This window comes from Balaenoptera ricei, chromosome 7 (genome assembly GCF_028023285.1).
Source record: "Balaenoptera ricei isolate mBalRic1 chromosome 7, mBalRic1.hap2, whole genome shotgun sequence".
Classification (NCBI taxonomy): Eukaryota; Metazoa; Chordata; class Mammalia; order Artiodactyla; family Balaenopteridae; genus Balaenoptera; species Balaenoptera ricei.
The window spans coordinates 14,706,336-14,850,514 of record NC_082645.1 but is presented as its reverse complement, the minus strand read 5'-3'; the positions used below and the strand labels follow the sequence as shown (position 1 = coordinate 14,850,514).

The following is a 144,179-nucleotide window of genomic DNA, read 5'->3' as shown; positions in this document are numbered from 1 at the left end:
CCCTGGTGGCGCAGTGGTTAAGAATCCGCCTGCCAATGCAGGGGACATGGGTTCAGGCCCTGGGCTGGGAAGATCCCAAATGCGGCGGAGCAACTAAGCCCGTGTGCCACAGCTACTGAGCCGGTGCGCCACAACTACTGAAGCCTGTGTGCGGAGAGCCCGTGCTCCGCAACAAGAGAAGCCACGGCAATGAGAAGCCCGCACACCGCAACCAAGAGTAGTTCCCGCTCGCCGCAATTAGAGAAAGCCTGTGCGCAGCAACGAAGACCCAACGCAGCCAAAAATAAAAATAAATAAATTTATTAAAAAAAAAAGAAGAAGAAGAAGAGATTAGGACCCAGAGACAGTAAAGATGCCAGAAGAGAGACATCAGAAGGAACCAGTCCTGCCGACATCTTTGTCTTGGACTCCTGGCCTCCAGAATTGTGAGAAAATACATTTCTGTACGTATTTGTGGAACTTTGCTACGGCAGCGCTGGCCAACGAACAGAGGCGTGGGTCTGGGGGTGAGCAGACAGCACCCCTCCCCTGCTTCCATGGGAGAGAGTGGGCCACCTGAGGCAGGGCACAGGATCGCAGGGAGAAGGCACTGGAAGAGGCTGCTTCTCGAAGCCAGGCTAGATGAGGACCCGGGGCCTGCTGAGCGATTCACCCAGCAAGGGCCCGACCCTGACTTGTCCTCATGCTTTGAGTCACCCCACGTTTTCGTGGGGTGCATTCTTAAATTCTTAGGAATTTGAGTAGTGTATGGTCTCTATTTTGTTCAGAATTTAAAAGTGATAACCGATGAAAGACTTTTCTTATTCCCTCTAATTCACAGTTACAGGATATCAGAAGCTGATACAATATTGAAATACTAAGTGGTACTAAGGAACTACAAAAATACTATAGGACTTCCCTGGTGGCGCAGTGGGTAAGAACTCGCCTGCCAATGCCGGGGACACGGGTTCAAGACCTGGTCCGGGAAGATCCCACATGCCGCGGAGTAACTAAGCCCATGTGCCACAACTACAGAGCCTGTGCTCTAGAGGCCATGAGCCACAACTACTGAGCCCGCGTGCCACAACTACTGAAGCCTGCACGCTAGAGCCCGTGTTCCGCAATAAGAGAAGCCACGGTAATGAGAAGCCCACGCACCGCAACGAAGAGTAGCCCCAGCTCGCCGCAGCTAGAGAAAGCCCGCGCGCAGCAATGAAGACCCAACACAGCCAAAAATAAATAAATAAATTTATATTTAAAAAAAAACAAAAGCAAACAAACAAAAAAACCCAAAAATACTATAAAGCTCATCTGTGTATCTCTGCCATTTAACAGTTAATTTAACAAAACTATAACTGAATTGTATGCATACCAAAAAGAAAACCCCACACAGCCTGGTGTGGGATGCAGGGAGGCTGCACCAAGGGTGGAAGAAGGAAGCCTGGTTTCCCCTCTGAGAGCAGGTGCTGTGAGAGGAGGGGACTGGACCGGGAGCTGGGGCCATGCGGCCCTCACCAAGCTGGGAGTGGTGAGAGCCTAGGCGAGGCTCCAAGGCCACCTAAGCCCCTCTCCCAGCTGTGTGCCAGGAGGCTGCTTTCTGCAGGTGGGGACGGGCAGACACTTGGTGGCACCCTGTGCCTCTCCAGGCTTAGGCAAAGCCTCCCCGCCCGAGGTGTTCTCAGAGTCGGGGGAGGGTCAAGGCACCCCTGGGCTCAGTCCCTCAAAAGACAGAGTAAATGGGGCTCAAGTTGTCAGCACAGCAGGGCGCCAAAAGAAAAACCAGCAGGCCCATCGTCAAAGAGCGTGAATAAAATTTTGCACTCAGAAGGAAGCTACCTTAATCTTAGCATACAGGAAAGCTTCAGGTCACTTCAAAGACTAAAACTTGGCCTTGAGTAGCCCATGGAGGTTGCTGCGCTCAGTGTCTTTGTATTCTGGGATTCTGGGGTCCCGCTAGCTCTGGTCTCTCCCTTTCGGAAGAGCCCCAAAGCCAGGATCTGGTGGGAACTACGAAGGAGCAGCCTCGCCTCCTTATTTTTCCAACAGAAATAATCCCCTGACCTCCTAACACTGCCCCTCCTCTATGTAAAACATCAGCCCCTCCTGCTGCCTTGTCCCTCCACCTGAAAAGTGCTTGGAACATCCCTGACTCTGAGTTTCCATTTAAACAGATCAGAGCAACTCCTCATTTCTCCATACGAGCCCCACAGTGACACTATGACCGTCTGCCTCGTTTTCCTGACCACAGCACTCTCTGGCCACCTTTCCCATTTTTCTAAGCACATCAGCAGATTGACCACCCCAGGTCTTTATTTCTCCAATCAAAACCATGCCTGACCTTATCTCAGCATATACACTTTCACTACCAAGAGAGTGAAAAGGTAACCCACAGAATAGGAGATAATATTTGCACATTCTGTATCTGTTCAGGTACTTACAATAAAAAAGAAGACAATTAGCATGTGCTCATAAGGAGCTGGAGAAATTGGAACCTTCATATATTGCTGATGGGAATGTAAAATGGTGCAGCCGCTTTGGAAAACAGTTTGGTGCTTACTCCAGAAGTTAAATAGGATTACCATATGACCCAGCAATTCCTCTCCTAGGTATATACTCCCAAGAAGTGAAAACATATGTCTACATAAAAATTTGTACGTGGGGAATTCCCTGGCAACCCAGTGGTTAGGACTCTACGCCTTCACTGCCAAGGGCCCGGGTTCAAGGATCCCGCAAGGTGCGGGGCGTGGCCAAAAAATTAAAAAATTTTTTTTAAAAAAGGAAAACTTAAAGTTTTGTACAAGAGTGTTAATAGCAGCATTATTCGTAATAGCCAAGAAGTGGAAACAACCGAAATATCCATCAATTGATGAAAGGATAAACAAAGTGTGGCATATTCGTACAGTGGAATATTGTAATTTAAAGAAACAAAGTACGGACACATGCTACAACGTGGACGAACCATGAACACATTATGCCAAGTGAAAGAAGCCAGTCACAAAGGCCACATGGTGTATGATTCCGTTTATGTGAAATGTCCAAAACAGGCAAATCCATAGAGACAGAAATCAGTGGTTGCTTAGGGCTGGGGAGAAATGAGGAACGACCGCTAATGGGAGTTTCTTTTTGGGGTGATGGAAAAGTTTTAAAATTGTGGCAACAGCTGCATAATTCTGTGAATATACTAAAAACCATTGAGTTGTAGACTTCAAATGGGTGAATTCTACGGTATGTGAATGATCTCTCAATAGAACTATTACCCACAAAACAAAACACAAACAAACATGCCTGGTCCATTCCATTCCCTCTGTCCCATTGCTGGTTCTGCAGAATGACCTAGTCCCCTGAGCCTTCTTTCCTTGGCCTCCCTGGAGTGCTCGGGATTTGGAAGGAAGGGGCTGCGGAGAGGAGCTGCACCCACCTTCTGCGTGGTAGTACACCTCGCCGGCAAAGTGGGCAATGCCAAATCGGGCATCGTGGATGTTCTTGGGCTGCAGGAAGGCCTTGTTGTTGGCATGGACATTCTTCAGTTTTTGCAGCAAGGTGGTGTCTGTCCCCTGGAAGAATGGACACCCTATGGGCTGAGGTCCCAGAGTCCAGCCACTGGGAGGTCAGCTGGCACAGCCCCAGGTCTCAGGGGCTCCCTCAAGGGGGCAAAACAACTGGGTTCAGAATGACTGAGGGCCTTTCTACAGACAGCAAACAGATGCCCAGGTGGCGGCAGCTTGTTGCGGTGAGTGAGGACAGAGGCAGGAGTGGGTCTCTCTCCCACCGCCAGCTCTCCTGCTCCGCCCTTCCCTACAGCTGCCCAGGGACCAGAGCTTCTCCCTTCTGTGGATCAGAGCTCTCACTGACTACATTTGAGAATCCATCTCCCCAAGGACAGGCAGAGTCCCCCAAAGTGAGAATGAAAGTGTTTCCTTGTCTTGAACCCTCTGCAGCCCTTGACCCACAAGGCTGAACAAGCCCCCTCTTGGGGTGTGTCCTTGAATCTAAATAACGCATGCTGGGGAGTGGGAGTGAGGGTAGAGTCAGGTGCCTTCCTGCGAGAGGCAGGCCTTGAAGGAGAGGAAGGCTGGAAGGCTGGGGCTTGTCTGCTAACCCCCGGCAGAGGTTCCAGCAGCCCCGGAGTTTCCCACGTGTGGGGTCTCCACCCGAGGGGCGGCGGGCCCAGGGGTGCACCTGTGGAAAGTGGCTCTCTTCGTCCAGGAGGGAGATGATGCTCAAGGGCTTAAGGGTCAGCAGGTCCAGCGTGGGCAGGTTGTCGTGGTAGTGGATGTAGTCCCAGGCGATGCGCTCGGTGCGGTACTCCTCCTGCTCCATGGTGAACACGTGCTGCACGAAGAGCTGTTGCAGGTGCTCGTTGGCCAGGTTGATGCAGAGCTGCTCGAAGCTGTGGGGACAGGGCCGCCCCGGGCGGGGCAGGGTTGGCTCGATCGCTACTGCAGCCGGCCACTGGCACACAGCTGCACACCCCCAAACACATGCATACGCCGACACACAACCTCCCTCTTCTTCTACCTCCACCTCCATCACCTCCTTCGCCCCACGGCAAACAGACTCAGAGACATGAGGAGGCTCTGTGTATCATCAAGCCCCTGCCTTTGGCTCCTTACGGTCCCCTGCAGTGTCCTCTGCCAGGCCTGCCTATCCTGACATGGAGACAATCCCTGGGGGACCAAATGTCCGGTAGCCACCCCAGCATCCATGGGCAAGTGGCCTTGGTATTAAGATGAGCTTCTGGCTGGGCTCCTTTGCATCAACCAGACATACCCCCTACCCCCACCCCAATCCTCCCAACCTGTTCTTCCTCCTGGGTTCCCCACCTTGGGAAATGGGTCCGCCACTTATCTCCCCTAGCTCAGGTCAGAAAGCAGCCCGTCATGCCTGACACCCCTCTCTCCCTCCTCCCCAATTCCAATCAGTTGCCAAAGTCTGGTCCACGCTTTCTCCAACACAGACCTGTTTACTTCTTTTCACCGCCACTGCTGCTACCTTAATCCAGGCCACCCTTCTCCCTCACCTGGAGCGCGGTAACAGCCTGCTCACGGCTCTGCCTGCCTCCAGCCTCACCCCCGCAATCACCCTCCACAGCCACTAGGGGGAGCAGATCTGATCCCGCTCTCCCCCTGCTTCGAATCCTCGCGGACCTGGGCGCCCATTGTGTTCGGGATCCAGACAGACAGTGACACGGTAGAAAGCCTGCCCGTCTCTGCCAGGGAGTGGCCGAGGGGCACCCTGGACTTCTCACAGTGCTGGGAAGGCACCTTGCCCCTCCTTACCTCTGAGTCTTCTTCACACGCGTAAGCCCCCTCCCCTCCCTCCTTTGACCTGCTTGTTCTGTTCACCCTCTGGGTCTCACTTAGGCATTTCTTTTTCAGGATGTGTTGCCCATTTATGCAAAGCCGCGCGGTACCCGGGACTGGTTGTTCAAGATCTGTTAACCCAAGAGAGTTAACACACCGCCTGCAGAGTGTGGACTAAGAATGCTGCCTGCCATATCAGTAAACAAAGGGTGTCACAGCCATGAGCCCCGAGGGAACTCAGGATGGAGACAAGGAATGGCCACCATCTAGCAGTCAGCAGACTGCAGCCACCCCCAACGGTGCAGATGGAGGAGACTCAGGATGAGAAAGCACAGGATACTGGCCTCGGATAGCTGAGGTGCCTATCAAAGGAATGATTTCAATGAGCCCTGACTCTTGCATCTTCCCATACATAGAAAAGCGCTAAATGCCTTAACTTGGGATGTCTGATTTTCTTTAATTAACAATAATCTTTTGATGTTCCAACTACCTGCCCTTTGTTGCAAAACTCTTATATGCCTGGGGACGCCCCTCGCCTCCTTGGAGCAGTTTTCTCAGAGTTGTTTGAGATGCTGTCTCCTGGGCTTCCAGTCCTAAGAACGACCACTGAATAAAATATGACTCTCAACTTTGAGGTCGTGCACTTTTTTTCAGTCGACAAGAGCGCTCGGTGAACCCTGGTCAGGCGAGTGACACGGCCCTGCTCCTTCACGTGGCCCCCAGACTGCAGCCCTGTCGCAAACCCGGTTCGCGGCTCCTTCACAGAGGGTCCTTGCATAAATGGCCAGATCCCCTACAACCAACTACTCGTCCACCTCCACAGGGTCCAAAAGTGTGCTTGGTCTGCTCAACGGCCCCTCTCAGGGCCAGAAACCAATGATCAGAATCACTTTTTAGTTTACTTAGAGCTTGCATCGCGTTGGGCTGAGTTCTGCTAGCCCTACCCCATCCCACCTGCCTGCAGAGAGCTGGTCCTGGGAGGCTGTCATCCCCCTGTGCTTGCGTTTGGAATGGCTTGTATCTTAACAATCGTGGCCAAGTTGTTAGGGAAACCACTGACCGAAACCGCCCGCCCTGGCCAGGCCTGATAGTAACCACTTGCATGAGTTATCTTAAACAGGAGGTCCTGGTAAGGAATGTGGAACTAACAAGCTACCACCAAGTGGAAGAATTCGGGAAAGGTCAAAAGAGAGAGGAGACACCAGTCCATATGTCCTACCAACCTCCCAGTATCTTTCTCGCTGGAATCCATCTTGGCTGAGCGATGTGCGCGCCACCAGGAAGGACCCTGAGTCAGAGCAATTGGCCAGAGACAACCCAGAAACTAACCCCATCACCATAAAACCTGAGACTGCGAGCCACATGGCAGAGCAGTTCTCCTGGGTTCCCTTAGCCTCCTGCTCTCCACCCGGGCACCTCTTCCCAATAAAGTCTCTTGCTTTGTCAGCACATGTGTCTCCTCGGACAATTCATTTCCGAGTGTTAGACAAGGGCCCACTCTCGGGCCCTGGAAGCGGTCCCCCTTCCTGGAACAAAGGGACCTTCTAAGACTTCAGTTGGAGATAGGGCCTCAGGCAGGGGCATGCCAGGGTCAGGACAGCCCCTTGGCTCCTCTGACAGTTCCCAGAGGCCTCCACTTGGAACCGAAACCAAGCAGGACCCTGCGGGACCCTCCTAGGTACAAAAGCCCCTCTGCATCCCCTGTTTCTTGTTTGTAGAGAAAGGCTTTAGTCTCCTAGGCCATCCCTGAGTTCCAAAGAGCAGACTCAAGCAGTTACTAATTAGGGAAGTGAGGAAATGCAGTCAAGAAACAATAATGCAGTGATAAAACAGAGTCCTAGTTCTTCCTCAAGGGGTATACATAACAATCTGATGCATCTCTTTGAGTTCTTCTACAGAAACTAAGACCCCTGCCCAGGTGGAGGATGGTGACTACACGCTGACCACAACCACGTAGACCCCAGACTGGTTGGAACCAGAAGGTTGATGATTAAGCTACGTGAAACATCACCCTATTACCTCACCACCAACCAATCAGAAGAAAGTCCACAAGCTGATCACGTACCCTGTGACCCTCACCCCGAAAGTTGCCTTTAAAAAACTTTCCCTGAAAGTCACCAAGGAGTTTGTGTTTTGAGCATGAGCTGCCCGTTCTCCTTGCCTGACCCTGCAATAAACGCTGTGTTTTCCTTCACTCTAGCCCAGTGTCAGTAGATTGGCTTTGCTGCACATTGGGTGAGCAGACCTGAATTCAGTTCGGTAACAGAACCAACTCTAGGCTCCATCCAGCCCATCCCTTTAAGTGAACCAGGCTCACCTGGGTAAGCTAGGTCACGCATGTAGGACGCCTCCTGCTTGCTTGTCCCCAGTCCTCATTTCCTCGTCCTCCGGCCCCCGGATAACACCCCAGAGCAACACCTGTCCTCATCTGGCCCCACTGCCTGGCTCCCCTCACCACACCTCTCTACCCCCACCCCCAGCCTTCATCACAGTCTCAGCTGGGAATTACTTTTCTGAACTGCCTCCTGCCTCCAGATCTTTAGCCTCCAGACTGGGACACTGGATCAAAAGTGTCTTGCCTCACCTTACCCCTGCCAAACTGAAGAGTCGGTGATGGGCCACAAACCCCATTACCTAGTATGATATCCCACCTAGATGCAGTTGCATCAGTGTTACTGATTTCCATTTTCACCCTAACCACATGTGATGATTCACTCTAGTTCATGAGGAGAGCGGATGGCTCAAGAGGGGTGATGAATGCTGAGGTGCTTTTAGCCTGACTCTCAGGGATGCTTTTAGTTATGTGGCCTTTTCTAGACATGTTGTGGATGCCAGGGGATGTGCACGAACCACCTCAGTGAGGAAAGCCATAGTCTTGCTGAGGGACTCACCCTGGTGTCTGTGAGCAGAGGTGAGAGGTCCTGCTCCTAGCCCAGAGGGGGAGGAATGCCTACCCTCCAGCTGGCTCAGAGAAGAGCTAAGCTTATCTTCCATTTTCCAAAAGCAGGTGCACTGATCTCCATACCTATTTTTCTGGAAATTTTCAAAACCAAATATGTCCAGGAGGCCGATGGTCCTTCGCACGTTTTTGGGGTCCTGGGCAGGTGGGGTGAAAATTGCAGCGTTGATTTTCTTGAGAATCCACAGGAAGAGGTGCCCATAGATGCCCTGCGGAGACATGGGGTAGAGCCCACAGGCTTTGATGTACAAGAGGAAGGCTGCCCCTTTCCAGTTCACCTGGAAGGGCTGCAGGCACATTGGATCTCATGGACCTACTCAGGGAGATCATCCCTACTTTAAGGTAAGAAACCACCCTGGAGAGACTAGGCAGCCCATGGTCACCAGGCAGGTGACCGGCAGAGTTGGGACTTGCCCAGCTATCTCTGCCCTTTCCTGCTGTCCACCCACAAGGCAAGGAGCCATGCTCAACAGATTGACACGCGGGCGTCTTTTCCCGCAGCTCTGTACCTTGACGAAGGCATCCCTCCGGTCTGCAGCCTGGGCGATGTTCAGGGGCCTGGTGACAAACTCCCCACGGATGATGATGGAGTGCTTGATCAGACAGTCTCGGAGTGCCTGATCCTTCACCTGGAAGGCAGGTGGGGGCTGGCATCACAGCTGGCTGAGCAGGGCCTGGCGCCAACACCTTGTCTCATGACCAAATACCCTATGCCCAAGGCCTGAGGGTAGGAGATGCCTGTGACTAGGGCCAGAGTCAGGATGCTGGGCAGGGCCCGGTCCAGGGTCAGTCTGAGCACTGGGGTATCAGTGCTGGGGAAGGATGCACAAGCTGGGTGGGCCCCGAGCACGCTGGCTGCTTGGTTGACCGGTCCTGTGCTGGTCTCCTGGTGCTGGGCCCACCATTGGGTGGACCCTGGGAAACAACGGGAAGGAAAGGCTCTGAGGCCCGTCCATTGACATCTGGATACGCCCCAAGTGACGTCACTCCTGCCTGGAGGCTGAAGACCCAAGGGAGCAAGAGGAGTCTGGATGGAGTCCCTCCCACCATGCGGGGAAGACTGAACCAGCAAAAACCGAAGGTTTCTAAGAACCCTGAACCACATGAAGAACATTAGCAGCAAAACATACCCACCTAATGTGATTGCTTTTTTCCCCTCCCCTTCTGATTCTATTAATTTCCCACTGGACCTGTCAACGGGGTGTCATTTGGAGGACATTACAATGCCCCATCGCTCCAAGTCAACGTTCTATTTGGTCTCCTTAATAACGTGTAGGGTGAATGGTCTGAGCACATTCCACGGGCCCAGAATAGCACAACTCATGGAGAAGCCCCGGGGACCAGGACACGGGGCAGGGACCTTTTGATGTAAGGACATCAGATTGTGTGAGTGGGGAGAGCCTGGGGTCTGGGTGGGGTGGAAAGTTGAGTAAAGGCCACAGAAGAGCAGGAGGGTCAGGGAAAAGGGAAGAAACACATGTTCGAGCAAAACCGATCATTTCCAGGACTTCGTTAATGGTTAGCTCCATGACCCCACCCTGATTCCCAACCCCAGGGCCTGCAACGCTCCACCAGGGAGCTCAGGGGGTGAGCGGAGAGCTTGGGAGAGGGGTAGGAGCAAGGAACTAGAGCCTGGGAAGGGCTGTCAGCCCAGACCCCCGGGACTCTTCACGAAAATGGAAGCTGGCGGACATAACAGCCCAGTCACCTCCAGTAACTTTATCACAGTAGGAAAGGCGGGCGTCTCCATCACGTCAGAGGAGTCCAGGTTCTCGAAGACCGCAGCTGCAGAGAGAAGCAATGACCCTGAGAGGCAAATTGGCCTGAAGTGATGGGACAGAGACCTCAGAAAGGCAGCCCCAGATCCACACTTAGAGACAACCGTCCCCAGGAGGGAAGCACTGCCTCTCCCAGACCCCCTCTGAGAGCCGAGGCCTCCCTGGGGACCTATCAACACCTTAGCTGTAACTACTGTTAACAGGGTATGTCCCCCTCTGCTGAGATCGGGACCCTGACTCAAAGGGGAGTTTGAAGTTATTGGAGGGAGAAGGTACTGGTGGGGCAGGTGGGGTCTCCTGAGGGAGAAAATCAGCCATCAGTCCCCTTCCATCCACTCTGCTGTCCATAGAAACCTAGGCGTGTTCGTTCGTTTGGTCAAACAAGCACGGAGCTGAGTGGAGGAGTGGCTGGAGGCCGGGCCCAGCTCTGTTGCACGTCTCCTGACCCACCTCCTGGTTCAAGTCCCTCCCCTTTGAGGCCCTCCACCTTAGGGCTGCTGAGCTGGGGGGAGGGAGGAATGCTGTTTCTGTATTTTTTTTTCTTTTTTAAACTTTAAAAAATTGTAAAATAAAGCATACAGATTTTTTAAAATGCATAAAATCCAAGGGCATGTTATAACGGATAATTATTAAGTCAACAGTGTGTAACGACCACTGAAGCCAAAACCCAGAGTCTCACTAACACCCGCAGCCTCCTACATCCTTTCCTGCTCAGACCAGTTCCTCCACAAGAGGCAGTATTCTCCTGACCTCCATGGAAACCAGTTCCCTATCTTCTCTTTATCTTTTTCCTACCTACATATGAATCCCTAAACAGCATTTAATTTTACCTGTTTACCTGTGTATCATCTAACCACCTGCATTCCTTTGTAACATTTAATTTTACCTGTTTTTAAATTTTGTGTAAGTGTGATCTATAATTCTGTATTCTTTCACGTGGCTTCATTTCTTCAATATCACATTTGATTCTCTTCCATGTCCTGAAGCCCCCTGCTTGTCAGCACCCACGTCTGGTTCATTACATGGTCACCTAGCTACAACTTGCCTGGAGCAGATTTCCTCATATCCTGTGAGACAGTGGTTCAAGTTCATGTTTTCTATATGAATCGCTCTAGAACAGTTTATTGAAAAGTCCATCTTTTCTGCACTGCTCTATGAATTGGTGTCTTTCATTAGATCTAAAGCCAGCCATAATCTCTTCAAATGTTGTGTATGCCCCATCCTTCTCTTTTCCTTTAGAACTCGAATTAAATGTATACTACATCTTCTCACTGTATCTTCTAGGTCTCCTACTCTCTCTTTTATATTTTCCATCTTTTTATCTCTCCATGCTGTACACACAGGTTCTTCTGACATTTCCTCCTTTTTCACATTATAAAACTGGCCGATAGGGACTTCCCTGGTGGTGCAGTGGTTAAGAATCTGCCTGCCAATGCAGGGGACACAGGTTCGAGCCCTGGCCCGGGAAGATCCCACATGCTATGTAGCAACTAAGCCCGTGCGCCACAACTACTGAGCCCACGTGCCACAACTACTGAAGCCTGCGCGCCTAGAGCCTGTGCTCTGCAACAAGAGAAGCCACCGCAGTGAGAAGCCCGTGCACCACAACAAAGACCCAATGCAGCCAAAAATAAATAAATAAACAAATAATTTAAAAACTATATATTAAAAAAAAACTGGCCGTTAAACTCATCCATTGAGTTCATTTTGGTTTTTTTTTTTTTTTTTTTTTTACTTTAGAATTTCTATGTGGTTCCTTTTAAAATCTGTAATGTCACTTTTTTTATAGTTTCCAGTTCCCTGTCTAAATTTTCAGGCTTGGTTTTTTCTTTTCTTGAACAAAGCAAGCATAGCTGCTTTGTGGTCTGTGCTCAGTAATTCCAATCTCTGAAATCTATGTGGCTCTGTTTCTATTGTCTATTATGTCTGCTGATTCTTGCTCATGGTATCTCATTTCCTTGTTCTTGTTTATTTTTGGAGGCATGCTGGATGTTGTGTTTGAAACTGTTTAAAGGAATAATTTGTGACCTAGGTTGATGCTATTTTCTTCCACAGAGGATTATCAGCAACTCTGTCAGTCAGGCGCTTGGAGGCACTAACAAGCCAGGACACCTTAATCCCCAGACCAACTGGATGCTTACAAACTGGTTTGTAAGTTCACGCACGGCTTTGCTTACTCTGGCTCACCCTTTGGGTTCCCAGCCAAAAGTGGGGGGATGATTGATCAGAGTCTTCACCTTTGGAGGGCCCTAAGCTTTGGCATCTCCCCCTTAACCCCACAAGGCCTCCAAAATCATAGCTAAAATTTTCAATGTACTTTTCCAAGATGCTGTGACTTTGGTGGGTCCTTTGGGTGAGGACCCGCAGGGATTTTTTTCCTCCTCTGTCCCAGTCTCCCCATTCTTCCTCCCCAGGGGGTGTACTCTGGGTGGAAACAGCATTACCCATGAACTCCACATTCCCCAGGTGGAGAATGGCGGCCAGCAGCTTGCTGAGGTCCCAGTTCTCAGAGTCGGAGAACATGAGGATCTTCATGGCTGAGCGGACGTGGGCATAGTTCTTGGCGTCACTGAGCCCCTCACAGGAGGTACAGTTCCCCTGCAAGATCGGGCCCATCAGGTTTCTGGGGCCACCCCACACCCTACCTCCTCCACTGTAGGGCCAGCAAGGCAGGGATGCATCAGGGATTCGGCCAAAGGGCCCTGGTAAGTGATACTGCACTGGCTCTGGGTGGATCCCAAGGGGCCACCTGGAGGCCCAAGCTCAAAAAATACACAGAAGGGCTTCCCTGGTGGCGCAGTGGTTAAGAATCCACCTGCCAATGCAGGGGGACACGGGTTCACGCCCTGGTCGGGGAAGATCCCATGTGCCGCAGGGCAGCTAAGCCCGTGAGCCACAACTACTGAGCCCGCGTGCCACAACTACTGAAGCCCGCGCGCCTAGAGCCCGTGCTCTGCAACAAGAGAAGCCACCGCAATGAGAAGCCCGTGCACCGCAATGAAGAGTAGCCCCCGCTCGCCGCAACTAGAGAAAGCCCGCACACAGCAACAAAAACCCAAATCAGCCAAAAATAAATAAATAAATAAATACACAAATATTTTAAAAAAAGAAAAAGAAAATACACAGAGGCGGAACAGTGGTGACACAGATGCAGCGTGCTATGGTAGCCTGACAGCTGTGTGGCCACGGCTAAGTCATTCCGCTTCTCTGAGCCTCTATTTGTCAGCCATCCATGGTAACGCCTGCCTCACCCTCTCGGGGGGAACATCACGGGTTCATTCCTTTAATAAACACTTTCCAAGGCTCACTGTGTGCCAGCCCCTGGGCTATGTGCTGGGAATTCAGAAATGGAGAGACCAGGCCCTGCCCTGGGTGCTGTTGCATCCAGGAGGGGAGGCACAAAGCGAATGGCAGGGTCACAGGCTGTTACAGGTGCTGAGACCGAAGGGGGCTGGGCCGGCCTCCTGGGAGCTGGGGAAAGGCTTCCTGGAGGAGGCATCTGAGCGGTCCCACAGGCTGAGCTTCACAGCAGCACAGGGGAGAAACGGCCAGACTGGGCAGTGAGGTGGGAGGCACGGGTGGAAGCTGCAAGGAGCCTGGCGTCGCCGTTGAGGGGGAGAGGTTGGTGGGTGGTGGGATGTGGAGGGACTTGGAAACCTTGCCAAGGAGCCACAAGGAGCCCCTGAAGAGCTGCAATGAGAGACGTGGTCTGTCAGACTTGCTCCGTGGGAGGTCTCGGGCTGGATGATAGATTGGGGTCAAGTCTGGAGAGAGGGGGGACCCAGGAGGAAGCTAGCACCATGGTCTAGTCAAGAGATGACGGAGGCCTCCAGGCAGAGACCCAGGAGAGAGGGCTTAGGCAGGACACAGGGTCAAGACGTGGGTTTCACTCATTCCCTCAGCAGCAAGGTGAGCCTGATGGCTGCTTGTGCTACACTGCTCGTGCATGGGGACGCAGCGAGCAAGGCCCTGCTCTCCTGGAGCTCAAGTTCTAGCGGCACCTCCGAGGATGGTGAGTGGAATGAAACGAGGGTTTCAGAGCCTTCTGTCCATAGGGAAATAAGGAAGATGAGGCTTGTGGGGCGGGACCATGGGCTCAGTAAGAAATAGGGAAGCACACGGACAAGGGCAAGCCTCTGATGGCCGCAAAGTGGATGCCAAACACAGAAAGGGTGGCGTGGAGAATGGAAAAGGGGCGTCCTCAGTCCCTGCCCAGGGGCCCGACCACAGTTTGGGCTTTTATGAGGCTGTAAACCAAGGGTTGAGCTGGAGCCGGCCCTTCTTCCTTCTTCCTCATTGTTATTGAGAGGCGGGGAGGGGAGAGGAGGGGCAGGGAGAGGAGGGAAGGGGTAGGAAGGGGAGGGGGGAGGGGAAGGGAGAGGCGGGGAGGGAAAGGAAGGTTGAACAGAAACCTGCACCGGGTCTCCTCTTCCCGGCGCCCCAGGCCACAGTGGGCTGAGGCGTGGGGAGGAAGCAGGATGGGAAGGGGCGGGGAGAGGCGGGGCGGGGCAGGGGCAGGGCGAGAAGGGGCGGGGTGAGGAGGGAAGGGGCGGGGAGAGGCAGGGCGGGGGGGGGCAGGGCGAGAAGCGGAGGGGCTAGGAGGGAAGGGGCGGGGAGAGGCGAGGCGGGGCGGGGCGGGGCGAGAAGGGGAGGGGCGGGGCGGGGAGGGGCAGCGCGGGCCTCACCATGGTCAGGTAGTGGTACTCAGAGGGCGTGCCCAGGCACAGCAGCTGCTTCTCCTCCGCGCTCATCCCCATGAGCATGCAGTAGAAGATGTGGTAGTTCCGCTCCTCGGGGGCCTAGTGGGGAGGGAGTTCCAGGGAGCTCGTAAGCATCTCCCCCGAGGCTGCGGGGCCTCAGGACTGTCTCCTGCCCCCAGCCCTGTCCCAGCTTCCTTCCTTCTCAGCAGGTAGGGCTCCGGCATTGACCTGAGGGATGGCCACGCCCGCTCGCTCCTCCAAGGCCAGCCCATCCTGACTGTTCTGCGCGGAAAGGCCACCTTGCCCTTGGAACGCGTCCCTCCCCGGGGCTACCCTGCATCCCGACTGCTCCTCGCAGCCCGGAGTCACAGGGGAGGCAGTGTGTCCAGATTCAGACCCGGGCCCTCCGACTCAGAACCCTGGACTCTTTACAGTCTACGGTGAAGCCTTCCTATTCACCGTGTGACCCCCAGGACCTGACATCCACAGGTTTACCTAGCTGGGCCTCTGCATTTTTAAACTTTATTTCACATCCCCATTGTGAAATTCAGACAGTGCCAAGTATAGAGTGTTAAAGGGTGAGTTTCTTTCCGCCCCACCTTGCCACTCCTCAAATGACCTCCTCTTCCTCCTCAGAACAGTTTGATGGCCTGTGTTCCTTTCTAGACATCACTAATGTATTTACTTAGAGTATATCTATGAAAAGTTTATTTTTATTTTTTAGGCAAGAACATACTTATTGTTCTTCAGCTTCCTCTTTTTCTCATCTAAATGGGTCTCTTAGCCATCTGTCTACACTGACACAGACACACCTCCCCATCCTTTTAACTTGCCCAGCATTCCACAGTATAGATATGCCAAAATTTTTTCATCTTATCATGGACAGGACTTGTCTCTGACCTGCTTTAGAAGTCTCCTGTCCATCCTGGGGTACCTCTCTGAGGAACAAATTCTCTGAATTCACCAACCTCCATGCGAAGAATTATAAGCTTCTGGAAAGGGCAAACTTTGGAGTTGGAGAGACTACCTTCTACTAGTTCTGTGACCCTGGATAAGTTACTTAACTTACCCGGACTCAGTTTCTTCATCTATACAATGGGGAGAAAGAGACCCGTCTCTCATGGTTGTTGTGAAGGTCTAATGAGATAATGCAGGGGAAACACCTGGCGCCAGGTGGGGGTCACTAAAGGTGAGCTTCCTTCTTCAGCTTGCCCAGGTGTCTTTCTGTCCTAACACACAGCACCAGTCCCTTTGGCGGCACGTCCCCAATCTGAAACATCGTGTGTGTGTGGTGCGTGTGCGCTCATACATACACGTGTTGGGGGTTATAGCATCATAGGAGAGAGCACCCTACCCCCAACAAAGCCGTGTTAACTCAGCCGACGTGGCTGCCACACTTTGGGCCCCTTGTGACCCAGGACTGTCTACTTGATTTGTGGGGCGCAGTGCAGAATGAAAGCATGGGGCTTCTTGCTAAAGACTTATTAAGAATTTCAAGATGGCAACAACAGAGCATCAAACCGAGACCGGGCCCCCATGAGTACAAGGCCCTGTGTTGACGACACAGGCCACATGCCACCTCATTTCCTGCAGGTGGTCTTTTGGACAGTGTCACCTAGGTCCTCCTGCCAGGGGCCCCAACACACCTGAAGATACATCCACCCCCAGACGGGGACTGGCCTGGCCTCAGAATTAATTCTAGTAGAGGTGAAGAGTAGTAAGCACCAAAGGATGAGAACAACTGTATAGATGGAAAATTCAAAAGAGAACATCCTTGAATAAATCATTTCCTTGAATATTGGGGGAGGACCATCATTATCCAATTCTAAGGGTCCTTGGCCCATCTCGGACCAGGGTTCAATGACAGCAAGCTAAGGCCTATGGGGGTCTGGGGCGGAGGAAAGGAGGGGTGAGAGTGATGGAAGGGACCCCTCTTGGAAGCCTCCCCAATCCCCTGGCTCCTATCCTGGGGTGGGGGGAGGTTCCCCCAGGACCAGTGCAGCAGGCAGAGGCCTTACCTGCCGGCAGACCCGGGATTTCTCCAGGAGAAATTGCTCGATGCACGCCCCCTCAATCACCCCACTGGGGTTGAAGTAGATGTCGATGTACTTCCCAAAGCGGCTTGAGTTGTCGTTTCGGATCGTCTTGGCATTTCCAAAGGCTGAGGGCCGACAGATGATGCCCATGATGGGAGCAGAGAAGAGAAAATTTACTCTTACTGGGGTCCTCTGGGAAGCCTTCTCAGAGGAGGTGGCCAAGCCCAGACTCGAAGGATGGGTAGGATTACAGTGGACAGTGGTGGCAGCCAAGGGTTTGCTAAGAGGAAGGCAAAGTGCAGCTAAAGGTTCGGAGGTCAGAAAGCATGGGGTGTGCTTCCAGGGAGGGAAATTTGGCTGGACCATAGGATACAGGAGGAAAGCAGTGGAAGATGGATGGAACCGTTAGCAGGGGGTGCCAAGGAGTGCAGAGCCTTGAATGCCAAGCTAAGAAGTTTGGCATTAGTCCCACAGGTGACGGGGGAAGCAGGAAACCTTCTGAGGGAGTGTGGAGGCAGATTTACATTTTAGAAAGATTGCTCAGGCTGTAGGGTGGAGGCTGGGTTCCAGAGGGCAAGCTTGCAGAGAGAGTGGCAAGAGCTGGCACGGGTCAGGGTGCAGATAAGGAGCTTAGACCAGATGGCATTTGGGCTGCAGCACGATCCAAAGTGCATTCCGTAGAGCTGTTTCTGCAAGGTTTTAGGATGTGACTGCATTAGGAAAGATCCTTTGCACACACATCCTCACCTGCACACATAACTGAAAAAAACAGAGGATCTGGCTACTCTTACTAGCATAATGCATTTGGGATCCTTCCATGTATCAATAATCCATTCCCAGCATTTCCCAAATTGATTTCATCTTGGAGCCCTTTTTATTTTATTTTTTAGTCTTTGGCTGCATTGCGCGACATGTGGGATCTTAGTTCCCTGACCAGGGATCGAACCCGCATCCCCTGCAGTACGAGCGCAGAGTCCTAACCACTGGACCGCCAGGGAAGTCCCTTGGAGCCCTTTTTAAAGGGAATACTTGTTAAGGTTCCATGGAAATCCCACCTGTGAAAGCTCAGCAGATCATCGGTCTTTCTTCTCTGTGCTTCCCGGAAGCCCCCATGCTACCATCCACCCCATCCTTGCCTTTCGTGTCCTGAGGAGTCCTGAGAAGTCGCTGGAAGTGTATGGCTTATCCTGCCCTTCCCCACAGGCACCCCCTGGCAGGAAGGTGCCAGCCCACAGGTCCTGGAAAGGAGGCTGGTCCCGTGGGTGACTGCATACCTTCCAGGATGGGGTTGGCCTCCAGGACCTGCTGCTCAATCCACGAATGCTGGCTGCTGATGGTGGCCAGGAACTGCAGGATGAGCTTGGTGGTCTCTGTTTTCCCTGCTCCAGACTCGCCACTGCAAAGAGGGTATGCAGGAACGTCAGCCAATAGAACAACTATTTTCCAGCACCTCTCAACTCTCCTGCAAACCCATCACAGGCCCGCTTTCTGGGCCAGTCTGAACAAGGACGCTCTCTCCCTGTGCAGAAATCCCACTGTGTTCTCCCTGACGTCCCCTGCCTACTTTGTGTTAGTTTATTAGTGTGTTCATCTTTCCTGCTCGACTCTGCAGGTATGGTTGTATGTGGTTCATTCCAGGGTCACTGGCACAGTGTTCAGTAACTACATGAATGAATAAGACCAGGTGATGCAATGCCCTGATATAACGTTCTCTCTGTGAGCAGTGAGGTCATGCTGGCCAGAGGGGGAACTGTATCAGCCTTTCGGGAAAGCAGTCTGGCATAGGTATCAAAACCCTTCAGAATTATACCGCCATTAGTCTAAGGAAAGAATCCTAAAATCAGAAAAAGCCTTCTCCACAAAGCTTCCTGCTCATTAAAGCGTTATTTATTTATCATTGCAACTGTGGAACATGGGAAGCAACAAAAATGGGGGAAATTAGTTGTGGTCCATCCAGTCAGAGAACATTGTGCAGCCACTTAATCCAGGTCTGCACAGAGCCTGCAGTCACATGAGCAATGCTTACCAGTTAAGTGAAGTGGTAAATGTAGGTAGTATTCAGTAAAATTTTAACCAAGTGGGTAGAGGAAGCTTTCTCTTCCAAAAATGTCTAGCAATACTTTTGCTGAGAATATTTTTCTGAAATTTTCTAAAATTTTCATAGTGAATATATATATTAATTTCATAATGGTAAAATATGAAAACCAGTTTTTAAAATTACTTAGGGCAGTGCAGTGGCCAAGATAGTGCTATAGAAGGACCTTGAGGACCCTGAGCTTGACTCCTGCCCCCAAATTACAGCTATTTATTTGTTTATAAGATTTACTCATTATTTATTTATTTATTTATTTATTTTTGGCTGTGTTGGGTCTTAGCTGCAGCACACAGGATCTTCATTGAGGCATGCGGGATCTTTCTTTGTGGCGCGCAGTCTTCTCTCTAGTTGTGGTGGGCAGATTTTCTCTCTCTAGTTGTGGTGCTTGAGCTCCAGGGCACGTGGGCTCTGTAGTTTGTGGCACACAGGCTCTCTAGTTGAGGCACATGAGCTCAGTAGTTGTGGTGTGCGGGCTTAGTTGCTCCACGGCATGTGGGATCTTAGTTCCCTGACCAGGGATCGAACCCACGTCTCCTGCATTGTAAGGCGGATTATTTACCACTGGACCACCAGGGAAGTCCCCCCAAATTACAACTATTTACAGAGAAATTATTGATGACAAAAACTGGAAGACTAGAGGAAAAGAAATTCTTTAAATACATAAAGAAGGAATCACAGCACAGGGAACTCGACTCAATATTCTGTGATAACCTACATGAGAAAAGAATCTGAAAAAGAATGAATATATGTGTATGTATAACTGAATCACTTTGCTGTACACCTGAAACTAACGCAACATTGTAAATCAACTCTACTCTAATAAAATTAAAAAGACAAAAACCCCAAAACAACAACAACAACAACAAAACAAAACAAACAAAAAATATTTGCTTAATTGTCTCGGGACTAAATGTTAAATGGCATTATGTTTAAAGAATAAAATACATTTAGTTCACAGTTAAATTACATCAACTCAAAAAAAACAAAAAAAAACAACCAGACCAACAACAACAAAGAAGGAACCACAATGAGATGGTAGGAGGGGCAGAGATGCAATATAGTCAAGACCCATACCCCCCGGGTAGGTGACCCACGAGTGGAAGAATAATTACAATTATAGAGGTTCTCCCCAAGGAGCGACCCACACTGGGCTCCTGAACCAGGAAGGCAAACCCCCAAAATGTTTGCCTTTGAAGGCCCATGGGACCTACTTTAAGAAGAGCCAGAGAGCTGTGGGACATAGAGACTCCACTCCTAAAGGGCACACACAGAACCTCACACTGCTTGCCTGGGGCAGAAGTGGTGATTTGAAAGGAGGCTGGGTCAGACCTGCTGATCTTGGAGAGTCTCCTGAAGGCAAGGGGCAACTGCAGCTCCCCCTGGGGACATGGACACTGGTGGCAGCCATTTGGGGAGCTTGTTGACCAAGTGGACACGGGGGCTGGTGGGTGCCATTGTGGAATCCTCCCTCTAGCTCATTAGTGTCAAGACGTCAACAGCCTGTTGCTGCCAGTGTTGGAACATCTCAGGCCAAGCAACTGCTAGGTGGGGACACAGCCCCACCCACCAGCAGGAGGCTGCCTTAAGACCCCCAGACAGCTGCCGTAGGACCTGGCTCTGTCCACCAGAGGACCTGGAACCCAGCCTCACCTACCAGCGAGCTGGCAGTAGCCTCAGGAACGCCTGGGACCAGCCCACACGCACCAACAGGCCAACACCAACCTTGGAAATCCCCGGGCCCTGCCTACCAGCAGGTTGGCACCAGCTCTGAGACACCTTGGGAACCCAGTTCTGTCCCCAGTGAGCCAGCAATAGCCCCAGGACACCCTGAGATCCAGCCCCACTCACCAACAGGCCGAAGCCAGGTTTGGGACATCCCAGACCCTGCAGCTAGCCATGTCAGGAACTGGCCACACCCATCAGCTAGATACACTAGACGGAAACAGCAGTAGATCAGATGATACAGAGACACGGATCAGCAAGCTGGAAGACAGAGTAGTGGAAATCACTGATGCTCAACAGGAAAAAGAGTGAAAAGAAATGAGGGCAGTTTAATCTGGGACAACATCAAGCATATCAACGTTCACATTACAAGGGTCCCAGAAGGAGAAGAGAGAGAGAAAGGGGAAGAGAACATATTTGAAGGCGTAATAGCTGAAAATTTCCCTAATCTGGGAAAGGAAACAGACATCCAGGTCCAAGAAGCACTAAGAGACCCAAGCAGGATCAACCAGTGAGGACCACACCAAGACACACTGTAATTAAAATGATAATGGAATGAGAAAATATTAAAAATAGCAAGGGAAAAGCAACAAGTAACATACAAGGGAACTCCCATAAGGCTATCAGCTGACTTTTCAGCAGAAATTCCTCAGGCCAGAGGGAGAGGCACAATATATTTGAAGTGATGAAAGGGAAAACATACAACCAAAAATACTCTACCCAGCAAGGCTCTCATTCAGATTTGATGGAGAGATCAAAAGCTTTACAGACAATCAAAAGCTAAAGGAATTCTGCACCACCAAACCAGCTTTAAAACAAATGTTAAAGGGAGTTCTAAGCAAAAAAGAAAAGGCCACTACTAGAAACATGAAAATCATGAAAAGAAAAAAGCTCATAGGTAAAGGTAAATATACAGTTAAGGTAGTAAGTCAACCACATACAAAGCTAGTAGGAGGGTTAAAAGACAAAAGGAGTTAAGATCGCCTAAATCCACAATAAGTAGTCAAGGGATATACAAAACAAAAGGATATAAAATATAATGTGGAAAATAGTAAATGGGTGGGGGGAGTAAAAATGCAGGGTTGTTAAAATACGTTTTAGCTTATGAGATCAGCAACTTAAAATAATCATGTATATATATGTATGTATATATGTATGATTATTATATATCATGTATATGTATGATTATATACATGATTATATGTATGATATATGACATACATATCTACATAGCAATATATAAACCTCACAGAAATCACAAACCAAAAATCTATAATAGATACACACAGAGAAAAATAAAGGAATCCAAACATAACACTAAAGATAGTCATGAAATCACAAGGGAAGAGAACAAAAAAAGAAGAAAGGAACAAAAAGAACTACAAAACAACCCAAAGACAATTAGCAAAATGACAATAAGTACATACCTATTAACAATTACTTTAAATGTAAAGGGACTAAATGATATATATAATGGAATATTACTCAGCCATAAAAAAGAATGAAATCTTACCATTTGCTACAACATGAATGGACCTAGAGGGTATTATGCTAAGTGAAATAAGTCAGACAGAGAAAGACAAATACTGTATGATTTCTGGTGGAATCTAAAAAACACAACAAATGAACAAACAGAATAAAACATAAACAAAGTTATAGATACAGAGGACAAGCAGGGGGTTGCCTGAGGGTCAGGGGTGGGGGGAGGAAAGACATAGGTGAGAGAGATTAAGAGGTATAAATTTCCAGTCACAAAATAAATGAGTCACAGATATGAAATGCACAGTGTGGGGAATATAGTCAATAACTAAATAATATCTTTGTGGTGACATATTGTAACTAGACTTGTTGTGATCATTTTGAAGTGTATAGGAAAAAAATCACTAGGTTGTGTAACAAGAACAAATGTAGTGTTGTAGGTCAATTATACTTTAGAAACAAACATACAAACAAAATCATAGAAAAAGAGATCAGATTTGTGGTTACCTGAAGTGGGGGGTGGGAGGAGGGGGAATTGGATGAAGGCGGTCAAAAGGTGCAAACTTCCAGTTATAAGATAAATAAGTACTAAGAATGTGATGTACAACGTGATAAATGTAATTAACACTGTCATACATCACATATGAAAGTTGTTAAGAGAGTAGATCCTAAGAGTTCTCATCACAGGAAAAAATTTTTTTCTGTTTCTTTAATTTTGTATCTATATGAGATGAGGGATGTTCACTAAACTTACTGTGATAATCATTCCATGATGTATGTAAGTCAAATCATTAGGTTGTACACCTTAAACTTATACAGTGCTGTATGTCAATTATATCTCAATAAAACTGGAAGAAAAAAAAAGCATTAATATCTACCATAAAATACTAATCAGAAAAAATAGCCAAAACACACACCATGCACACACAGTTTGGAAAGAACAAATATATCAGAAAAAAATACCCAAAATATTACTACAAAATATACCAAGGTAAAAAAGCATTAATAGAAAAAATAGGACATTACATAATAAAAGAAACCATTCCCAGGATATCAATAGCACAAATTTGTATGCACCTAATAACACAGCCTCCAAATATACAAAGCCAACTCTGTGGAAACTAAAAGGAGATTTTAATATATTTCTGTCAGAAATCTAAAGATCAAGCAGATAGAAAAAAGCATTAGTGAGCTTAAACTAATAATTATAGACTCTTGAGCTAACAGAGAACATATAAATGTTTTGAAGCTCACATAAAATGTTTACACATTTGACTAATAGGTCTGTAAAAGCAGCATATTCCAGAGTCAATGACATACAGAACATATTAATCACGATTCAATTAAATTAGAAATCAACAACTAAAATGTGTAAACATATTTATGTTTAGAAATTAAAGGTGCTCTTCTAAAAGACAATGAATTAAAGAAGAAACCATAACAAAAGACAGTGAATTAAAGAGGAAACCATAACAAAACCATACATGTTTTAAACTTTAACAGTAAAATAATTATCAATCAATCAATATAAAGATAAAAATTACTTAGGGGGTTTGATTAAGTTAAAAAATATACTTATGTCTGGCACATAGCACACACTCAGGATTGCAGTAATGATTTTTTTTTTTTTTGATGTGGACCATTTTTTAAAGTCTTTATTGAATTTGTTACAATATTGCTTCTGTTTTATGTTTTTGTTTTTTGGCCGCAAGGTATGTGGGATCTTAGCTCCCTGGCCGGCGACTGAACCCGCACCCCCTGCATTGGAAGGCGACGTCTTAACCACTGGATCGGCAGGGAAGTCCCTAAGTGTTACCTTTTATGAATTATTTTTAATTATAGAAAATGTCAAACGTAACAACTGGAGGCAGAATTATGCAATATGTTGCTAATAAAAGTATGGCCCCTAGGCCAGCAGCACCTGCCGCCTGGTTGGAAATGCAGACTCCCAGGCTCCCCCAGCTCTGCGCAACCAGAATCTGCATTTTCACGAGATTCCCAGGGGACTCCTGCACTTTACAGTTTGCTTAATGAACTTCCACAGTCCCATTCCCAGCTGCAACTCCTGACCAGTTTTGTTTCCCTTCCTGTACTATTTTGAAGCAAACCTCAGACAAATACGGTTTCCTCTGAAAATATTAATTTTTTAAAAAAGTTTTGATCCAAATGTCCCTGATCACTATGCCAGGGAAGTCAGTCAGGAGAACACCCCTGCATGTAGAGATGACTCCGAAGGAAGAGGGCTCAGGTGCCTCTCTCGCGCCCTGGGGAGGCAGTTTGACTCAAGTGATGCTCATGCAAACAGCCACCCGAGTGCTCTGCGCTTTTCTGCAGGGACTGCTGTCCTGGGGGTGAGGCTTCCTGGCCAAGACATCGCTCTGTCTTCTTTTCCCAGAGCCCTGGGTTTAAATTCCCTGTTTAACAGCTGTGTGTCTCTAGGAAAGAATGTCAACCTCTCTGGTGGGAGGTTTCCCCAGCAGTAAAATAGGAATAGGAGTATCTACTACAGAGAGTTGCTGACAACGTGAAACATGATAACCTAAGCTGTAGGACTTCGTTCCAGTGTCTGTTCCAACGTCCCCTCCTCAGAGAGGCCGGCCCGATCTGCCCTTTTACCTAAAGCAGCGGGCCCATCACTCTCTTTCTCCTCTTTCCCTGCAGGGTTTTCCCTCAAAGTTCTTATTACCTGCTGAAACAATTTGCTTATTTATTGCCTGTCTCCTCTTCTAGAATGTAAGGTCCACAAGGCAGGGATTTTAGTCCCTTTCCTTTGCTGCTGTCTCCTCATGTTAGGACAGGACAGGAGACAGAATTGGAGCACAAAAGAACCTCGAATGAATGAGTGAATGAATGGATGAGTGAATGAACGAACGAATGAATGAGTGAATGAAAGAATGAGTGAATGGATGACTCCACTAGAGAACTAAGCAAGGTGCTCTGGAGCCAAATTCCCTCTCGCCCTTTCTTTCCCGCTCTGCCTCCCTTCCATGGGTACCAGGAGGGCAGAAGGCAGAGAAGCCAGGCCAGGCAGCGAGTCTCTGAAGCAGCAGCACCGCCTGGACTGAGAGGGACACATCCCTTCTGGGCCCAAGTACCTGAGATCTGTCGTCCCTGAGACCTGCCCTGAGGTTGATTTTTTTTTTTTTAAGATTTTGTGATGTGGACCATTTTTAAAGTCTTTATTGAACTTTTTACAATATTGCTTCTGTGTTATGTTTTGGTTTTTTGGCCCTGAGGCATGTGGGATCTTAGCTCCCAAACCAGGGATCAAACCCTTGTCCCCTGCATTGGAAGGCGAAGTCCTAACCACTGGACTGCCAGGGAAGTCCCCCTGAGGTTGTTTTTGAGGGGCCTCACCTGTTGGATCCTTGCACCCCAAGTGCCTATCTTGGGTCCCATTTCTAAATCAGCCCATCCCCACCCTTCCTTCCTTGTCTCAGGAAATATTCACAGAAGGCTGGGGCGGTCCAGGCCCTGCTGATACAGTGGAAGAGCAGGTTCTGAAGGAAGGCAGCCTCAGAAGGACTTTTCAGGGTGGAGTGGCCACAGGGGCCAGATGCAGGGGAGTTCGTGGCTGTGAAGGGGGGTGTTTGCAGTTGAACGGGAGCCCCTAAGTCACACACTACTCCGGAGAGGTTTTGGGAGAGGAGATGCCCCCTCCTTTACGAGATGCTCAGAGAAGGTGTCCGGCCCACCTGCCTGCCCAGGACCTCACCTGATAATGCAGCACTGGTCCGTCTTGTTCTTCCTCATGTTGAAGTAGCAGTTGTTTGCGATGGCAAAGACGTGCGGTGGCAGCTCGCCCACATGGCGCTTGTAGTACAGCTGCACCTGCTCCACGGTGTAGAGGGGCAGCACCTGGTACGGGTTCACGGCCACAAGGATGGAGCCCGTGTACGTCTGGGGAAGGGAGAAGGTGGTTAGTGACCCCCTACTCCGAGGATCAGCACTGCCTGGCCCTGATCTTGGCCTTGGATGCCACCTCCCGAGGGCCACCAGGGCTGGCTAACTGTGGCGGGGAGGCGGGGTCTGATTCTGGACCGAGAGACGAGACCCTCAGCAGCTCAGATCCTTCACCTGGAAAGATAAGGTGCTCACCAGGAATGAGAGCTCCCGGGGCAGGGGCGCATTCACAGGGACATTAAATGAGGCGGTCGTGCTTAATGTTTGGCGCTCTGTCTGGTATTCAGAAGAGGCTTGATAAAAATGGACTGAATGGGGACTTCCCTGGTGGCGCAGTGGTTAAGAATCCGCCTGCCAATGCAGGGGACACGGGTTCAATCCCTGGTCCAGGAAGATCCCACATGCCGCGGAGCAACTAAGCCCGTGCGCCACAACTACTGAGCCCAGCGTGCTGCAACTCCTGAAGCCCGCGCGCCTGGAGCCCGTGCTCCGCAACAAGAGAAGCCACTGCAATGAGAAGCCCGTGCACTGCAACGAAGAGTAGCCCCCGCTCGCTGCAGCTAGAGAAAGCCCGCGTGCAGCAATGAAGACCCAATGCAGCCAAAAAAAAGGAGTGAATGTATGAAGCGAGTCTGCACCTGCCTTTCACAGGGGCCTCCATGAGGCTGGGCCACCACAGTAGCCCTCATGGACCCCTCCTGGACCCTAGTTCAGGATCACCCGCTCATCTGGAGCCTCCACTGGGCCTGCCTGCCCCTCTGGGTTGGGACGGGGACGGCCACCTCAACAGTCATGTAATCATCCGTGTCTTCGTTTTCGTTTTAGGAAGGGAGAGGATAATCTCTCTGGCTCAGGACTATGACAACCAGATACAAGAATGTAAGCATAAGCTCTCTGGAAAGGATAAGCTGCAATTCAACTTAGATACTTGCTGTCATTGGTCCCAGGAGCCGAGGCTCACTCATCCAAAGTGGACTCAGAGTGCCCCGTCCCCCCCTCCTTCCCCTGAGGGCCTCCTCCTTCTCCTCTCCCAGCCCAGCCCTCTGTTCGGGGGCCCCTGCTCACTCTCCTACTCCTCTGAGCAGCCCAGGATCAGGGCTGGTCAGAGGTCAATGAGTCACCTCCCTCTGAGAAGCCCAGGCAGGTGGTGACTTCCCTGGGTCACAGCCACTCACGGCAGGGCTGGTGTCGGTTTTGGAATACCACCTCCCCTGGGAAGTCTGCATTAGAACAGGGATGAGACCCTCCCATCCACCGCTAGGCTTTGGGAGAAGGACCCACATCTACCTACGCGGGCCTCCTGGTCATCACACAACTTACTTCATAGGAGGGCAGAGGTCTTCTGCCTGGTGACCCTGTCTCTGCCACATACCTAGGAAGGGACCAGGCAGAAGACTACTCCCCATGGCCTTCGGTCCACTCGGCCCTCAGAGCAGCGAAGAGGCAGCAGTAATTGAGTACCTCCTGTGTGCCGGGCACTGAGCTGGCATGCTGCCTGTTAGCTTTCTGTACACTCGAAGGCTTTATCCCCCTGCTTCTTTCAGACTGGGGAGCAGAGATCGATGAGCATCCTCATACTATGAGGGCGTGGGGAGTGGGGACAGAGCCAGGTGTGCCCGGGGCATAGTTTGCTTCCGCAGCCAAGTCAGCGCGTGTGGCCCCAGCGCGCCAGGGGGCCCCATGTGGCCAGGAGGGACTCACGTAGATCTTGTGCTGCTGGTAGCGGATCAGGAGGTTGTGCACCATGCCCGCCTCGTTCAGGTCCCCCAGGAGGATCATGTCATCCACGCCCTGAGCAGAGTTGGGGTGCATGGGGCTGAGGGTGCCAAGGTCCTCTGCTCGGATCCAGTGTTCCTGGAACAAAGGGCACAGGCTTTCCTGAGCGGGGTTTGTCCTGGACCTCCATGTCCTCAATGGATCAGCCTATCTGGTGGCCAGCACCTGGCCAGGGTTGGTCTGTGGTGAAGGTCAAGGGATCGGCTCAGTCCGAGGCTGGAGTCAGCACACGTCTAGGGCCGAGGGTCAGTGTGCACTGGGGCTAAGAGTGAAGCTCAGACCAGGGTCAGAGGAGCGTGTAGCCAGGAGTTAGATCTGGCTGTGATTGGGATCAGGGGCAGTTTGCAGCTGGGGAGCCTCACAGATGGTTGGAATAAAAGTGTGCAAGTAAAAGTGTTCTTTAAATGGCATGACATCATTTTTCAAATAGAAGATATTATTGTTAACATTTGACTGGCTTCCAATCTATGGGGCTCACAGGTCACAGTCTAGAACTTTCTCCTTGGAGGCCAAGTCTCCACATGCTTCACTTGGAAGCCCCTCAGCAAAGAGGGTTGCCCAAGGAGGACTTAAAGGACCAGCTGGACCCCTCACTCCGCATGCCCTTCTCCAGGGTCGCTCGCTGCTCCTCCCCAGCCCCCCAGGTGACTGAGCTGGTTTCCCAGCAGGTCACCCTGAGCTTCCTACTCTCTCTTCTGGGCTGTTTTGCTCAGCGTGAGCTGGGCTTCCTCCTCCTCCTCCTCACATTCCGGGGCCTCCCCTCCAGGCATCTTTCTCACCTTTCCCTCCCTCCTCCTGTCCTTCCTGCTCAGCTTCCTTTACTTTGCAAACCATCTTCCTGCCCTCCCCTTCCCTCTGTCACAGCCCGTTTCCCACTTCACGCTTTCCTGCTCCCCTAATTGTCCTAATTTTCCATCTGCCAACACACTCCCTGCTTCTTCACTATAGAAACAGTTCCCAAGACAGACACACAATGTTCACCATGACAGGACTTCCCTGTAGTGTGTCCTGCCACATGGGTCCCTGACTTGGGCTCTGGAATCCCTGGTGCTGGGAGCAGCACCAGAGAAAGCAGGGGGCTCGGGGCCCAGGAGGGGTGGGGCGATGGGGCGGAGAAGGCTGAGCCTCTCAGGAGAGGGTGGCCATACTGACTTTGCCTTCATCATCTTCCACCAAGATCTTGCCAGGCTTTGTTTCTTTGATGATGCCCCCGATGGGCACGCTGGTCTTGTCAGCAGAGGTGAGGTTCAGCCACACATGGTCACCCTGGAGAGCATAGAGGAGTCGGTGGTCAGATCCTTGATCCACCTTCCCCTTCCTGCTCAAGACTTACCTCCCCGGGGGGGTGTCCCTTCCAACCAAGAGATCCCAAGGTGGCTGAGGCGTGCTCTCTCCCCCTTCCCTTCCTCCTCCTCCTTCTTCTTTTTCTTCTTCCCTCTCTCCTACCCTGCTCCCAGCCCTTTCTCACTCTTGCCAGGAAGTTAATGGGAGGTGGCAGGGGAAGCTTCCCTGGCCTAGTTTTTGCAGGAAAGTACCTCTCTGTGAGGTGCAAAAAGAGAGTCTTTGCCCTGCGAATAGCCCTATAGTACCCAAACCCATTGGCTGGGGAAAGACAAAGAGTAAAATCTCACTAGGTTTGTGCCTGGCCTGCAACATGGCATTGACCCACATGAACCTCTTTCTAATCCAAGAAAGCTCACCCTGCTCAAAGAGGAGGAATCCCAAAGCAACAAGCACAGATCCACATGTAAATATACTGACATTCAAAAGGAGGAAATGAGCAGGTGAATAACACTCACCAGGGGAAAAGAAACTGCCACAGAGCAGTGGAAAGTTGTGACCAAGTATCTCACCATGATTTCCAAAAAACTTACTGAGGTGTAGAGCAGAGGCACAGGCGCTCAGAAATTAGACGCCAAGACAACTGAAAAGGATGGGACATGAATTGGCAGAGCTCAAGAAAGAAACGGAGGAAAAGAAGTAAACATGGGCCGGAGATGAAAGCAAAACTGGAAGCAACAACAAGGGAATAAGCGCTGCTAAAATCATAGTAAAGATCATAGAAGGCAGGAGGAGAAAAGTGAGCAAAATGACAGAGAAATTTTCAAAATTAGGATTAGGAAGAAAAGGATAGATATGGAAGGCAGACAAAAATACTAATAATTGAAGTGCACAAAGAAGAAAATCAGGGAGAAAAACAGAAAAATTACTTAAATATAAAATTCGAGACAACTTTCAAGAAATTAATGAAGCCTTGAATCTATGGATTGAAGACACACCATTATGCCTTTGAAATAATGACAAAGAAAAATCAACTCTAGGACATAAATGTTATTGGACTTCAAAAATAAAGAAATAATTTTTTGAGGGGCAGGGAGACAAAAAGACAAGTTCACTTATAAGGAGATAATTCAGGACAAATTCAAATCATATATGAGGGCTGAACACCTCCTACAAAGATCTCAGGAAGAGAGCAATACAGCTGTTAGGATGGCCATTATAAAAAGTACAGAAAATAACAAGTGTTATTGAGGATGTAGAGAAATTGGAACCCTTGTACACTGTTGGTGGGAATGTAAAATGGTGCAGCCACTGGGGAAAACAGTATGAAGGATCCTCAATAAATTAAAAATAGAATTACCATATGATCCAGCAATCCCACTTCTGGGTAAATATCCAAAGAAATTCAAAGCAGGATCTCAAAGACATATTTGCATTCCCATGTTCATTGCAGCATTATTCATAATAGCCAAGAGGTAAAAGCAACCCAAATGTCCATTGGCAGATGAACAAATAAACAAAAATGTAATATATACAGTCATCCCTAAAAGTACTTGGGGGATTGATTCCAGGAGCCCCTGCCGATACCAAAATCCATGGATGCTCAAGTGCCTTATATAAAATGACATAGCACAATGAATACTACACACCATGGAATATTATCCAGCCTTAAAAAAGAAGGAAATCCTGTCATGTGCTACAGTGTGGCTGGACCTCAAGGACATTTTGCTGAGCAAGAGAAGTCAGTCACAGAAGGACACATGCTGTATGATTCCACTCATGGAAAGTATCTAAAGTAGTCAAAATCATAGAAACAGAAAGTAGAAAGGTGGTTGTCAGGGGCTGGAGGAGGACGGAAGGAAAATATTATTTAATGAGTATAGAGTTTCAAGTGTACAATATGAAAATGTTCTCTGTTGCACAACAATGTGAATATACGTAGCAATACTGAAATGTACACTTAAAAATGGTTAAGATGGTAAATTGAATGTTATCTTTTTTACCACAATAAAAAACATAGAAAAAAAATCCAATAATTTTTTTACCCAGCCAAATCGTCTTTCCAGTATAAAGATAACAAACATTTTTGAAGATGCAACATTTTCCCATAAGCCTTTTGGGAGAAAAACAATTAGGGGACAAACTTCAGTCAACAGTGCAAAGAATGAATATAGGTCCACACCAACACACACATCAAGAAATTTCAAAATACTTGGGACAAAGAAAAGATCATAAAAGCTTTCAGAGAGAAAAATAAGTTTTATACAAAGGCTCAAGAATTAAAATGTTGTCCACCTTCTCCATAGCAAGGCTGGAAACCAGAAGGAGTACATGTCTTCACAGTTTTCAGGGAAAATTACGTCTAGTATGGAATCCTATGCCCAGCTGACATTCAAATGTGAAAAAACATATTTTTAGACATGCAAGTTGTTAAAAATATTTACTTCATATGTACCCTTTCTCAGGAAGCTATTACAGGTTGTGCTTGATCAAAACAAGGGAGTAAACCAAGAGAGAGAAGAACCTTGGGTCCAAGAAAAGGGATTCAGTGCAAAGGAGACGTGAAAGAAATCTTCGGGGTGGTTGTGAAGGAGACCCCAGGACAATTCCGAGATGTGTGCCTCAGAAGTAGAAGATGCCGGTTTAGATATGGCCTCAGTAACTCTGGGAGAAACTTCTTCCTGAGGATGAAGTTGATTGAACTCCCAGATGAATCATTTCGAAAGGACATTGACATATCTGGGAGAAAGCTGGGCGGCGGGGGGTGGGGGGAGGTTATGTCGTCGTAAGTACAGAGAAAACAAAGCAGATAGGGCAGAAGGACAATTACAAAGTCTAGCAAAGGGAAGCACAGCACTTAGACTACATTGCAGGGCTCAGTTGAGAGGAACATGTTCTTTCTTTTTTTTAACTTTTTATTTTATATTGGAGTATAGCTGATTAACAATGTTGTGTTAGGGACTTCCCTGGTGGTCCAGTGGTAAAGAATTCGCCTTCCAATGCAGGGGACGTGGGTTCGATCCTTGGTCAGGGAACTAAGATCCCACATGCTGTGGGGCAACTAACCCCGTATGCCACAACTACTGAGCTCTTGTGCCTCAACTAGAGCCCACATGCCACGAACTACAGAGCCCATGTGCTCTGGAATCCATGAGCCACAACTACAGAGCCCACGCACCCTGGAGCCTGTGCACCACAACTAGAGAAGAGAAAACCCACAGGCCACAACTAGAGAGAAGCCTGCACACCACAACGAAGAGCCCACGTGCTGCAAAGAAAGATCCTGCATGCTTCAATGAAGACCCTGCGTGCCGCAACTAAGACCCGATGCAGCCAAAAATAAAAACAAAACAACAACAACAAAATAATGTGGTGTTAGTTTCAGGTGTACAGCAAAGTGATTCAGTTATATATATACATGTATCTCTTCTTTTTCAAATTCTTTTCCCATTTAGGTTGTTATATAATATGGAGCAGAGTTCCCTGTGCTTTACAGTAGGTCCTTGTTGGTTATCTATTTTAAATATAGCAGTGTGTACATGTCAATCCCAAACTCCCTAACTATCCCTCCCTGCCCCTGACACTTCCTCCCTGGTAACCATAATTTCATTCGAGAGGAACATTTTCTTAGATAAAACAAGTAAACTCTGTATGTAGATCTAATGAAAGCTAGGATTTAACAATTTTGGGAGGAAGGAGAGACAGTATGAGTGCTGTGGGTGGGCGTTAGGAGCAAGGAGCTAAGGCCCTTCTCACCTAGTGGGAAGTCAGTAATAGGTGACGCCTGAAACCAAAAACTCAAGCAGCCCTGTACACATGTTCTTTAGAGACACAGAGGGAAGTATCAATGAATCGACTAGAAGTTCGAAGGTGGTCACCTCTCTGGAAGAGGAAGTGGGGAACTGATTCTTCAAACTGTGTGCCCAAAACAACTTAATAAAACTAAAAGCAAAATGAAGAAGAACAGTAAGGAACAGCTGCTACAGGATACAGAAGACCAGCCTGAGCAGCATACTAGATTCAGTGAACTAATTGAATCACATCAGGAACCTCAGAGACCTAGAAAACTTTCTTACAACAAGGATAAAATTCCAGTGTGAAAATTGCAGCATGCAGCTGAAACAGTGGGCAAATTACCAAAGAGAGAAGATTATCAGTCAAAGACAGATGATGGGGACTTCCCTGGTGGTCCAGTGGTAAAGAATCCACCTTCCAACACTGGGGATGCGGGTTTGATCCCTGGTCAGGGAACTAAGATCCCACATGCTGCGGGGCAGCTAAGCCCAAGTGCCACAACTACTGAGCTTGCACACCTCAACTAGAGAGCCCATGTGCCGAAGACTACAGAGCCCACGCGCTCTGGAACCCGCACACCATAACTACAGAGCCCATGTGCCCTGGAGCCTGTGCACCACAACTAGAGAAGAGAAAACCTGCACGCCACAACTAGAGAAAAGCCTGCACGCCACAGTGAAAGATCCCGCATGCCTGAACGAAGATCCTGCATGCGTCGAAGACCCGACGCAGCCAATAAATAAATGAATACATAAATACATAAATACATAAATAAATAAATAAATAAAAAGACAGATGATGGGCATCTCACAGTGAACTTGATATTAACCAGAGATGAAAAAGAGAAAGACCATTTCCAGTCCACACTTAATGATAAGGTGTCAGACCAACATGAGCTGGAAAAATAAATAAAAGAGCTAGAACATGACTTTTGTTCACTCCATTTGGCCAAAGCTCTCCTAGGAAATAAATGAGAAGCCAAGCAGCAGAAAATAGAGCTGCTTCATGAACTCTGTTGGAAGAAAAAGTTGACTGTGCAGAAACAGCTGAATCAGGAGAAGAGTGAGCGAGAAGAGATAAAGCAGAAGCTATCAGCTGCAAAGAAAGTCAAGTCTATATTGAGATTCAAGAAATAGAGGATGAATTACAGAAAGCAGAGAGATCCACGTGACCTTCGTTGTTCTCTGTGGTAAGAAATACCTGACAGCTGGCTGCTGCCGATGATGCAGAAAGCTCCTTCCCCAGCCTGAGACAGAAATTACTACAAGGAAACTCAAAGACCCAAGGCCATGAAGAATCCACTTCCGGGAGACCTGACCCTCAGTCTTCCGAGGTGGGCTGGCTCTTCTGGACATTGGCTGAAATGGGTGTTGTGCCCTGATCCCATGTGCCCACCTGCCATGTCTTCTCTTCCCATAGAAGAGATGGGCCTACAGATGGCTCTGTGCTGCCTTTACTTAGATAAATGAAGGATCCAACAATTGAGAAATACCCTGTCAAGACATTTGTTTTTCTGTTCTTTTATTTTTCATTTTATTTTATTTTTAAAATTTTTATTGAAATATAGTTGATTTACAATGTTGTATTAGTTTCAGGTGTATAGCAAAGTGATTCAGTTATACATATATATATTAATATATATATATATTCTTTTTTTACATTCTCTTCCATTATAGGTTACTACAAGATATTGAGTATAGTTCCCTGTGCTATACAGTAGGTCCTTGTTGGTTACCTATTTTATATATTGTAGTGTGCTTTGTCAAGACATTTTAAGCCCTGAATATAAGTGAGGGATTACTGTGCAAGTGTGGTCCCCCTGCCAAAGCCCAAAGGTTGGCCAAGGTCATTTTCTTTAGTTAAAACAATCTGTCTTGTTCCTCCAAACTCCCTGTCTCCGGTATTTTCCTTACAGGGTCTCATTGCCTCTCTTCTTCTTTCCTTGGGAGTGATTTGACTCAGCCTTTGGCAACTCCCACGAACAACCCCTCGATGGAAGAGATGCAATTCTTACCAGTCTCAAGCCCGACATCCTGAGGCAGCCGCTCCTGACAGCCTGTGTGCAGAGAGAAAGCAGAAAGTCAGTCCTCGTGGCCCTGACTTGGAGCCCTGGAGGGTAGGAGCCACGTGTGTTCATCAGCGTGGCTCTGAGCGCCTGGCATGGGGCCGAGAAATGACTCTTCAATGAATGAGAGGATGAGTCACAGTCACACCACAAGTGTGAGAGGAGGCTCTCTCAGCTTGGTCCATCCTATCTCATCTTTACTGAACGTCTATTTTGCACTTGGCACTGGGCTCAACTGGGAGTGCGGTGGTTCTGAACATCCTTAGGACACCATCCCTGCCATCCAGAAGCTCAAGCTGTGTCTGGTCAGACATCCGTGAACACCAGTCATCACCCTACACCACACGGAGTGCTGAGGGAAGCAGCCAGCAGAACTAGAGACACAACATACTTGATCTAAACCTCATGGACAGGGGCTTCCCTGGTGGCGCAGCGGTTAAGAATCCACCTGTCAATGAAGGGGACACGGGTTCGAGCCCTGGTCCGGGAAGATCCCACATGCCGCGGAGCAACTAAGCCCATGCGCCACAACTACTGACCCTGTGCTCTAGAGCCTTCGAGCCACAGCTACTGAAGCCCGCGCACCTAGAGCCCATGCTCTGCAACAAGAGAAGCCACCACGATGAGAAGCCCGCACAACGCAACAAAGAGTAGCCCCTGCTCGCTGCAACTAGAGAAAGCCCACGCAAAGAAGAAGACCCAACACAGCCAAAAATAAATAAATAAACCTCACAGACACCCCCAAAACACAGATATCCCCCATTTCACTCATGGAACTCAACAAAGGAAAGGTGACCTGTTGATCAGTAGCACAGCTGGGAATTCAACCTGGACCTGCCTCCTTGCAAACCTGTCCGCAGCACCTGGCATCCTCCCCGGTGCCCTGGGAGCACACAAGCGGGCCTGTGTAGCTGCCAGCAGGTGGGGGAGGGAGGGGAGGGGAAGGGAGGGGAGGGGAGGGGAGGGGAGGGAGGGGAGGCGAGGGGAGGGGAGGGGAGGGAGGGGAGGAGGCGAGGGGAGGGAGGCGAGGGGAGGGGAGGGGAGGGCAGAAGCCCTGATCTCAAGGAGGAGCCCCACCCATCCCCAGCCTTGCCCCACTGAGCTGCGGGAGGCAGGTACTGGCTTTTTCGTTCATCATATGCTCCCTGCTTCTAACACAGACTTGCTCCAAGGAGGGATCCAGGAAATAGCTGTTCAGTGAAACAGAGAACGAAGCCCTTGGAGAGAATGTCCTTTGACAATGGCTTTGCCAGATTTGTAAGAATTCACAGTGGAAGGAAAGAGGGGCCTTCTCAGGGGTTCCCTGGTAGCCTAGTGGTTAGGATTCAGGGCTTTCACTGTCGTGGCCCGGGTCCAGTCCCTGGTCAGGGAACTGAGATCTTGCAAGCTGCGAGACCAAAATAAAAGGGGAGGGGGAGCGATTCTCTAGGGATGCTGCAACTTTAGCAAAGGCAGAGGGAAAAGTGCAAAGGATGTGAGGGGTCAGCACATTTGGGTTGAGCAGACCAAGTTGGGAGGTAAGAGGAGAGTAGAGGTGTAGGTAGTGGGTGAATGTGACAGAGAGTCTGCCACTCTGTTCTGCTGGACAAAGAATTTTCTTATTCCAATTTTTCTTTAGTGTGTGAGCATTTATATGTTTATGGCAATCTACTCCTCCTAGCATTTGTTGAGTGCCTACAATGCAAAAGGCGGTAGTAATCAGATTGAGATTCCTTTTTAAGTGTCTGAGGCTACAGCTCTTTCAAGGGGAGGCTGGTCCATCTCCACGCCTCACATACTGCAATGAGGTGGTGGGTGGGAAAGACGCAGAGGGCATTGCCTGCCTCTCGTTCCCCACTGTGGCTCTGGCCCCTCACTTCTCCACCCCAGGTAGGAATCTGAGGCTCACCCATGTTCTTTAGCTCTGTCGCCCTCTACACCCTCACCCATGGCACTGACCTCCATGGACATAATCCCTCTCCAGACACCAGGATCTGTCCCATAGGTGCCCCCCACCAGTCCTGCCATCCCTGGGGGATGAACCTGCCAAGTGTTCTGGACTCTCACTCCTCTGGTCCCCAGACTCTACTGACCTCCACTCCCCCACGACTGGCCCTGGTCTTCCTGTGTCCCAGAACCTCTCCGCTTCAGAAACCATGTCCTCCAGCTGCCACCCTCCAGCCACACCCCAGGCCAGCACCAGGCCCTCTGCCCATGGCCCACTGTTCCCTCATTTCATCACGACCCCTCAGCCCTTGCTTTGCTCTCCATTCTATCAACCAGGCATCTGAGCTTCATTTCTATCCCAACCTGCCTAGAAACTGACTTACATCTTTTCTGGAACAAAGTGGTTTTGTAAGTACCCATAAACGGAATACAAAGATAAAGTACAATAGGCTGCACTCTATATGGACCCCTCTGGTCCACCCTTGTCTTGTGAATGTTGTTGACTCCTGCTCGCACCTTGCAAAGTCCCAGCACCAAGCTGAGCACACCAAGGATGGGTCACACCATCTTGATGACAGGGGCCAGCACCTCCCCTACGACCTTAGAAATGCTCAGGGACACTTGAGTGGGCCCTGGTCAGCTCTTTCTGGAAAAAAAAACCCAGCAACACTCTTATTTCAAATCTCCCTCCCACTACTCACTCTGCAGAACACCTTGATCTGTGTCATTGAAAAAAGAGAGAAAGATCACCCTCAGCTTCCAGCTCTGCCCACTCCCTGCCTTTCCCTATATCTGAGGACATTTAAGGGACCGCCCAGGGGAAGGGGCCCCCTGACAGCCCCACACTAACCCTTCCAGCCCTGCCCTCTCTGGCCTCCTCCATCAGGGCTTTTGCTTTATCAATTACTCTGGTGGTTAAAATACTCCCACAAATTCTTTGACACTGCTCCCTTCCAAATATGGAGACTCATTCTCCCTACTGTGGATGTGGATTTAGTGACTTCCTTCTAACAAATAGAATAAGGTCAGAGTGATGGAGTGTAGCTTCTGAAACTAGTTCATAAAAGGCTCTGTGTCCTCCTCCTTGCTCTGTCTGAGATCGCTCGGCCTGGGGGAACTTGCTGCCATGTCATGAGGATACTCAAGCAGCCTCAAGGAGGACCCATGTGGTGAGGAACTCAGGTCTCCAGTCAACAGCCAGTGATCTTGAAAGCAGATCTTCCAGCCATGGTCAAGGCTTCAGATGACCAGACCTCCAGCCAACGTCCTGACTGCAACCTTGTTATGGGCTGAATTGTGAACCCCTCACCAAGTTCATATGTTGAAAGTCCTAACCCTCAGTACCTCACAATGGAACTGTATTTGAAGATAAAGCCCTTTTAAAGAGGTGGTGATGTTAAACTGAAGCTGTGAGGGTGGGGCGTAATCCAACATGACTGATATCCTTGTAAGAAGAGGAAGAAATACCAGAGCTGTACATGCAGAGGGATGGCCATACGAGGACAAAGTAGCAAGAGGGTAACTGTCTGCAAGCCAAGGAGAGGGGCCTTGGGAAGAACCACCCCTGCCAACATCTTTGGTCTGAGACTTCCAGCTCCAGAATTATGAGAACATAAATATCTATTGTTTAAGCTGCCTAGTCAGTGGCATTTTGTTAGGGCAACCCTAGAAAATAAATATAAACCACGTGAGTGTTCCTGGCCCAGAACCACCCAGATAAGCTGTTCTTGGATTTCAGAAATTGGGTGAGGAAATAAATATTTGTCATTTTAAGCTGCAAAGTCTTGGAGTAATTTGTTATGCAGCAGTAGATAACTAATACAATTACCTCTCCCTCTCACATCTTCATTCTTTCTTACTCTTCTGGTTTTCCTCCCTGCATATAGATGCAAGTGTTGTCTATCTTAAAATGAATTTTCTTGGCCTCATGACTGCCTCCAGCTATTGCCCTCCTCTTGTTTCTATTCCACAGCTGAACTGCCTGAAAGAGTTGCCCCATCATGCTGCCTCCACTATCTCACCCTTCATGCCTTCCCAAGCCTTGGGTCACACACACATACCCACAAATGCTGCACCGACTCCTCCAGGGCCAACATTGCTCAAGTCCATGCCAGGACTTTTTCAGCCATGTCTTGTTCCCTGAGCACGCCCCCTTGGCTTCTGCAGGACTACACTTCCCTGTCATTCCGTTGCTTTTGGGGGTCCCCTCAATCTCCTCCCAGGGCCCTTTCCCTCACCTTGATCTCTTCGTGTCTGAGAGAGATGCTGGTTGTTTTTGTCTGCCTGATGTGCCTTCCCCTATTTTCTTTTGAGGGAAATTCTCCTCCCTTTGTCCAAAATGTTTCTGATGGGAACCATGAATCATGGTACCTCAAAGATGGCATGCGATCCAAGAAAGGGCTTTCGCTGAGATGTTCTGAATTGGAGCTGGGGATTAGTTTTCTTCTCTAGTTACAAAGTTCTGAAATGTGATTCCAGAACTGCCAGGGGCTATGGTCCTACTGTCCTGAAAATAGCTGATATGAGAGAAGAAAGTTGGAAGGACAGGAGGGAATGAAACAAAAGACAGAAATCCTGTCTTTGACTTTTTGCACTTTGTTATTTGAGCTAAGCCATCTGTACTCTGTCATTGAAACCAAAGAATTCTCATTGATATGGTGGTCCTCATTCTATTCTCCTTCAGTCTGCCCACTCCCCTTGCACATTCCCACCCTCTCCCAGGGCCACTGACAGAATCAAAGCACTTCTGAGTCTGAAGTCAATGTCTCAAATCCTCATCTCTATCCGGAACTCCAGCTCCACCAAGGCCCTAGTCTCTGGATATCTCCAGCAGATAAGCCATGGGCACAACAAACTCAACATGACCACACATCTCCTCTGTCTCTAAATCTGCTCTTTCCCCTTCATTCTTTATCTCAGTGAATGAAACTAGCAATTGTTGAAGAAAACACTTCAGTCATCCTATGATCCTCATATCTAAATGATCACTAGGATCTGAAGATTTCATCTTTTAAAAGCTTGAGGTTACCACCTATATGTTGTCTGCAAGAAACTCACTTTAAATATAAAGACACAGATAGATTAAAGATAAAGAGATAGAGAAAAATATACCATGTTAATATTAATCAAAAGAAAGCTGGGGACTTCCCTGGTGGTGCAGTGGATAAGACTCTGCACTCCTAATGCAGGGGGCCTGGATTCAATCCCTGGTCGGGGAACTAGATCTCACATGCATGCCACAACTAAGAGTTTGCGTGCCACAATTAAGGAGTCCGCATGCTGCAACTAAAGAGCCAGTGAGCCGCAACTAAGGAACCCTGGAGCTGCAACTAAGGAGCCCATGTGTGGCAACTAAGGAGCTGGCGAGCCGCAACTAAGATCAGGAGCTGCAGCTAAGGAGCCCACGAGCCACAACTAAGGAGGCCCCCTGCCACAACTAAGACCCAGCACAACCAAATAAATAAATAAATATTAAAAAAAAAAAGAAAGCTGGAGTAGCTATACTAATTTTAGGTAGTCCTGACTTCAGGGCAACGAAAATTATGAGGAATATAAAGGGGAATTACATAATAATAAAGGGGCCAATTTCCAAAGAAGATATAACTTTACTTAACATGTATGTGTGTAACAACAGAGCATCAAAATACATGTGGTAAACTGATAAACCTACAAGGAGAAAAAAATAAATCCACTATTATGGTTGGAGGCTTTAACACCCCTTTATCAGTAATGACATATTTGGCAGGCATAAAATCAATAAGTACATAGTTGAAATGCATAGCATTGTTAGTCAACTGGATCTAATTGACACTTGTAGAATACTTCATCTAACAACAGCAGAATATACCTTCTTCTCAAGTTCACATGGAACATTCACCAAGATAGGCCACCTCCTGGGCCATAACACCCCTGAGGAAATTTAAAAAATAAAAATCATACAATGTCTGTTGTCAGACCACAAAAAAATTGAACTAGAAATCAAAATAGCTAGAAAATCCCCAAATATTTGGAGATTAAGAAACATACTTATAAATAACACAAGTCAAAGTCTCAAGAAAATTCTTAAAGTGTTTTCAACTAAATGAAAATGAAGATACAACTTACTAAAAGTTGTGGAATGCAGTGAAAGCAGTGCTTAGAAGGGAATTTATAATACTGAAAGACTATATTTAAAAAGATGAGGATCCAAATCAAGATGGTGGAGTAGGAAGACACAGAACTCACCTCCCCCCACGAACATATCAAAAGTACATCTACATATGGAACAATTCTTGCGGAAAACTAAGTAGAGACTGACAGAAAGACTCCTGTACAACCAAGGCTCTAAGAAAGATACACACGAAATTGGGTAGGAAGGGAAGAGAAGCTGTCAGGTGGGGGTCTGTGCCCCTGGGAGGGGACTCAGAAGAAAAGAGAGATTACATGGGCAGAGACCCTCCCTGGAGAGGGAGCAGTTTGAGCAACATATTGGGTGCTCTAACCCTGGGGTCTGACAAAGGGAAGACAAGCCCCCTTGGCTCATTGGAGGGCAAGTGGGACTAACAGGAGGGAGGTGGAAATCCTGTACCTTGCTTGTGAGGAACACATGAACACCAGTCTGCTCCCGAAGCAGGGTGGAGAGGGCAGATTGAAACCACACAGCTGGCTGACTGGTTTCCCAGGACCACCCCAGAGCGTGCCCTAACCTGAGCTGAGCAAATGCTCCAGCACTGTTTGCCCCACGTCACAGCTCCACACTGGAGTGAGGGCTGCCATGGCCAAGGAAAAAGCTTGGCTATGAGACTCTGTGGCAGCTCAAACACTAAGCAGCTTCTGAGCAGGGAGGGGGCCGTCATTACTGGTGATTGCACAAGTGATACATCAGAGGCACTCCAGATCTTTGACAGTGGCCATATCAACATATTCTGTGCCCAACGTTCATTGAATACCCAGTCCAGCGCCTCTTGCTCCAGCTCTGCTCCCCTCTGGGGCTGAAGGTGCTGGTGCTGGGAGGGGGAAGAGCACACACTTAAAGGGAACTTAGCCAGCTCACACCTGACACTCAGGGCTTCTGTTCCAGCAACTTGAGATGTAACCCCACCCTTGATAAGGCAACGTTGGCCACTGAGGAAAGGGTAAGCCCCACTTCACACCTGGCTCTAGCCCTAGCCCCTCCTTCTCCAGCCCCACCTACTACCAAGAAGACAGCTGCCAACACACCCTGGGGAAAGACATCATTTGTGTTCACATCAAACCCATCTCTCCCAGCAAAGCCACTGGGCACAAGCAAAATGTATAGGGATGCTCCCACATAAGGACACACTTTCAAGACCACCATAGGTAACAATTTCACTTAAATTCATAGAGACAGAGAAAGATAATTAAAATGAGAAGAGAGAAGAATTTGTCTCAATTGAAAGAACAAGAGAAAACCCTAAAAAAAAAAACAACTAATGAAACAGAAATAAATAATTTAGTAGATAAAGAATTCAAAGCATTAGTAATAACAATGTTAACTGAATTAAGGAAAAGAATGGATGAACAAGGGAGAATTTTAACAAGGAACTAGAAAATATAAAAAAGAACCAGTCAGAACTGAAGAATACAATAACTCAAATGAAAAGTGTTCTAGAAGGAATGAACAACAGACTAGGTGATACAGAACAACACATAAGTGATCTGGAGGTAGAATAGTGGAAATCACCCAAACAAAACAGTAAAAAGAAAAACAAATTTTTAAAAATGAAAACAGTTTAAGGGATCTTTGGGACAACATCAAGTGTACCAATATTTACAGCATAGGAGTCCCAGAAGAAGAAGAGATAGAGAAGAAAGTAAAAAATGTATTTAATGAAATTATGGCTGAAAACTTCCCAAGCCTGAAGAAGGAAACAGATATCTGGGTACAGGAAGCACAGAGAGTCCCAAACAAGATGAACACAAACAGACCCACACCAAGACATATCATAATTAAAATGGCAAAAGTTAAAGAAAAAAGAGAATTCTAGAGGCAGCAAGAGAAAACCAGAGTTATATACAAGGGAACCCCAATAAGACTCTCAGCTGGTTTTTCTGCAGAAGCTTTACAGACCAAAAGGAAGTGACATGATATATTTAAAATGTTGAAAGGGAAAAACCTGAAATCTAGGATACTCTACCCAGCAAGATTATCATTTAGAATTCAAGGAGAGATAAACAGCTTTTCAAACCAGCAAAACCTGAAAGAGTTCATCAGTACTAAAATAACCCTAAAAGAAATGTTAAAGGGTCTTCTCAAAGTGGAAAAGAAAAAGCTATAAGAAGAAGTAAGTATCTATAGGAAAGAAAAAAATCCCACTAGTAAAGGCACATATATAGTAAAGGCTGAGGATCAGCCACTTAAATAAGCTAGTATGAAGGTTAAAAGACAAAAAATTAAAATAAAACTAAGTATAACTAAAAAAAATTAAAATAAAACTAAGTATAACTACAATAATCAGTAAAGGTATAAACATGAAGATATAAAATATGACACCAAAAACACAAAGTATGGGGGAAAAGAATAAAAAATGTAGCTCTTTTAGAATGTGTTTGAAATTAACACATTTAATTTTAATTTTAATTTAATTTTAACAAGACTACCTGTTTAAAACAATTAAATATAGTTATAGGTCAACATATATGAACCCCATGGTAATCCCAAATCAAAAACCTACCATAGATACACAGAAACAAGAGAGAAAGAACAGAAACATACCACTAAATGAAATCAGCAAACCACAAGGGAAGAAACTAAAAGAAGAAGAAAAGAACAAGGAAGGATTACCAAAACAACTGGAAGACAAGCAATAAATGGCAATGCTCCAATCAAAAGGCATAAGGTGGCTGATTGGATTAAAAATGAGACATCTATATGCTGCCTGTAAGAGAATCACTTCAGAGCTAAACACACACACAGATTGAAAGTGAGGGGATGGAAAAAGATATCCAAATGTAAATGACAAGGGCTTCCCTGGTGGTGTTGTGGTAAAGAATCTGCCTGCCAATGCAGGGGGCACGGGTTCAAGCCATGGTCCAGTAAGATCCCACATGCCACAGAACAACTAAGCCTGTGCATCACAACTACTGAGCCTGTTCTCTAGAGCCTGTGAGCCACAACTACTGAAGCCCGCGTGCCTAGAGCCTGTGCTCCACAACAAGAGAAGCCACCACAATGAGAAGCCCGTGCACCACAATAAAGAGTAGCCTCCTCTCACTGCAACTAAAGAAAGCCCATGTGCAGCAACAAGGAACCAATGGAGTCAAAAATAAATAAATAAATAAATAAATAAATCTATTTTTAAAATGTAAATGACAAGAAAGTGGGGTGGCAACACTCATATCAGGCAAAAGAGACTTTAAAACAGAGTCTATAACAAAAGACAAAGAAGAGCATTATATAATGGTAAAGGGATCAATATCAGGAGAGGATATTACACTCATTAACGTATATGCACCCAATACAGGAGCACCTAAATATAGGTGCAAATATTAACAGACATAAAAAGGAAAAATTGACAACAATACAATAATAGTAGGGGACTTCACAACCTTCCAAGACTGAACCAGGAAGAAATAGAAAATATAAACAGACCAAGCACAAGCACTGAAATTGAAACTGTGATTAAAAATCTTCTAAAAAAAAAAAAAATCTTCCAACAAACAAAAGCTCAGGACCAGATGGCTTCACAGGCGAATTCTATCAAACATTTAGAGAAGAGCTAACACCTATCCTTCTCAAACTCTTCCAAAATATAGCAGAGGGAAGAACACTCTCAAACTCATTCTACAAGGTCACCATCACCCTGATACCAAAACCAGACAAAGATGCCACCAAAAAAGAAAACTACAGGCCAATATCACTGATGAACATAGATGCAAAAATCCTCGAGAAAATACTCGCAAACACAATCCAACAGCACATTGAAAGGATCAGACACCATGATCAAGTGGGGTTTATCCCAGGAATGCAAGGATTCTTCAGTATATGCAAATCAATCAATGTGATAAACCATATTAACAAACTGAAGGAGAAAAACCATATGATCATCTCAATAGATGCAGAAAAAGCTTTTGACAAAATTCAACACCCATTTATGATAAAAACCCTCCAGAAAGTAGGCATAGAGGGAACTTACCTCAACATAATAAAGGCCATATATGACAAACACACAGCCAACATCATTCTCAATGGTGAAAACCTTAAACCATTTCCATGAAGATCAGGAACAAGACAAGGTTGCGCACTCTCACCACTATTATTCAACATAGTTTTGGAAGTTTTAGCCATAGCAATCAGAGAAGAAAAAGAAATAAAAGGAATCCAAATTGGAAAAGAAGAAGTAAAACTGTCACTGTTTTCAGATGACATGATACTATACATAGAGAATCCTAAAGATGCTACCAGAAAACTACTAGAGCTAATCAATGAATTTGGTAAAGTAGCAGGGTACAAAATTAATGCACAGAAATCTCTTGCCTTCCTATACACTAATGATGAAAAATCTAAAAGAGAAATTAAGGAAACACTCCCATTTACCACTGCAACAAAAAGAGTAAAATACCCAGGAATAAACCTACCTAAGGAGACAAAAGACCTGTATGCAGAAAACTATAAGACACTGATGAAAGAAATTAAAGGTGATCCAAACAGATGGAGAGATATACCATGTTCTTGGATTGGAAGAATCAACACTGTGAAAATGACTATACTACGCAAAGCAATCTACAGATTCAGTGCAATCCCTATCAAACTACCAATGGCATTTTTCACAGAACTAGAACAAAAAATTTCACAATTTGTATGGAAACACCAAAGACCCCGAATAGCAAAAGCAATCTTGAGAAAGAAAAACGGAGCTGGAGGAATCAGGCTCCCTGACTTCAGACTATACTACAAAGCTACAGTTATCAGACAATATGGTACTGGCACAAAAGCAGAAATATAAATCAGTGGAACAGCATAGAAAGCCAAGAGATAAACCCACACACATATGGTCACCTTATCTTTGATAAAGGAGGCAAGAATATACAATAGAGAAAAGACGGTCTTTTCAATAAGTGGTACTGGGAAAACTGGACAGCTACATGCAAAAGAATGAAATTAGAACACTCCCTAACACCAAACACAAAAATAAACTCAAAATGGATTAAAGACCTAAATGTAAGGCCAGACACTATAAAACTCTTAGAGAAAAACCTAACCAGAACACTCCATGACATAAATCACAGCAAGATCCTTTTTGACCCACCTCCTAAAGAAATGGAAATAAAAACAAAAATAAACAAATGGGACCTAATGAAACTTAAAAGCTTTTGCACAGTAAAGGAAACCATAAACAAGATGAAAAGACAACCCTCAGAATGGGAGAAAATACTTGCAAATGAAACAAGTGACAAAGGATCAATCTCCAAAATATACAAGCAGCTCATGCAGCTCAATATCAAAAAATCAAACAACCCAATCCAAAAACAGGCAGAAGACCTAAATAGACATTCTCCAAAGAAGATACACAGATTGGCAACAAACACATGAAAGGATGCTCAACATCACTAATCATTAGAGAAATGCAAATCAAAACCACAATGAAGAATCACCTCACACTGGTCAGAATGGCCATTATCAAAAAATCTATAAATAATAAATAATGGAGAGGGTGTGGAGAAAAAGGAGCCCTCTTGCACTGTTGGTGAGAATGTAAGTTGATACAGCCACTATGGAGAACGGTATGGAGGTTCCTCAAAAAACTAAAAATAGAACCACCATACGACCCAGCAATCCCACTACTGGGCATATACCCTGAAAAAACCATACTTCAAAAAGAATCATGTACCACAATGTTCACTGCAGCTCTATTTACAATAGCCAGGACATGGAAGCAACCTAAGTGTCCATCAACAGATGAATGGTTACAGAAGATGTGGCACATATATACAATGGAATATTATTCAGTCATAAAAAGAAATAAAATTGAGTTATTTGTAGTGAGGTGGATGGACCTAGGGACTGTCATATAGAGTGAAGTAAGTCAGAAAGAGAAAAACAAATACCTTATGCTAACACATATATGTGGAATCGAAAAAAAAAATAAAGGTTCTGAAGAACCTAGGGGCAGGACAGGAATAAAGATGCAGACATAGAGAATGGACTTGAGGACACAGGAGGGGGAAGGGTAAGCTGGGACGAAGTGAGAGAGTGGCATGGACATATACACACTACCAAATGTAAAACAGATAGCTAGTGGGAAGCAGCTGCATAGCACAGGGAGATCAGCTCGGTGTTTGTGTCCACCTACGGGGTGGGATAGGGAGGGTGGGAGGGAGATGTAAGATGGAGGAGATATGGGGATGTATGTATACATATAGCTGATTCACTTTGTTATACAGCAGAAACTAACACACTATTGTAAAGCAGTAATACTCCAATAAAGATGTTAAAAAAAGAAAAAAAATAGTAGGGGCTTTATACCCCATTTGCATCAATAGACAAATCATAGAGACAGAAAATCAGTAAGGCAGTGGTCTTAAATGACACAATAGACCAGTTGGACTGAATACGTATCACAGGACATTCCATCCAAAACCAGCAGAATATACACTCTTTTCAAATGCACATGGTACGTTCTCCAGGATAGATCACATGCTCCGCCACAAAACAAGTCTCAACAAATTTAAGAAGAAAGAAATTATATCAATCAATTTTTTTTCCACAATGGTATGAAACTAACAATTCATTACAGGAAGAAAAATGGCAAAAACATGTGGGGACTAAACAACATGCTACTAAAAACCAATGAGTCAATGAAGAAATCAAAGAGGAAATTAGAAGATACCTTAAGACAAATGAAAATGTGAACAGAACTTTCCAAAATCTTTGAGATGCTGCATAGCAGTTCTAAGAAGGATACACAGCAATACAGGCCTATCTCAAGAAACAAGAAAAATCTCAAATAAACAACTTAACATTGCATCTAAAGGAAAAAAAAGAACAAGCAAAGCCCAAAGTCAGCCAAAGAAGGAAATAATAAAAATCAGAAAGGAAATAAATAAAATAGAGACCAAAAAACAATAGAAAAGATCAATGAAACCAAGAGCATGTTCGTTGAAAAGATAAACAAAATTGATAAACCTTTAGCCAGCCTCATCAAGAAGAAAAGAGAGACCCAAATAAACCAAATAAGACACAAATAAACAAAATAATAAATGAAAGAGGAGAAATAACAACCAATACAACAGAGATGCAAAAATTTGTAAGAGACTGCTACAGACAGTTATATGTCAACAAACTGAATAACTTAGAGGAAATGGACAATATTTTTAGAAACATACAACCTTCCAATAGTAAGTCAGGAAGAAATATACAACGTGAACAAACCAATCATTAGCAGTGAAGCTGATTTGTAATTAAAAAAGAAAAACAAAAACACTTCCTGGCAAGCAAAAGCCCAGGACTAGACAGCTTCACAGGGAAATCTTACCAAACATATAAAGAAGAGCTAATACCTATTCTTCTCAAACTATTCCAAAAATATCAAAGAGGATGGAACACTCCACAAACCATTCTATGAAGCCACCACCATTCCCCTGACACCAAAACTAGACAAAGACACTACAAAAAAAAAAAAAGTAGCTTACAGGCCAATATTTCTGATGCATATAGATGCAAAAGTCCTCAAAAAAATAGCAAATTTAATTCAACAATATATAAAAAGAATCATACACCATGATCAAGTGGGATTTATTCCAGGGGTGCAAGGATGGTTCAATTTTTACAAATTGATCAATGTGATATGCCACATTAACAAAAGGAAGGATAAAAAAGCACATGATCATCTCAATAGATGCAGAAAAAGCATTTCACAAAATTCAACACCCATGCATGATAAAAACTTTCATCAAAATTGTTATAGAGGGAATATCTCAACATAATAAAGTCCATTTATGACAAGCCCACAACTAATATCATATTCAACAGTGAAGAGCTGAAAGCTTTTCCTCTAAAATCAGGAACAAGACAAGGATGCCCACTCTTGCCACTTCTATTTAACACAGTATTGGAAGTCCTAGACTCAGCAATCACCCAAGAAATAGAAGTAAAAGGCATTCAAATTGGAAGGGAAGAGGTAAAACTGCCATTATTTGCAGGTGAGATGATACTACATATAGAAAACCCTAGCGCCTCCACCAAAACACGATTAGAACTAATAAGTGAATTCAGTAAAGTTGCAGGATACAGTATTAATGTACAGAAATCTGTTGTTTTTCCATACAATAATAATGAACTATAAGAAAGAGAAATTGAGGAAAAAATCCTATTTACAAACACATCAAAAAGAATAAAATAACTAGGAGTAGACTTAACCAAGAAGGTGAAAAACCTGTACTCTGAAAACAATGAAACATTGATGAAGGAATTTGAAAATGATACAAAGAAGTGGGAAGATATCCTGTGTTCTTGGATTGGAAGAATAATATTGTTAAAATGTCCATACTACCAAAAGCAATATACAGACTTAATGTAATCCCTGTCAAAATACCCATGACATTTTTCACAGAACTAGGAAAAATAATTCTAAATTTTTTATGGACCCGCAGAAGACCCCGAATTGCCAAAACTATCTTGAGAAAGAACAAAGCTAGAGGCATCATGCTCCCTGACTTCAGGTTATATTACAAAGCTACAGTAATCAAAACAGCAGATATTGGCACAAAAATAGACATATCAATCAATGGAACAGAATAGAGAGCCCAGAAATAAACCCACACACCTATGGACAATTAGTCTTTGACAAAGGAGGCAAGAATATATAATGGAGAAAATACAGTCTCTTCAATAAGTTCTGCTGGAAAAACTGGACAGCTGCATGTAAAAGAATGAAATTCAAACATTTCCTCACACCATATACAAAATAAACTCAAAATGGTTTAAAGACTAAATGTGAGACCTGAAACTGTAAAACTCCTACAAGAGAAAATAGGCAGAACACTCTGACATAAATTGTAGCAATAATTTTTGGAGCTGTTCTCCTAAGGCAAATGAAATGAAAGCAAAAATAAACAAATGGGTCCTAATTAAACCTAAAAGCTTTTTCACAGCATGGAAAGCATCAACAAAATGAAAAGACAACCTACTAAATGGGAGAATATACTTGCAAATTATATGACTGATAAGGGGTTAATATTCAAAATGTATAAACTGTTCATACAACTCAATCTCAAAAACAAAACAAAAACCAAAGAACCCAATTTAAAAATGGGCAGAAAACCTGAATATACATTTTTCCAAAGAAGATATACAGATGGCCAACAGGCATATGAATAAATGCTTGGGGACTTCGCTGGTGGCGAAGTGGATAAGACTCCACACTCCCAATGTAGGGGGCCTGGGTTTGATCCCTGGTCAGGGAACTAGATCCCACATGCATGCCACAACTATGAGTTTGCATGCCACAGCTAAGGAGCCCATAAGCCACAACTAAGGAGCCCATGTGCTGCAACGAAGGAGCCAGCACAACCAAATAAATAAATAAATAAATATTTAAAAAAAGAAAAAATGCTCAACATTACTAATTATCAGAGAAATGCAAATCAAAAACACAATGAGAAACTTCACACCTGTCAAAATGGCTATCATCATCCTCAAAAAACCTAAAAATAGAACTACCATATGATCCAGCATTTGCACTCCTGGGTATATATCCAGAAAAAACCAGAAACACTAATTTGAAAAGATACATGTGCCTCAGTGCTCACAGCAGCACTGTTTACAATAGCCAAGATATGGAAGTTACCCAAGTGTCCATCAACAGACAAATGGATAAAGAAGATGTGGTACATAAATATACAATGGACTATTACTTGGCCATAAAATAAGAATGAAATTCTGCCCTTTGCAGCAATGTGGGTGGTCCTAGAGAATATTATGTTTAGTGAAATAAGTCAAATAGAGAAAGACAAATACTGTATGATATCACTTATATGTGGAATCTAAAAAATAATACAAATGAGGGGCTTCCTTGGCGGTCCAGTGGTTAAGACTCTAAGCTTCCACTGCAGGGGGCATGGGTTCGATCCCTGGTTGGGGAACCGAGATCCCACATGCTGCACGGTGCAGCCAAAAAAAAAAAAAAAAAAAAAAACCAAATGAATGTATATAGCAAAACACAAACAGACTCACAGATATAGAAAACTAATGGTTTCCAAGAGGGAAAGGGAAGAGGGAGGGGCAAGTTAGGGGTATAGGGTTAAGAGACACAAACTAAGCAACACAGATATATTGTATAGCACAGGGAAATATAGCCATTATCTTGTAATAACTTTTAATGGAGTATAATCTGTAAAAATACTGAGTCACTATGCTGTACACCTGAAACTAATATAATACGTAAATCCACTATATATCAGTAAATTTTTTTAATTCAAAAATAAAAGATATAAAATTAATGATCTAAGCTTCCACCTTAGAGAAAGAGGAGCAATATAATCCTAAAGCAATAAGAAAAATAAATGAATATTTAAAATTAGAACAGAAATCATGAAATTGAAAACAGGAAATCAACAGAGAAAATCAATGAAACCAAAATCTGGTTCTTAGAAAACATCAATTAGACTGATAAACCTCTAGCCAGGCTAACCAAGAAAAAAAGAGAGAAGACACAATTTCTAATATGGAAATGAAAGAGGGACACCCCATTGATAACTGATCTGATCCCAGGGACATTAAAAGGGTAATAAAGCAATATTATGAACAACTCTATCCCTACGAATTTGGTAACTTAGATGAAGTGGACCAATTCCCTGAAAGATGCAATCTACTGAAACTCTCATAAAAAGAAATAGACTATCTACATAGGTCTATACCTAGGTATACCTATACCTAGAAAAATTGAATTAATAATTAAGAACTTTTCAAAAAAGAACATGCCAGGCTCAGATGGTTTCATTGATAAAGTCTACCAAACATTTAAGGAAAAAAATGATACCAATTCTCTACAATATCTTCCAAGAAATAGAAGCAGAGAGACCACTTCCTAACTCATTCAATGAGGCCAGCATTACCGTAATACCAAAACCAGATAACAGACATTAAAAGAAAGGAAAAACTTGAGGGTTTCTCCCCTCCTGCCCATCCCTTAGTCCCCTATCATCCTTCACTTGGTAGAATGGAAGCCTCCCAGGTGGACTTGCTTCTTCCGTTCTCTCCAAAAATCATTCTTCATTTAACCAACCAAGTAATCTTTAAAAGATGGAAAAAATCAATCATGTCAGGCCTCTCCACAGCTAAGAGTGTGCTGTATCTTTATAGCATTCAAGGTCCTTCAGGATCCTAACTTGCCTACCTTTTCAGCTTGCCCTGTATCTCACCTCTTCCCCCAGGATGTGCTGAATTTCATGCGGTTCCTGAAATACCCCATATTCTCTCTCACCTCAGTGTCTCTGAACTTGATCTGAAATGAGTTAGGAACACATACACATGCACACATGTACTCACACACAGGCACACACGTCTCACATGCAGCAGCTGTTGCTACGTCATCCCTTACTTCTGTTTTTTTCTTATGTCACTTACTTCTGTTTCTCCCACATTTGTGAGAAACTTAGGAGCAGAACTGTGCCTTACTCATCCCAGAAGGAGTTCACCATATGATTGCTGAATGAATGGATGGATGGGTGGGTGGATAGGTGGATGGATGAATGGGTCCTGGGGGATGGAAGCAGCCCCGCCCACATCCCAGGAAGGCAGGTAAGGGGTTGCTCCTGAGGGGAAGCCCAGGGGTATTTGCAAGTTCCTGCCCCTTTGAGGTGAGATGCTTCTTCTTAGCTCAGACCCTCTTGTCCAGCTCTGAGGCAGGTCACTGTGGCTGAGCCCATGGTGGTCAGTACCTTGCATTGGCCCCAGGGTCTACCTAATCTTAAGAATCAGAATGGGGATGACTATCACCCGAGGGGAGAAGGGTAAGCTGCTGGTTCCCAAAGACGTCCTCAGAGCTGCTGGAGGTCTAAAACCACACCACTAACATGCATTTCTGGGTCATCATTGAACATCAGTGTGGGGGGAGTGGGTAAGAAAATGCTGAAAGGTGAATGAGAAAGTGGACCTGGGGAGAAAATCAAAGGTTGCAGGGACCAGGAGGGACCAGAGTGGGCCGGGGGCTGTGTGCCAGGTGGTGGGTGGGGCACAGATCAGCAGACTGGGGTCTAAGAGGCAAAGCCAAATTGAGACTCTAGTCTGTGGGCTGCCAGGCCAGAAGGAGCCCCTATCCTAGAGGGCTGACAAAGCATTGCCCAAGTCAGGGATGCGAGCATCTTTGGGTCAAAAGGGTGTCTGGGGCTGGGTGAGAGGTTGAGAGGCTTGGAAGGTACATACGCTATGCCACCAGCTAACTGCCTATTCCCCACCCTCCCAGAGCTCAAGGTCCCTAGTGTAGAATCCGACACTGCAAGGAAAACAAAGCCTGCACGGGCTGGCAAAGGTGGGAAGGGCCAATGCTCTGTGGAAATCAGCATCATCCAGCAGGTGACAGGGATCCGGGCTGGCCCACCCACTCCAGACAGTCAAGAAAGTCAAATATCGGCAGTTTCACGTGGTTCCATCTAATACATGTTGATATATGAGTATGTAATAAACACAAGCTATAAGATATATTTTTTGGAGATACATCTTTTTTAGAGGTAACTGTATTAAACCATTGACAGTGGTTTCTTCTGGAGAAAGGAATTGGCATGGGGAGCAGAGGGAGATGAGCCTTTCCACATCCAGAGATTGCTTTTATTATTAATTTTACTGTTCACAGGATTGTCCAGGGGCCTGAAATCCCACCTCGTCCCCACAGTGATGACTACCTGCAAAGATCAGCCACCAAGCTCAGTGACAGGGCGGTATGGAAGAGCTCACGGCAGTCGCAGCTGCACTGAGCTGGGAGCTCTCAGTGTGGCGGGGTTCAGCTGTGCATACAGGAAAGGGCCTGGGAATCCAGAGTCTAAGCCCCTCTGTGGGCCCTGATCCACCCAGGGACAGCTCAGCCCCTCTCTGCAGCCCAGGGCCCCAGAGGGCCTGAAGAAAGACACACCCTCTGTTGAAAGCAAGTCCCACCCCACCCAGGACTGCCCGGCATTCGGGATGATGTCCAGGGGTGGCACTTCCAGGAATACATGTGACTGGCCGCCCAGAAGGTGTAGAGAGGTGCCCCGGCCCAGAGACGTGATGCTCCTGGGTCCTTGGTAGGGCTCCTTCCCTTCTGCCCAGGTCACCCAGGGTGAGGATGTGAAGGTATAGTCCTGTGTCCCGTCTTCCCTTAGAGGGCACAGGGCCTGGCCACCCTCACTGCCAAAAACCTTGCAGTGTGAGACAATGAGAGACCCCGTTTCCCCAGAGCCAGGCTCCTGGCCCCTGCAGGGGAAGTCAGAGATGGCAGGGTGGCCCCGGTGAAGGGGCCCTCCCAGGGGAATCTCTCCTCCTAGCAGGGCTCTGCTCCCACTCCTGAGACGCAGTGCACTTGTGGGGAACTCAGCAAGGCTGCCGGTCCCCTGCAAAGTCATACAGCGAGTGAATTAAACTAGGTTTATCCAGTCCCCTCTCACACCTGGGTTCAAGTGCTTTCTGGCTCCCTGCAGGTACAGGTGAAGTCCCTGCCTCTCCAAACTCATCTCCAGGCCACTCTTCCAGACCTGGCTTAAGAGTCCCCTTGCAGCCTCCTTGACTCTGTCCTCAGCCACCCTAGCTAATATCTGTCTCTCTCATGTCCCAGAAGACCCTAGCCAGCCCTTGGGAAGGATGTTCACCACCCTGCACTGAAACCCATGGTTTACACCTGTCCAGAGAACATTCTTTTCCTCAAGCTTTGCCTTGGCGGGGTGCTGTCAGCCTACCTGGAGAGAGCTTGGCAGGGACGGCCCTGGAGAAGCCCTCCTGAATTTACCGTTTATGTCAATAGCATTTCCTCTCTTGGTACCCCCTTCATGGTATCCCATCAGGAAAGATGGGCTTCTTGTCAGAAACGGGCTTGTTCTTAACTCAAGGACATTATTAATCTAGTCACTGCTTCTATTTTATTTTTGCATTATCCGCCAGGAAGCTCAGAATACATTTGGTAGCTCTGTCTAGCAAATAGACTGGAGCTTCGTTTGCAAACCTTTCTCCAGCTGCATTGTATTTACCTTAATTTTCCTTCATCTTGGTTTCTCATTTATTGTATTCATATTTCTGATTCTGTTGTATTGCACGTATCTCTGGAAGCTGTCTCAAATGACTCTCTTCTGTTTACTTTTGAATAAGGCAGGTGATGGATGAGAGAGAGGTTGATAGATACATCCACATGTGCATGCCAGTCTCCCATTGTGCTGTGGCCCCTTTCTGTACCCTCAGCACTTCGTCCCTAGCCCCCCAAACAGAGTAGGGGCTCCTACTACACTGTGCTGAAAGTTTTCCAATGGTAGTCCATTCATTTAATCTGTACAATAATGCTGTAAGGTAAGTGATGTCTTTGCATTTGACCGATGAAGAAACCGAGGCTTCAGGTCCCATACTTGGTAGGTGGTTGAGTCAGGATTTGAGCCCACGCTTGTCTGGCTCTGCTCGTTTATTCCACTTTACCTCTTTCCCGAGTCTGACGTGCTCCACTCTCTAGGGCTGCACTGTCTAATATGGTAACCACTAGCCACATGCGGCTATTGAAATTTAAATTAATCTTAGTTAAAATTAAAAATTCAGTCCCTCAGGTACACTGGCCACACCCCCTGGGCTCCATGGCCACATGTGGCCAGTGGCTGCTGTATTAGACAGTGCAGGAGAGAATGCTGCTCTCAGCGTGGAAAGAGCATTTCCCACGGCCTCCCTACACCTACGCTGCGTTCCTGCCAGGAGCCAGCAGTGCCCGAGCTGGACTTGTACTTTCTTTCCTCTGCATCTTTACTTTTTTTTTTTTTCGGCCGTGCCGCACAGCTTGTGGGATCTTCGTTCCCCGACCAGGGATCGAACCCGTGTCCCCTGCAGTGGAAGTGTGGAGTCCTCACCACTGGACGGCCAGGGAAGTCCCTCCTCTGCATCTTTAGGATGGCCCTTCCTCAGCCGGGGCATCCCCTGCCCTCCACCATCGCCATCAAGCCATCCTTGCCTTCACAGTCCACTCCGGTCCCTCCCCCTTCCTCACCTGTCCTCAGCCCCAGCGATCTCCACCTCTGACTTCCTGCTGCTGTGAGGCCTGTACCCCCGGATGGGTGACTTTTCCTTTGCACGGTCTCACCTCACCAGCCTGGCAGAGCAGGAACGTGATACAGGCTGCTTGATTACTTGAGGAGGAAGACAAGACAGTCTAACATGGCAGTGGACTAGAAAATGTGACTTCGTTCCGACCTCTCTTTCTGCCACTCACGACTCCACTCCTCTATACATCTGCCCAGGGCCTACTCTCCACCAGGTCCTGGGTGGGTGCAGGGGCCAGAGGAAACAGGAGGTCCGGTCTGTGCCCTCAAGGCAGGCATATCCAGTAGCCTTGGGCAAAGGATTTTACCCTCCTTCATCTCAATGTCCTCTCTTGTGAAAATGATCTATAATTCCTGCTGTTCCTCCCTGGAGGGCTTTGTCGTGGAGACTAAGGATGTGCAAGCAAGTTCCTTCATAAGACATGAGAAGCACCAAGTTACCCGAATGCATCTGGGAAAGTGGGAAACGTTTGCCCCTGCTGTGTCACCCCTCCGCAGAGCTGTGGCCCGCTCCCCCCCGAAGGCCTGGCCATGCTGAAGCGTGGGTGCAGCAGGGCCCACGACACGCACGCACAGCTCCCCTGGGTAGAGGCCGCAAGGGCTAGCTGCTCAGCTCCCGGAGGGTCCAGGGTAGGGGCGGTGATACTGAGCTGAGTGGTTTTCTTCTTTTTTTTGGCCGGCATGTGAGATCTTAGTTCCCCGACCAGGGATCGAACCGGCGCCCCCTGCCGTGGAAGCGCGGAGTCTTCACCACTGGACTGCCAGGGAAGTCCCTGAGCTGAGTGCTTCTGAACAAAGATTCCTTGTGTGTGTGTGTGTGTGTGGGGGGGGTGGGTGTGTGTGCTCTGCACGCAGAGCTTTGGTTTTCTTCAAAATAAAATCCTGAATGGAGTTCGGGGGTTTTATGGGTTGGAACAAAATTCAAGTCCAGAGTTACAGAGTGGAGGCTGAGGGGGAGGCCTGGTTGTAGGGTCAGGAGGCTTAGGATGGGGCCGCCCCCTGCCCGCGGCCAGCCGCTCCCCACAGGGAGTCCATGTCAGATTCCCTCCTCTGGGAGGTGGGGACGGGTGCCCACCGCGCTGACCACTCGAGGGAGGAGCCCAGGCTGGTGGCCCTCCTCTGCCCACAGCACAGCACCCCTCCCAGGGAAGACCTTGAGGCCTGGCAGGCAGGGTCCTGCCTTACCCGGGGGCCCAGGCCGCTCAGAGGCGACTAACACACCTGTCTACAATTGTCCAAGAAGGTAGGTGGTGGCTCAGAGGAGCCCGGGCCTCGGAGTCGAGTCCCCCTTTGCTTCTTCGCGTGGGCACTTCAACTCCCACGGTCCTCAGTCTCCTTGTCGGTAAAACACCAGTGTGCAGTGACATGGCACATATGGCACGGCTGACGTTGCCAGGTGCCCGGTCCTTGGCGCCGAGGCTGTCCTTCATGCCCCATGAGGCCCCCCCTCCAAGGCCCTCCTGCTGGAAAAAGGCAGCCCCAGCACCTGTCATCCTCCTCCGCTCCCGAGTCTGCCTTCCTAGAGCAGAAGACTGGGACACCTCCTGTCCCTCGTCCTCCTGCAGCCCCCCAGGGGCCCTGCAGCTGCCGGGATGGACCTCTGCACTGGGGCTCTGGTTTCCAGGCTGCCGCAGGGGCTCTCCAGCTCACTCCTGGTCATGTGGACAAGGTTTTTCCCACATTGTTCCCTACAGGGCTTCCCCAGGTCTGTATCTCCCAACCCACCTCCTGCCCAGAGACCCTCCTCCCGGGAGGCGCTTCCCCTCCCATGCCCCCAGCTGGCAGAATGCAGGCCCGGGGCACCTGGCACACAGAGAGGGCCCCAAGAGCTCTCTTACCTTGTCGGGGTGGGGCTCTTGTTGACCACCTTCCCCTCTGCCCTCAGCACTCTGAAAGAGCTGGGCAAGGAGGCAGTGCCAGGGCTCTGGGCGCGTCGGAGAACACAGCGGAAGGGCCCCAAGAGGAAACGGCGGAGTCCTCCGGGCCCACGTAATTTATTACAGGACTTTGTCCTTGGGCTCCAGGCACACCCACTCCCACACGGCTCCTGCAGCCCCAGCTAGCAGAGCTTCCCGGCGGTCCGATCTTTAACCCCAGCCTCTGCAGCAGAGAGTCCCCAAGGGCCATTAGAGCCCAATTCCACACACCTGTTGCTGGCCACCAGCCAAATCCCACGGTGACCATCCATCCAGGGAGCTGAGCATCTTTCCGGGACTCCAAGGCAGCCCATGCGGGGGCTCTGCTCCCAAACACCCCATGTCCTAATCGGGGGCACACACAGGAGGTGCCAGGAAGCCTTACACCAGAGCTAAAGGCCATTGGGGCAACTAGATTCCCAGGAGGGTCCCTGGGAGCAGAGGGGGCTGGCTTGGGCTGGGACCTGAATGCAGGGGGGATTTTTGCTATGAGGCAAATTCAGATCCTTCTGAAGAAAAGGGCATCAGGCAGCGTGTCCTGGGAGAGGCCAGGCTGAAGGGGACAGGCCGACCCTGGAAGTGAGGGTGAGGGCTTTGGAGGTGGGTGGAAAATGAGTCCACGGGAGATACCTGCTCAGCTGCAACGCTTTCCCTGGGCGAGGAGAGGCCTCGGGGGTCCTCACTGTTGGCCCAACTAGAGCTGGTCAGGATCTGTCCCTTCCCCAGGACTTGGGAGGAAGCCCCAGGCAGAGGTGTAGGGACTAGCTATCATCTTTTAGACAGAGCTGAGGCCACAGCAGGGCAGCAGCCCTGAGCTTGGGCCTCTCTGGAGGACAGGAGCCAAATGCTGGTGGGAGAGAGAAGGGTAAAGTAGAAGAGCCACAGGGGCAGAGACCACGTGGCCCCAGAGAGAGGCGGTGGCCACTGCTGCCTGAGCTTCCTGTGCTTCCTGCAGTGGGCTCCGCGGAAGCTTCCTTCTGCTACACACTCCATTGTTGAGACAGCTTGAAGGAGTTTCTGTTCCTTACAGCCAACCAGCCCAGGACAAAGGCAGGGAAGCGAATTGGGAGGTGACTTAAGGAAGGGCCATTTGGAGGAAGCGTGGGCCCTGAGGTTTTCAGCCAGCTTCCTACCCACTCCCCGCAAGCACTGTGTTCAAGATCTGCCCGGCTCCAGCTAGCCTCCTGGCCCGTAAAACCTCACCCAGTTCCTGGGCCAATGCTTGCTTCTGGGGGGCTTCACATGGCCGGTGGCTTTTCTGGTTTAGGAAGATACCATTTCACTCCCACAGGATTGGCACCGCTGATCCTAGCAGCTCCTGGAAATGGCAAGCCCCCTACTTTGGGATTCCCGGGACCAGGTTACGTCCTCTATAGCCCTCATTCCACTGTCCTCTTGCAAAAAAATATAGTGAAACAGAATATCTGTGTAGAACAGAATGACTTATAAGACATCTCTCTCCAGAGCCTGTCTTAAAATTTGATAGAAACACATTTGGGATACTTACAAACTTGTCTCCTGCTTTTTTTTTTTTTTTTTTTTACATCTGACATTAAATCATAAGCATTTTCTGACACTGTACCAAACTTTAACCACCAGTCTTTAAAGACAGCGTGCTGAAAGACAAATATCGTATGATATCGCTTATATGTGGAATCTAAAAAACATGGTACAAATGAACTTATTTACAAAACAGAAATAGAGTCACAGATGTAGAAAATAAACTTTAGGTTACAAAGGGGTAAAGGGTGGGGAGGGATCAATTGGGAGGTTGGGATTGACACATGCACTCTATTATGTATAAAATAGATAACTAGTACGGACCTACTGTATAGCACAGGGAACTCTACTCAATACTCTGTATTGACATACAGGGGAAAAGAACCTAGAAAAGAGTGGATATATGTATATGTATAAATGATTCACTTTGCTGTACAGCAGAAACTAACACAACATTGTAAATCAACTATACTCCAATAAAGATTAATTAAAAAAAAAAAGACAGCATGGTGGTCCAACCTACAAGCGCTCCATCATTCGTGTAGCAGTCATCCCTGAATGGACATCAGGAGGCAGCCAGTCCGTCACTATCATCCGCAGCACCGCGATGGACAAGTCTGTGCTCACAGCTTTGTTTGCATTATGTCATTACAGGGAGGTTCCAGAAGGGAACTTACTGAAACAAGGGGCTTGAATGTTTTGTTGCTAACCTTTCTCAAGTGGCACGTCAAGTCCTCCCTCCCAGCAAACAGCGTCCATACAACTTCAAGGACCTGGCCTGACTGCTGTGTCAGTTGGCAGGGCTCAAAGAGGACAGCTGAGGGGCAGTTCTCCGAGAGCCTCGGGTTTTCTGTTGCTGACGTACCCCAAGCCCTGGAAATCAAGAAGAGAGGCTGGGAAGTCAGGGCACGCTCTTCCCTGTCACATGTGTGGCCAGACTGGGCTCTCCCATGGCCTAGTGCTACTTCCACAATTCTCCTCAAGGTGCAAATAGTCTGCTAACCTTTAAGAACGTGTTTCTGGGCCCCGGCGACGAGGGGCCGCTGCGTGGCGGCTGGATCACGGCGACGTCTGTGGGGACCACTGGACGGTGAGGGGAACGACCCCCGCGGGGATGACTCCGAGGGAAACGTGCCCGAGTCGGAGAAAGACGGTGAATTCCAGGAGCATGAAAAGATTCTGTCTCCATGGGCTTCCCTGGTGGCGCAGTGGTTGAGAATCTGCCTGCCAATACAGGAGACGCGGGTTCGAGCCCTGGTCTAGGAAGATCCCACATGCCGTGGAGCAACTGGGCCCGTGAGCCACAACTACTGAGCCTGCGCGTCTGGAGCCTGTGCCCCGCAACGGGAGGCCGTGATAGTGAGAGGCCCGCGCACCGCGATGAAGAGTGGCCCCCGCTCTCCGCAACTGGAGAAAGCCCTCGCACAGAAACGAAGACCCAACACAGCCATAAATAAATAAATAAATAAATTTATTTAAAAAAAAAAATTTCATTTAAAAGATTCTGTCTCCAGATTTTCTTTCAGTTGCCCAGATCCCTGAAATGCTAGCAGAGGGTGTAGATGGAGTTCAACAGAAACTGGAAAAGTTTTTGTATTTCAAAAGTCTTCAAACCTGTTTAAAGGAAGCCAGTCTACTAGATTATTATGTATCTGGATCTTTGTGGGCAAGAAGAATGGACTTTTCTATTATTCAATATTCAAAATTTATGACTTTATTAGATATGGTACTTCATAATCTTAGAAATTTTTCATTTCTGAAACTGCTATTTTCAAAAGAAGTTTATCATAGAAAAAGAAATAGGGACTTCCCTTGTGGCGCCGTGGTTAAGGATCCGCCTGCCAATGCAGGGGACACGGGTTCGGTCCCTGGTCTGGGAAGATCCCACATACCGCGGACCAACTAAGTCCGTGCGCCACAGCTACTGAACCTGAGTTCTAGAGCCCGAGAGCCACAACTACTGAAACCCGCGTGCCTAGATCCTGTGCTCCACAACAAGAGAAGCCACCGCAGTGAGAAGCCCGCGCACTGAAAGGAAGAGTAGCTCCCGCTTGCCGCAACTAGAGAAAGCCCACGTGCAGCAACGAAGACCCCAATGCAGCCATAAATAAATAAATAGATAAATTTTAAAAAAAAAGAAAAAGAAATGTTCAATAATAATTGAACTCCACTTAGAATGATACAGGAAAGCCTAGTTATCCAGGAATAATTCTGTGTATCTGACAGACATAAAACAAGATCTGGAAGGAGGCCATGAGAATTGGACTAATTGACATTCATTAAACCAGATTTTAATTGTTATATAGTTTTATGCTTCTTTTCTAATTCCTACACATAGAAAAGAATCTAGACTAAACAAATTACAAGTTGGTGTTTATAGTGTCTTCCGAAATTTTAAATTACTTTACTGTCATTTTATTAGTAATTTGGGGATGTAGCACTTATATCCCAGAAAGAGAAGCTATGTAACCCAGAAATAATTGGATCCAGCAATCAGCCTGTGTTCTCATAACTCCTCTGCACTCTCCCCTTCTACCTCCCTGAAAAATCCACCCCATTAACAAGACATGGAAAGTTTACTAATGGTCTCCTAAGAGAGACAGAAGTTTGGTTGGGGTTGGGAAGGTGGGATTCACGTTGTTCAGCACAGTTCTCCCCCAGGCCCTCATCCAGGCCACCAGCTGACAATCGCCTCCTCCAAGCAACCAATCCAACCTCGTTTTTGCTAGAGCCTTTCAACTCTCCACCTCCATGCTCTTCGGTCTCGTGTCCATACACCCCTCACTTGTCAGCAAGCAAAGGACAATTTGGACACTCCAGTTACCTGGATCCTCCTCAAGATGCAGGGAGCTGTGTGTGTACGTGTGTGTGTGTGTGTGTGTGTGTGTGTGTTGTAAATAATATTTGCCTGCCACAAATAAAAATATGAAAAGATGATGAAAGTTAATATTTGTATTATACACATTATAAAATTTAAGTCCAAGGAAAAAAACAAACAAAAAGAAGAATGTGCTTCTGACTTGAGCCAAAATGCCTCCATGGGACAACCTATGTTTCATTCCATTTCTGTCCAATGATCAAACCCATTGTAGTATCACCATAGCAACTAAAACAGAGCACAGTGAGTATTTCATTTCAGCTCTGCCAACACACCATAGAGCGACCTGGAGTGGTTTGTTTCCTGGTAACGCCGATCTTCCCATCCGGTCTACAGCAACCAAGTTAACCATTAACACTATAAAATAGCACAGCAGTAAGCATAGACCTCTGTGACAGAGTGACTGTTTAGAGAATTTTATAATTCTCGGTCTCAAAGAGAATGAGCATTTAATGAGTACTTTTGCTATACCGGCTTCATTGCATGTGAAGCCATTCAACCCTCATCAAAAACCCTACAAATTTGGGGTGTTTATCCTCATTTCACAGTAAGAAAATTAAAACCAAAGAAGTTAAGAGACTTGCTTAGGTCACATGGCTAAAAGTGGCAGGGGCAAGATTTGAACCGAGGTCTACCTGACTCCAGGGTCAGTGCTCACTGCACTACACTACACCACACCAGCCCTCAAACAAACCTGGACTCCCTCCCCTCCTTCAAAGACAGATAAGACTTCCATTTTTAGAGATTTTTCAGGGAAGGTGCTTCTCCAACTTGCTCATCCTAGCTCAGGATCTGAAAGCCCTTTCGCCTTTCATTTCTGTGATCTCCAAAGTGCAACGGCAGAAAAATATCTGGGGAAAAGCAGGGCTTAAATGTTTCCCCAGAAACAGTTATGCACAGTACAGGAGTGTAGGTCACAGAAAACATTCTATCTGGGTAGTTCAGAGTTTCTCAATCTTGGTACTATTGACACTTCAGACTAGATTATTGTTTATGGGGGCATTGGGGGGAGCTGTCTTGTGCACTGTGGGATTTTTAGGATTTTTAGCAGCACCCCTGGCCTCTACCCACTATATGCACTCCCCTGGTGGTGCAATCAAAGTGTCTCCAAATATTTCCAAATAGGGGGAAAAACCAGCCCCCATGGAGAACCAATATATAGGTCCAAGTGCAATTAAGGCTGGGAGAAAGAGGAGGCCAGCCAGAGCCAGAATGGAATGTCTTCCTGGAAGAGGTGACACCCAAATTGGCCTCCTGGAATGGCAAGAAAATATGGCTCAGAAGATGGGGGAGGGAGCAGGTACAGGGCAGGGGCTATTGGACTGGTGTTCCCTAGAGGATCTTGGTTCTGACAAACCAAGGAAATGCCTGTATCATCAGGGAAGCCCAAGTACTGCGTCCTCCCTGGATCAGCAACTGTGAGATAGACATTTCCAGACTGGGCGAAGCTTAGATCCAAAGTCCTGATGGGCCAGGGGGTTGTCTACCATCTCTGTCCAGGAGGAATGACTCATTTCTGATTGTGCTTTATCAGAACCCATCTGAGGGACCCGCCCAGAGGTTGTCCAAGGGTTAGTGTTAGGGTTAGGCAGCAGGAGGGGAACTGTTGGACTGCACCCCGCAGGCCTCTAGGGCCTGCCCTTGCCCAGCTTTAAGACCAAAGGAAGAGCCCAGAGTCGGCGACAGAGACATCCATGGCTTAATGGATGGGGGGAGTCTGAAGCAAGGTCCTGGAGTGACACCCCACTGTGTGCTGTGAACAGCAGGCAGGACATGGCGGCCAGTTTCTAGGGGGAAATTGACGTCAGGTTGGCTCATTAGTTACCAGGGAAACCAGCAGAGGGACACGCCCCTCACTGCCTTTTTGATAAGAACAATCACTAGCTGAGGCCGGAGGCAAGTATGTAGGAAGGTCAATCCGGTGAGTAGAATATAGGTGAAGCAGGCACTGGTCTGGCAGGGGATGTACAGAGAGCAAGAGAACAGCTGTCTTGACTGGCCTGACCATACAGGCACAAAATATGAGTCATTTTCTCCTCTCTGGAGAACTGTGGGCAGTCCAGCGAATAAATCTCAGTCTTGGGCTCTGGCACTTAATCCCAGGCCACTGGTTGTAAACAGGGGGACCTCTGCCCCATGACCAGAATAATGGCATCCTGGTGACTAATATGATTTCCCTGGGGAGGTTGAAGTAGTGGAAGGGGAAAGCAAAAGCTGATTATGTGGCAGCTCAATAACCAGTTAAATGATGCTGATTTTGATGATGATAATAATACTTTGTCCAGCTCTTGGAAGAGGTTGAGGGTGAGAGGCCCATTGCTAAGAGCTTTATTTCTGAAAAAAGAAGCATTAGGATGCTGGCATCTTACCCCTGGCTGAAATGCTCTGTGTGCACCAAATGCTCTGTGTGTCCTCCTGTTCGCACAGCTGGGATACTCTTTTCAGCCTCACTCATGATTAGGATCGGCCACAGAATGAGGGTAAGTAATGTGCTTCACTTCCAGGCCCGGCCCGTTAAAACCTCCTGTGCCATTCTGCACTGTCTCTCTTCTCCCCTCTGCTGGTGGCATGCAGAGCGTCCAGGAGTGGATTCTGAGGCCCTAGGGGACGGTGGAGCCACAATGTGGAAAGAGCCTGGGCTCCTGAATGACTCCAGGGTGCAGAGTACCACCGCTGACCCCACTGCCCATTTACAAGAGCAAGAAATAATTTTTTTGTTTCAAGCCACTAAAATTTGTTGTTGTTGTAATAGTTAACCGTCCATAATTAAAACAGGATCCCTCTCCCATCCACATCGGCCTTTGTCTTTCAAATACCATCACAAATACTCCTCTCCCAGGAAGCTGGCCCTGACTGCTACAGTTCACTCTAGCCTTGCCCACCGTTTAATTTCTAAGGCGCTCGTTACTCAGATCACATGATTTACCTGTTACCATGTATTTTTTTTTCAGAGTAGGACTTCTGATGGATTGTAAGTGTCTCCAGGCAAGAATTATATGTTAGTTTTTTTGTATCTTCACAGTGCCTGATAATAATAATGATAATAACTAATATATATGTATTATATATATATATATATATATATATCTCCCAGGAATCATTATTTATACATAAACACATTTAATCCTCATAACTCTATGAGATAAATACTACTAATATCCCCAACTTATAGATGAGGACGTTTAAGCACAGAGAGGTTACGCAATTTGTCCAAGGTCACAAGCTAGAAAGTGACAGAGCCAGTATTCACACCCAGAAACTTGAGTAATGACTAAGCTTCCAGTAATTATACCATCTCAACCATAATTGTTTCAGGACCATTAGCTTGTATGTCCAGTGAAACTGCAGCCCCCTTTGGGCAGAGAGCCATGGTATTGATCCCATTTATTCTCATACCTGAAGCCGGCAAGGTGGAGAGGAATTGTCACCCACCACTTGCTGGCTGAGGGAACTGCAGGTCAGCTGGAAGCAAACTGTGTGGGCAGGGCAGGATTTGCTCTCAGTGTATGTATTTACCATCCAGAGCCCCGGAAAATGTGTCAAATAATCCAGGAAAACTCACTCACTGCTACTTTAAACTAGTTTTGAAAAAAACAACTTTTTTTTTTCTGCATAGTCCCTAAAACTAGAGATTACAACTCCTAGTAACTTCTCCTAAATCTTCTTTTAATTTGTATCTTCTGTTAAATAAACCCAGACTATTAGAGACAAAAGGAAGTCCAGGGTCTTGAGGTGGCCCATTGTGGAACTGTATTTGGAGATAGGACCTTTAAGGAAGTAATAATTAAGGTTAAACAAGGTCATTAGGGTAGAGCCCTATTCCAATCTGACTGATACCCTTAAGAGATTAGGACACAGACATGAAGAGCGACAAGGCAGAGACAGTGGGAAAAGGCAGCTATCTACAAGCCAGGGAAAGAATCCTCAGAAGAATCCAACCCTGCTGCCACGTTGTTCTCGAACTCTCCACTGCCAGAACTGTGAGAAAACAAATCCCTGTTGTTTAAGCTGCCCAGCCTGTGGTATTTGTTACAGCATCCCTAGCAGACTAATATACCAAGTGATCAAGTTTTAATATCTCCTGTGATATGTCATATTCAATGCTGTAATGAGAGGGTATTTCACTTCTGTGGTATTCTTCCCCCAAACCCATAACCCCAGTCTAATCATGAGAAAAATATCAGACAAACCAAATCGAGGGACATTCTACATAAGGGGTCCCCAACCCCCCAGCAGCGGACTGGTAGTGGTCTGCAGCCTGTCAGGAACTGGGCAGGACAGCAGGAGGTGAGCAGTGGGCAAGCGAAGCAAAGCTCCAGCTGCCACTCTCCATCGCTCCCCATTGTTCGCATTACTGCCTGAACCATCCCCCCAACCACCGTGGAAAAATTGTCTTCCATGAAACTGGTCCCCAGTGCCAAAAAGGTTGGGGACTGCTGTAATCTACACACTATTTTTCCAGGATGCCAAAAACTGTCAAGATCATGAAAAACAAGGGAAGTTTGAGAAACTGTCATAGACCAGTGGAGACTAAGGAGACAGTTAAAGGCAATGTGGTATCCTGGTTGGGGTCCTAGGACAAAGAAAGGACATTAGTAGAAAAACTGTTGAAATTTAAATAAAGTTTAGGGACTTCCCTGGTGGCTCAGTGACTAAGAATCCGCTTGCTAATGCAGGGGACATGGATTCAAGCCCTGGTCTGGGAAGATCCCACCTGCCGCGGAGGAACTAAGCCCCTGCACCACAACTACTGAGCTTGTGCTCTAGAGCCCGCAAGCCACAACTACTGAGCCTGCGTGCCGCAACTACTGAAGCCTGCGCGCCTAGAGCCCATGCTGCACAACAAGAGAAGCCACCATAATGAGAAGCCCGTGTGCCGCAACTAGAGAAAGCCCGCTGGCAGCAGCAAAGACCCAATGCAGCCAAAAATAAATAAATAATATTGAAAAATAAATAAATAAAGTTTAGAGTTTAGTTAATGGTATGTATCAGTGTTGGTTTCTGGCTTTTGACAAAAGTAACGACAAATGGTAATGTAGGTTGTTAATATTAAGGGAACCTGGATGAGGGATATATGGAAATTAAACTATCTTTGCAAATTTTCTGTAAATCTAAAATTATTCCAAAATTTTAAATGTATTAAAAAACAAAATTCCATTTGAGCCCCTGCTTTCAATTGTTTGGGACCCATACCAAGGATTAGATTTGTTGGGTCATATGGTAATCCTATGTCTAACTTTTTGAGGGATGGCCAAATTTTTTCACAGTGGCTGCACAATTTTATGTTCCCACTAGCAACTGTATAAAGAGTTCAATTTCTCTATAGCCTCACCAATGCTTGTTGGTTTCTATTATTTTGATTACAGCCATTCTAGTTGGTGTGACATGGTATCCCACTGTGGTTTTGATTTGCATTTTTCTAATGACCAATGATGCTGAGCATATTTTCATGCGCTTATTGGCCACTTGTATTTATATCTTCTTTGGAGAAATGTCTACTCAAGTCCTTTGTCCATTTTTGAATTGGGCTATTTGTCCTCTTGTTACTGAATTGTAGTTCTTCATATATCTTAGATATTAAGCCCTTATCAGATATATGATTTGCAAAAATGTTCTCCTATTCTGTGGGTTGTCTTTTCACTCTCTTGATAGTGCTCCTTTGATGTACAGAAGTTTTTAGTTTGAACCAAGTCCACTTTATCTATTTTTGTTGTTATTGCCTATGCTTTTGGTGTCATATTTAGGAAACCATCGTTAAATCTAAAGTCACATAGATTTGCTTGTATGTTTTCTACTAAAAGTTTTGTACCTTTAGCCCTTACATTTAGATCTTTGATCCATTTTGAATTAATTTTTGTATACGGTATAAGAGAAGGGTCCAACTTCATTTTTTTGGTATGTTGATGTCCAGTTTTCCTGTCACCATTTGTTGAAGAGACTGTTCTTTCTCCACTGAACAGTCTTGGCACCCTTGTCAAAAATCAGTTGGCTATAGATGTGAGGGTTTATTTCTGGATTCTCAATTCTATTCTATTGGTCTATATGTCTATCCTTATGTCAATGCCACACTGTTTTGATTAATGAAGCTTTGTAGTAAATTTTGAAATCAAGAAGTGAAAGTCCCCCACCTTTGCTCTTATTCAAAATTGTTTTAACTCTTCAGGAATTCCTTGCAATTGCATATGTATTTTAGGACAGGTTTTTCCACTTCTGAAAAAAAAAAAACACTATTGGGATTACGATAGGGATTACACTGAATCTGTATATCATTTGGGGTAGTATTACCATCTTAACAATATTAAGTCTTCCAATCCATGAACATGAGATAGCTTTTTATTTATTTATATCTTCTTTAATTGTTCTTAGCAATGTTTTATATTTTCAGTGCACAAGTCTTCCACTTCCTTGGTTAACTATATTCCTAAGCATTTTATTCTTTTTGATGCTCTTATAAATAGAATTGTTTCCTTAATTTTCTTTTCAGATTGTTCATTACTAGTGTATAGAAAAAAATTAATCTTTGAGTGTTGATTTTGTATTGCAATTTTGCTCTTCCTAGCAGCATTATTCACAGTAGCCAAAAGGTGACAACTATTCAACTGTTCATCAACAGAAGAATGGATAAACGAAATGTGGTATATACATACAATTGAATATTATTTAGCGATAAAAAAATGAAGTTCTGACACATTCTACAACATGGATGAACCTTGAAAATATGCTGAGTGAAATAAGCCAGTTACAAAAGGGCAAATATTGTATGGAATATCTAGAATAGGCATATTCACTGAGAAAGAAAGTAGATTAGAAGTTACTAGGGCCTGTGGGTAAGGGAAAATGGGGAGTTATTGTTCAATGGGTACAGAGATTCTGTTTGGGATGATGAAAATTTTTGGAAATATTTGGTGATGGTTACATAACATTATGAATGTAGTTAATGCCAGTGAATTGGACACTTAAAAATAGATAAAATGGCAAGTTTTGTGTTATATATATATTTTTACTAATATAAAAAAATATTTAAAAAAAAGGCTGTGAAGGTCACTTGGTCCAACCATGGTTCCAAAGCTGAACCCCTTTATGACACACTGGCAGTCTCTGCTCCCACACTTCCAGTGATATGGTGCTCACCACAAGCCAAAACCAAAACCAAAACAAACTAAAACAAAACAAAAACAAAGAGTCCTTAACTTGAATAATTATTCAGCCACACACATAATTGTGCGTTGAAGAGGCTTTGCTCAGGGCAGGGCACACACCTACGGTTTCTATAAAAGGAAAGACCAGAATCCATGAAGATATCTCTGCCTGGATCATTGGGCCTAGAGATGGGGCCCAATCATAGCATATCGGTCCGGGTAGCTTCCACACCATGGGCAAATGGAGACTGGCACTTCCGGTTTTCAAGTTATGGGCTGTAAGCCCATTAGTGGGCTGTGAAGTTAATTTGATATGCTGACCTAAAACAATAAAACAGCCAGTTATTTTGCCAGCAAAATGTTCATTCAGGAACAGCAAAGAATTGCAGTTCGCCACATGCAATCTATGGTGAACTGCAATCTCATCCAGTGAACAAAGGAGAGGTCCATTTTCTTTATAGAGAAGGGGGCGTTGGGAGGGGCTGTTAAACGGAGTCCATTGGAGGAAACTGGGAGTTTGAAGTGTAGTGGCTTTTCATTGGCTAAGGTGTGACCGTTTCTTATTGGCTGCCTATTGCCAGGCAAGGAAAATTTCTTCCTTCCTCCTGCTGGGTAGTAAAGCAGTAATCTTCTTCCTGTTGGACATGCAAAGATACTTCTTTCTGTCGGGTCTGTAACTGATGTGGAGCAGTAGGGCATAAGCGCTCCCCTTTCTGACCTTCTGACTCCATTTTAAATGAGGCTTCTGCTTATCAATTTTCACAGATATAACATGACAAAATTAAATAGAGTTGTACAGGAGTTATCACGTGGAGCAAGAGTAAATGTTATGTGTTTATTAAAAACCTTAAAAACTTATTCCCACCCTCTTTCCTTGTCCTCCCTTCCCCCAACAGACAACCAATATTTTGTTTTTTATACGATTTTCAAATTTAAAAAATATAGTTACAAGTAACAACAAATATATGTTCTCCTCCCCTTTTCACAAAAGATGGCATACTCTTTTGCACTTTGCATTTTTTCACAGCTTAGAAATCTTTCATATATCAGTACATAGAGAGTTTTCTTGTTTTTTCTTATAGCTACATAACATTCCATTGTACAGATGTATCATAATTTTGTGATCATTCCTGTTTGGACATTTAGGTTATTTACAGTATTTTTCAAATAGTGCTGCAATGAATAATTTTGTAGATACATTATTTGCACATAATAAAGTATATTTATAGGATACATTTTCTGAAGTGCAATTGCTAGGCTAAAGGGCATATGCATTTGTAATTTTTATAAACATTGCTAGGTTGCTTTCTGTAGGGAGCTACACCAACATACTCCCACCAGTACCCTATGAGAGGGCTTCTTTCTCCATAGCCTCACAAATGGAATGTTATCAGATTTTTGCAATCTGAGAAGTGAAAATTTGTATCTCAATATGATTTTAATTTGCTTTTATCTTACTTTAGGATATATTTTCATGCGTCTTAAAGCCATTAAAATTTTCTCGGGACTTCCCTGGTGGCACAGTGGTTAAGAATCCACCTGCCAATGCAGGGGACACGGCATCGATCCCTGGTCCGGGAAGATCCCACATGCCGCAGAGCAACAAAACCCATGCGTCACAACTACTGAGCCCTCGAGCCACAACTACTGAAGCCCATGCACCTAGAGCCTGTGCTCCACAACAAGAGAAGCCTCCGCAATGAGAAGCCGGTGCAGCTCAACGAAAAGTAGCCCCCGCTCGCTGCAACTAGAGAAAGCCCACGTGCAGCAACGAAGACCCAACACAGACAAAAATAAATAAAGGAATAAATAAATTTATTTAAAAAAACCTTGTTCTTTATAAAATTGTTTTTCTCTTTTGTGAATTGTCATATCCTTTGCCCATTTTTCTATTGAGTTATTAGTCTTATTGATTTCTAGGGGCTCTATATTCATTAGGGAGATTAGCCCTTTGGTCTATGATATGAGTTGAAAAAAAATTTTTTTTAACTTCCTAATCATTTATCTTTTGGTTTTGATAATGGTGTGTTGACTTTGCCACGCATATGTTTTTACACTTATTTTATTATTTTTTGAAGTTTTTATGTTTAGTCAAAATTTTCAGCCTTTTATGGCCTTTAGCTTTCAATCTTTGTTGGAAAGTTCTTTTCCCTCTATTTTTATGAAGGAATTCTTAGGTTGGGTTTTTGTTTGCTGTTTTGGTTGTTCACATAAATAATGTTATACCATTTATAGTATTCTATGACTGTTTTGTTCACTTCATATATTGTGGAGATCCTTCCATGTGAGAGCTAAAGACTCAATTCAATTGTATTAGTGGTGGTGTGGAATGCCATGGTACTGATGTTTAGTGATTCATTATCCACTATTAATGGGCTTTCAAGTGAGTCCCACTTTTCAATATTACAAGCGACTTCGCAGGACACATCTTGCATGTGTCCTAGTGAGTCATGAGGCTCGGGTGTGAGAACAGTGCACAGACCTGGGGAGCAGGCTTAGAACGCACTTGTTTCATTCATTTCTTCACCGGCAGGGCCCTCTAGTGGCTCAAGCACAAGAAGGCAGCTCAGACTTGGAGGCCTGGTTTCTCTGACGTAGAATAATGAAATTAAGGTGCCTTGAAATCTTCTGATCCAACTCCCTCGTTTGACACAATAAGCTCAGCGCTTGACCCAGAACCCAGATCTCTGAGCCCCCAGTATGCAGCTCTGCCAGTGCCAGGCTGTTCTTTATAGTGTGTGACATTTCACTCCCAGACATGTTCATCAAGTTACAGTGTCTCAAAAGGCTGGCCAGATAAATCTTGTATGTCTCTGGGTTATCAGCCAAGGGAAAGAGAGTTCTGGATGGCTGCAAGGTCACTTCTCCCTTCCTCTCTTCTTTGTCCTTAGTATCCTTGGTGGGAAAAACAGCCTCCCCCCTGTGAGCCTCTCTACCACCACCAGCATGGACCAGCTGTGCTGGGACTGGAGAGAGGAATGAGGATTGGAGAGATGGTGGTCTCCAAGATGCAAGGCAGCCAAGACTCAGAAAAGCACATCTGTGCTGCTCCAGGATTTCTCCATTTGGGGCTCTGAAGGACAGCTAGCTGGTGAAAAGGGACTCTGGAAAACTTTCCTGGAGCTGTGTTTGTATTTACAAGCACAATGCTTTAACTAAGACTCTATGTTTATTTCAAAAAGTTTGTCCTGTCTCACTAAGTTAATGGCTTCTTGAGTACAAAAAATAGATCTGACACTTCCTTACAGCCTTCTGGGGCTCCGCACATTACTGTGTGTTCAGTTCACTTCTATCTCTCCATTCTCCAAACTGCCAGGACAATTAGAATCTTTATGTTAAAATTCAGCAATTATCCTCTTGTAATTACATCGTTTAGCCCAATTACTTTCGCGGCTGTTGGTCTTGTACCTTTGGTGAAATTACAAGTTCTTTATTGGCAGGATTTGCACTGGGTTCCCTTCCATTTAACCTCTTCCTGGACTTCTGCCCTATTCACCTTGCCTTATTACACAGGTACAATCCCACGCACTCTCTTTAGAAGAGAGCTTAGATCCTGGGGCCTCTTCTATTAAATGGAAGGAAATGAATATTTTAATTTTGCATCTTTGGTTCCAGGCACCATTAATTCCTTTCTCTTGTAATTCTCACAACAGCCTGAGAAGATGTCATTCTTACAGCTGAAGGGGCAGACTTGGATTTCAAAGCTGGTTTCCACTATACAGGGGAAAGAATGCCCATGAACTCTCTTGCAAGAAAATGACAATTTCCAGAGAAACCCTCCCTCTCTCTTCCTTCTCTTTTCATATCCTTTTCTGGAGCCTAGAACTGGGTTCTGCCAGCATATTCTGACCGGCTAACAAAGGGCTCCAGGATTATCAAAGCCGGAATGTGGCTTCACTTAAAGGCATTTTGAGAATTCATAGCAAAGCTAGCATCAGGGATTTCACATATCTCAACTCCAAGGTAGGAGATGGACCTTTCAGGGCACCACATGAGGCCTTACAGCAGGCTAGGCATGCCCAGAAATCCAGTTCAAGATGTATGTTTTGTCACTAACAAAAGGCCCTAATTCTGCAACTCTATACCTGCTGGGGAACATTTGCTTATACCTCCTCTGGCCCTCCTCCAATCCAAAGGTAGTAACATTGTCCTCTTTATTTAAGAGAAAAACAAACAAGCAAAGAAATAAGACTGTATTTGGGGTATTGCAATAGGGAGAGCACACCAGATATGAAGATCAGAACGTCTAGGTTGTGTGGTTTTGTCTTAGGCTTTCATAGGGAGGAAGGTGGGATGATTTACAGTCGGGATTGATTTGCAATCATAAGTTTCAATCAGTCAAGTGAACAGAAAATAGTTATCTCCGTATCTAGCTACTTTTAGAGGGCAAAGATTTTAACAGGAAGTTTGAGGATCTGAGTCCGCCCTTACGAGCAGGGTCAGAAAAATGGGGAAAGGTCTTTGGCCTTGTCACGGGTAAACAAGGGGGTCTTCTGTAAGTCTTACAGGACTCGTGAAAAAGGGTGGAGAGTGAGTTTTACCTAAGAGATAGGGACAAGGATTGTTCTTTACAGTGAGCCGTTCTGGGAACACTGACAGGTCAGGAAGTTTCTAACCATTGTTGTTTCCAGGGAGCATATAGTGCTCAAGTAAAGTTCAACAGTGTGACTTCCTCAAGATTTCATTAGGGGGGACTCTTCTGGAAGCAAAAACCTGTACTTCGTATTGTTGACCAAATGGCTTTTTAAGATGAAAGTTAAGTCGTTATTTTAAAAAAGAAAGGAAGAAAAATGCCTTGAAAAGAGGACCTTTTGATCACGCCACTTAGTAACTCATCGTACCTCGCCAGGCTTGGAACTACAAGTCCCAGAGGGCAATGCGCCACTTCCTCCCCGTACTAAGGGCGGGAATCAAGCGCCTCGCTGCATGATGGGAACGACACTTAATTTCCGTATGATGGAAAATTTAATTTTAGCGGGTCTTCATTTTTCAGAAGAGTAAATTAGAAGGTCCTCAAACAAGGCGCGGACGGAGAACCCATATAGTAACATTATCATCTCCATGGGGAACGGACCAGGTTCCTCCAAGGGAAGGTTTTAACCGCAGCCGCGGCTCCCGCTCAATTTTCCCAGTAGTCTCCTTTCCGGTCGTGTCGTGCGTCATTACCGTTGCGGCTTCTCATTGGCCGGATGACAGGTGACGGCGCCTGCGCACTGAATTCTTTTGACGGTCGGGGGCAGGCGCCATTTTGGCCGTAGAGGTGCTTCTGGGAAGTAGTGCGCTGACCTACACACCTTGCCAGCCTGCCGGGTATGGCCTCTTCTGCCGGGGCTTTCTAGGTCGAAGTGTTCGCGTCTGCAGCTGTTGCTGCCTTACTCTCCGCAGCCTCCAAGGCCTCTAGTCGGGCGGGAGCCTCTGAGCACCGCGCCGTGCCGTCGGTGGTCACAGCGCCGGGAAGGAGGTGACAGGGGCGGCGCGGGGCGCAGACACTCCCCGCCGAGAGCCGCCTGCCATGGACTCGGAATATTACAGCGGCGACCAGTCAGGTGGGGCCCGGACCTAGGGGACAGGGCTGGGGGGCGGAGCGGTTACTTGGCCGGGCTTGGCCTCGCACTCCCGCGGGGGAGGGGTGGGGAGGGGAGGGACGCCCCGGAGACGTTCCCTCCGCGGACTGGGTCTAACGTGGAGTGAGGCTGAGCGCTGAGAGCCAGCCGACGGGCTGCGGCCCCCGAAGCTAGAACCTCGGAGAGGGGATTCTAGAGGGACAGCTGTCTTCTGAATCGGCGAAGGACGTCGCTGCAATAGGGAGCCATACATCAGACACTGTGTGCGAAGTACGAGGGAAGGTCTCCTGATAGGGGATTTTTTTCAGGAGTTGAGAGTGATTTTCGAGAATCCGAGGGAGTTAGCTGTTCAGTGGGGTTGCAGGATCTTATCTAGACTTTTCACTAGGAGTTGGGACTAGTTTGATCTCGCCTGCAAACTAGTTTCTCCCATTAAAGAACACGTAGGACCCAAATTTGAGTTGTATACATATTTTAGAATAAGGCGTGTTCCTCTGGGGCTTACTAGCGATTTTTGTTCCTTTCCTTCACTCTGAGATCTTTCCCCTTTCTCCTCACTGAAGTTCTCCATTCTTTTCCTGTTTAGTCTGTAAACACGGGGCCCCTCTCTGCTAACACCGTGCTAGCCAGCGGAGATCCAAAGACGAATAAGGCAGAACCTCGTGGGGAATAAAAACGTTGCTTTTGCTTTCCTATTGTGTCCTAGTTCCATTGAGTATTCTCTATCAAAAGGGCTTAAATAATTTTCTAAGCGTTAATTACTCCGTTGTGTTTTGAGTTCACTTCGATTCCTTATTATGTGATGGCGAATAGTAGTGACTGCAAACACGTTTCCAAACACATACTGCTGTTTTGCTTTAAACTGCAAACACGTTTCCAAACACATACTGCTGTTTTGCTTTAAACTGCAAACACGTTTCCAAACACATACTGCTGTTTTGCTTTGCTTTCCTGATGTTTTCAAAATAGTTGTCAGTTTATTTGTGTTTTTAAATTACTTTAAAATAAGTAATCATATGTAATATGTGTATATAACGTACTGAAAGACATGAAAAGTTAGCAATTTCCTGACTTTTCATTTTTTTAGCCATTTTTTGACGTTCATCCCTGTATTCCTAATTTATGCTATCTTGTTGCATCATTTTTAGGCATTGTGTAACGACTTCCTGTTATGCTAGGACAGGGTCTTAGCCTCTTCTGTGCCCTCTTTCCCCCATATTCCAACCATTGAAGCGCAAGTTTTCGTTACACTTCAGAATTTTTTATTATGACTATATAATAAGAATATTAAATATTAAATATATATATTTTTACTCCTTAGCTAAGTAGAGAAGCTGATTAGTATGATACTGATTTTCCTGTAGTTGAGTGCTTCATTTTTATAAATTTATTTATTGGGCTTCCCTGGTGGTGCAGTGGTTGAGAATCTGCCTGCCAATGCAGGGGACACGGGTTCGAGCCCTGGTCTGGGAAGATCCCACATGCCGCGGAGCAACTAGGCCCGTGAGCCACAACTACTGAGCCTGCGCGTCTGGAGCCTGTGCTCCGCAACGAGAGAGGCCGCGACAGTGAGAGGCCCGCGCACCGCGATGAAGAGTGGCCCCCGCTCGCCGCAACTAGAGAAAGCCCTCGCACAGAAACGAAGACCCAACACAGCCAAAAATAAATAAATAAATAAATTAAAAAAAAAATTTATTTATTTTTAGTAAACTCCTAACCAAGGCTTCCCATATTCTCCAACAACTCTAAATTCCTCTCAGTACAATTTTACTTTGTATCTTTAAAGTATTGGTTAAAGATAGGTAGCAATTCATTTTATAATAGTATAGTAGTATATGCTTTACTTTAGGGAGTTTACACTATTTCTGGACTGGAGTTCCTTGTGCTCTTCATTCATAAACAAATACTGTACCAGACAGTGTTCTGGGCTCCAGGGATTCAGCAGTGAACCAAAAATCGCTGTTCTTTTGGCACTTTCTTTCAAGCGAAGAGAGAAGCGCATTAAACAAAACTAACTTGGAAAGTCATGTAGTACATCAGAAGGTGGTAAGTAAGTGCTATGGAGAAAATAGACTCGGTTATTTTAACATAAAGTTGAAATAAAGTGCACACTATTAGTTTGTTGACTTGGTCCTTAGTGATGTTTATTAAGCTTCCTATTCCTTTAATGATATACTCTCGCTGCCACATGTGTCAACAATACAAGTTACGATTGTTGGTATTTATGTAAGTATTGTACTGTTGTCTTATTCACAAATTAGCATCATTAGTTATGCTTCATCAGTGGTAACCCTTGCTCTTACATTATTCTTGATTCATTGTGTTCGTTTCGGTTGTAGATGTCATCCATCTTACACCTTAAGTGGGTTTTTGTTTTATTTTTAAGCAGATGATGGTGGCGCTACCCCAGTACAGGATGAACGGGATTCAGGGTCAGACGTTGAGGAGGATGTAAATGAGCAGCACTCTGGATCAGACCCTGGAAGTGTAGAGCGTCATTCAGAGGTATTGGCTAAACAACATCTTTGGGGAGGCTTTTCCCTTGCACATTCTATGAGACCTGTTTTATTTAGGAGTTGTAGAGAGCCTGTCTTAGGGTCTAGGCTTCAACCCCTTCAAAAATGATAGAGAACTGCTTTCAAAGTAAATAAATAGGGATCGTCTGGTTACTTATGAAATCACAGGGAAATAAGTATTGATTGAGTCCCATTTTGGATATTAGGCAGTTTCAACTGTGCTTATTGATTCAGAAAATAGGCCAGGCCTTTGATATTTGGCTAGGCTTCCCCATTCCCAGAATGATGTCTTAGTGGGGCAGTGCGGATTTGCAGTCTGAAGAAACATCAATTGAAATAGAAAGTTATGGTGGTTATCACCTAATAAATTTATATGATTTTAATTGCTTCCCTGGTTATACAGTCTGTACTGCACAATGTTAACAAAATAAAATTGGGACTTTTTCAATAATTCAGCTGTAAGTTTTTGGTAAACACAAACTGAAACGTAGGAATGATAAAAGATGGCCAATATACAAAATATTTTGCTTTGACTACACATGCACAGAAAATTGTCCAATTTTAAGTAGTAGATGCAGTTGTTAGAGATTGTATTATTGACTCTGTCCGTTGACATATCACTAGTATATTCATATATCCAACAAATATTTTTTGAGCACCTGCTATGTGTCAGGCTCTTCTGAGTGACTAAATGAGGTTCCACTGCCACGAAAATCCTCTCCTTGGATTTATTTTCCAGCAGGGGGAGAAAGACATTAAACAATATACACTTTTTTTTTTTTTAAATTTTTTTATTTTTGGCTGCATTGGGTCTTCGTTGCCGCACACGGGCTTTCTCTAGTTGCGGCGAACGGGGGCTACTCTTTGTTGTGGTGCGCGGGCTTCTCATTGCGGTGGCTTCTCTTGTTGCGGAGGATGGGCTCTAGGCGTGCGGGCTTCAGTAGTTGTGGCACGCGGGCTCAGTAGTTGTGGCTTGCGGGCTGTAGAGCGCAGGCTCAGTAGTTGTGGCGCATGGGCTTAGTTGCTCTGCAACATGTGGGATCTTCCCGGACCAGGGCCAAATCAGTGTCCCCTGTATTGGCAGGTGGATTCTTAACCACTGTGCCACCAGGGAAGCCCTCCACACTTCTTTTTAAAAATTGTAGTTTGTTAGGAAGTGATAAATGCTGTGGAGAAAGAAGAAAGTTTGAACAGAGTGAAGGGTGCCAAGGTGGAGGGCAGGCTTTGGTGTTAAATAGGGAAGTACACATAGGCCTTATTGAGAAAGTGACATTTGAATCAAGACGTGGAAGGAGGTGAAGGAATAGCACGTGTCTATGTAGGGGATGAAAATTCCTAACAAAGATCTAAGGTTGGAGCCGTTGTGGCTAGAATAAATAGGCGGCAGGTGAGATCAGAAGTGAGAGGAAGGCTTATCTTTTAGTTATTTTGACGTCGTTCAGTTTTTGGTACACTCTTAAGCATTTAGACTAAATTCTAATTAATATGTAATTGATAGGTAGAAATTATTTGATAACATAAACATTGTTACAGTTTATTTAGTGTATAATATCTTAACTTTCCATTTTGGAAAGCAGCATCAGGAGATTGACTGATGGCTTCATGCTTCAGTTATAAATGTATAAATGTAGTGTTGACTTTCTTTTTTTCAACTACTTTTTTTAATGAGATGGATTCTAAATAAATAAATGTGCATGTTGAAAATTTGGAAATCATATAAAAGTTTAAAGAAGAAAATTGAAGTCAGCATATTCCTGTCACAGAAATGACTATTAACTTTTTTACATTATTTCTCTTGCGTTTTTATTCTTTCTATAGAACGTATGTATACGTTTTAAGTTACTTGTGATTTTTCTATATATGTTACGTATCAATATAACATTTTTATCTCTTCACTTAACATTATACTTAAGTATTTCCCCATGTTGTTAAAGATTCCCACTAAGTGTAATTGTTAATGGTTGCATAATATTTCATAATATGGATGGACTATTACTTATTCAACAGTTTCCTGATTATTAACATTTAGACTGTTTAGCTATTCTAAATGAAGTCTGCCATGAACATATTTTTGTGCTTTTCGTAGATTTTCCCCTCCAGGAGGGTTATCCTAATTTGCTAAACTTCTAGTAGTTTGAGTGCCAATTGTACCCTTGAAAGAGTACAGTTATATTAAATGGAGCAGTGCAGGTTATAGCCCCCAAACTTAAAAGATGTGTATTAGTTTCCTATTGCTGCCATAACAACCTGATACAAATTTAGTGGCTTAAAAAAACAGAGATTTGTTTCTTACAATTCTGGAGGTCAGAAGTTCAAAGTGGGTCTCACTGGGTTAAAATCAAGGTGGCACCAGGGCTGTGTTCCTTCTCTAAGGAAGAATCTGCTCTCTTGCCTTCTCTAGCTCTACAGGCCACTTGCACTCATTGGCATATGGCTTCTTCCTCCATCTTCAAAGCTAGAACTGTCGCATCTTTAAATCTCTCAGATCTTTGCTTGTGTCCTCACACGTCTGTCTCTTACTCTGACCCTCCTGCCTCCCTCCCATGAGGACCCTTCGTGATTATACTGGGCCTACTCAGATAATCCAGGGTAATCTTCCTATCCTTAATTACATCTGCACATCCCTTTTGCTTATTTACACGTTTTGGGGATTAGGATGTGGACATCTTTTGTGGGGGCATTGTTTTGCCTGCTGCAAGATGGTACTCACAACATGATTTTTCCAAATAATGTTTTTCCCGTTTGTATTTTGGAGTTCAGGCTAGTTGTGGTTTGTTTTTTTGGTTTGTTTTTTAATTCATTTTATCTATAGTACTCATTCTGCATGTGTTTCTTTAGATCTCTAAGGAAACTGTTAAAAAAGATCAAGATAATATTTTAAAACTTAATGCAAAAAATATGATGAAAAAAATCAAAATCTTAAAGTCAGGATCAGTAACAGTGCTTTACTGGTCCATATTGGAGCCTGAAGCAAAAGAAGACTTAGTCATATGTATGCTAGTATTTAAATTTTGATATTTTGTTCATCATGGATTTTTGTGTCAAATTTGACCTTTAAAAATATCACCTTTTTTTTTCAAATATCTTTATTGAGATGAATTTACATACCATGCAATTCACCCATTTTAAAGTATGCAATTCAGTGGTCTTTAGTATATTCACAGTAGTACAGCCATCACCATAGTCAATTTTAGAATATTTTCATCACATTGAAAAGAAACCCTTTAGCTGTTACCTCCTTATCACCCCCACCCCCCAACCCCTCCTTGTTCTGGACATTTCATATGAATGGAATTACATAACGTGGTCTTTTGTGACTGGCTTCTTTCACTTAATACTTTCAATGTTTATCCAAGTTGTAGCATGTATCAGTACTTCATTCCTTTTTGTGATCAGTAATATTCCATTCTTTGGAGATCCCACATTTTGTTTATCCATTTGTCAATTGATGGACATTTAAGTTGCTGCCACTGTTTTTCACATTTGCTGCATCAGTTTACATTCCCACCAACAGTGCACAAATGTTCCCTTTCCTCCCCATCCTCCCCAACACTTGTTATTTCTTGTCTTTTTGATAAGAGCTGGTGTGAGGTGATATTGTAGCTTTGACATGCATTTCCCTGATGATGAGTGATCTTTTCATGTGTCTGTTGGCGATCTGTATGTCTTCTTTGGCCAAATGTCTATTCAGATCCTCTGCCCATTTTGTTATTGGGTTATTTGTTTTTTTAATGTTGAGTTGTATGAATTCTTTGTGTATTTTGGATATTAACCCCTTATCAGATATATTTTTTGCAAATATTTTATTCTATTAAGTAGGCGGCCTTTTTGTTTTGTTGATAGTTTCCTTTGCTATGCAGACTTTTTAGTTTGATATAGCTCCTTTGTTTACTTTAGCTTTTGTTTCCCTTTCCTGAGGAGACATATCCAAAAAAACATTGCTAAGACCAGTGTCAAAGAGTCCACTGCATATGTTTTCTTCTAAGAGTTTTATGGTTTTAGGTCTTACATTTAAGTTTTTAACCCATTTTGAGTATACTGTTGTATATGGTGTGAAAGTAACCCAGCTTGATTCTTTTTCATGTAGCTGTCCACTTTTCCCAACACCATTTATTGAAGAGACTATTCTTTCTCATTGTATATTCTTGGCTCCTTTGTTGTAGATCATTTGACCATATATGCATGGGTTTGTTTCTGGGCTCTCTATTCTGTTCTGTCGATCTATATGTCTGTTTTTTATGCCAGTGTTAACACTGTCTTGACTACTGTAGCTTCGTAATATAGTTTGAGATCAGGGCATATGATGCCTCTGTGGCTTTGTTCTTTCTCAAGATTGTTTTGGCTATTCAGTATCTTCTGTGGTTCTATAGAGCTTTTAGGATTATTTTTTCTAGTTTTTTGAAAAATGTCATAATTTTGAAATGGATTGCATTAAATCTGTAGATTGCTTTGGGTAGTATGGTCATTTTAACAATATCAATTTTTCTAATCCATAAGCACATAATAGCTTTCTTTTTATTTATGTCTTCGATTTTTTTTTTAATTAATTAATTTTATTTATTTTTTATTTTTGGCTGTGTTGGGTCTTTGTTGCTGCACGCAGGCTTTCTCTAGTTGTGACGAGCGTGGGCTACTCTTCCTTGCGGCGCGCGGGCTTCTCATTGTGGTGGCCTCTCCTGTTGTGGAGCATGGGCTCTAGGTGCGCGGGCTTCAGTAGTTGTGGCTCGCGGGCTCAGTAGTTTTGGCTCGCGGGCTCTAGAGCACAGGCTCAGTAGTTGTGGCACACGGGCTTAGTTGCTCTGCGGCATGTGGGATCTTCCCGGACCAGGGCTCGAACCCATGTCCCCTGCATTGGCAGGCGGATTCTTAACCACTGCACCATGAGGGAAGCCCTGTCTTTGATTTTTTTTATCAGTGTCTTACAGTTTTCAGTGTACTCTCCTTGTTGGTTAAATTTATTCCTAGATTCTTTTATTCTTTTTGAGGCAATTATAAATGGGATTGTTTTCTTAATTTCTTTTCATAGTTCATTGTTACTGTAAAGAAGTGCAACAGATTTTTGTATATTGATTTGTATCCTGCAACTTTACTGAATTCATTGATTAGTTCTATCAGTTTTCTGGTGGAGTCTTTAGGGTTTTCTCTATATATTATGTCATCTGCAAATAAAGACCATGTTACATCTTCCTTTCTGATTTGGATGCCTTTTATTTCTTTTTCTTGCCTAATTGCTAAGCCTTCCAATACTGTGTTGTATGAAAGTGGTGAGAGTGGACATTCTTGTCTTGTTGCTGATCTTAGAGGAAAAGCTTACAGCTTTGCACTATCGAGTGTGATGTTGGCTGTGGGCTTGTCATATGGCCTTTATTATGTTGAGATACATTCTCTCTTTGCCCAGTTTGTTAAGAGTTTTTGTCATGAATCAAAGTTGAATTACTTTTTTTTTTTGCATCTATTGAGATGATCATGTGATTTTTAGCTTTCATTTTGTTAATATGGTATATCACATTGATTGATTTGTGGATGTTGAACTATCCTTGCATCCCTGGAATAAATCCCATTTGACCATGGTGTATGATTCTTTTAATGTATTGCTGAATTTGGTTTGTTAATAATTTGTCGAGGATTTTTGCATCTATGTTCATCAAGGATATTGGCCTATAATTTTCTTTTCTTGTGTCCGTGTCTGGTTTTGGTATCAGGGTAATGCCAGCTTCATGAAATGAGTTTGGAAGTGCTCCCTCCTCTTCAAGTTTTTGGCACTCTTTGAGAAGGACTGGTCTTAATTCTTCTTTAAATGTTTGGTGGAATTCACCAGTAAAGCCATCTGGTCCTGAACTTTTCTATGTTGGGCGGTTTTTGATTACTGATTCCATCTCTTCACAGTAATCAGTCTATTTAGATTTTCTATTTCTTCATGATTCAATCTTAGTAGCTTGTATGTTTCTAGGAACTTATCCATTTCTTACAGATTGTCCAATTTCTCAGCATACAGTTCTTAGTTTTTATGATCCTCTGTATTTGTGTGGTATCAATTGTAATGTCTCCTCTTTCCTTTATAGTTTTATTTCTTTCCATCCTCTTTTTTTTCTTGGTAAGTCTAGCTAAAGGTATGTCTATTTGTTTATCTTTTGTAAAAAACAGGTCTTAATTTTATTGACCTTTCTATTGTCTTTTTAGTCTCTATTTCATTTATTTCTGCTCTGATTTTTGTTATTTTTTTTTTCTTCTAATAATTTTGGGCTTAGTTTCTTTTTTCTAGTTCCTTGGGGTGTAAAGTTGTTATTTGAGATATTTCTTTTTTTTTTAATATAGGCATTTATTGCTGTAAGCTTCCCTCTTAGGACTGCTTTGCTGTATTCTGTAAGTTTTGGTATGTTATATCAATATTTCCATTTTCATTTGTCTCAAGATATTTTTTGAATTCTTCTTTGACTCATTGGTTGTTTAGCAACATGATGTTTGATCTCCACATGTTTGTGAAATTTTCAGTTTTCTTCTCATACTTCTCATACTCATACTCATTTCTACTTTCATACCATTGTGGTCGGAAAAGATGTTTGGTATGATTTCAATCTTCTTAAATTTATTAGGACTTACTTTGTGGCTTAACATATGATCTGTACTGGAGATTGTTCATGTGCACTTGAGAAGAATGTGTACTCTGCTCCTGTTGGATGGAGTGTTCTGTAAATGTTCAGTCCATTTGGCCTAACGTGTAGTTTAAGCCCAATATTTCCTTATTGATTTTCTATCTGGATGATCTATCCATTTTGAAAGTGAGACATTGAAGTTCCCTACTATTATTGTGTTGATATCTTATTTCTTCCTTAAGGTCTGTTAATATTTAGGTACTCTGATGTTGGGTGCGTAAATATTTACAAATGGTAAATCCTCTTGTTGGATTAACTCTATTATCATTATACAATATAATGACTTTCTTCGTATCTTATTATAGTTTTTGGCTAAAAGTCTATTTTCTCTGATTATAAATATAGCTACCTCTGCTTTCATTTGGTTTCCATTTGCCTGGAATATCTTTTTCCATCCTTTTTTTTTGTTCAGTCTGCGTGTGTCCTAAAAGCTGAAGTGAGTCTCTTGTAGACAGCATATAGTTCAGTTTTTGTTTTTGTTTTTCCCATCCATTTAACCACTCTATCTTTTGGTTGAAGAATTGAGTCCATTTACATTTAAAGTAAATACTGATAGGTAGGGACTTATTATTGCTATTTTGTTCTTTGTTTTCTGACTGTTTTGTCATTCCTTTTTTCCTTCTCCCGCTCTCTTCCTTTGTGGTTTGATGATTTTCTGTTAGCGGTATGCTTAGATTACTTAAAAAAATTTTGTTTTGTATATCTAGTATACCTTTTTGCTTGATGGGTTACCATGAGGCTTATGTAAAATATCTTATACCAGTCTATTTTAAGCTGATAACTTCAAGTACATGCTAAAGTTACACATTTTTGCTCTCCCCCACATTTTATGTTTTTGATGTCACGCTTTATGTCTTTTTCTCTAGTGTACTCGTTAACAAATTATTGTAGTTATATTTTTAATACTCTGTGCATTTTAATTTCTTTAATAATATTTTTACTATGGTTTTGAGGTTTTTTTTTTTTTAGTGGTTGCTCTCGGGTTTACCACATATATTAATCAGAATCAGCTTCAGACTTACGGTAGCTTAATTCCAATGGTATATAGTAAGGTTAGTGCTATGTAGCTCTATTCTTTTTCTCTTTTTGTAATATTATTGTTATACATATTAGATTTATTAATGCTAAAATCCAACAATGCGTTGTTATAGAAGTTATTTCCTTAGTGTAATACAGGTTTGTTCCCACCCACCTTCTTTGTACTGTCATTGGTCTTATGTATTACAAGTCCAGCAATACAGTATATACATATTACTTTATGCAACTGTTACATAAATCAGTTAAATTAAGAACGGAGAAAATATGCATTTATACTGTCTTTCATAATTACACAGTTATGTTTACTGGTGCTTATTGTTTTTTCATGTGGATTCACTGAGGTCACGTGCTTTCAGCCTGAAGAACTTCCTTTAGCAGTTCTTGTATGGTGGGTCTACTTGACAAATTCTTTCCTTTTCTTGGTTATCTAGAAAAGTTTTCATTTCTTTTTTGTTAATTATTTTTGAAAGATAGCTTTGTTGGATATAGGATTCTTAGTTGATAGTTTTTCTTTGAGCACTTAGAATATGTTATCCCACTGCTTTCTTCCTCCATTGTTTCCATTGAGGAGTCAGCTGTTAATCTTACTGGGTTACTCATAGGTGGTGAGTCAAATTTCTATTTCTATATATATTCTCTATTTGATATGATATTGTCATCATGCCTTTATTTTTTTAACCATGTTTACAAATGGCCACTTTGAAGTCTTTTCCTGAGAAATCTAATATCTGGTTGCTCTCACAGGCAGTTTCTGTTGCCTGCTTTTTTCCTGGTTATGGGTCATACTTTCCAGTTTCTTTGCATGCTTTTTAATTTATTGTTGGAAACTGGACATTTTAGAGTAATTGTTTAGTGACTAGCTGGATTATTTTAGTGAATACTGTTTCCTCACTCGCAGTTTTAAATCTCTGGTGTTGCATCCTCAGAGATGTGCAGTTTGGGACATGCTTACAGTCACCTGGGATGACAGTGGTATTAGTAGGCCTCTTTTTTTCTCTTTCTCTTACCACAATCAGCTGTTAAAACTCCACTGATGGCTGTGTTATTTTCAGCAATGCCCTATGGCATAAATTGCTCAACAAGTCAATCTAATCAAATTCTGGCTCCTTTGAAGGCATAATTTCTGAGGTCTGTGTTTGCTTTGTTCTGACCTCAGGATGGCTCCTCCCAGCTGTATTATTACCTGGTTATCTCCTGCAAACTAGCTGGCCTACAGTTTATCCTGTATTTTGAATCTCCTTCTAAGTGCCTTCCACCAGTTTCCAGTGTTAGTGAACTTGCCTTAGCCTGAACGTCCCCAAGCTTGGTTGTAAATGAAGTTGGTTTCTTTGGGGAAAAATTAGAAGCTATCTACTTTACTGCCTGCCTTTTCCCCAAGCAAAATCTCTGAGCCGGGGCTCTGGAGTTTGGGGTAGGGGGTGGGGAGAGAGTGACGGCAGGTTTCTTTCTGAGTGACATCCCAGTTCTAGAAGCCGAGCTCTCAGTGTGCAGTGGGGATTTGATAGCAGCCTGAGGTGCTCCTGGCTTGCCTCTCTTGGCATGGAACCACTGTCACACAAATGGGGGCAAGGGTGATCAGGGCCCCAGTATTGTCAGTGTGCTGTGCCCAAAGAAGAGCCTTCTTACTGTGATTGAGTGCTGGGCAGAAGATGGGAGCCCCCACTTGCAACTACATTTGCCTGGAACTTACCTTCAGCAGCAGGTAGCTGGAGGCAGAATGAGAAATGCTGACATCGGGCTCTTCCTGGGAAGACACCCTGCCCCTGGAAGCTGGAGGGAAAGAGGACCCTTTGTCTTTGGCTGCAGCAGCCTGGAGTAGCGTCTTTCTGACTGAGCTGTGAAGTTGAAAGTGAGGAGTGGTCTTGGTTCAGATACCAGATACTTTTGCTTCTCTTACCAAATTTTTGTAGATCCTCTTGGATAGATGTTTCTTTATTCACTCTTTGTCTTTAGGACCATTTCCAGGGGCTTTGAATAGTTGTTTTTAAATACTTTTAACCAGTTTCACTGGAGAGTGGGTCAGCAGAGCTTTTCATTTTCATACCAGAAGCCCTCATCTGGCTTAGTTTTTATCTCTTCTAATAATTGGTCAGACCTCTCCATATTCCCCCATTCACATTCCAGAAGAACCCAGGATGCTTTACTTGTCTATTACCACAGTCTCTGTTAGGCCATTTGGCTCTTTCATCTCACTGGGCCTCCTGCCTGTGTGTGTGGGTCCTGTCCGTGGCCTCCTCTGCATGGAGGGCAGCCCAGTGCTGCTTCCCTAAACAGGTGACTCTGAGAAGCCAGCTGTTGGCATTTGCAGGCAGGCCTGTATATTGCAAGACATTTAGTATCTTGGTTCCCAAACAGTAAATAAAATGGTAGTAACATATCCTCTCCAGTCATGGCCAGCCAAAAATGGTCCCTCGCATTCACAAATGCCCCCTTAGGGGAGAACCCAGAGCTACCCTTAGGCTGAGAACATTGAAATGGACAAACGAGGTGTAGAAAGCATAAGAAAGGAAACAAGAAGTATCCAACAATATAAAAAACTAGTGATTAAAATGTAAGTAGAACATTTGTAAGAATGGCAATGTGTCCATTAAAATTGTTTTCAAAGAATATTTTGTGACATGGGAGAATTCAGTGTGTGACGGCCATTAAATTAATTGTGATTCTAGATCCTTGTTTACTTTTTTAAAGTAAATTCACACAAGGAAAAGATTGGGAAGAAATTGCTTGTAAAAATTGGAAATGATGGTGATCTTTGGGTTGTTATTAAAGGTAATTTTAATTTTCTTTATACTTTCCTGTGTTGGCACATTAATATTTAAAATCAAAGGGAGAATAGTTAGAATAACTGTCCCATCATTTTATATGGTTACCTATTTTTACTAGCATGCGTCAAATAATTTTAAATATATTTAAAATTACAGAAAGGGTACATATGAAGGGCCACGGGAGGACGGGAGGGTGGGCTGAGTGGACTCTGAGGAACGAGTCTGACATTATTGCCAGATGCCGAAGCCGGTTAGGGGTGCTGGCGATGATTCTAGCTGGAGAGCTGCAGGTTCAAAGGCCTAGGATTGAGAAGGACTTGTTACATTTCAAGAATGAGTATTGTGACTGGAAAGTGGGATAGTTTAATGGAAGATGATACTGAAGAATTAAGTTTGGGTTAGATGGTGTAATAGCAAATCTCTCTTGGGTGATGATGATAAAATTTTGTATTTGCATAGCTCTTTAGAGTGAAAGGCAGTGTGATGGCCAAAGTGTAGTTTCATATATTGGCTTTGCCACTTAATAACCATAATGACTGTCAGGTCCTAGAAAAATTATTTCATCTCTGAGCCTCAGCTCCACCATCTTGACAGTGGGTTAAAATAATTATTATGAGGGCTAAATAAAACTTACGTAACAGCTCTGAAAACTGTAATAGCAGTTATGTTATGTAGGGGAGGCAAAATTTTACCCCTACCCATCTTAGGTTGGAATTCTTTAACAAAAAGACATTAACAAGTGAAAAAAAACCAGGTTTATTAACATGTGCAACATACATCACACAGGAAAAAACTCAACAGAGAGTAACTCAAAGCAGTAGCTTAGAATTCTAGTTTATATAGCATCTTCAACAGAGAGTAATAATTTTGTGGAGAAAGGACAGGACAAAGGAAAGCAGTTCTAGGCTTCCAAGGATGACAGACTGCGAAGGTAAATATATGGGAAGAAACTAATGTAGTAAAGTTTGTTTGCTGATTCCTCTGCTGGTGTCTTTGGGCTAATGACAGTCCTGTCTCCAGTAATGGGAATATCCTGCCTTTTGAAGGAAAAGGGGGGAAGGTAGAGAGAGCTACTCTTGTGTTCACTGCTTATTAATTGCCTTCAGATCAAAATTTTTATGTCAGAGGCGTATTTTGAGGGGACATAATCTGGTTTCCTTTAATTATTTTACAATTAGCCTTTACGGTAATTAGGCAGATTATTTCTTAGGGGGCTAGTCAAGAGTTAATCTTTATGAGGTTGAGGCCCACTGTTTTAAAGCAAAAGAGACTTACCTTATGAAATGAAATTTAAAAATAATATTCTTAAGTTTAGGCCTGGTTTGTTAAAGAAATCTATATATAAGCAATTGCAGCAATAAGTTGATGACATATTTAAATTATTTGTTTCTAGGTTATTATTAACATCTTTTGGGCTAGGTTTCTAAAAGGGATATGAATATCAGGGGAGTTTTCAAGTATATTTATTCTGTGTAGAGCACTTTGAGAACTCAGAATCTTCACACAACGTTGACGGTAGGGCAGATAGGGAAAAGGGGAAAGATTTTTTTAAAAATGTTTTTGAATAGTCATTACTGAAAACACATTTTTTAATAAAGCAATTTGAGCGTGAATGTGACCTAGTTACAACTAGTTGCCAGTTCTAATTTTTGTTGTTTACTCTTGGGGACTTCACTGGTGGTCCAATGGTTAAGACTCCACATTTCCAAGGCAGAGGGCATTGGTTTGATCCCTGTTCTGAGAACTAAGATCCCACATGCTGCAAGGTGCGGCCAAAAAATAAATAAAAAATTCTCTTGAACAGTGTGAAATTAGTTGTGGATTGTGGTCAGCTGGTTTTTATTCCACAGAAATACATTGAAGGTAATAAGCATTTAACAATACAGCTTGTAGATTTCATCTGCATAGAAAAGTAGTGTTCCCTTCCTGAGGGTCTCACAGGAAAAAAGTAGTGTGTGGGACAATCGAGAAAGAGATTGTTTGGAAATGGCGCATAGCTTCTCCTTGTTTTCTGACTGTAGGCAAAGCCTAGTGGGCACAAGCATCCATCTGTCATTGAAGTTGGTAACAGCCCCATTAGCGCCAACCTTACTCTGAATTGAGTAAAGATGGCAGTCTGCAGTCCTTTGGATCTTTCCACAGAGACGTGATAGTATAAGTAAAGTATTCCTATGGGGAGTACATCAGAGCCCGTAGAAGATTCTTGTTGGCTTTTGCTGTCCCTTGTTTACCCTATTTCTTACCAGTTCTTTTGATTCCATCTACACTTCTTTTTTGTGTGTTAGGTTTCAGCCTTTGTCTTTGAGTCTACCAAATTGAGGAGAAGAACATTGTTTTGCTTTGGTTCTTTTTTGTTAAGCATTGTCTTGTGGGTTTGTTTTATTTCAGTGAATTTAATTTGAGTATCTTCTGTATACTGAAGGTAAAAGATAGTTTTTTGATCTTAAGGTCATTTATTCAATCATGTTATGAAGATAAATGTGTAAAAAATCACCTTTCAGTGAGGTAGAGATACAGGATGCTATGGGGACATGTAAGAAGGAATGACTGACCAGCTCAGCCTTCATAGATGATGTATTTGAGCTGAGTCTTGAAGGGTGAATGTTTTGTAATTAATAAGGTATTTTTGTTATAAATGATTAACAACATGTATTGAATGCTCACAGGCACATGCTAACTGCGTTACATGCATTTGGTCCTCTGAACGGCCCTCTAACTTATAGATACTATTTCTGACTCTGTCATATTGAGGAATTGAGGTTTTGAGAAGTTAAGAAAATTTCCCTGGATTACACAGTAGAAGGTGGTTGCGAGCTAGGCTTTGGACCCCAGGTCTTACCGACACTAAAGGCCACGTTGTGAACTGTCACATTATATTGCAGAGTCCATTCTACCTAGAGAGAAGGATGGAAGAGGCTTCAGGAAGGGGGTATTTTTGCCTAGTGTTGAGGTATGAAAAGGACTAGGTGAGGTAAAAGCATGGAGGTAACAGTGAAGTTAGTAGTTCCATGTGTCTGCAGTAAAATTATAATGTGCGGTTAGAATCACTTGGATTAGATGTCAAAATGCAGATTCTTTGACCTCTTCCCCAGACTTACTGTATTAATATCTGGAGGTGAGAAGCACAAGAATCTGTATGTTTTCCTCCAAAGCTCCCCAAGTTATTCTTATGCAAAAGTTTGGGAACTGCTGCTGCAGCACATAGGGTTGATGGTGGTGAGAGGGCAGAAATGAGTCTGGAGAGGTAGGCAGGAGTTTGCTTCATCATTATAAACTTTTTTTAAAAAATTAATTAATTATTTATTTATTTTTGGCTGCATTGGGTTTTCGTTGCCGCACGCGGGCTTTCTCTAGTTGCGGCGATCAGGGGCTACCCTTCGTTGTGGTGCGCGGGCTTCTCATTGTGGAGCACTGGCTCTAGGCGCGCAGGCTTCAGTAGTTATGGCACATGGGCTCAGTGGTTGTGGCTTGTGGGCTCTAGAGCGCAGGTTTAGTAGTTGTGACGCATGGGCTTAGTTGCTCTGCGGCATGTGGGATCTTCCCGGACCAGGGATGGAACCCGTGGCCCCTGCATTGGCAGGTGGATTCTTAACCACTGCACCCCCGGGGAAGTCCCCATTATAAACTCTTAGACTTTGTGTAGACATTTTCTTTTTCTAGTACTCATCAGGAGTGCTTCTGTTTTTGACTGATTCTAATAAGATCAACCAGCTTTTGACAAAGGACACTGGTATACATCTTCATTTTGTTATGTGTGTTTGTGCTTGCTGTAAAGCTGGAGTTTCTCAGAGTCAAAGCCTTGCAGCGTTCCAGGACCTACCCTGGATTAACAGCATTGTGTAGTAAAAACTGGATTTCCCAGATTCTTCCTTATGCTTTTAAGATGATATGTATTGACAAACTCCAAGACGAGGATTTCAAATATATCTTCTGGAACTAAGGTCCAGTAAAACATGGTTTTGAAAATGCTCCTATAGATATTTCTTCATGGAATTTACTGTGTGACTTGGTGTTGAATGTTTTACCAATTTATGATGGAAGGTTAGAATGCAAGTTCAACAGTTTTGAGTTTCTTTTACTGGGAACAGGTGTCCTGAGTTGTTTGGTTCTTTACAAGGACCCTTATTTGACATTCTTATACTACTTTGTAATTTACAAATTGATGTTTGCTTTACAACAGTTTTATTATTTATTTTGTAATTTTAAAATGTTAATTATCTCTGTGCATGTATATTGTGGTACTGGTCATAAAGAGTGTGTTACCATTTGATTGCTGAGATAAACCACCAGATCATTCATTATGGGGAACCAGAAGTTATTTATAACTACAATGTAAATGATCATAAGAGGGAAGTGTGAGGCATTATAGACATTTCTAAAGCCTCTGAGGACACTTAGAGTGCTCAATTTCTCTGACAGTTAAAATTAGGGATTTTTTTTAATATTATTAAGAAATAGCATTTAAATGGCAGCTTCTGCTATTGATTTGTTGTACCCATATTTGACTTTTTAAAAACTGTATTTTGGATTTTTTTTAAGTTTGCAATTTAGACTAATTGCTGAAACCAGTCTAAAATATTTGAATATTGTTTTGATAACTTTTAAGGTTACTTCTTTTTTTTTAAATTAATTAATTTATTTATTTATGGCTGTGTTGGGTCTTCATTTCTGTGCGAGGGCTTTCTCTAGTTGCGGCAAGCGGGGGCCACTCTTCATCGCGGTGCGCGCGCCATGCCTCTCACTATCGCGGCCTCTCTTGTTGTGGAGCACAGGCCCAGACGCGCAGGCTCAGTAATTGTGGCTCACGGGCCCAGTTGCTCCGCGGCATGTGGGATCCTCCCAGACCAGGGCTTGAACCCGTGTCCCCTGCATTGGCAGGCAGACTCTCAACCACTGCGCCACCAGGGAAGCCCAAGGTTAATTCTTTTCCCAAATCCTATGATGTCTTTACCTAACTGCCTTCTTTAACTTGAGTCTGTCGACCAGTACTTTCTTACTGCAGTGATTTCCCACATTTTCCCCACTGTGCCACACGTAATGGATAGATACTCAGGATTTTATGAAACTCCTCAAAAATTGATGGGAATTCATAAGTTTCACAGTCATTAATTACATGTAATGTCCTTGTAATGGTTGCTTGTTTGGAATGCATACACCATGTGTTGGGAAGTCCAGGGTAGAGTGTAACAGATAAGTTTTGGGAAGACTACTCAGGTCATGGTATCTCTCCTTTCTTCGGGAGTGGCTCCCAGTGCTGTGCCCCTGCTCTGGCATTGAGTCACAGAGTAACGACATCCTCTGTTGCCATGGCCAGTTAGATCATGTCTCCTGGGAATTTAAAATTTAGATCCTGGACACTGAAATTTAGCAAGGTGAGAGCTGAGTCATGTTATTGATAGTGTTCTAGTGAAAGGTCCTTGAGTTTCCTTTTCTAAGCTCTCTGAGCTGCCTTGGTTCCTACCCTTCTTGAGCCTTTAGCCATTTATTCCACTTTGGTTCTGGAAAGATTGTTCTTTTTTTCTGGAGCTAGCCTGAGATGATTTCTGTTGTTTGCAGCTGAAATAAATTGAGTCACACACGAACATGTTATTAGAGTTATGTCATGTGTATGCCATGGAAAGCATTCCAAAAGCCAGTTAACAATTTCCCCTTCTGCCTCCTGCTTTAGTTGCCTCTGCTGGTACCTGTATGTTTCATCTTCTGCCCTCAGTAATGTAGTTAACTTCTTAATTCAGTCATCACAAACTAATTCTGAATACCTGTTGTCTACACACCTTTTATAGCTTAGTCTCATATAGATTACTTCCTGTAGGCTTTCAAAATGTCACGCATACCTTCATAACAGTGCACGTTATACTGTATTGTTATGATATATTTGGCTGGCTCATTAGACATTTCCTTAAGGTCAGGCACTGAGACATGGTCAGCTTTGATTCCTAGCACCTTACACGTGGTAGACATTAAACAAATACTTGTTCAGTTAATTATTCCTCACTTTAAATTATTCTCATTTAACTCTTTTTATTAAATGAGAAAATTAAGTAAGTAATTACTTTCTTCCACAGTAAGTAAGTAGGTAGGTAAGTAAGTAATTACTTAATTAGTAAGAATTTACTGTAATTTTGTATGTACCAGACACCATTCTGTGCTCTGAAGCACAGAGCGTGCCTTCTCAGTGAAGAAAACAGACCAAAAAATGCCTGCCTTCTTAGGGCTTACATTCTGGATAGTTAATTTCTTCATCTATATTCTTTTAAAATATAAAAGAATTACCTAAATAGACATTTCTCCAAAGAAGATATACAGATGGCCTACAGACACATGAAAGAATGCTCAACATCATTAATCATTAGAGAAATGCAAATCAAAACTACAATGAGATATCATCTCACACCGGTCAGAATGGCCATCATCAAAAAATCTAGAAACAATAAATGCTGGAGAGGGTGTGGAGGAAAGGGAACACTCTTGCACTGTTGGTGGGAATGTAAATTGATACAGCCACTATGGAGAACAGTATGGAGGTTCCTTAAAAAACTAAAAGTAGAACTACCATACGACCCAGCAATCCCACTACTGGGCATATACCCTGAGAAAACCATAGGTCAAAAAGTGTCATGTACCACAATGTTCATTGCAGCTCTATTTACAATAGCCAGGACCTGGAAGCAACCTAAATGTCCATCGACAGACGAATGGATAAAGAAGATGTGGCACATATATACAATGGAATATTACTCAGCCATAAAAAGAAATGAAATGGAGGTATTTGTAATGAGGTGGATGGAGTTAGAGTCTGTCATACAGAGTGAAGTAAGTCAGAAAGAGAAAAACAAATACAGTATGCTAACACATATATACGGAATCTAAGGAAAAAAAAAAAAAAAAAAAAGGCCGTGAAGAACCTAGTGGCAAGACGGGAATAAAGACACAGACCTACTAGAGAATGGACTTGAGGATATGGGGAGGGGGTGGGGTGAGATGTGACAGGGTAAGAGAGTGTCATGGACATATATACACTACCAAATGTAAAATAGATAGCTAGTGGGAAGCAGCCGCATAGCACAGGGAGATCAGCTCGGTGCTTTGTGACCACCTAGAGGGGTGGGATGGGGAGGGTGGGAGGGAGGGAGATGCAAGAGGGAAGAGAAATGGGAACATATTGTATATGTATAACTGATTCACTTTGTTATAAAGCAGAAGCTAACACACTATTGTAAGGCAATTATACTTCAATAAAGATGTTTAAAAATATATATATATATAAAAGAATTAAATTATGAAGTATGGCCAAGAGTAAACTTCTAGCAGTATATAGAGTACTATATCTTGTACTGTATCAAAAGGTTCTATGTTATTTCTCCTGTCCTAATTTAATAGATAAATGCCAGTTTCATTGGGGTAGTAGGATGTATGACTGACAAGGAATCCAGTGCTATGCTGTGAGTGTCCCGTGATAGTAAAAGAAAAATGTCTTTGGGAAATTTGGAAAGTTTATTATTTTAGAAAGTTTCCTGAATATGTTATACTTGAATGAATATGTATAGCAGTTACTGTATCTTTGGAACTCTGTGCTATCAAGATGGCAATGAAATATGGAGGGGAAAAACCCTCAAACATATTTTATAAGCTTATTTTATAAGTTTTTGTACTCTTTCTGAAGTTGTAGACACAGCATACTTAATCTTTTTTAAATGAGCCCGAAGCAAATTAAAGTGTGGGTTTTGTGAAAACATTTTAATGCCTTTTATCTTGTCACTGTATTCTCTTACTGCTTAATTATTTCATTGTGTGATATCGTGGGCATATACTTTATTAAAGGCTCTTTGTTCCTTGAAAATTGATCTGTGGTAAGTTCAGGAAATGTCCGTCATATATTCTAAAGAAAAATATTTGGCTCAGTAAACTTTTAAGGGGGAAAACTCAAACACAGAAGTACTTTACTTTTTAAGCCAGAATATTAATTACCATGTTACTGGAAGTTCAGATACTGTTATAGAAGGGAAAAAATTCTCCACATTCTAGTTATTAGTATTTTGGTATGTTTAGTTTTATATATTTTTCTCTGCATTTAAAAAACATAGCTATAATATGCTTAGATCAAATTTGTACCCTAGAGTTTTCAGATTCCTTCATGTAACATTATTTGTTAGTATAGCTGGATTAGTCAGTGTTTTCCCTAAAACTTTAAATTTTTTGCCAGGGTTACTAGATATATGTCCAAGACTGCTCTAAGCCTCAGTTCTCTAATCATGAAAAATACTCTCGTGAGGAGTAAACTAGCAGGAGAGACCCTAACATGGTATTTGGCTCTGTTAGTTGCTCCTCTCCTTATACGTTCAGATTCACTTGGGAGAATGTGCCCTAAGTGTATTTTGGCTCTTTAAATAAAGTAAAGTTTTATAGTTCTCTTCCTTAAAATAACTTTAACATTATAAAACCCAAGAATGTTCCTTTTTTAAAAGAACTTGGGTACATGTTTGCTTGTATGTACTTAAAGAATATATTTAGGAGCTAGAATTATATGAGAAAGTTAAGGTTTATTTTTTGTTGTTGTTTAATCTAGCTTTTCAAAGTATAAGGTACCGTAGAGTAATCTGGGGGTATATGCTTTACAGATTCATGAAGGCAGGTTATTGTTCCTCATTTTGGGATCTAAACCACGTTAGCCATTTCACAGATGAATGGCCTTTTTAAAAGTGGGATGTTTCTATATACGTATAGGATGAGAATTCTACATTTAAGCATGCGTATTCCTTTTTTTTTTTTTAAGTTGAAAATTTTTAACATTTTTACTACCAAAACTTTTTTTGCACTTTTCTAATTTTTTCTCCCTTGATTTTTCAGAATGAACCTAGTGATCGAGAAGGTGGCCTCAACAAAAGACATCATGTGACAGACTCTGAGAATGATGACCCCTCAAATCTTAATGCCAGTGACTCTGAAAGTGAGGAGCTTCAAAGGCAAAAAGACAGTGACTCTGAATCGGAAGAGCACGCGGAGCCTCCTGCGAGTGATTCCGAAAACGAGGGCATCAGTCACCATGGGAGCGACTCTGAGAATGAGGGGACCAGGAAGTTACCTGTGAGTGACTCTGAAAATGAGCAGCTGCTTAATGGGCACGCGAGTGACTCAGAAAATGAAGACGTTAGGAAGCCTCCTGCCAGTGATTCAGAGGTTGAAGAGCTCCCCAAAAGTCCTGCCAGTTACTCGGAAGCAGAGGATGCGCTAAAACCTCAAGTCAGCGACTCTGAGAGTGAGGAGCCCCCAAGACACCAAGCCAGTGACTCTGAAAACGAGGAGCTTCCCAAACCTCGCATTAGTGACTCGGAAAGTGAGGAGCTTCCCAAGCCTCGGATCAGTGACTCAGAAAGTGAGGGGCCTCAGAGGACTCAAGCCAGTGACTCGGAAACTGAGGAGCTTCCCAAACCCCGGATCAGTGACTCAGAAAGCGAGGACCCGCCAAGGCACCAAGCCAGTGACTCGGAAACTGAGGAGCTTCCCAAACCCCGTGTCAGTGACTCAGAAAGCGAGGATCCCCCAAGGCACCAGGCCAGTGACTCGGAAACTGAGGAGCTTCCCAAACCCCAAGTCAGTGACTCTGAGAGCGAGGAGCCTCAGAAGGGACCTGCCAGCGACTCCGAAGCTGAGGGTGCCTCCAGACACAAACCAAAGCCGGGCTCTGAGGAGGACAGCGACGGGGAGAGCAAGAGAGAGGACACAGAAGTGCAGAGCGACCCCTTTCGTGCAGATGCCCATGCAGACAGGAAGCGGTTCAGCAGTTCTGACAGCGAGGAGGGAGAACCAGAAAGGCCCAAGATTGGCAGTGACGAGGATGAAGAAAAAGAGGGGGCGGAGGAGAAGGTAGCGAAGCGAAAAGCTGCCGTGCTTTCTGATAGTGACGATGAAGAGAAAGCATGTAAGGAATTATTTTGGGCTGTTTTTCCTTAGCTCTACTTTTATTTATTTATTTATTTGGCTGCGTCGGGTCTTAGTTGAGGCACACGGGCTCTCTAGTTGTGGAACACGGGCTCCAGAGCACGCGGGCTCAGTAGTTGCGGCACGCAGACTTAGTTTCCCCATGGCATGTGGGATCTTAGTTCCCTGATCAGGGATCGACCCTGTGTCCCCTGCATTGGAAGGCAGATTCTCCACCACTGAACCACCAGGGAAGTCCCTCCATAGCTTTACTTGTTGTCTAAGCTTATAACTATGAAGCATTGTTTCTTTTCCTGGAATGTTAGGTCTGTATTCTCTCATTCAACTTGGTGTTCTAAAATATCACCAGGACACTGGTTTTCATTGGCAAGTGTTTCGGTTTTTTGTTTTGTTTTGTTTTTTGTGGTTTTTTTGGCTGCACCATGTGGCTTATGGAATCTTAGTTCCCCCACCAGGGATTGAACTCATGAGCTTGGCAGTGAAAGCCCGGAGTCCTAACCACTGGACCGCCAGGGATTTCCCTCATTGGCAAGTCTTAATATTAAATTTCCTTTGAGTTGTTCTAGCAGCATTTGTTAAGTTCTGACTGCCTCAAAATGATAAACTGGACTGCATTGTAATGGCAATATGAAAGATTTATATGAAAATGAGAATTTTTTAAAAGATTTTTTATTAATTTATTTTCGGCTGCGTCAGGTCTTAGTTGCGGCGCGTGGGATCTTTCGTTGCAGCTTGCAGGCTCTTCGTTGTCCGCGGGCTTCTCTCTAGTTGTGGCTTGCAGATTTTCTCTCTCTAGTTGTGACACACAGGCTCCAGGGCGTGTGGGCTCTGTAGTTGTGCGCGCGGGCCTCAGAGTGCATGGGCTCTGTAGTTTGCAGCATGCGGGCTCTAGTTGAGGCTCGCGAGCTCAGTAGTTGTGGCATGAGGGCTTAGTCGCCCCAGAGCATGTGGGATCTTAGTTTCCTGACTAGGGATCAAACCCACTTCCCCTGCATTGTAAGGCAGATTCTTTACCACTGGACCACCAGGGAAGTCCTTTTTTTTTTTTTTTTTTTTTTTTTTTTTTACTGGAAAGGGTAATGTTTCAAAAGAATACTTTTACATGAAAACCCAACTTTATCCAGAGTTAACTGTGGTCTCTTTGACAGCTAATGCACTACATCCCATCTAGACAATGACTGAGCTCCCATGGGTACCTGTCTTCATTTGTTAAACATTGTTGAATGCCAAATTCAAGGAAGTTTGTGAGGGACTCTATTTAGAGACTCCATGTTTCCACAAAGTATTCCAATCTTTACTACTTGATTACTTTTTTATGAAACATCTTTTTGGGAAAAGACATTTCTTTATAACCCGACAGTTGTTAAAGGAGAAGGGAAAAGAGCACCACATGTGCAGTTTCCTAAGGTAGATGAGAAATTCCAGATTGAGCATTGATGGATGACTGAGGAACATGGGTATTCCACAAAAGAATGTCCAAGCCTTTAGAGTTCTGCTAATATTAGGCAGCATAGAAGGGATTCTACTCTTATTTTCTCTGTTTCCCAAAAAGAAAGGCAGCTATTGATGCCCACTTTTATGTTGATGAAAATCTTCATCTTTTGGCCACTTTTTTCTATATAGCAGATAATTGTAAGATGACTCTGAATCTTTTAGCTATTTATTTATTTTTTATTCTAAACTGTGTATCATGAGGCCTTTGGGTTTTGCCACGTACTGACATTTTAGAGCACCTGTTGTACTTAGTAATACAGTGACTGTGATGGAGTAAGATTAATGATGATTTTTTTTTTTTCAACAGCAGCAAAGAAGAGTCGTGTTGTCTCTGATGCAGATGACTCTGACAGTGATGTTATATCAGACAAATCAGGCAAAAGAGAGAAGACGATAGCATCTGACAGTGAAGAAGAAGCAGGGAAAGAGTTGTCTGATAAGAAAAATGAAGAGAAGGACCTGTTTGGGAGTGATAGTGAGTCAGGGAATGAAGAAGAGTAAGTGACAGTGTAACCTGAACTTCCCAGGGTTCATACAAGGTGGTAGAGAGAGGGGTTTGTCTTTCAGGGTTTTTAAACTCGTATTAAAATTCTGTGTTGAGGTGTAATACAGTATACCCTGCTTAATTTCATGACCTTGGGGGATTCAGGATTTTAGGTCCTGAACTATTGCTGCATGCTACAACATGGTTGAACCTCAAAAATATTATCTTAAGTGAAAGGAGTAAAGAGGACATGTTATCTGATTCCACTTATGTGAGGTTCAAGAACAGGCAAAACTAATCTGTGGTGGTGGAAATCAGAGTGGTGGTTGCCTCTGGGATGTTGATAGGGGGGACTGACTAGAAAGGGCCACAAGGGAACTTTCTGGGGAGATGGAATTGTTCTGTTAGGATAATGGTTACATGAATATGTGCTTTTGTCAAAACCCATTGAAATGGACACTTGAGATCTGCATGTTTTACTGTTATTAAATTATACCCTATTAGAAAAATATTTTATGATTCCTATGCAAGTGAGAAGAAAGCAAATGAAAGTTTTTTATATTCTAGAAATCTTATTGCAGACATATTTGGAGAATCTGGTGATGAGGAGGAGGAAGAATTTACCGTAAGTATAAGATGGAAAGATTTCCTCTTTGATTATGCTTTTTTTTGTTTTTATGGCAGTGGTTGTCTAGTAGGAGATTCCAATAAGTAGAAATAAATAGCTATGATGTATCCAGTAGAAAAATCTAGAACAAAGGTATTCAGAAAGTGAAATAAAAGGGTCTACAAAGACATAAAAGGAAAATAACAGGCAAAATTGAATTAAGGGGAGAAAGGAACACATTAAGAGACAGTGAAACACGCTTTATAATGCTAAAGAGAAAGACTCACAGTAGTTACGGAACTTCTGATTATAGCAATGGCACATGAGATAATTTGGACCAGCCCTTCTGCTAAGGACAACTACAAAAGCTAGACAAAATGTTTAAAAAATCTGCTCATCATCATAAGAACTAGATAACAAAGAAATACTAAGCCAAAACCCAGCAAAAGATAGAAACCTAAAGAGGTAAGCTCAGCATTTAGAACTGCTTTTTCTGGGATGTTCATCTACTCAAGCTGAGAGGCTAAATTTATTTTTGATTGCCTCAAGGCTTAAGAGATAAAACTGGGAGGTTGGGACCTGCTGAGGTTAGGGGACCCTGAAAACCCCATGCTCTGGATTGAGACTGCTAGGATTAAGGGTGAACTGGAAGTTAAAATAGCCTTTGCTCAGATTTTAGGCCACCTTTGAGTCATCTAGCAACATAGAGAACCTCAGTCTCAGAAGTTTGATTGCAGTGATTCTTAAACCATTGTCTGGCTCTCAGGCACCTGACATATGCAAACAGAAATCCTTTCAGGACAAAAGTAACATCATCACAGACCTCAAATTATTTCTGTAGTTTTTCAAATACACAGTACACACTTAATCTGTAACATTTAAAAAGAAACAATAGTAACAGCAGATAGCAGAAATAGACCTAGGGGCTCTAGATACAGGAATTTTAGATATTGCCTTAAAAAATATATATGTTTAGGGCTTCCCTGGTGGCGCAGTGGTTGAGAATCTGCCCGCCAATGCAGGGGACACGGGTTCGAGCCCTGGTCTGGGAAGATCCCACATGCCGCGGAGCAACTGGGCCCGTGAGCCACAACTACTGAGCCTGCGCATCTGGAGCCTGTGCTCTGCAACAAGAGAGGCCGTGGTAATGAGAGGCCCGCGCACCGCGATGAAGAGTGGCCCCCACTTGCCGCAACTAGAGAAAGCCCTCGCACAGAAACGAAGATCCAATACAGCCATAAAAAAAAAAAAATAAATAAAATAAATTAAAAAAAAAAAAAAAAAAAAAAAAAAAAATATATATGTTTAGCAAGGTAAAGGATCGAAAAGTTTCTTAGAGCAAACAGTTTTTTTAAAATACCTGAAAAAGAACCAAGTAGAAATTCTGGAACTGTGAAAATACAGTAACTGAAATTAAAAACTTGGTGGATGAGTTTAACAACAGATTAGACGTATTTGAAAAGAAAATGAGTGAACTGGAAGGTAAGTTAGAAGGAACTATGTAGAGGGACTTCCCCGGTGGCACCGTGGTTAAGACTCCGCACTCCCAATGCAGGGGGCCCAGTTTCAATCCCTGGTCAGGGAACTAGATCCCACGTGCATGCCACAACTAAGGAGCCCGCCTGCCGCAACTAAATAAATAAATAAATAGAAGGAACGAAGGAGCCCGCCTGCCGCAACTAAGACCTGCCACAACTAACTAACTAACTAAATAAATAAATAGAAGGAACTATGTAGAATGAAGCATTGATATTAGTGTGGAAAATGTAAAAAATAAAACATAAATTATGCATGAGAAGGTTTAACAGAGTGACTTGGAATCCCAGAAGGAGAGGGGGGAAAATGTATATGTATATATATCAGAAACAATATTTAAAGAAATGATTCATAAAGCCATAGAGTCTAGAAGTTCTACAAATTACAAGCAGGATAAAAACAAAGCAATCCACACTTAAATATTGGGCTGGCCAAAAAGTTCGTTTGGGTTTTTCTGTAACCTTTTTTTTTTTTTTTTAATTAATCCGTTATTTACTTCTGGTTGCACTGGGTCCCCGCTGCCGTGCACGGGCCCTCTCCCGTTGCAGCGAGTGGGGACCACTCTTCGCAGAGGCGTGGGGCCTCTCACTGCAGTGGCCTCTCCCGCCGCGGAGCACGGGCTCCAGGCGCGCGGGCCCCAGCAGCTGCAGCACACAGGCCCAGCAGTTGTGGCCCGCAGGCTCCAGAGCGCAGGCTCAATAGCTGTGGCTCCCAGGCCCAGCTGCCCCGCGGCACATGGGATCTTCCCGGACCAGTGCCCGTACCCGTGTCCCCTGCACCGGCAGGCGGGCTCCCAACCACTGCGCCACCACGGAAGCCCATAACTTTTTTTTTTAATTAATTAATTTATTTGGCTGCTCCGGGTCTTAGTGGCGGCACGTGGGATCTTTAGTTGTGGCATGCAGGATATTTAGTTGCGGCACGCAGACTCTCAGTTGCGGCATGCATGTGGGATCTAGTTGCCTGACCAGGGATCAAACCTGGGCCCCCTGCATTGGGAGCGCGGAGTCTTAACCACTGTACCACCAGGGAAGTCCCTTTCTGTAACATCTTACGGAAAAACCTGAATGAACTTTTTGGCCAACCCAGTACACCACAAGAAAATTGCAAGAAACCAAAGAAAACAGGAAAGTCTTAAAAGCAGCCAAAGGGGAAAAGATATTACATTCAGAGAGGCAACTGTTATTTTAACAGCTAACTTCTCAACAGAAGTAATAGAATCCAATAACTGCAAACTTAAAGTTCTTTTATATTCAGTAAAAATTCTTTTCAGGAATGAAGATTCCCTGCTATTTCATCTTACCAAAATGCCAACTGAAGGAAATACTAAAGGCAGAAAGAAAATCTCAGGTGGAAGGTCAAGAATGCAGGAAGGGAAAAAGAGCAACAAAAGCATGTGGCTAGGTCTAAATGTGTAATGACCATCCAAAACAAAGTCACGTCTGGTGTGGTTTAAAATGCATATAAAATTAAAACATATGACGGCAGTGACAAATTGGGTGTTTATATGGAATTGAGATGTTCACAGGTCTTTGCAAATATATGTAAAAGTACATTAGGAGTCTTTGGTAAGTTAGGATGTACATGGTAATCTCTAAAAAGACTAATGGAATGTGTAACTTCCAACCTAATAGAGAGGGAAAAATGAAATAATAGAAGCTAGTCAATCCAAAAGAAAGCAAGAAAAGAGAAAAAGAAATATAAAACAGTGGGACAGTTAGAAAGTAGTACATAGTAAGGTAGCAGATATAAACTTTGATAATATCAGAAATCATACTGAAATATATTAAGTGCTCCAATTAAAGGACAAATTAAAGACTGGATTTTAAAAACCAGCTATATATTAATTTAGAAATTCATCTGAAACAGAAGATAGAGTTGAAAATAAAAGGATGGAAAAAGGTACTCTCTCCGAACACTAACCAAAAGAAAACTGGTGTAGCTATATGAATATCAACGAGGTAGACTTTAAGGTAAAAACCATTGTTCGAGGTAAAGAGGGTCTCTTTATATTGAAAAAAGGGTTTAAAATTGTACCTAGCCATGTACCTAGTAATATGGCTTTAAATATGTATAAGCAAAACAAAAATTGACACAACCGTGAAGAGAATGAACAGATCTGTAATCTAAGTGGAATGTAAACAATGGAATAATCAAGACCAAAAAACCAGGAAAGGTAGAAAAGAGAAGTGTCTCTTTTTATATAATCCAGATATAAGCCCTTTGGAGATTATAAAAGATAAAAATACCTTCTGTTCAGTGGCTTGCCTTTTCACTTTTTAAATGGAGTCTTTGATGAGCAAAAGTTCTTAATTTTAGTGTAAATCAACTTTACCAGTCTTTTCGTTTATGTTGAAAGTTTTTTGAATTGTAAGAAATTTTTGCCCATCCCCAAGGTTATAAAATATTCTCCTGAGTTATTCTTTCGAAGCTTGATTATTTTATCTTTTTCATTTAGTTATATTGTCCACCTGGAATGGGTTTTTGTGTGCAGTATATATGAGATAGTCAAGATTTACGCCCCCCATTTGTAGTATCTAGTTGAACCAGACTATCCTTTTCCACTGTTCTGCCATCTTTGTCATAAATCGAGTATGTATATATTTTCTAATCTGTTTCTGAAGTATCTTTTCTGTTCCATTGGTCTGTCCTTGCACCATTAATGCATAACCCTCGATATTTGGTTATTTGGTCCTTTAAGGTTGTTATTCTCTAAGATTGTCTTAGCTTTTCTTGGTTCTTTGCATTTCCATATAAAATTTAAATCAAGCTTTTGCAAAACGTACAAACTATAGACAACATTTTCTGAGTGCAATGAAATTAAAAATTAGTAACAAAATTAGCACATAAAAGCACCCTTGCCACCCCCAAATTTAAAACTTAGTTGTTAAACAGTTCTTGTGTTAAAAAAGAAGTCAGTACTTTCATTACTAAAGCAAGAGAGGATGAAAGTAGATGAATTTAGAGTCTAATTCAAGATGGTAGAAAAATAGTAAATAAACCTAAAGAAAATAGACAAGAATTCATTCAACAAATATTTGAGAGCCTGTATACCAGAGATTGTTTGGACATTGCCCTCATGGGGCTTACATTCAGTTAAGCAACATTTTACAAGCATAAGATATGTTTCTCTAGTGTGGAGAGTGGACATCAACTTGATTATGGGTTCAGTTCAGTGTAGAAAACAGCATACTAGGGGAACCATTGGGGAGGCCTTTCTGAGTATAACATGAAAGTTGGAAGCTATAAAGAAAAGACTGACCATTTAAATTACATAAAAAATTTTAAATTATACCCAGAAGACATTACCATAAACAAAATCAAACTGTACAGATGTCAGGATTGTGCAGTTCCCATCATGTAGCAAGGGCTAATTTCCCTAATTTTTAAAGAGATTTTCCATACCAATAAGACAAAGATCCAACGGAAAACTGGCCATAGGATATTGAGAGTTCACAGAGAAATAGCAACAGATGGCTTTGAAACATGAGAAATGCCCAGCTTTACTCATAATAAGAGGATGCAAAGAAAGCTACAGAGATGCCTTTTGTTTTTTTCAGTCCAGAGATTGCAAATATCAATGCTTGATAACCTGCTGTAGTAGTGGGAAGGTGAGGAAACAGGTGAATGTGTGCTTTCCTGGAAGGAGAGTTAATTTGGTATAACCTCTGTAGAGGACAGTTTGCATGCAGATGTTTCTCAAAATGTCAAATACACATACCTAAATATCATTAGGGAAATGTTTAAATTATGGTTGCAGTCATTTGGTGAAATCATTAAAGCCTTAAAAATGAAGAAGGAGACAAGAAAACTAATAACACTAAGGGCTAGGGTGGGAGGGAGCTTTTTTGCTATATGTCTTTTGATATCTACTTAATTTTTATTCTTTATGAATGTATTACTTTAAAAATGCAAAAAATTAAGAGCAGTTACATAGAAGAGAGTCTGTAATGAGGTTGCGATAACTCCGGCTAACTTACCCTGCCTTTAGGGTTTTAACCAAGAAGATTTGGAAGAAGAAAAAAGTGAAACACAGGTAAAAGAAGCAGAAGATTCGGATTCTGATGATAACATAAAGAGAGGAAAACAGTAAGTTTGTTTTATTTTTTTAAAAAGGACTTTGTTAAAGAGAACTTTAAAAATGAAAGTAGAGACTACCAAACTTTGTTTTTCTTATTTTGGTTCCTGATTAAGTGTAGGAAAGAATCTTCCATTTTTTTTCTCCCATCTACTTCTCTATATACAGTGCTGTCCAAAAGTTATTTGCTGTTGTTATTTTTCTTTCATTTGCCCTGTGCTCAGCTGTCTTAATTTGTGGGGCTGTATGGTTACCAGGCTTTTAATTTATATCTTACCAAGTAAGTTCTTCTGAAAAATAACCTAATAAAAACTTTCTTTTTTGACAGAGAGAGAGGAAGCTGATTTGGGGGTCCCAGGGGGGAAGTTTTAGATACAAAATATTCCTTGATTGTATTTCACATAGTTTTGTTGAGATGGTTGGAATCTATGTTCAGAAGAATCTAGTGTCATGAGAGGTGACAAACATAGAATGATTTGTTAGTTACTGTTTATAAAGATGATGCTTTAATTCCTAGTGACATGCAAGAATTAAGCTGAATGAGTTTGGCAGTGCCTTTGGAAATTAAATTATAAACCGTATCATCTTATTTATATGATAGAGGCAGAGAGCATATTAGCTCCTCGTTAAGTGTAAAGATTCAGGTGAAAGCTACAAAGTCTTTTTGAGGCTCTTAGCAGATTTGTAGATCTCTATCTTTATCTCAGTCACATTATGTTTTGAGAGTTATACTTCTTATCACTAAAAAACAGCAGTTTTTTTTTCCTACTTATTCTGTGTAAGACAAAAAAATTCAGATAATTGAAGACAACTCTTTCCCCCCCCCAAAAAGGCAATGCAACTAAAACTGAACCATGGAGTGGCAGGCAAAACTTGAAATTTGAAATGTTCTTTTTCAGGCTAACACATGTAAGCATGAACATAGTGTATGAAGGTGTAGGGCTATTAGTATTTAATGTGTAACTGTTGGGAAGTTGAGCATAAAATGTATGATCACTTGTACTTTTAAAAGCAATTTTAAAAGTACTTGCACTTTAGAAGAAAGTAGCACTTCACTGAGTTAGAATTAAGAAAGTTGGTGGTTCTTAACTGTCATAAAAGAAAATGGGTATTTAAAAGGGAATTTATATTTCACTTAATTTTGGGTTACTGCTTAGCATGGACTTTCTGTCGGACTTTGAGATGATGTTGCAGCGGAAAAAGAGCCTGAGTGGCAAGCGCAGGCGTAACCGTGATGGTGGTACTTTTATTAGTGATGCTGACGACGTTGTGAGCGCCATGATCGTCAAGATGAATGAAGCTGCTGAGGTGAGATAGGTCACTTCTAGCTTCATCTTTCTTTCTCCCACATAATTGGTTATGTGGCCTTTTTTGTTTTGTTTGTTTGCGAGGCATGTGGGATCTTAGTTCCCAGACCAGGGATCGGACCTGCGTCCCCTGCATTGGAAGCACGGAGTCTTAACTAACTGCTCGACCACCAGGGAAGTCCCTGTTCTGTTTTGGTTTTTTCTCCGTGCAGCTTATGAGATCTTGGTTCCCCTACCAGCGATTGAACCCGGACCCTCGACAGTGAAGAATCTTAACTATTGGACCACCAGGGAATTCCCGCCTTTTTTTTTTTTTTTACACTTAATCCTTGCTTAAACTACATTAAAAATACTTTGTTTTTGTTTTTTTTATAATAAGCATTTACTGTTCTAAATTTTAAGCATGGAAATAATTTTAATTTTTAAGTAGTGTGTTTTAGGAAAAAAGTGAAAAGACTAAGTATTAAGTAAAATGGGGCTGTTTAGCTGAATTGGTTTGCTGGTTTTATGGGGGAATGATTTTGTTCTCAGGTTCTGCTACCACAAAGTGATGTTTCTTCACATACAAAAAATTATAAACTCATATTTATTATGTTATAAACCTGTGTGTCATTCTTTTGTCTCTGATCAAATGATTGCATTTAACTCACTGCATTTAAAAATTCTGCTCAAATTGTAAAAATTGCCCAAGTATTATGTTTAAAAACAAGTCCTGCTCTTTTAGAGACACTTGCTGAAGTATTTGTGAATCCAATGACATGTGTCTAGGATTTGTTGCAAAATTATTCAAGGGGGAAGGGAAAAGTAGCTAGAGAGATAGCTGAATAAGACTGGCCATGTGTGTTTAATTGTTGAAATGTACATGACAGGAGTGTATTATTTTGTTTTGTATGTCTGTAGAATTTAAAATTTTCTATAATTAAAAAAGTAGGGGGAATTCCCTGGTTGCCCAATGGTTAGGACTCTGCGCTTTCATTGCTGAGGGCCCAGGTTCGATCCCTGGTTGGGGAACTAAGATCCCATAAGCTGTGTGGCCTGGCAAAAAAAAAAAGTAGGAAAAACATACCCAAGCAAATACTAAAACTCTTCTTTAATAGCATATTCTTTTATCTTTCTTACAAGCCTCATATAGCTGCAAAATTATTCTTGATGATAAACCAAATTTTTCCATGTATAATTTGTACCTTGAATGAACTCTGAAAACTTGATAGTTAATGCCAATGTTTTAAATTAAATTTGTTCCTCTCGGTTTATAGTTGTTAAAACTAATTATTGTAATAGTTTTGTGGATTTTGGCTCTGCAGAAAGTCTATTCTTTATGTAATTATTCTTTCTTTTAGGAAAAACTGTAGTGTCTTGGAGAAATTGCTGCTTTATTATATTTAAAGTTTAGAATTGTAGTGGTTATAATTCGCTATTAACAATTGCCCTTTTTTCCTTTTTTTTTTTTTTTTTTTTCCCAATCTTTTTCTTCCTGGATAGGAAGACAGACAGTTGAATAATCAAAAAAAGCCAGCACTGAAAAAATTAACATTATTACCTACTGTGGTCATGCACCTTAAGAAGTAAGTATTCTGTTTTCTTGAAAAAGTGTTTATTTATTTATTTATTTATGACTACATTGGGTCTTTGTTGCTGCACGCGGGCTTTCTGTAGTTGCAGCGAGCGGGGGCTACTCTTCATTGCGGTGCGCGTGCTTCTCATTGCGGTGACTTCTCTTGTTGCGGAGTGGGCTCTAGGCGCGAGGGCTTTAGTAGTTGTGTCTCACGGGGTCCACAGCACAGGCTGTAGAGCACGGGCTCAGTAGTTGTGGCGCACGGGCTTAGTTGCTCCGCGGCAGTTAGGATCTTCCTGGACCAGGGATCAAACCCGTGTCCCCTGCGTTGGCAGGCGGATTCTTAACCACTGCGCCACCATGGAAGTCCGAAAAAGTGTTCCCTTTTAATGGAATGATATTCAAGCTATGTACTAGTATTCTAGAGATATTAAAGAATAATTGCGTTCTGTCAATTTACAGAAAAACAATAATGAATAGAATTTCCTAGATTATTAGTTCATCACAAATTTTTCTTAAACTTTCATGCCTGATGCAAACAGAACAAATAGCAAACTAATATTAATGAAAGAAAAACTTGGAAACCACTTATTTTGTTCTTTATAGACTGTTTAGTGTCTGGTAAAATTGCATCTTTTTTCCCAGTGTGATTGAGAACAGAGCAAATCCTGGGAGACTAGTTGAAGCACATAGTGAATAAGACTCATGTGTCCTGTTATATCATGAATTATGTCAGTGGTCCTTCTGCAGGTTCTTTTCACTGGTTTGCTCACATTCCTGAGCAACTTTGATTTCTCCTTGAACTCAGCAGTAGCCTTCTTTTGATGGCTAAAGAAATGCATTAGTACACCGATGAGCCAGCCATATGGTCTAGGACTTCCTACTAGAAAATTGCTACCTCTATCCCAACAGACAAAATTATCTGTGCCAGGTTTCATATATATAATGTCATGTTCCCTGTTACCATAATTGATTCTAGTACATAAAATGAAATTTGAATAGCATCAGTATTTCATTGGGATTTTTTTCTGCTAGGAGAATGGTATTCTCCCTGGTGTCCTGCAAAGAATAGCACAGTTCTGGGTTCTGTCTTACTTGAAACAGTTTGAGGATCACTATTCTCATAGATTAAACATTTTTTTTTCTTAGCTGTAATAATTAAAGCTCATTATTCTTACAGTCTGTACCATTCATATCAGCATTACCTTTTGTAATTTGGTGTGTTTTTTGTGTTTTTTTTTTTCCTTTAACACATCATCTTTACCTATCAAGTCTGTTTGTTTCTTGAAAATAGGAGCTAAATTTCATATTGCTGTTGAAGTCTATGAATAGGTGCTCAGTAAACAATGTATATGAGTCAATTTTTAAAAGCAGTTTTTGGAAACATCACTAAATCTAAGAAAATCCAAAGGAAGCTACAATAGAATCAACATTCATAGACTTGACTTTTTTTTTTTTTTTTAAATTCTTCTTATTACAGGCAGGACCTTAAAGAAACATTTATTGACAGTGGTGTGATGTCTGCCATCAAAGAATGGCTCTCCCCTCTACCAGATAGGAGTTTGCCGGCACTAAAGATTCGAGAAGAGCTGCTGAAGATTCTGCAAGAGGTCAGAGGCAGATAATCTGACTTATTTGCTCTTCATTCATTATCTACTGTGGTTTGTATTATCATAACCTCTGTATTTTGCCATATATTTATATATCCTCGCTGCCACAGCCTATCAGAAGAGGAGTTTTATTAGGTGTGTTTATTAGGAACATACCGAATAAAATGAGCATAAAAGGAAAGCCTTTTAAAACTTCGTGTGACTGTGGTATTGAAGGAAAAAAGATCTTGGAGTAGCTCTGGTTTATCTGAGAAGAGTAGTATAGTAGTGGGCATGTTGTAGGGAGGCACTTGAAGTAGAAAGAGCACCAGCTTCAGCATCAGATAAGCATGCATTTGAATCTTGATCTGGGCCACCTTCATGTGGCTGAGACACCTTGGGCAAGCTACTTAACTTCTGAAGGAGTTCCCGAGGAACCTGCTATGTGCCAGGTGTTTTTTAAATATATAGGTTCACTTATTCCTCACAACAAACCTGCAAGGTAGGTGTATTATCTCCATTTTACAGATGAGGAAATTAAGACTCAGGGAAGTTAAATGACTTGTCCAAGGTCACATAGCTAGCAGATGGCTGTGGTTGGGTTCAGGCTTAGGTCTGTTTGGTTCAGAGGCCTGAGAGGACCCTTGATTTATTAAGCTGCTAACCTCTGAGGATGCTTAGTTCACACTTTCTCATACTGTTAAGTTTTACTTCAACTCAGTGGTAGTACTGAACTCTCAACTACTGATGTGAACACAAAGTATGTTTGTGTTCGGTGTCCGTAGATCCTGAAAATAAAACTTTTTTGTTATTCTATTGTGAATGAACCAGGTCTTGCCGGCCCTCTAGAGTAGATTGGCAGGACTCCCAGCTTCAGAATGATTAATATGTATGTCTGTGTTTATGTTCCCCAGCTACCTAGTGTGAGCCAGGAGACCCTGAAGCATAGTGGGATTGGACGAGCAGTGATGTATCTCTATAAACACCCCAAGGAATCAAGGTCCAACAAGGACATGGCAGGGAAATTAATCAGTATGTACATTTTACTTTTTGTTTGGTGTGTTTATGTATATAGAGAGACAAGTATATATAAAAGCTAACTATATTTTTACCAATTTTCATTTAAAATGAGTCAATGAAATGGAGTAGGAAAATTTTTTGATACCTTCTTATAGGTACTAAGCTTTTTTCCCTTAGACTTAAAATGCTTCTCAGTATATTTAAGTATGCTATCCAGTATATAACAAGTAGAATGATACATTTTCTAATCATGGATCAAGACCATGTAGAGAGAGAGGGATTAGAATGTTGGCCCTGGAGTCAGTCATACCTGGGTTCAAATCCTAGATTCACCACCTACCTTATTGCATATCCTTGGGCTAGTGATTTAAGCTCTAAGCCTTGGTTTCCTCCTCTGTGAAACAGAGAATTATGTGTTTAGTTTGGGTTGTCTTAAAGAATAAGTGAGAAGGTGTATGTAAAGCATGGTGCCTAGAATATAGTAAGTCTTCAAGAAATGGTAGCCACTGCTGCTATTGTTGTTATTTTTATAATGGTCTCCAAAGCCTTTGTGTGTTATGACTTACTGATGACAGAGGAATCCAGAGGAATCTAACTGAGGTTCATTTACTCAGTTGCCATATTGTTCATGAACACCACATGCGTCTTCATCATCCTCCTTAACTCTTCCTGTGCTTTGTGTTGGAAAGAAATTTTTAAACTTCAAGTCTAATTTGAAATAGTAACTACTTTTGTATCTGAATACAGTAGTTATTTTTCTGTTGAATGTTTAAGACTATCAAAAGCCTTTAGAGAAATTTAATTCTTTTTATAAACTAGAGAAGTATTATATCTTTGATCTTATTAATAATCAGTAGTTTATTGCCTATTAAACAATAAGCTTTTGATGCTTTGATGCAGTGGGTCTCGATGTTCTTTTTGCCCTAGGCAAGAGAGAAGCAGACTGTTCCCCCTGGTACCTGTGATGTACTACAGGTGATTCTGAATCCAGGGTTGGGGACAGTGGGTCAGTTTTTAAAGAGATACAGACTCCCCTGAGACTCCTTGCTTCCTTCTTAGTTTGACAACACCTGTGTTCTGTCTGTAAAGGTCCTTTCTTGTTTTGATACAATGCAGCGATAAGAGCAAAGACATCAGCTGGCACCTCTGGACTTTACTGGCTAAACAGTGCGCATGTAGTACTTTTCTGTGTGATCACCTTAGCAGCTTTCTTAGACTTAATGAAGTACAGACCCTACACCTGCACTATCAAAATGTAATTTTTAAAGATTTAGACCATTTTGACAAGTAATAAGGGAGCTTGTTTTTGGTTAGAGTAAGAAAGTAGAGGAATTTCAAGGTTTTCTGTTTTCAATATTTGCAAATGATGTGACCGACAAGGGGTTAATATCCAGAATATACAAACAGCTCATGCAATTCAATATCAAAAAAAAAAGCCCATTAAAAAAATGGGCAGAAGACCTAAATAGACATTTCTCCAAAGAAGACATTCACATGGCCAACAGGCACATGAAAAGATGCTCAACATTGCTAATTATTAGAGAAATGAAAATCAAAACCACAGTGAGGTATCACCTCACACCAGTCAGAATGGCCATCATCAATAACTCTGCAACTAATAAATGCTGGAGACGGTGTGGAGAAAAGGGAACCCTCCTACACTATTGGTGGGAATGTAAATTGGTGCAGCCACTATGGAAAACAGTATGGAAGTTCCTTAAAAAACTAAAAGTACAACTTTCATACAGTCCAGCAATTCTACTCCTGGATATATATCCAGAAAAACAATGAAAACTCTAATTCAAAAAGATACATGTATCCCAATGTTCATAGCAGCATTATTTATGATAGCCAAGACATGGAAGCAACCCAAATGCCCATCAACAGACAATTGGCTTAATAAGATGTGGTACATTTATACAATGGAATACTACTGAGCCATAAAAAAGAATGAAATATTGCCATTTGCAGCAACATGGATGGACGTAGAGAATGTTGTGCTTAGTGAAATACATATTCCACATATAAGTGATATCATATAGTACTTGTCAGACAAAGACAAGTACTATATGATATCACTTATGTGTGGAATCTAGAAAATAATACAAATGAATCTGTATACAAAACAGAAACAGACATACAGACATAGAAAACAAACTTATGGTTATCAAAGGGGAGAGAAGCGGGGAGGAACAAATTAGGAGTATGGGATTAACAGGTACAAAATATTATACGTGAAATAGATAATCAATAAAGATACACTGTATAGCACAGGGGATAATAACCTATAATGGAAAAAGCATCTGCCAAAAAAAGGATCACTATGCTCTACACCTGAAACTAAATATTGTAAATCAACTATACTTCAATTAAAAAAAAAAACAAAAGATTTTCTGTTTTCAAGAGACTAAATTTAGAAATTAAACTGTCTTTATGAAATAACACAGCTAGTTGATGACTGTCAAAGTGAGATAGATGTTACTTTCTTTAAGCCTCTGTGGTGATTACAGGTTTAAGTGATCTTTTTTTTTTTTTTAAGTGAACTTTTTATATTGAATTTTCTGAATCAGCTGGAGCTAGTTGTGATGCTGGTATCATGCTGTGTTTATTCTACAAATGGTCCTGAAATAATGTTATCTTTAAGGAAAGAATGTTCTTAATGCCTAGAATATGATATTACACTAGGGTATGATTATTTCAAAGAATGGTAGTAGAAATGCTACTTTATGGGCTAAATATTTAATTTTTCTCCATTGTAGATGAATGGTCCCGGCCTATATTTGGTCTTACCTCAAACTACAAAGGAATGACAAGAGAAGAAAGGGAGCAGAGAGACCTAGAGCAGATGCCTCAACGGCGACGAATGAACAGGTAGGAGTAAGTGGAGTAAACGCTATTGTTGCGATAACTCGGGGGGGTTGGTAATTAAGATCATTAAGAAACCTACAAGATGGTAGGATTTTGTCTTTCGCCTGCTTGATATGTCTTGCAGTTCATGATACCTTTTTAGTTTAAATGTGGTAGTGTACAGTGAAGCTCCACACCCCCTCCCCTCGCAGGCTTTTCTGGTTGGATCTGGCCTCTGCCACCGTTCTGGAGGTTGCTTAGGTTGTTTCAGCCTCTTGCAGAAAAAACTTTCTCAGTCCCATTTCCAGATCCTTAAGAGAAAAAAAAAATGTTCGATTTATATCAATAAACTGGATGTAGTTGCATCCAAGATGGCAGGCTCATTACAGGTGAGTGAAACCTGGTGTGCAAATGATCATTAAAATAAGTAGTACTCCGCGATGAAGAGTGGCCCCCACTCGCCACAACTGGAGAAGGCCCTCGCACAGAAACGAAGACCCAACAGCCAAAAATAAAAATAATAAATAAATAATAAATAAAAAATTTTTTAAAAAAAATAATAAGTAGTACTTTTATAATACAATATTAGGAATTATTTTCCCTGATCCAGTGTAAAGGACCTAACGGTGGTCTAAGTTTGATGTTTCATTTTGCTCTTTTTTCCTTAGTTATAAGGTCCTGACATTTCCTAATATCTCATCAATTACTTTTTTTCCCAGCACTGGTGGTCAGACACCCCGAAGAGATTTGGAAAAGGTGCTGACAGGAGAGGAAAAGTAAGATTTTTGTATTGATTTTCAATGTAGACTATATTGGGAATGTTCTGCTTGCTGCTTTGTTTTAAGAAAAATAGCAAATGAAATGATGCTCTGTTCACATTGGCAGGGGATGATTCCTAGTGTAGTATTTATTGAATATTCACATTCTATGGGTGCCCTGGAGGTTATAAGAAGATTGAGAAATAGTTCATTCAATAAAGATTTTGTTGCTGCTTGCTATGTGCTAGACTCTCTGGTAAACTCTGAAAATACAGAATCAAATTAAAAGTAGTCCATTCTTTCAGAAAGTCTTTAGAGGGATTGTAGGCAAAGGGGAGAGCTTAAGCAAAGATGTGGGGTAAGCACGCAAGGCCTGTTTTAGGGATGGCAAGTAGTCGGGCAGTAGTATGGTGCCTGAGGTGGTGGAAGCTAAGGTTGGAAATGCAGATGTTGACCAAAGTCTGAAGTGCTTTAAGTCAAGATGAGGAATTGTCACTTGTCTTTGTGGTTTCCTAGAAAGTTTTTGAGCACGGACATGGAGTCGTCCGATTGGTTTGGAATGCTTCTGCTGGTAGCGCGATGTGGGCTGGGTTGCAGGGCAGAGGAACTGAAGGCAGCGATACCGCTGAACTGAGACCGTAGCGGAGAAGCAGGAGGCTGAGGGGCCCTCGCAGGCGTACAGCTGCTGGGAGTCTGGCGTGGCGGGCGCAAAGTGGGCTAGAGCTGAGGATACCAACCCGAACTTCGAACTTAAGTAACCCTTCACCAGGGTGGAGAGGAGGAGCAGATGTGAAGGCATAGATGATGTCTGTTTTGAGCATATTAAATGTAAGGTGACTGAGATGGTCCTATAATTATCCTGGGCTTAGAACTGCAATTTGGGCTAGAGACATAGATTTGATAGTTACCTCCGTAGAAAAGATTGTTGACTCAAGAGAGTACAGAGTAAGAAATAAACTGAACCCTTTGAAAAGGGGTGTAGCCAGTGAAGGCCAGTGAGCAGTTGTGGTCCTGCACGTTGGAGGAGAACCCAGAGGAGAATGAGGCCACGCTGGGGGGGGGGGGAGGCGTGGCAGAGGGTAGGCTTCACGGGGTTTGTGCAGTGAGGGCTGGCAATCAGGCAGCACCCAGATCGCAAACGGAGAACGAGAAATGAGCTCGAGGGAGCACGTGTCGTTTGCTGGTGGATAGGTGTGCTGACAGTGGCTTCAGGGGAAAAATGAGAGTTGTGGGAGGTTTTCTAGTCAGTTAATGTATATGAAAGTTACAGAAGTTTCAGTTCACGTATATGAAAGTTACAGAAGCTTGATACTAAGAATGGAGTAAACCGTACAAGGGAATAGAAACAATTTTAGAATTTTTTAGCCTTCTCTTCCTCTTCTTCCCCCACCCCCGCAAATACCCACCCTCCGTTTACCGCTGGGGTGGATAGTTACCTAAAGGTTGAATGATTCGAATTCCCAGACATCAAATAGGCTTCACTTTTGAAGGATGGTAGTCTTACGTTAGTCTAGCGTGGTAGCTCTCCAGTTTGTACATAAAAGTACTGTATGTGGCGCCGTCCCGTGCTGGCAGGGATGCAGAGGCACTGGACCACTCGTCCCCTGCTGCGGCTGAGACGGTGCAGCTGCCCCGGAGAGGAGTGTGGCAGTGTCTTGTAGGGTTGCACATGCAGCCACCATACAGCCCAGCACTTGCACAAGATTCTCAGGCATTTATCCCAGAGAAAGGAAAACTTACGTTTGTGCAAAAACCTGTCTGTTAGTACAGCTTTATTCGTAATAGTCCACAACTGGAAACAACCCAGATGTCCTTCAGCAAGGGAATGGTTCAACAGACTATAGTATATTCATACCATAGAGTACTGCTCAGCAATTAAATGGAACAAAATATTGATAGATGTAACAACTTGGTTGGATCCTCAAGGGCATTATGTTGAGTGGATAAAGCCAGTTTCTAAAGGTTACATGGTGTATTATTCCATTTATATGACATTCTTCAAATGCCAGCATTACAGAAATTAATAGATTCATGGTCACCAGGGGCTAGGGACTGGGCAGATGGGGTAGGGAGGTGGACATGTTTACTAAAGGGCAATAGGAGGGATCCTGTGGTGGATGCACGAACTTACACACATGATAAAAGTGCATAGAACTAAATACACACACACACAGATAAATGTGTGCGAGTAAAACTGGGGAAATGTAAATAAAAATTGATGGATTATAGCAACATCAATATCCTGGTTGTAATATTGTACTATAGTTTTTGCATGTTGTTACCTTTGGGAGAGACACTGGATCTCTCTGCATTAATTCTTGCAACTGCATGTGAATCTATAATTATCTCGAACTTTTTTAAAAACAAGAAACAGACCAAAAAATTACTGTATGAGTTGCATATGCACAACCATGTAAACTACTTTATGGGCATACTCAGTCTGGGGGGTCATTTTGAATCCCTGGTTTTTCACCTCACAAGTGAACACATGAGTGACTCTATTAGACCAGAGAAATTGAGATTCAGAGTCCTGGTGGAGGAACCAGCCTTAGAAAGGAGAGATGCGATTATATCTGAAGCTGAGGAGAGGTGAAAAGGAGTCCTGAAAATGCAGAGGAAATTGGCTTTGAGGGGGAAGTTGAGCCATTGGTACAGCAGTGTGAGTGACGATGAGGCCATCTAAGACAGACAGCAGGATGCTGGAGCGGGTGACTTTGGGAGGGCAGAGGAGGTTTGACACAGGTGTGCAGCCGAACGGGATGCAGCCGGGTGTGGTCGGCTACATAAGCAGCATGTCTTCTTCCCGCTCTCAGGGCTCTTAGACCTGGAGATCCTGGATTCTGTGCCCGGGCAAGGGTCCCCATGCCCTCGAACAAGGACTATGTTGTCAGGCCCAAGTGGAACGTGGAAATGGAGTCATCCAGGGTAAGCAAGCAGGGGGACAGCAAGGTGGATCTGAAATGCAGATGACTGTCTTTTACTTTGTGTTTAATAACCCTTAACAGCTCTTAAGGTTTATCTGATTTGACGAGAGCTATTTTCTGGTCACTTATCTAGCCAGATCACTTATTGCTGATGAGGTTTACTTCGGACTTAAAGGCACATTATCAAGTTGGGAAGTTTCCTCTTATTAGTCCCTTTATTTCAACTGAATCTGGAAGCCTAGAGTGTTTTGGTACAGTCGTTTTTTTTTTTAAGAACCCTGAGAAACAAAACTCACCTGCTTCTGCAAGCTACCCCTCCCTTTCTATTCAGCTGTTTTAAGTAATTCTGTTGTGAGGTGTTTATTAGGGTAGACACTTCCTCTGCCATCACTGTAAATACTATTCGGTGATCCTTATTGCTTCTCAGTAATCTTTTTTTATTCTCCATTCAAACTACTCTTTCTAGCCTGGTATTCTTAAAAAGGGCCTAAGCCGATTGGAAAAGCATAAGAGGCGATTTGCAGAACAGAAGCGACTCAGCAGAGTGCACCGTGCTGTCAAGTTCAGCATTGAAGGCAACAGGATGCCCCTGTAGGCCTAGCCCTACCAGAGCGTGTCCGGGAGGTATCCCCAAGGAAGCATGCTCTGCATGGGCTTGAGTTGTCAGCAGCTAGAGTGAAAACAAGTGTGTGTGTGCTTTCTTAACCAGAAAAGGCCAGGACCACTTTCAGTTTATGAAATAATGACCGTAACAGGCACTTAGTGACATTCTAGTCCTCTTGAATATTGAGAAATTGATACGGGATTCCCTTCCTTTATCAGTACCCTAGAGACTAATAGGTAATTACCTCACGGCTAGGCATTTTGGTCTTTCTGACTGGTACCCTTTTTATTAAAAAGGTTTCTGTTAGGGCCTGGAATCCTAGTGGTCGCCCTTACAGGCGTGCAAATTGGTTAGTAACGTCTTGGTGAAAGGGAGGTGGCTTCTTTTCCTGTTGTCAGTGGCTCAGTAACTGCACTGAGGGCTCATTGCATAAAGCCTGACACTGAATATTTAGGAGGTAAATTTAATTAATACATATTCAGTTCATGGTCGGAAATGAAGAAGACTTGGAAACATTCATAAAGCCAGACTCACTGACCTGCTGTGCTCAGAGGTTAACGGTGGCGCCTTTGCGGCAGTGCCCTCTTGAGCATCTGTCTGAGTGTGTTGCCTTCCTTTTGTGACTCCTCCGTGACCCCTGCTTTGGCAGCTATTTCCACGGACACACGTACCTTCCTGCCATTTCACTTTGTTGTTAAGCTACTATCAAAACAAAACACACAGTCTTACTTAATGAGAATAAATAAAGGGTAGAAGAGCACTGGTTCAGTGCTAAGAATTTCTTCATCTCTACTTCCTTCCCTTTTTTCTTCCCACCCCCCCTTTTTTTGGCCACACCTCGGGGCTTCCGGGATCTCAGTTCCCTGACCAGGGATTGAACCCTGGGCCACGGCAGTGAAAAACGTGAAATCCTAACCACTAGGCCACCAGGGAAGTCCCCTTCTTCCCTTTTTTCTTCTTTCTATTTCTGTGTCCCTTGATATCCCTCCTTCCCCCCCGACCACCCCTGTTTATCTTTACCTTTACTTTTCTCACTGTCTCTTCCATCCTTTTATTCCTCTCTTTCATAACACATTTTCTTCCCCAGCACACTATTTTGAGAATCAAGAACTATAATAGGGCAGTGAAAAACGTAATAAAAAATCCTAGTGGCCAGTCTTGTTTGGAAGGGCATGTGCCTGTCTGCTGGTGTTGCTGGTTCTGATCCCACCCTCCCCGTAGCTGATGGGGAGGGGGGCAGAGGTGGCCCAGCCTGTTGCTAGAGCGAGAGGTGACCAGCGTGACGAGAGGGGAGTTCAAGCAGAGTTCTTCTCCATCCCCAGCACTCCCCAGATCAAAACGGGCTGGTATTTATCTTGGCCTGTGTCTGGCTTATAGAGCTCTGTCAAAAAAAGAAAAATAATAATAAGGCACGTTTTGGGGGCTGGTAGTCCCATGTTACATTTCAGTAAATTGTCCTTAAACCACCTGACACTGTTTCCCTGTTCAAGAAGATTCCTTACATATTCATTCAAGGCTTTCACATTGCACAGACACTAATGAGTGTTACTAGAAAACATGTTTCCCAAGAAGAAAATTGGAGTGAGTAAATGGCTTTCAAATGAAACTCTTTTTGTTCTAAATGTAATTTTTATTTTTGAAGTTACAAGAGTAAATATACTAGAGAATAAACCCCATTCCCAAAGTCCTGCTCTTCCTCTGTGTAAGTCACGACTGCTAACAATTTTGATGTGTTACATGTATTTTCAGTAATGCTTTAAACTTAGTTTTTTCTGCTTATAATTGTAGAAAATTTTGAGATTATAAAGAGAAAAATCACTCACCACTCAAAAGCAATTTGATAAAATTTTTGCCTTGTTTTCTATTGATACTTTAATATAATTAAAATTATATTGTATAGAATTTTGATCACTTCTCATTAAACCACCTTATAGAGTTATCATTTGTAATGGCTGCATAATAGTCTATCATGTGACTATATAATTTGTTTATTCATTCCTCTATGGTTTCTGATTTTTCGCTTCTAAATAATGCAGTAACCTGTGCTACATTGTATGTTTATATGCTAATTTTTTCCATGGAATGCTTTTAAAATAACATTAGAATGACACAAGCAGTGCATGTTTTTATATAAACTTTTAAATATGAAAAGCACAAATAAAATTAATGTCACTTGTAATCCCACCACACCTTAATATTAACATTTTGGGTTATTTCTTTCCTGTCCTTTATATATGTGTACATAAACATTATTACTGGTTTGGAGAGGCTTTTGTTGGAGGTGGTGGTGTTTTTTTGTTTTTGGTTTTTAACTTTTAAGCAAAATTGTGATCATACTCTTTTATACCTTGTTGGGTTTGTGTTTTACTTAACATGGTAAAATTCATTTGAGTTAACATTCTTCAGTGACTTAATATTGTGTTGTAATATGATTGTACCATATTTTTTTAAGCAAACCCATCTTGCTAATCTTTTAGGCTACTTTTGGTTTTTCACTGATAAAGCAGCGCAGCATACAGTTTTACTGTCCTAAGGAAGTGGTGTAGGGTTGACAAATCAAGAGAGGAGTCATTGAATTTGACAGGCTAGGTACTCAGTTCTGTGTGTTTTCAGGCTTGGGGTAACCAGGCATCTGCCAGATACAAGTCATACAAGCTGTAACTAGGAGTAGATCAGCGCAGCCTGGGCACGTCCCAGTTGCTGAGGCTAGAGGCTCAAAGTATTAGAGAAGATCCTGGGAGTGGACAAGAAGTCCGGGCTGATGGGTAGGGCTGCTGGGAGTTGGGCAGTTGGCAGAGGTCTGAGCAGGTAAGGCTTCCACTGTGGACTGGTTGCAAGTACTAAAAAGCAGGGCACAGTGTCTGAAAGGAAGTCAGATATTTGGGACTGTCTAGAAATCTGGGGTATTGCATGCATAGGGTGATAGTCGCATAACTTTCTCATCTGATAATGAATTTTTATGCTCCCTCAGAGTACTAGTGCCCAGTATTAAAACTGATATAAAATAATATTTGGAATTGGGATGTATGTAGAAAATCTAGGATGGGTGATCAATGCAGCTCTTGTTCAAGAATGACTTAGAGGTCTTTGCTTATTACTGAGGTGGAAGACGAGTCCAGAGGTGAGATAAGGCTTGGGCGGGGGGGGGGTCTCCCCAACTCAAAAGAACTTCACCACACTGGTACCGACCTTAGGGTGTCTCCTAGTCTCCACCTTATTTTAGCATTCTTTGAATTGAGCTTCACAGGTGATTCAGTAGTAAACATCTGGGGAGAAGAATTAGAAAATCCCATCTTTTTTAAACCACTTGACAGCCGTAAAGATTGGAATTGTTAGATTACTGTAGCCAGCAAGAAGAGTTTGCCCTGATATGACATAAATGGCAGACCTTTTCAACATTTCTAAAAGGTGTCAATTTCTTGGAGACCACACCTTTTCAAGACACAGTCTTTTCAAAATAGAAGAGAAATTACCTAACAAGCAAACCTTTAAACATAAAGGGCAAGCAGAAAGAGATGCAAGAAGTATAAGCCCCTTGGTTCAAGAGAATTAATTTACTTTTCTTTTTGTGTCAAACTAATTGATTGCAAAGTAGTAGTAATAGCAATAATAGCTGCTTTTACTTTGAGCGCCGATTGTTCGCTAGCCTCTGTGCTTGTATTTGTTATTATTATCTTATTCACCTCTCCCAGCAGTCCTGGAAGTAGTTCAGACAAGGGGCATCATTTGCACAGGGTTACAGAACCCTGACTAGTTTCTAATCGGAAACTAGAGTTCCAGCAAGCACCTAGCGGTTCTAACCTCATTCATTATGCTTCAGGCTTTTTCTCGATGACTTTCCTTGCCTTAGAAGATCATTATTTTTTATGCCAGCACTGTTTGAAGGTATATGTGTCAAGCGATCACCTCCACATTTGGTCTTTGAAAGGGAGAAGCATACAGTCAAGATGTGATCTGATGGAATTAGGGGGATCGTAGTTTCAGTTTTAACCCCCCTTTCTCTCTTCTAGCAAATTTCCGTGGACTAGAGGCAAAATTTGAAAGCAAGACACAGATAAGAACAAAATTATTCTCCATTGAGAGAGTTTAATATGCTTTTCTAACACTGCTGTGTATACTTGCTCTGTTGTTCCTGAGATCACCAAAGCTTATTCTGGCTATTCCAGAGCTGAGAGCTCTTCTGTCTGCTGACTTTCAGATAAAAGAAGATGAAAGACAAAACTAAGCGTATGTGTTTCAATAATTTGCTCTTTAATTTTTACCCCACTCTTAGTTTCAGGGGACCTCCAAGAAGGGTATCAGTCGACTGGATAAACAGATGAGAAAGTTCACAGACATCAGGAAAAAAAGCAGATCTGCACACGCAGTAAAAATCAGCATCGAGGGCAATAAAATGCCCTTGTGACTGCCTGGGAGGTTCCCTATCTCTGCTCTTAAGAAATGCGCGATGGACTCTTTGGCGAAAGATGATATTTTAAAAACTTTTTTAGTGTACTTGTAAATGATTCAGCTTGTATCAAATGTTGTCATAGGACTTGCATTTCTCTCAGTTATATTTAAAACCATTTGTTGTGCACTTTGTACAGAAGAATACTAGTCATACTTCTATCAACTTTACACAATAAAATTCCATTCTGGTTTTGGGGGGCTGTCTCTTCATTGTCTTCGAGGATGCATTCTCCATGGGGGTGAAAATTGGTCCTTGGTGAGTGCAGAAAACTTTTAGATATTACAGTGGTTTGTGGCCCTTCGGAGTTCAGCCTGCCTAACTGTGGTGTGGTTTGTCTGGTCGTTACCCTTGGTTCCTGACGATGAGCTTCTGCAACCCTTGGGATTCCTGGGTGCTAGGAATGTCTTTGTGATGCGAATGAGGTGGGTCATGAAAGGCCCCTGGATAGCTTTAGGATGGGGGCTGGTCACCAGAAAGGACCTACCACGTAATTAGAGGGTCAGGACTTTGGGCAGGCCTCATGGGCTGGGGGCTGGGGGGTGCTGGAGATTGACGTAGTCATGTTGCCCGGTGATGTAATCAGTCGTGTCTAAATAGGGAAGCCCAGCTAAAGACTCTGGACACTGAGGCTCTGATTGGTGAACACACTAATGTGCTGAAATGGTGATGGACCTTGATTCCACAGAGAAAGGGTGCAGAAGCTCTGTGTTTCCTCCCAGACCTCGCCTCACCCTGTGTGTGTCTTCATTTGGCTGGTACTCCTCATTTGAATCCTTTACAATAAAACTAATTTTAAGCACAGTGCTTTCCTGAGTTCTGAGTCATTTTAGCAAACTCTTGAATGTGAGGGGATTGTGGGAACCCCCAAATTAGTCAGAACGAGTAACGAGTCGGTCAAAAGTGGGGATGGACTCCACTGGCAGCCGTCATCTCCAGCGCGGGCAGCTCGTGGGGGACCGAGCCCTTCCACCTGTGCAGCCAGTGATGACTTCAGGTGGTCAGTGTCAGAACCGAATTGCAGTATCCCACTGGGGTTGAAACAAAATGCTGACAAAATCTTATTTCTTAGTATTTCTCTTGTTAGGGAAATTTTTAATTATTTGATTTAAATTAAATTCGTTTTCTCCTTGGGGGAGGTCCTACAATCTGAAAAAAAAGATTGAGAAATAACTGTCTTAGAGGAAGCATGGACATAATTAAAAATCACTGTAATTGCTGATAAGCAGCTGGGCAGTTGGGATAGAGAATAATGTTGCTTATGGCTATATTGTTCTATTTTTGTGATACTTTAAAGTCATTTTATTAGTCTCTGCAAACTTATTTATGAGAAGTCTCTTGTTAGTCAAGAAGACTAAATCCAAGAGTAAGTAATTGATTTTAATTATAGAAATCTTATGATACAAATTGGGGAAGGGTTATCTGGCAATGTTGATTTTCCAAAACACGTGAGAATCTTATTGGCGATAAAAGCCTTGGAACAACCAAAAGATCACGAAGTTTTTGCACTTTACTCATAAAAAAATGGGGATCTCTTTACCCTTACTTTCAACAAATTTAAAAGCACAAATGTGATAGTTGTAAAAAGCAGGTACATAAAGATATCAGGTAATAGCTAACCACTAGATGGAGATGGAAAAACAACTATTTTCTGCAATGTCATTTTTGCTTTATATTAATACCCTCAAAAACACTCATGAGAACAAAACAAACAGCCATCTACTGAAACATGTTGATGACCTTGATCATTAAAAATTCTAAACAAGAAAAGTAAAATAGTACTTTTTTAAAAAGGCTTTAGAGTTATTAATACACCATTCTGGCATTTAATGGGGTAAGCTCCAGTCATCTGAAAATTTCACGTATGTAGGGTAAAACTCCTGATGGTGCCAGGTGTTAAAGTGATAATCATACCTGGGGAATTCAAAATGTTAAAAAATTGCTAGTTTCTTTATAAACTACCATTGCTGTGTGGTTCATTTTAAGTCTCAAAATTGGCCAAGAATAGTCTTTTTTTTTTAATTGGAAATACTTCCAATTTACACTAATGTTGCAAAAGTGGTAAACTCCCATATACCCTTCACCTGTATACACGAAGTGTTAACGTTTTGCCACATTTGCTGACAGCTTGCCTCTTGATCCCCAAATACTTATGCATATTTCTCCCCAAACAAGGACCTTTAGTTTGTCCCAGTGTTGGTGCTGTTAACTTTGGCCACTTGGACGTAGTGATGCAGAATCACTTTTTTTTTTCAATTAAAAGAAAGTTTTAATTGTTGATTAATTGTAATTTTGGGAAACTTTTATGTGAATATGTAATGTACACATAAAATTTGCCATCTTAAAGGACAGTTTTTAAGTATCCCGTTAGTGGCAATACAAGCATTCCCTTTGTTGTGCAACAGTCACCACCTTCCATCTCTGGAAATCTTTTCAGCTTGCAGAACTGAAGCTGTACCCATTGAACAGTAACTCATTCCCCTCTCCCCCAAGCCTGGCAAGCACCATTCTACTTTGTCTCCGATTTTGACTACTCTAGATGTCTCATGTAAGTGGAATCATGACTGGATCATTCATTCAGTTAGCATAAATGTCAAGGTTCTCCTATGGTGTAGCATGTGAAAGAATTTCATTTTAAGGCTGAATAATATTCTGTCATGTATATACCACATTTTGTCTATCCATTCTGTTGATGGACACTTGGGTTGCTTCCACCTTCTGGCTATTGTGAATAATGCTGCCATGAATATGGGTATACAAATATTTCTTTGAAACTCTTCTTTAAATTCTTTCAAGTATATACCCAGAAGTGGAATTGCTGGATCGTATGGTAATTCTATTTTTTAATTTTTTTCTTTATTATAATTTTTTTTTATTTAATTTTTTTTGGGCTGCATCCGGTCTTAGTTGAGGCATGCAGGATCATTCGTTTCGGCATGGGCTCTTCGATGTGGTGCGTGCTTCTCTCTAGTTCTGGCGTGCAGGCTCCAGGGCGTGTGGGCTCTGTAGTTTGCAGCACGTGGGCTCTCTTGTTGAGGCGTGTGGGCTCAGTAGTTGTGGCGTGCAGGCTTAGTTGCCCCGTGGCATGTGGGATCTCCGTTCACTGACCAGAGATTGAACCTGAGTCCCCTGCATTGGAAGGCGGATTCTTTACTGCTGGACCACCAGGGAAGTCCCTGGTAATTCTATTTTTAATTTTTTTAAATGGCTGCACCATTTAACATTCTCACCAACAGTGCAAAAGAGTTCCGATTTGTCCACACCCTCACCAACACTTATTTTCTGGTTTTTTGATAGTAGCCATCCTAATGGATGTGAAATAGTATTGCATTGTGATTCTGATTTTCATTTCCCTAATAATTAGTGATATTGAGCATCATTTTGTATTCGTATTGGTGCTTTGGGTATCTTCTTTGAAGAAATATCTATTCAAATCCTTTGCCCAGTTTAAAGTAAGTTTTTCCTTGTTGGGTTGTCAGAGTGCTTTATGTATTCTGGATGACTCTTTATCAGGTATAAGATTTGCAAATTTTTTCCCATTCCTTGGGTTGTATTTTCAGCTCTGTTAATTGTACCCTCTGACACACAGTTGATTTAAATTTTGATGTAGTTCAGTTTATCTTTTTCCTCTTTGATTGCCTGTGCTTTTGTGGTATCCAAGAAATTTTGTCAAATCCAATGTCATGAAGCTTTTCTTTTTATTTTTTCCTTTTCCATGCAGTTTTAATTTCTCCCTTTTCCAACAACAGTGTTGTTGTTCGTTTTTTAAAATTTTTTTGGAGTATAGTTGAGTTACAGTGTTAGTTTCAGGTGTACAGCAAAGTGAATCAGTTATACATATATACACTTTTTTAGATTCTTTTCCCCTAAATGCCATTACAGAGTATTGAGTAGAGTTCCCTGTGCTATACAGTAGGTCCTTACTAGTTGTCTCTTTTATATATAGTAGTGTGTATATGTCCATCCCAATCTCCCAATTTATCCCTCCACCTCCCCTTACCCCCAGTAACCATAAGTTTGTTTTCTACATCTGTAACTCTTTCTGTTTTGTAGATAAGTTCATTTGTACCCTTTTTTTAGATTCCACATATAAGCAATATCATATGATATTTGTCTTTCTCTGTCTGACTTAACTTCACTCAGTATGACAACCTCTAGGTCCATCCATGTTGCTGCAAATGGTATTATTTCATTACTTTTTATGGCTAAGTAATATTCCATTGTATATATTTACTACATCTTCTTTATCCATTCATCTGTTGATGGACATTTAGGTTGCTTCCATGTCCTGGCTATTGTAAATAGTGCTGCAATGAACATCGGGGTGCATGCATCCTTTCGAATTATGCCTTTCTCTAGATATATGCCTGGGAGTGGGATTGCTGGATCATATGGTAGCTCTATTTTCAGTTTCTTAAGGAACCTCCATACTGTTCTCCATAATGGCTGTACCAATTTACATTCCCACCTACTGTGTAGGAGGGTTGCCTTTTCTCCACATCCTTTCCAACATTTATTGTTTGTAGATTTTTTTGATGATTCATGAAGTTTTTCTTATGTTTTCCTATAAGAGTTTTATCTCATATTTAGGTCTTTGATCCATTTTGAGTTAACTTGCATTTGATATAAGGTAAGCATACAACTTTTTTTTTTTTTTTACATGTGAATATCTAGTTTTCCCAACACCATTTGTTGAAAAGATTGTCCTCTCCCATTTAATGGTCTTGGCACCCTTATCAAAAATTATTTGACCATATATGTCTATTTCTGGACTCCATCAGTCTATGTTTGTCTTTGTGCCAGTATGATACTTCTTTGACTACTGTAGTTTAGTATTAAAATTTGAAATCAGAAAGTGTGAGTCCTCATACATCATTCTTTTTCAAGACTGTTTTTTCTATTTGGGATCATTTGAGATTTCATATGAATTTTAGGATGAATTACACTGTTTCTGCAGTAAACATCATTGAGATTTTGATAGGGTTTGTATTGGTTCGGTAGATCACTTTGGGTAGTACTGACATCTTAAGAATCTCCCAATCTATGAACACAGGATGTCTTTCCATATATTGTTTTCTTTAACTTCTTTCAGCAACATTTTATAGTTTTCGGTGCAGAAGTCTTTCACCTCCTTGGTTAAGTTTAGTCCTAAGTATTCTTTTTGATGCTATTGTAAATGGAATTTTCTTAGTTCCCTTTTAGGATTTTTCATTGTTAACATGCAGAAATGCAACAAATTTTTGTATATTAATTTTATATCGTTCAACTTTGCTGAATTTGTTTATTCTAACAGGTGTGTGTGGTTGTGTGAGTGTAGAATCTTTTGGCATGTCTGTATTTAAGAGCATGTCTGCAAACATTATTTTTCTTCTTCCTTTCCAGTTTGGTTGACTTATTTCTTTTTCTTGTGAAATTACTCTAGCTAGGACTTCCAGTACCATTTGATTAGAAGTCTCAAGAGTAGGCATCCTTAATTTTTCCTGATCTTAGAGGAAAAGCTTTCAGTCTTTCACCATTGAGTATGATGTGAGCTTGTCATGTGTGGCCTTTATTATGTTGTTATAGTTTCCTTCTATTCAGTTTGTTGAATGTTTTTTATCATGAAAAGATGTTGAATTTTGTCAAATGCTTTTTCTCCATCAATTGAGATGGTCATGTGGTTTTTGCCCTTTATTCTGTTAATGTGATGTGTTACACTGATTGATTTTTGTGTTTTGAACCATACTTGGATTCCAAGAATAAATCCCTCATGGACTTCCCTGCTGGTGCAGTGGTTAAGAATCTGCCTGATGATGCAGGGGACACGGGTTTGAGCCCTGGTCCAGGAAGATCCCACATGCTGTGGAGCAACTAAGCCCATGCGCCACAACTACTGAAGCCTGCTCGCCTAGAGCCCGTGCTCTGCAACAAGAGAAGCCACTGCAATGAGAAGCCTGTGCACCGCAAGGAAGAGTAGCCACGGCTCACCGAAACTAGACAAAAGCCCACGCGCAGCAACGAAGATCCAACACAGCCAAAAATAAAATAAATTTATTTTTAAAAAAAGAATAAATCCCTCTTGGTCATGGTGCATAATTCTTTTATGTGCTATTGAATTTGTTGGCTAAAATTTTTTTGAGGATTTTTAAAAAAACATTTCCTAGAAGAAAAAGCCATGATTTTGTTGTTGTCAACAGCATTAATCACAGAGTGACTAAAATTTTTGTTCACCTCTACTCTCTATTAATATTACTTGAATATTCTCTTGCTTTTGCAGTTAAAAGCATTGAACACCTATGATACCTAATGAATGTGTATTCTTGCTTATATGCTATAGTCATATGATTCCTAGGCTCTGGCACTGATCTTACTGTTCACTGATATTTCTTACTCAACAGATGGCCTAAAAATCACTCTAATAGCAACTTGTATTTTAACTTTAATTTGGCAAAGTTATTTTTCTAGCTACTCTGGTAGTGTGGCCTAATTCAACTTCTTAATTTGGTAATACGCGATCCTATTATATATAGCAAGAGAATTATCATAACATTGACTCTTCCCCTTCTCTACTGGTAGGAATAAAGGGTTAATAATTAACCAAATATCTGTAATGAAACAATTCAGAATTTTAAAGGCAATCTCTAATTACTCTGTTCTAACATTTGGTACAAGTTCTTTATTTTTGAAAATGTGGTAATATGTACAGTTTATCCACATATAAAGTTATGTCTTAACTAAAGTGAAAGTTAAGAGATAATTTAGTATCTATACAACTTTTATTGCTAAGAGCTTTTTTTCTTAGTCATAATACATTTTTGAAAATAATTCACAAGTTTCGAGAGTTTCATGTGAGTCCATTATAGCATGAGAAATAGATTGTATTTTTAGTTCAATAAATTTTATTTTCCTAGGGTTTGAAAATAAAAGACTATCAGCTTATACAGAAATTCAGTTTAACAAACATTTATGTTTAGATCATGATACTTAATGATGTAAGGAATCTCAAGGTGTAGAAAGTATGATCCCAGCTTTGAGAAGTTTATAATCTAGGAAATAATCAGAAATGCCTCACTCTAATGATAATAATAATAAGCATCAGTTGGAGATTGTTAGTTTGAACAACCTCACAGTCACCTGATACATAATCATCTTTGTCATATCAAAATTCAAAAAGTCATTCTGAAGAGGACCTTCACTGAGTTACATGTGAATAATATAGGCCTACAGGTTTATTTACTTTATTGTAAGACATGGACACAAGAGGATTTTTTCCCCCCTGTGTTGAGGATGTTTCCACCTATCTCGTTCAATATCCTCATTTAATTTTCCTTGTAACAATTCTTTTAAACGTGGATCTTTTAAAGAATTGATATACTTCCTTATACTGAATTGTGACAATTTTGAAAGCCAGTATCTTTTATTTTGCAGGAGGGGGTGTGAATTACTAGAATTAAAGTTATTTTTAAATAACCTTTTAATATTTTAGACTGAAGTAGTAGGTTTTTGTTTTGTTTTTATTGAGATATAATTGACATACATTATATTAGTTTCAGGTGTACAACATAATGATTCAATATTTGTATATATTGTAAAATGGTCACTGCAGTGAGTCTAGGTAACATCCATCACCATACATAGTTGAGAATTTTTTTCTTGCGATGAGAACTTACCAGATCTACTCTCTTAGCAACTTTCAAATATGCACTACAGTGTTATTAACTATAGTTGCTATGCTGTACATTGCATCCCCATGACTTATTTATAACTGGAAGTTTGTATCTTTTGACTCCTCTCACCCACTTCACCCATAACCCCACCCCCCGTTCGCTGAGAATTTTTGAGTCAATATTCATCAGGGATAATTGGTCTGTAGTTTTCTTGTCTTGTACTGTCTTTCTCTGGTTTTGGCCTCAGAGTTTGGAGTTTGGAAGTGTTCCCTCCTCTTCCATTTTCTTTTGGAATAATTTGAGGAGGTTTGATGTTAATTCTTTTCATATTTGATAGAATTCACCAGTGAAGCCATCTTGTCCTGGACTTTTCTTTGGTGGGAGGTTTTTGATTACTGTTTCAATCTCCTTACTAGTTTTTTTTTTCTTTTCTTTTCTTTTCTTTTTTGACTGCACCACATGGTACGTGGGATCTCAGTTCCCCAACCAGGAATTGAACCCATGCCCCCTGCATTGGAAGCACGGAGTCCAAACCACTGGACCTCTGGGGAAGTCCCTTATTCTCCTTACTAGTTATAGATCTATTCATATTTCTGTTTCTTCATGATTCTGTTTTGGTACATTGTGTTTCTAGAAATTTGTCCATTTTATCTATGTTACCCTATTTGTTGACATGCAGTTCATAGTACTCCTTTATAATTCTTTTTATTTCTGTAAAATTGGTGGTAATATCCCTTCCTTGATAGCTGATTTTAGTTATTAGAGTCATCTCTTTTTCTTAGTCAATCTAGCTAAAGTTAAATTTTGCTGATCTTTTCAATGAACCAAGTCTTTGTTTTGCTTTTTTTTTTTTCTATATTTTGTTTCTCTCTGCTCTAATCTTTATTATTTTCTTGCTTTTGCTCTGAGTTTAGTTTGTTGTTATTTTTCTCGTTTTTTAAGGTGCAAAGTTAGGGTGTTGATTTCAGTTTTTTAAATATAACAATGAACAATTATAGATTTATCTCTTAGCATTACTTTTGCTGCATCCCGTAAGTTTGGGTATGTTGTATTTTCATTTTCATTTATTTCAAGACATTGTCTAATTCCCATTGTGATTTCTTTGAGCCATCAGATGTACTGTGTAAATTCCATATATTTGTGGATCTTCCTGTTTTCTTTTGCCATTGATTTCTCTAGTTTATTCCGTCGTGATCAGAAAAGATACTTTGTATGGTTTCAATCCTTTAAAATTTAGTAGGAGTTGTTTGTGGCCTTACATCTGGTCTATCCCAGAGAATATTCCATGTGCACTTGAGAATAATGTATATTCTGCTGTGGTTGAGTGACACATTCTGCATATGTCTGCTAGGTCTAATTGGTGTCTACAGTGTTATTCAAGGCCTCTATTTCCTTACTGATCTACTGTCTTGCTGTTCTATCCATTATTGAAAGAGGGTATTGAAGTTTTCTTCTATTTTTGTAAATCTGTCTATTTCTCCCTTTAATTCTGTCAGTGTTTGCTTTACATATTTAAGAGCTCTGATGTTTGCTATATATATGTGTGTGTTTATATGTTATATCTTCTTGGTGAATTGACCTTTTTATCATTATATAATGTCCTTCTTTGTCCCTTATAACAGATTTTGACTTAAAAGTCTACTTTGCATATGAAGCGTATGAAGATTCCCTTTTCTCCATATCCTCACCAACACTTGTTATTTGTTGTGTTTTTGTTAATAGCTCTACTGACAGGTGTGAAGAGATGATAGCTCATTGTGGCTTTGATTTTCATGTCCCTGATGATTGAGGATCTTCTCTGTTGGCCATCATTATGTTTTCTTTGGAAAAATGTCTATTCACGTCTTCTGCCTATTTTTTAATCACATTTTTTTCTATTGAGTTGTATGAGCTCTTTACATATTTTGGATATTAACCTCTTATCAGATATATGATATGAAAATATTTTCTCCTAATCAATAAGTTGTCTTCTCACTTTGTTGATTGTTTCCTTTTCTGCTCAAAAGCTTTTTAGTTTGATATAGTTTCATTTGTTTATTTTAGCTTTTGTTTCCCTTGCCTGAGGAGACATATCCAAAAAAATATTTCTAAGGCCTATGTCAAAGAGTGTTCTGCCTATGTTTTCATCTAGGAGTTTTATGGTTTTGGGTCTTACATTTAAGTCTTTAATCCATTTTGAATTTACTTTTATGCATGGTGTGAAAGAGTAGTCCAGTTTGATTCTTTTGCATGTAGCTGTCCATTTTTCCCAACACCATTTACTAAAGAAGCTGTCATTTCCTCATTGTACATTCTTGCCTCCTCTGCTGTAGATTAATTGCCCATATACATGTGAGTTCACTTTGGGCTTTCTATTCAGTTCTGTTGATCTGTGTGTCTGGTTTTATGCCAGTACCATTCTGTTTCGATTACTGTAGCTTTGTATTGTAGTTTGAAATCAGGGAGTGTAATACCTCCAGCTTTGTTCTTTCTCAAGATTGTTTTGGCTATTTGGGGTCTTTTGTGTTTCCATATGAATTTTGGAATTATTCTAGTTCTGTGAAAAACATCATGGGTATTTTAATAAGGTGTGCATTGAATCTGTAGATTGCCTTGGGCAATATGGTCATTTTAATAACATTAATTCTTCTGATTAATGAACGTGATACATCTTTCCATCTGTGTCATCTTCAATTTCTTTCATCACTGTCTTATAGTTTTCTGAGTACAGGTCTTTTACTTCCTTAGTTAGATTTATTCCTATGTATTTTATTCTTTTCGATGTGATTATAAATAGGATGTTTTCTTAATTTCTCTTTCTGATTGTTGTTAGTGTATAGAAGTGCAACAGATTTTTGTATATTAACTTTGTATCCTGCAACTTTACCAAATTCATTGATGAGCTTTAGTAGTTTTTTGGTGGCGTCTTGAGGGTTTTCTCTGTATAGTGTCGTGTCATCTGCAAACATTGACAGTTTTACTTCTTCCTTTCCAATTTGGATTCTTTTTATTTCTTTTTCTTGTCTAACTGCTGTGGCTAGGACTTCCAATACCATGTTAAATAAAAGTGGCGAGACTGGGCATCCTTGTCTTGTTCCTGATCTTAGAGGAAATGATTTCAGCTTTTCACTATTGAATATGATGTTAGCTGTGGGCTTATCATACGGCCTTTATTATGTTGAGGTATATTCCCTCTATACCCACTTTTGGAGACTTTATCATAAATGGATATTGAATTTTGTCCGAAGTTTTTTCTGCATTGAGATGATCCTATTTTTATTCTTCAATTTGTTAATGTGGTGTATTGCATTGATTTGCAGATATTGAACCATCCTCACATCCCTGGGATATATCCCGCTTGATTATGGTATATGATCCTTTTAATGTATTGTTGAATTTGGTTTGCTAATATTTTGTTGAGGAATTTTACACCCATGTTCACCACTGGCATATAATTGTTCATAGTAATTTCTTATGTTCTTTTGTATTTCTGTGGTGACAGTTGTAACTTCTCCTTTTTCATTTCTGATTTTATTGATTTTGGCTCTCTCTCCTTTTTATTCTTAATGAGTCCAGCTAAAGACTTCTCAATTTTGTTATTTTTTTCAAAAAACCAGCTCTTAGTTTCATTAATCTTTTCTAGTATTTTTTTAGTTTCTTATTTTATTTATATCTGCTCTGATTTTTATGATTTCTTTCTTTCTACTAACTTTGGGTTTTGTTTGTTCTTCTCTTTCTAGTTCCTTTAGGTGTAAGGTTAGGTTGTTTGAGATATTTTTGTTTCTTGAGGACAAGGCTTGTACAGCTATAAACTTCCCTCTTAGAACCACTTTTACTGTATCCTATAAATGTTGGGTCATTTTGTTTTCATTTTCATTTGTCTCCAGGTATTTTTTGACTCCCTCATTGATTTCTTTAGTGCTCCATTGGTTGTTTAGTAGCATACTGTTTAGCCTCCACGTGTATGTGATTTTTGCAGTTTTTTTCTTATAGCTGATTTCTAGTCTAATAGCATTGTGGTTGGAAAAGATGCTTTGTATGATTTCAGTGTTCTTAAATTTACTGAGAATTGTTTAATGGCCTGGCATGTGACCTATCCTGGAGAATGTTCTATGTGTACTTGAAAAGAATATATTCTGCTGCTTTTAGATGGAATGTTTTATATATATATATATATATTTTTCCATCTGGAATAATGTGTTATTTAAGGCCAGTGTTTCCTTATTGATTTTCTGTCTGGATGATCTGTCCATTGATGTAAGTGTGGCTTTTTTTTTTTTTTTCTTGGTCATGCCATGCAGTTTGCAGGATGTCAGTTCCCTGACTAGGGATTGAACACAGGCCATGGCAATGAAAGCCCAGAATCCTAACCACTAGTTCCCTACCAGGGAACTCCCATAAGTGGAGTTTTAAAGTCCCCTTACGTTATTGTGTTACTGTCAATTTCTCCCTTTGTGTTAATATTTGCTTTATGTGTTCAGATGCTCCTATGTTGGGTGCATATATATTTGCAATTGTTATATCTTCTTCTTGGATTGATCCCTTGAGCATTACATAATGTCCTTCTTTTCATCTTGTTACAGTTTTTGTCTTAAAGTCTATTTTGTCTGATATAAGTATCGCTACCCCAACTTTCTTTTTGTTTTCATTTACATGGAATACCTTTTTCCATCCTCCTATTTTCAATCTGTGTGTGTCTTTAGCTCTGAAGTGAGTCTCTTATAGGCAGCATACATGTAGCTTTTGTTTTTGTATTCATTCAGCCACTCTATGTCTTTTGATTGGAGCATTTAGTCCATTTACATTTAAAGTAATTATTGATAGGTATGTATATATTGCCATTTTGTAAATTGTTTTGAGGTTATTTTTGTAGTTCTTTTTTGTTGTTTTCTTCTTTTGTTCTCTTCCCTTGTGATTTGATGACTATCTTTAGTGTTATGTTTGAATTCCTTTCTTCTTCCTGTATGTGTATCTATTATAGATTTTTGGTTTGTGGTTACTGGGAGGTTTATATATAGCAATCTCTATATATATATGTGATTAAGTTGCTGATCTCTTAAGTTCAAATGCATTTTAACAACCCTGCATTTTTACTCCCTACCATGTTTACTGTTTTTGACATCATATTTTACACATGCTTTGTCTGTGTATCCCTTAACTACTTATTGTGGATATAAATGCTTTTACTCCTTTTGTATTTGAACCTTCCTATTAGCTTTATACATGGTTGATTTACTGCATTTACTGTATATTTGCCTTTATCAATGAGCTTTTTCCTTTCATAATTTTCATGTTTCTATTTGTGGCCTTTTCTTTTTCACTTAGAGAAGTCCCTTTAACATTTTTTGTAAAGCTGGTTTGGTGGTGCTGAACTCTTATTTTTTGCTTGTCTTTAAAGCTTTTGGTGTCTCCATCAAATCTGAATGAAAGCCTTGCTGGTACATTATTCTTAGTTGTAGGTCTTCCCTTTTCATCACTTTATCATGCCACTCCCTTCTGGCCTGCAGAGTTTCTGCTGAAATGTCAGCTGATAGCCTTATGGGAGTTCCCTTATATGTAACTTATTGCTTTTCCCTTGCTACGTTTAATATTCTCTCTCTATCTTTAATTTTTCCCATTTTAATGGCAATGTGTCTTTGAGTGCTCCTCTCTGGGTTGATCCTGTTTGGAAGTCTGGATGTCTCTTTCCTTTCCCAGGTAAGTTGGCTGTGTCCACTTCACTTAGTTCTTCTTCTGGCGTTTTATCCTGTTCCTTCATTTGGAATATATTCCTCTGTTGCCTCATTTTGTCTACTTTGCTGATTTTACCTCTATGTATTTGGTAGGTTGGTTACATTTTCTGACCTTGGAGAAGTGGCCTTTTGTAGGAGATGTCCTATGAGTCCCAGCAGCACACTCCTCTCTGGTCACCAGGGCTATATGCTGTCGGGGTGCCCCCGTTTGGGCAGTGTGCATCCTTTTGTTGTGGCAGGCTGACTACGGTAGGTGGTCTGGTAGGTGTGGTTAGCTACCATCCGGTTGGTCTCCAGGTCCTGCCTTGTGCAGATGCTGCTGGCCACTGGTGGGCAGGGCTGGGTCATGATGCTGCTGAATACAGGGCCCCTGGGGTTCCTAGGGCTAGTGCTGGCCCACTGGTGGGCAGAGGTAGATTCTGGAGTGTCCTTTGAGTTTGGAGGAAGAGTGATTTATTTGTAGTTCTTGTCTTTGTTGTATGCTCTTTGAGCAAGAAGTTATAACTTTTGGCTAGACGTAGTCTAGAAATAGAGAGGGTTCCCCCGGACCAGTTCTGTGTGAGACTGGCAGAGGTCAGTAAGCACTGGTCTTTTGAGGAGCTTACATGGTAGTTGACTAATGTAGTTATGTGTAGCCATTCCAAGCTGGCCTCTTCTGAAACCCATGTCAGGAAGAAGTAGGACCAAGTCAAAGAGTCTGTGAGTTCCCAGGGGTCATGGACCAGGTCCATGTGGTTGTCTCCAGTTTGCTGAGCTAAACCAACACACAGCGCTTCACATTTTGACATTTATTGTACTTACTTCTATGAGATGGTGTTGTCCCTGTTTTGTGAAGAAAATGATGCCAAGGGAACAAGATGCCACCTACCTGGTGAATGGCAGAGCCAGAATTCAAGCTCAGGCCTTCTGATTCCAGATCCTATGTGCTTTCCTGGCCACCTGATCAATTGGATCTTTTCCACATGGAGTATGTGATAGCTTTTATTGTTCAGACTTTTCATCCCTTGGCTTTTATTTTCTGATCATTCCTAATGATTGCTATTCTGTTTTTACTGATGAAGTCAGAGAGAAAACCATGAGGTGGATAAAGCCATTTAAGTGTTTCTTGAGAAATAATATTGTTCAATATGAAATTTTAAAATGAATCAAATACAGTAGAGTTTCAGCATAATCATATTAAACTTAGAGGTGAATTCAGAATGAATTTGCTCTCATATCAACCAATTTTCTTTTTAAAGCAGAAAAGCAAAACTTTGTAAGTCAATCCCATAGCATAGGTGGTCTTATAAGGACCATCCTGTACATTTCTCTACTGAAAGGGAGAGGAACTAAAACCAGCCTTGTGCCTACTATGTGTTGGGTTAATTTTTTAATTAACTATAAGAAGTCATCATTACCTTTTATTTTTTATTTTTTAAATTATATCAGTTCCAGGTGTACAGCATTATTGTTCAACATCTGTATACACTACAGAGTGATCACCATCTATCATTACCTTTTATATAAGTGAGAAAATGTGTTCACAATGAAATGACAGCCCAAAGTCACACAGTAAATAGCAAGCCATCCAAAGATCTGAAGTCAATTCTGCCTCCAAAGCTTTTGGTTATGCTCTGGTGTTTTCTGGAGGAAATGCTAGGATTTAAATATATGCTTGGAGTTTTTGTGCTGAGTCTGTAGTTGCTCTTGGACCTTGTTAAACTTATGCCATCTGAAATGAACACCTGTGTCCATTCTCTCCCAGGTCTTGCTGTTACTGCTCAGTGCAATCACACCTTGAATAATAAATGGAGACCTCAGGACACTGACAAAACTAAATCCTAATGAAGAGCCTCAGTGGGTCACAGCCACGTAGGAGCTGAGATTCAGCCAAACTGGTAAATGGTTTGATGACAACCTTCTTCAGACATCATATTCATTGATTTTCGTTAGGGCTAAGGATCTGGGGGGAAAGTTTTGAACTTTGTCCACTACTGGGTTTGATTATTGATTGGATTAATGGGCTGGAGTGGCCCAGACAGAGGCCCACTTGCAGGGATTATGGGAACCCTGAGAGAAAAGGATTCACCATAAGAGAAGAATCAGGTGACAGAGCAAGCCCGTCTTTCCCAAGAAGATGGAATGTTGGAGGGAAAGTGTAGTTCCAGGTGTGTATGTCCTGACCCAGTCAATCTGGAGATACACCACCCTGAGAAGGCGTATACTTATTCCAAAATTGAGCACTTGCCATTGCTCAAAATATTTAACAAACCACAATGTCATCTTCAGAGTCCCCTGAGTGTCCATAATGGTAAGAAACTGTTCTTTCAAGAAAAGCAGGCTTGGAACAAGAATGATAAGTTATTCAGAGCCAAGTCTGCTAACTGAGGCAGCTGAATCAAGATAATTATCTTTGGGGTCAAAAACCATGTGTTCTTGTACCCATGAGGGTGCACCTGGAGGAGGCCTTCCCGCCATGCTGCAGGAGTCATCGCAGCCTCCGGTGGCAGAGCTTCATTCTCTACCCACTCACCCCTGTATGTTTTTTACATTATTATTTGTTTAATTGGAAAGTAAAAGCTGCCCATGGTTAAAAAAGAAACAGTTAACAGTGCAAAGGATGCGAGTGCAAATCTCCCTACCACACACAGGCAATCACGTTTCCACTCTCTTATGTGAGCATATGTGGTTCTAAATGGTCCCTTCTAAGAGAGGAAATGAGGGCCCGGCATCCACACTGTTGTCACCTTTCTCTCCCACTCACCACGCTCCTAATGGAGCTCTCCTGCGGGTAAGACTCTTAGCACTTCGCTCCACAGAGAGGCACAGATAATCAAGAAACGCCCAAGGCAGGCCTTTGGGACTCCCCAGATTCTTAAACACCACCATAGCAGGGAATTGCCACTGCTCTGTACCCTGAAATTTTTCTTCTCCAGCTCTCTCACATCAGATCATTTTCTGTTCACGTCTACAGCCAGCACTAATAGTTGGACTTCTTTTGGAAGAAGGGAGAGACAGAGGGAGGAAAGGTGGGGGAGAGAGATGAGAGAGAAGAAAAATGGGGGGGAGCAGAAAGAGGAGAGGGGAAGGGGGGGACAGGACCTTTCACTCATGGCTATCGGGTTGTTATGAGTTGAACTGTGCCCCCTTCAAATTCATATGTTGAAGGTCTAACCCCCAGTACCTCAGAATGTGACCTTATTTGGAAATAGGGTCATTGTAGATGTAATTAGTTGAGTTAGGATGAGGCCCTATGGAAGTAGGTGGGTCCCTAATCCAGTCTGACTGGTATCCTTATAAAAAGGGAAATTTGGAAACAGACACACGGGGAGAACACCATGTCAAGAGGAAGACAGAAATCAGGGCGATGCTTCTACAAGCCAAGGAGTGCCAGAGATTGCCAGCAAAGCATCAAAAACCAGGTGAGAGGCGTGAATAGAACCAGCCCTGCTGACACCTTGATTTTGGACTTCTGGCCTCCAGGACTGTGAGAGAATAAATGTCTGTTGTTTAAGTCACTCAGTCTGCGGTCCTTTGTTAGGGCAGCCCTAGCCAACTAATGCTCCAGTCAAAGGCAAGCTGTTGGCACTCCAACCTCCCACATCAGTCAAGGAAGCGCAACAGTGAGGAGGAAAGTTTGGGTTCTGGTGCCAGCATGCTCCTCACTTCCAGTGTTTGCCGGCCCTGTCTACTGAACCCCCCCCATAAATCTTCCACTTTTCAGTGGGGACCTACGCAGTAACGAGAGCCAGATAAACTAAAGGAGGCTGTCACTTGGGCTCTCCCACTAGCGCCCTGAAGGCAAGACTTAAAATTAGAAGTTGCAGCCACCTCAAAGTTTGCTTCCTGGAGCCTCTGTGCCAAAAGGACAGGTAAATGCTTCACGACGGACTTTTGAAGACGTTCCTCTATCTCTTCTAGCATTTAATGTTGCTAAAGAGAAATTTGCTTATGCCTTTGAAGATGACCTTTAAAAAAAAAATCTCTCTAGAAGCTTTCCAGTGTCTATCTTTGATCTGAACGTTCACAAGAGTGTGTATAGGCGTGGGTCTTTTTCTACTCACTTGCTTGGCACTTGATGGGTTCTTTTAATTTGAAGACTTATCTCCTCAGTTCTGGGGCATATTTTTCTATTATTTCTTCAATAATTTGTACTCTTTCATTTTTTTCTATTCTCTTTTTCTGGTATGCCATTTAATCAGATGCTGGACACCTATATTTATGTGTTTTTTCTCCTTGTGTTATTTATGTATGAATATTTATTTTGTATTTTGAGTTGTAATCCAATACTTCTTTATTTTGTTGTTCAGATGGATCCAGCTTTGGCCATTGGGAACTCTTTCAGTTGGCTCCTATGTCTCTTTGACATAGCCCCATCTGTGTGTGTGTGTGTGTGTGTGTGTGTGTGTGTGTGTGTGTGTGTTTTGAGCGAGTCCTTCCTTTCTGGCACTATAAAATACTCCAGGCTCATCTTGTATATTTTCTGCCTCAGTCCTATAATCAGACATTTCTCTGGGGATCCCTGGTTCCTTTTATTGGAGAATGGTATCGGAAACCACGATCTGGGCACTAGTCATGCTTGTTGCTTCTGGGGTGTTGCTGCATCTGGGCCCTCCCAGCAAGAGCTGAGACAGAGCAAGGATATAAATTTGTGTATACCACCCCATGTATACAACCATATCTCTAAATATTTCTCTGTGTAACCACCTGTATCTGTGTTAAGCTAAACATGAATTCGTACTGATGTTTTCAACTCGAATCTATTACCTTATGGATTATTCTAGCCTCCTTCCCTTCCTTATCTGTAAGCTGCCACTCCCACAGTGAGAATCCTGGCTTCCACCCTCTGCCATCAGAATTGCTAACCCATACACCTAAGAGAAACAACTTTATCAACTCAAGTTCAGTTGTTATATGCAGTTATTTTTTCCTTTAGTCTTACAAACTCCACTCATTTCCAGGGTTACTTAGGTCAGCACCTTTACCCCAATCCCCTTAAGTGAGATTGTTTTGTGATACATGAGATTTTTTTTTTTTGTCACAGTCTGAATTTCATTGTAGGATTTCCCCAAACTTCTAAATGATTTTTTTAATTTGCATATATTAAGGTTCACTTTTTATACTGAAATTCTATGGGTCTTGACAAATGAATAATATCATGTATCCATCATTACAGTATATAGAGTAGTTTCACAGCCCCCCCCCCAAAACCTTCTGTTTCACCCATTCAACCTCTTTTTTCCCCCTAAACCCTTGGCAACCACTGACTTTTTACTGTCTCTACAGGTTTACCTTTTCCAGAATATCATACGGTTGGACTCATACAGTAAGTACCATTTTCAGACAGGCTTATTTCAATTAGCACTATGCATTTAAGGTTCATCCTTGTCTTTCGATGGCTTGATAGCTCATTTGAAAAATAATAATATTCCATTTATGCACATAGCACAATTTGTTTATCTGTTCAGCTATTGAAGGACATCTTTGCTATTTATACTTTTTGGCAATTACCAAAAAGGCTGCTATAAACATATCCGTGTAGGTTTTGTTTGGAAATAAGTTTTCAAATTAGTCGGCTAAATATCTAGGCACACAATTGCTGGATCATGTGTTGAGGCTACGTTTAGCAGTGTAAGAACTGCCAATCTGTCTTCCAAAGTGGCTGTAGTATTTTGCTTTCCCACCAGCAATGACTAAAATTTTCCGTTGCTCCACAATCTTGACAGCATTTAGTGTGGTCAGTGCTTTGGATTCCAGCTACTCTAACAGGCTTGTAGTGGTGTCTCCTTGTTTTAATTTGAAATTCCCTAGTGGCATATGATGTTGAGCATCTTTTCATATGCTTATCTGCCACCTGTTCTTCCTCTTTGGTGAGCTGTCTGTTTAGATCTTTTGCCCATTTTAAAATTGGGTCTCTGATTTTCTTATTACATTTTTTCTTGTTTAAAGATATAATTTTCAAAAATAAATCTCTTTAAGGAAATTAAATTTTTCTTTTAAAGTTTTCTTTTGTTTCCTGAATTTCTCTCTTTCCTCTGGAGTCAGTTTTTCTATTTCTTTATTTGAGTTTTTTTACTTTCACATCAAGGGTTTTCTTCAAATATCCAGTGAGTCTTTGTTTGTATTTTTTCCTTTAAATATTCTTTTGTGGAAAATAAATAACACATACCAAAAAAGAAAATATGAAACAGAAATGTTAAGCTGAATGAATTTTTATCCAGATGAAGAAACCGAACATTGCCAATATTACGCGAGAAGCCTTCTGTATGCCTCTGTCTATCAGAATTCTCTAACTTCCTGGCTCCCTCCCCAACCAGCTTATCACTATTCTGACTCATCATAATCATCTCCTTTTTTTAAAAAGTAGTTTTTACACCAGGTAGATATGCACCTATAAATACTGTGGTTGAGTATTCAGTCATCTTTTAAAATGTGAGAATAAGGTAATGTTTTAAAATACAGGAGGGACTTCCCTGGTGGTCCAGTGGTTAAGAACCTGCCTTCCAATGCAGGGGACGTGGGCTTGATCCCTGGTCAGGGAACTAAGAGCCCACTTGCCACGCGGCAACTAAGCCCACGTGCCACAACTGCTGAGCACACGGGCCACAACTAGAGAGGCTGCATGCTGCAACTACAGAGCCCATGCACCACAACTACAGAGCCCACACACTCTGGAGCCCACATGCCACAACTAGACAGAAGCCCACGCACCACAACGAGGAGCCCGCATGCCACAGCAGAGGATCCTGCATGCCGCAATGAAGATCCCATGTACCACAACTAAGACTCCACACAGCCAAAAATAAAATACAATAAATAAATATTTTAAAAACAAACAAGCAAACAAACAAACAAAAAACAGGAAAAGCTATAGGAATTGGCAGAGCCCACTGATTGGTAGGCTTTGCTTTAGGGTCATGAGGCAAGGGCCAGGCTTTGCACTGGGAATGCCAGAATGAGGAGAACTTGAGGCTGAGATTCCAACATCTAACTGCCCTAACCCTCCCCAGGTAATTTATTCAGCTTCTTTACAGCAGAAGAACCCTTCTCATGACTGTCGTGGTGGTATTTGCTGCCTTCTTCTCTGGAGGGCAGCGCCAGGCCTCTTGCCCAGAATCCTCCCCTAGGTCTCATCCCCTGGGAGTTGGACCTCCTGCCTCCTCTGCAATGACATCCTGAAGAGACAGTTCCTGGTGAGAAGTGGCAAGCAGAGCCCAACAGGCATCTCATCTTCTCAAGGTTTGGAGCACGTGTTCAATAGGATAACCACCTCCTTCAGAGTCCTGGGAGGGGCAGGAATATAAACTTCCTTGTATTTAATCACTTTGAATAATGCTTTAGCAGCTTTAGCCCAAGGGTTGGGCACCGCAGACCCAAGCAGCAGAGGCATGCTAGCTCTTTAAAAGGCATCTCCCCCAACTGTCAAGGAGGCCAACCTCAGCCTGACATCTCTGCCCCATCTGCTCCTCTACCTGCGTCTCATCTCAAGAGTTCCCTAAATTACCAGCCTGGCTGTGGGGAGCTCCTCATGCTATAGCCTGTTACAGAGTCGGAAGTAACCCACCCTTTGTGCAGAGGTGTGCCCTCCTCCCCCTTTACCACCCAGCCCCCAAAGCTTTATATTGTCCAACACCTGCCTAGTAGAAGACCAGGAATGTGGACTGACCTCCCACTCAGGGCAGCTCAGGACC

At 42.7% G+C, this 144,179-nt stretch overlaps 2 protein-coding genes across 7 annotated transcripts in view; one reads left to right on the top strand and one right to left on the bottom strand.

The window, feature by feature from the left end:
• The window catches only part of MYO7B (myosin VIIB), a 105,566-nt gene extending 47,349 nt beyond the window's left edge, over positions 1-58,217 (bottom strand). Inside the window, exons 1-14 of the mRNA XM_059927697.1 lie at positions 58,142-58,217; positions 34,821-34,862; positions 28,883-28,996; positions 27,656-27,808; positions 25,767-25,951; positions 18,030-18,151; positions 16,738-16,880; positions 14,705-14,818; positions 12,464-12,617; positions 9,950-10,026; positions 8,751-8,870; positions 8,308-8,450; positions 4,159-4,369; positions 3,398-3,533 (exon numbers count right to left, since the gene is read on the bottom strand). Coding sequence (XP_059783680.1) covers positions 3,398-3,533; positions 4,159-4,369; positions 8,308-8,450; positions 8,751-8,870; positions 9,950-10,026; positions 12,464-12,617; positions 14,705-14,818; positions 16,738-16,880; positions 18,030-18,151; positions 25,767-25,951; positions 27,656-27,808; positions 28,883-28,996; positions 34,821-34,862; positions 58,142-58,198 — 1,771 coding nt within the window. The 5' untranslated portion in view covers positions 58,199-58,217. The remainder of the gene's footprint in view (positions 1-3,397; positions 3,534-4,158; positions 4,370-8,307; positions 8,451-8,750; positions 8,871-9,949; positions 10,027-12,463; positions 12,618-14,704; positions 14,819-16,737; positions 16,881-18,029; positions 18,152-25,766; positions 25,952-27,655; positions 27,809-28,882; positions 28,997-34,820; positions 34,863-58,141) is intronic.
• A 16,448-nt stretch (positions 58,218-74,665) lies between these two features.
• IWS1 (interacts with SUPT6H, CTD assembly factor 1) lies at positions 74,666-139,993 on the top strand. Of its 6 annotated transcripts, none has more exons than XR_009504179.1 (15): positions 74,666-74,973; positions 77,378-77,496; positions 96,811-97,882; positions 99,704-99,893; positions 100,448-100,505; positions 106,015-106,112; positions 107,259-107,409; positions 108,891-108,973; positions 110,444-110,573; positions 111,467-111,584; positions 114,332-114,443; positions 115,139-115,195; positions 117,991-118,102; positions 138,254-138,386; positions 139,793-139,993. XR_009504179.1 is itself a non-coding variant. In XM_059927696.1 (15 exons), exons 1-14 carry the CDS (start codon positions 74,940-74,942, stop codon positions 118,694-118,696), a joined length of 2,460 nt encoding a protein of 819 aa, XP_059783679.1. In that variant the 5' UTR covers positions 74,666-74,939; the 3' UTR covers positions 118,697-118,725; positions 122,979-123,068. The 6 variants fall into 6 exon arrangements, 4 of the variants coding, with proteins under 4 accessions (XP_059783679.1, XP_059783678.1, XP_059783677.1 ...); XM_059927696.1 differs by lacking the exons at positions 138,254-138,386; positions 139,793-139,993 and adding exons at positions 118,568-118,725; positions 122,979-123,068 and having other exon boundaries at positions 77,381-77,496; XM_059927695.1 differs by lacking the exons at positions 138,254-138,386; positions 139,793-139,993 and adding exons at positions 118,568-118,725; positions 122,979-123,068.
• Positions 139,994-144,179: the final 4,186 nt, after the last annotated feature.

What these genes read in the sequence shown, in the direction of transcription:
- IWS1 (XM_059927693.1), top strand. Translation starts at nt 74,940, where the DNA reads ATGGACTCGGAATATTACAGCGGCGACCAGTCAG. An exon ending in TGACGATGAAGAGAAAGCAT is followed by an intron (nt 97,883 to 99,703) that starts GTAAGGAATTAT and finishes TTTTTTCAACAG; the next exon opens with CAGCAAAGAAGAGTCGTGTT. An exon ending in CAACGGCGACGAATGAACAG is followed by an intron (nt 114,444 to 115,138) that starts GTAGGAGTAAGT and finishes TTTTTTTCCCAG; the next exon opens with CACTGGTGGTCAGACACCCC.